Source organism: Saimiri boliviensis, chromosome 1, assembly GCF_048565385.1.
Source record: "Saimiri boliviensis isolate mSaiBol1 chromosome 1, mSaiBol1.pri, whole genome shotgun sequence".
Classification (NCBI taxonomy): Eukaryota; Metazoa; Chordata; class Mammalia; order Primates; family Cebidae; genus Saimiri; species Saimiri boliviensis.
In genome coordinates, this window is record NC_133449.1 from 236,264,401 (window position 1) to 236,408,579 (window position 144,179).

Consider the following 144,179-nt stretch of genomic DNA (forward strand, 5'->3'; position numbering starts at 1 on the left):
TATGATTCCATTTGTATGACATTGAAAAGACAAAACTATAGAGATGGAAAATAGATCAGTGCTTGCCAAGGACTGGGAGAAGGGTGAGTCGTTGACTACAAAGGGCCTGTATGAAGACGGAGTTTAGGGTGATGGAACTATTTTGTGTAGTTCTAGGGCAGTGAAGACATGTCTTGCTACATTTATTAAAATACAAGTTTTACTGCAAACAGATTTAAAAAATAAATCAGGAAATCGGGGGAAGTGGGAATCCAAGTACGAAATGCAGATTGAGACAAGTGAATTTAATTTTGTCATGACCTCACTGAAAGGAGAGATGAAAAAAGGAGCTGCCCTAAATAACTTTGGAAAATGGTGTAATTCGAAAATTTGGAAAGTGGTGTAATTCTGAAACTACATGTTTACTAGACTTGGACAAATTTGTAAACACACCAAAGATAACTGGAGCTAAGTTTACTGCTTTCAGAAAAATAAATTATAAATAAGTAAAAGGGTGGGAAGAAAGAAACTAGAATGGATTGTAGTTGAAGATATATGAAGTTATGTTTATTTTCCTATAGTAATAGAGAAATGTGGTATACATGGGTTTGCATATAAACATTTGTTTCCTTGCCCTGCTCACTGAGAGGACTAGAACAGTGGCAGGAGCGGTTAACTCACACAATGGCCGGATCTTGGTTTCTAAATGCCACTCTCCAATAAAAAGAACCAGGACTTCTTAGGGAAAATGCCAATTCTAGGGCAGGGGCAGGAAACATTCAAGATGAGCCTGGAGCATCACATAGTGCCAGAAAGAAGCACCGCAAAATAAAAAAGGATGGGAGTATGTCAAAAGTATACTGCTAGGTGCAATGGTACGTGCCTGCAATCCTAGCTATTTGGGAGGCTGAGGCAAGAGAATCACTTGAGCCCAGTTTGAGCCCAATCTGGGCAGCATAGCAAGATCCTGTTTCTAAAACAAGCAAAACACACACACACACACACACACACACACACACACACACACACACGAATCAATCTGAATGTTTTCCCAAAAGTCTAAGCCAGAACAAGTTGGGCCATGAAATGATGAGATTATAATCCAAAGAATACCACAAATATTCACGAATCCACACTAATATAAGTTATTAGATAAACAGATATGGGAGAAGGAACAGTCTTCTTTAGAGAGGAATTCCAAATAGGGTATGTAGATGCTCCCCCTTCCAGGAGGTGAGGTTTAATTCTTGTCCTCCAGAGTGTGGGCTGAACTTGATTCAGTTCAGACCTTAAGGTTCTCCTCATTCTCTGAAGAAGGAATGGAGAAATCACGTGGTAGGGGGAGGGGTAAGGGAACAGGAAGGGAGGGAGAGAACGAGGAGAGAGGTAGAGGAAGTGTATTTCCCCAAAGAGGAAGAGAAGACAGGGAGAAGGAAACTGAGCTGAGAGATACAGAAAAGGGCCAGATGGCAGACACTTGTGAAAATTTGATAGGCCCAAAAGAACGGTAAGAAACAATCTTAGTATGTCAAGTATTTCTGCAAAATATTGGGAACAGAGGTTGGAGAACATATGTTTAAGGGACCTTGGGATTAATGGAAATAAAGACATCTAAAAGGTAGGAGAAGTTCTTATTCAAATTTGAATTTACATATACAGGTTATCTTTTATGTTTCCGAAGAAGAAGATATAAGCTTTCTGAGATATCCATGGATCTTCCTAAACTATTCAATAAAAATGTTTTTATTGGGTCCGGGTGTGGCAGCTCATACCTGTAATCCCAGCACTTTGGGAGGCCGAGGTGAGTGTATCACTTGAGGTCTGGAGTTTCAGACCTGCCTGACTAACATGGTGAAACCCACGCCTACTAAAAATACAAAAATTAGCAGGGGATAGTGGCATGCACCTGTAGTCCCAGCTACTCGGGAGGCTGAGCCAGGAGAATTGCTTGAACCTGGGAGGTGGGGGTTGCAGTGAGCTGGGATTGCGCCACTGTACTCTAGCCTGAGTGATAGAGTGAGACTCCATCTTAAAAAAAATTTTTTTTAAGTGGGACATTATTCAATATTAAATACAAAGCTACAGTAATTTAACTTCCAACCACAAAACAGATATGCTGTAGATAGAAAATGGATTAATTTAACAGTAAATGTATTTATTAATACCACGCACCTCACCATTTATGTACAAAACTCTGATAGATAGAAAAATTAGAAATAGCTATCTATTTTTTGCCAGGTTTGCAAGTAAGATCAAACTGGTGGCTTTGGAAGATTAGAAAAAGTAACAATGCCAAAAAAAAACTTTCTTCTGACAATATGATGATATAACTGGAATGGCAATTCCTATCAGAAAGCCCCAGAAGATAGTTTAGTACTGATCTCTGGTGAAGCAAAAAGCCTGATAGATACATATTAAATAACTCCATTTGGCTGGTTGCCAACAAACACTTGGGGAGCTCCTGTCTTTATCAATCATCTTTTTTTTTTTTTTTTTGAGACGGAGTCTTGCTCTGTTGCCAGCCTGGAGTGCAGTGGCATGATCTTGGCTCACTGCAACCTCTGCCTCCTGCGTTGAAGCAATTCCCTGCCTCAGCCTCCCGAGTAGCTGGGATTACAGGCACCCACCACCACACCTGGCTAAGTTTTGCATTTTTAGTAGAGATGGGGTTTCACCATTTTGGTCAGGCTGGTATTGAACTCCTGATCTCGTGATCCACCCACCTCAGCCTCCCAAAATGTTGGGATTACAAGCATGAGGCACTGAGCCTGGCCTCTCAATATCTTTAATTTGGGATTATGACAACTCATTCCTTTGGCTGATGAAACGGTAGGACTTAACCAAATTAGATGATGGGGTAAGGACTAGTGGGCACCTTGTTCCTTCATTAACCCTGAGTGAGTCTTTTTTTTTTTTTTTTTTTTTTTTTTTGAGATGGAGTTTCGCTCTTGTTACCCAAGCTGGAGTGCAATGGCACGATCTCGGCTCACCACAACCTCCGCCTCCTGGGCTCAGGCAATTCTCCTGCCTCAGCCTCCTGAGTAGCTGAGATTACAGGCACGTGCCACCATGCCCAGCTAATTTTTTGTATTTTTAATAGAGACGGGGTTTCACCATGTTGACCAGGATGGTCTCGATCTCTTGACCTCGTGATCCACCCGCCTCGGCCTCCCAAAGTGCTGGATTACAGGCTTGAGCCACTGTGCCCGGCCGAGTGAGTCTTAACTCAATGTTTCTCGTTTCTTTCCCACACTCAATATGTGAGCCAAGTCAGAGTGGGGAAATGTTCTCCACACTGACAGTGTGCAATCTTGACTACCAGCATCAGGACTCTATGTTGTGGCATGGCAAACCTCACAATCAGACAGGAACAAGCAACCATAAACTGATATATCAGGCCTTTGGACAATAATCACCTATATCAGTCTGTTAATTGAGCTCTGTGTTGGTAACAACTTTACCTAAAAACGGGTGGCAGTGGCAGTAGAGTATTTTTGTTAAAGCATGGGCTCTTGAGCCACACTGACCAATTTTTGGGGTTCAAATCCTGGTTTCATTACATATGACTTATTTGCTTCTCTGTAAACCAGGAATAATAGAACTTACCTGAGAGGCTGTCAAGATTAAAGGAGTTAACATACATAAAGCACTTAGACATGTCCTCATTCATTCAACACATATTTACTGAGCACTTACTTTGTTTCAGGAATTGTTCAGGGCACTGGAGATACTTGAGCAAACAAAATGCACAAAGCCTCCGATGTCTTGTGAAGCATACATGCTATTTTGTTATTGCTAATAAAAGGGAACTTCAATTTCCCAAGAACTCTCTGGGTCCTTGCTAACTCAAAGTGAGTGAGGTCCATAAACAAGCCATAAGGCATTACCTGGGAGCCTGTGAGGAATGCACAATCTCAGGACGGATCCAGACTTAATGAATCAAGAGATGTATTTTAACAAGATTCTCAGGAGACACACATGTACATTAATGTTTGAAATGTCCTGTCTAGATCATAAATCCTGTACTTGGACTTAAGGAAATAGCTGGAAGGTTTCCTGCATTCCAAGGTGAGAATGGCATTGAAATTTTAAAACTGCTCTAAAAAAATGTTCTCAAGATTATTTTCATGTCAAAATGCATGTTGAAGTAGGTGACCTTAAGGGGTGGAAATATGCTTATTATATATGTCTATGCCTTGCATTCCTACAAAATATTATTAGGATACTAACATTCCAGGGTTAATCTAGGTAAATGGCTCCCTCTAATGGAAACATTTTGATTTATACATCACTGGGTATTAAGCTTAGAGTCCTAAGAGAATCTCAAGAAAAATAAAACTCATTTTAAGAATCTTAAGGAAGGCCGGGCGCGGTGGCTCAAGCCTGTAATCCCAGCACTTTGGGAGGCCGAGGCGGGTGGATCACGAGGTCAAGAGATCGAGACCATCCCGGTCAACATGGTGAAACCCCGTCTCTACTAAAAATACAAAAAATTAGCTGGGCATGGTGGCACGTGCCTGTAATCCCAGCTACTCGGGAGGCTGAGGCAGGAGAATTGCCTGAACCCAGAAGGTGGAGGTTGCAGTGAGCCGAGACTGCGCCATTGCACTCCAGCCTGGGTTAAAAAAAAAAAAAAAAAGAATCTTAAGGAAAATGTGCATGCCTATAAGGGACAAATAAAGGATGAAGTTTAACGAAAACAGAAATGCTTGTAAAATCCTAGTATACATGGAGTAAGACTCAGTAACGTTTAATTCCTTTCTTTTCACATATAATAAAGAGTGGGTCTCTGAACAAATTTTAACTTTTAAACTGTAATGAAGTGTTACAAAGACAGCATCTCAGATATACTTTTCTATTTGGGGAATATGTGCCTTCAAAGTGAAAAAGTAAAAGTACTTAAGGAATATTTGACAGTAAAGATGACAAAATTTCAATGGTAAAAACCTCAATTACCTTTGCACCAACTAAATATATTATCTGTCCTTGTAGAAAATATTGAATAGTTAACAACAAAAGCTCTTATGCTCTCTAGTTCCCAAGAATACTGGATTGAAATGATCTTAACACACCATATAACATGTTAAGTGTTGTTACAAATTTGCCTTTTTAGGACAGGCATAGTGCCTCATACCTGTAGTTCCAGCACTTTGGGAGGCTGAGGCAGGTGAAATCACCTGAGGTCAGGAGTTCAGACAAGCCTGGCCAACATAGTAAAACCCTGTCTCTACTAAAAAAAAAAAAAATTGTTTTAAATACAAAAAATCAGCTAGTCATGGTGGCAGGCACCTGTAATTACAGCTATTTAGCAGGCTGAGGCAGGAGAATTGCCTCAACTGGGGAGGTGGAGGTTGCGGTGAGCCAAGATAGTGCCACTGCACTCCAGCCAGGGTAACAAGAATCAAACTCCATCTCAAAAAAAAAAAAAAAAAAAAAAAAAAAAAATCGCCTTTTTCCCCCAGTCCTGCTTTTATTATAAAAGATGAATTTGCACAAATAGGTCTTATCTGGTGCAATGAAGTTATGTGTGAAACATGAGTATTTATGTACCATTTAAATTAGAACATCCATGTACTCGCCACCCAGCTACAAAGATGTTCATGACTGGCCGGGCGCGGTGGCTCACGCCTGTAATCCCAGCACTTTGGGAGGCCGAGGCGGGTGGATCACGAGGTCAAGAGATCGAGACCATCCTGGTCAACATGGTGAAACCCCGTCTCTACTAGAAATACAAAAAATTAGCTGGGCATCGTGGTGCGTGCCTGTAATCCCAGTTACTCAGGAGGCTGAGGCAGGAGAATTGCCTGAACCCAGGAGGCGGACGTTGCGGTAAGCCGAGATAGCGCCGTTGCACTCCAGCCTGGGTAACAAGAGCGAAACTCCGTCTCAAAAAAAAAAAAAAAAAAAAAAAAAAAAAAATTCATCCATTCTTTGGGAGCATTTGGGTTATTCCTTTGTTGTTGTTGTTATTGTAATGCTGATATACATTCTTGTTTCATGGCACATGTCAAGTTATTCTAAGGTATATATACACTGTACATATACCTTGGGGGTAGAATATAGGTCTAGAGGTAGGCATAGGTTTTAGCTTACACAAGTGTTAAACTTTACTGGGTAACAGCAAATTGGTTTCCAAAGTAGATGGACTAAATCATCACTCTAAGTTCTTATTCCTCCATCATCCATCCTAACAATTGATAGTGACTTAATTTCCAATTAGTCAATGTAAAGACATTTAGCACTTTTCCATTTGTTTATGGGATATCATGCAGGTAACTTAGGGGATGATTTATAGGTCAAACTACACACACACACACAGACACACACACACACACAAAATTAGTAATTTCTAAATTCCTTTCATGTTGTACTGATGTACTCCCACTACCGATGTATGAATGTCTGTTTCCGTATTCCCTAGATAAAAGTATGTCCTCAAGTTTCTTTCACCTTTGTCAATGTGTATGTGACCTATTAAATGAATTTCAGTTGACTGGGTTGACCATCTTTAAAACTTAAATTCAAACTTGTGAACTATAAATATCCTTGCCTACTTTTCTACTGGGCCATCCTGACTTGTGTGCTTTAAAACTTAAGAAATTAACCGTTTTCTGTGGAAGAAGCCTGCCAAATTCTCCCCAAGCTTTTTTTTTTTTTTTTTTGAGACAGGGTGTCACTCTGCTGCCCAGTCTGGAGTGCAGTGGTATGATCATAGCTCAGTGCAATCTTGAACTCCTAGGCTCAAGTGATCCTCTCAAGCCAGCCTCCCAAAAGTAGCTAGGACCACAGGTGTGTGACACTATGCTCGGCTAATTTTATTTTTTGTAAAGCCTGGCATCTCCATAAGTTGCATAGGCTGGTCTTGAACTGCTGGGCTTAAGCAATCCTCCCCACTTGACCACCCAAAGTGCCACAACACCCAGGTAATTTTTGTAATTTTTTTGTAGTGATGGGGTTTCACCATGTCGCCCACGCTAGTTTTGAACTCCTGAGCTCAAGGGAGCCACCTGCCTTGGCCTCCCAAGGTGCTGAGATTATAGGCATGAGCCAGCCCACCTGGCCTTTTAAAAATTATAATAAAGTGCCATAAAATCATTTCCAAATATATTAGTGTTATTTAGATGTTTCTAAACTTAGTTCTTTTAAGCTGCCTATTCATGCACCATAGTTTTAATTCCTGAAGCTATAAAAGAACATCAAACTGGCATTGCTGCACACTCATTATTACTGTTTTTAACAATTTTTCTGCCTTACCTTACTTTTTCATATGAACTCTAAAATCATCTAATTACAAACAAAAACTTATTGCTGGTCTTTTTTGAGATGATGTTTTATTTTGAATGTAGACACTACAAGCTGGTAATATTCAAGGTAGGAACTTGGCTGCTTTGGCTTGTTCACGTTTCATAAACTTCCAAATTTTTTGTGAACAATTCAGTTTTAAAGAAACAAAGCTACTGAACTTGGCTCTGAGGAAAACAGAAGTCCAAGTTTTGTAGAAACCCTAGAAGACAGGCAGGAGATGACTCTCATTGTGCTTCTCCCATAGCTATACAAAAATCTGCCAAAATCATGACCTTCATTCTGTAATTCTCATTCCAGAGAATATACATCAGAATACCATGTTTTTTTTTTTTTTTTTTTTACCCAGCTCTCAGACTTTAATGTTGAGTGCTACAGGGTAAGCCCCTACCATCTTTAATTGTTCCAGTCCTCAGATGATGTCTTGTTCAACGGCTTGAAACAGCATTTATACACCAACTTCCAGCTTTCCAACTTCAGCCAGGTTATCTCCCTGAACTCCAAATGCCTACTCTACTTCTCATGGATGTCGCAAACCAAATGCCAGAACTTTCCTACTCTGGTTAAGGTAAATTCCACCTTTCCAGCTGCTGAAGTCAGGCCAAAAGTCTTAAGAGCCATCTGTGATTCTTCTCTCCACAATCAAATCCAGGATATTGGCAAATGTTGATTGCTCTTTGAAACATATCCAGATATCCAGCCACTTTTCACCCTCCCAACTACCACCAATTCAAGCCATTGATAACTGTTCCCTGTTCATAATAGCATCCCCTAAACGGTCTACTTGGTTTGACCCTTGTGCTATTCTCAATGACATCACTTTTCTAACCCAAAACCCTACAATGGCTCTTAACTTCCTTCAGGTGTAATCCCAATACCTCCTGGCCTTCCAATTACCTCTTAGATCTCATCTATTCTCCCTTACTCTGGGTGCTCAAGTTATAACCCTCTCATTTGCTTCACACAAATGCATTACGTTCTTGGGACATCTGTCCTTATTGTTCCCTTTACCTGAAATACTCTTCCTCAGACATCCATCATTCCTTTAGGTTTTTGCTCGCCCTCTCAGACCTACCTCCTTATTCCATTCAAAAAAGCAAGCCTTCCCCACTATCACCTTCCGTCTCCTTTCCTTATGGTCTCTTGCCACCATTAACACACTACTTACCTGTCTCCCTAAAAGAGAATGTTAAGCTCCATGGGATAGGGAACAGTGCCTGCAATAAAAGACTCAAGTTAACTGTTAAATATGTAATATAAAAACCTAGATTTTGTATATAAAACTTCCTAGTTAGAAAATCATGCTATTAATTCGCAACTTACAGCACATGTGACAGAATCAATTGAAGTTGGTGCTAGATATGAAAATGAGTACCACTTAACTGAAAGATGACTAGACCAATTCTCTCTGACTTGCTAGTTCCACTAAGAAATCACTGCATAGGTTTGCAAACATTTAAGCATTGGGACACTCACTACAACTTTATTTCTAAGAGTGAAAAATTAGAAATAACATCTGAATGTCCAACAATAAGAAAGCTGCATATATTGCTTAGAGAGAATATGTAGGTATGTCAACGTATACCTACAAATCTGGATATAACTAAAAAACAATCATATATTTATATTTATATATGTGTGCAGGAATATTAACAACAGTTATCACTAGGTAGTTGTTTTACAATTCATTTACCTGTTTGTCTTTCTTAAAATTGTTTAATCAAGTTCTTCAAGAAGCAACATAAAGCTTGAAAAAAATACTTAAGATTTAAATCCTAAGAGTGAGACTGCCATAACATGCATAGAAATGAATTGACTGGCACAAAAACCTAAAGGTTCTCAGTATAACAATTATACTTGCCAATGGTTTAGAAATTGCATTGAATTTATAAATTGTGGCCAGGTGCGGTGGCTCACACCTGTGATCCCAGCACTTTAGGAGGCCAAGGTGAGCCTATCACTTGAGGTCAGGAGTTTGAGACCAGCCTGGCCAACATGGTGAAACTCTCTACTTAAAAAAAAAAAAAAAGTAGCCTGGCATGGTTGCATGCACCTGTAATCCCAGCTACTTGGGAGGCTGAGGTGGAAGTTGCAGGGAGCTGGATACAGCACCACTGCACAGACTGGGCGACAGAGCAAGACTCCATCTCAAAAAACAAAAACAAAAACAAAAAACACACAACCCACCCCCCCAACAAATTGTGATGTGTAAATTATTTTTGTCTATCTGAATACTGGAGACGTTTCGGGAGATTCTTCAACTTCTATATCAAATCAACAAAAGACTCAGAAATTAAGGATTAAAAAAATGACAGAGCTTCGGCAATTCCGTATTCTACTGTACAGTACACAAAGGAAATTCAAAGTCAGAGCTATGGAGTTCCTACTGCTTTTCCAATTATTCTTAAAAGAATAATTGGAAATACACATGAACTGTGGAGTCTATGACTATGAACTCATTTCAAGAATGCGTGCCAGTCCAAAAACTGTTAAGCCAAACTTACTTGTCATTAAGATGGCTTAATCACCTGAACTGAGAAGAAAAAGATCATTTACATAAAATGGATAGGGCTTTAGTGTTACTAAAATATTGAAGATTTGTAAAAGACTTTTGATTTCTAATCTTGAACAATAATTAGGCTGACTTTAATATTCTTTCCCCCACAACCGAAGTCCTGAAATTCTGGAATCTTAAACTCTTGAAGATGTTTTAGAACATGATATCCAAGTTCCAATTTTCTTAACAAAGTATCTCAAATATTTTCATCGTCAGGTAACAAAGAAACCCAAGTCTCACTTCCAAGATTTGTGTTGTATCGACCTAATCTTAGGCGCTTTCCTGTTTTAAATATCAAAAGACTATATGACAAGGTCAGGCACGGTGGCTCACACCTGTAATCCCAGCACTTTGAGAGGCTGAGGCAAGTTGATCACCTGAGGTCAGGAGCTCGAGACCAGCCTGGCCACCACGGTGAAACCCCATCTCTAATAAAAATACAAAAATTAGCCGGGCATGATGGCACACGCCTGTAATCCCAGCTACTCAGGAAGCTGAGGCAGGAGAATCATTGGAACCTGGGAGGCAGAGGTTGCAGTGAGACAAGATCACATCACTGCACTCCAGTCTGGGCATTAAAGAAAAAAAAAAAAAAAAAAAAAAAGGACAATATATGACAGTTATGCACGCATACTCCCTGAAATGTGTTAATACATTAGTAACATGCAACCATATTAATGGATTATAACCTGAAGAGAAAATTACTACTTTTACAAATGTTAATTCCCAAAATCACAAATCTCAGTTTTTGGAAGGATAAACAGAAAGCCTTAATAAGACATACATTTATACACAATCACACAATCTATTCTTACATCAACGTTTTATATTCACAATTTCACCTTTAATTCCCTTTTTATAGATAGTATCTCCCCCATTCCTCAAACTGCTGAACGTAGAATCAACTGCTTAAAACGTATCAAAGACTTAAATTAAAATGTGGGAAAATAGGTTTTTACTATACCATACAAATAAAACATTTATTTTAAAAAAGTGTTCAACAACAAAAGTATACTAATGTGTAAGCTAAGGAAAAAACAAAACAAAAACCCTCAAACCAAAAACAAGGAAAATCCCCCCAAAACACAAGGCTTATTGAGACCCAAAATGGGGTAAGAGGGAAAAAGAAAACTCATTTCCTTTCATTAAAAATCAGAGTGCAACATCTATAGTTAAACAACTTTATTAACATAGTCAAGCAGTGATTAACATTCACATCTATTATGTCACATCATACAAATGTAAATACAAAATTACTACAGTACAATATATATTCTCTGCATGATCCAAAATATTTGGTGGCCCCAAAAAACTCTCTTTAAAATTCAGCAGCTTATCAAAAATTAAAACCGTATTCTATTTAAAATGGAGATCTGTTAGCACAGAGTTAGACTTCAAGAAATATCAATTTAGTACAGTTTGAGAAGTTGCAGGAGGATATGTTTGAAGGACACATTCTAACATAGTGTGGCAGGTACAGGAAACGTCAGATTTAAAGCTTTTAAGCATAACTCATACAACCTAAGTTGTCAGCAGAAAGATCCAGTTATTTATAACTAAAGCTAATGCTACTAAATTATTGCACCCAATGTTAACACATTAAGTGTAAAACTGTTTTGTAATATGAAGTCATTTACCACATTTAAACATTTCTTCTCACAAGATGATAATCTAAAGTAAAATTAATTATACAGTATTGTCTAATTATTGTCTCCATAAAAATCACCCAAGCTCAATTTGCTTATATATTCACAAAGGAAAACAACAACAAAGTAATATGCGGAAAGTATAGTGGAACCCCTTTAGGAGGCCGATATTAGAAGGGGACCAACACTGCCTTATAGGCTAACCATGTTATAGTAGGCTTTTAGGAAGATGTAAGACCTGTGAAATAGCTAATCTTGTATAATACCAAGCCACAGTGTAAGGAGATTCTATGGTAGATAAACAGAAACTGTAATAAAAGGAAAACTACTGATTTTCTAATTAGCGATACACTGCTTGGCAAATAGATTTGGCTTGGTTTTAAAATGTACAAGAGGTGAAAAAAAAAAAACCACTTTAACTACTTTCAAAATCATGCATACATTCAGCTACTATGCATCTTTTAAAAAACACAATACATTCTGGGATACAAACCACAATCAACAATTGTGTAATTTAAATGTATACCTTAAAAATTAATATGTGTAACAATTAGGCATAAAGAATTATCTATATAAGTAATGTTAATGGGGGAAAGATCTATTAAGATCGAAAAAAATTAGTCACAAGTCATCTGGAAACCCTAAAGGTGAATAAAACTAACTTTTATGTAAAATTTAATTTTAGAGAGGCATTAGAAGTATCTCCATATTTAATACAGTATAAAATGCACTAAGTTGGTATACAATGTTATATTGCATGGTTATTATTACTAGATAATATTGTTAACAACACAGCTCATTATTGATCTGACTTGTCACTTAGATTATCCCAGGCCCTTAACTATCTGAAGACCACAGTTTTCTTAAAGGTTCCAAGGCCTACACTTCATTAACAGCTCGAGTAGCAACAGTTAATTTCCCCACCTTGTATTATTTGCAAAAATAATTCAGTAAGCAAAGCTGTGTGTGTTTTAAAGTACTATCAAAGGAAGGACTTAAACTGCAGTAATGCATGATACACTCTTCCCCTGGGAAGAATGCTTTTGCACCATTATCTGTTAATACATTCAATATGAATAATATAGATTAACTATATGAAGCAAACACCCATTTTTTCTCATGGCAAAGGACTTAAATTTAGACTACGAGTTTAAGATATAATAACTTTATTTCTGGAATTTCTGCTAGGCAGAATAATTTCATATAGGGGAGAAAAATTTCCACTTTCCTATTCTCAGAGTTTGAAGAAAATGAGGACCAATTGTAGCTCATTTTCAGGTAAACCTGCACGCAAAAGGCTTGTCAGGAAGGCTTATACCATCCCAGCCTGCTAAAATATTAGGAAGAAAATCAGACTAAATGGAAAGATTCTCAATGAAATACACTAAAAAACAAAGAATGTAAGTAGGAGGACCCTTTACAAGCATATGTCACCAAAGCAAAAACAATACAAGAATATTCACCTGAGATAAAACTTGTATCTGAATATTTTATAACTGAGTAGACAAAGCATTTCAAGAGGAAAGTCCACTGAAATTAGTTTAAAATATACATCTGATCCTATTTTATAATATATGCAATTTAAGCAATTCAGATGAAAAAGTCTTAACCAAAAAAATCACAGTGTTTATCAATATGTTAATTACAAAATGTATGCTACTTGTTTTGTTTTTAAGATGTAATGGCTTGGTTAAGTGTTTTAAAATCTATTCTGAAATCTAACTTGCGTAACAAAATCAAGTAGCAATAATGTAAAGCATCAGAACTGGCTCTGAAAAGATTATTTACATGTTGATTATTTGGGAAATAACCAACCAAAAAATATAAAAAAGTGATTTTTTTTACACAGTATGAAGTCATTGAAGAGATTAGACAATACAAAAAGCAAAATTCTTTCCTGAATAAATGAATACCTGTGGCACTAAGTTCACTTGCTAATGGACTGTAACATGGAACTGCCAAACATGCATTTAAGTTATATTAAATACACTTTCTGTTTCCAACTTAGGTTGATCAGCAGCTTTGTTCTGTTAGAATCCTTCAAAGAGAGAAGCTCAAACAGGAAAAAGAAGGCATATATAAAACAGTAAACACTGACCTCCTGAGGTTCCTACAACATAAAAATATTCAAGTAGAAAAATCTACATCACTTAGCAGCGGCTATTTCTGTAGTTGAGCACACTAACAGCATTTTAGTGTGTAAGGAGCAGATGAAGTAAGCCGTGCTTTAAGCATGCCAAGAGGCAGAAACACTGGAATGTAACAAAGACAAACTCACAATTTCATAGACATTCAGTCAACATTCAAAACTATTAAGACTATACCACAAGAAATAAAGTTGCTTTATATATATCCCATGATGTATTAGGTTTTATCGGAAATGCTATATCAGAGCTTACCTCAAAAGATAACTTAAATGGCTTCTGCAAATTCCTGTTCTACACTATGTATCTGAAATATCAATTAGGAAGAAAGAATAACCTCAAGGGGAAAAATAAACAACAAATTCCAACTCAATTTCAGGTTGCCAGTCATACTTACTTAATTTTATTTTCTATTTTAAAATTAAAATTTGATTTAAATTAAAAAATTTAAAGTGACTACAAAACTGGGTACCTTTTTAATAGTGTTATACATCTGCCTAATTGGAAACTAATTTTTAACCAGACAATATTGCTTTTAGTCAATACAGAATTGTCAACCACGGGCTCAAATAACTTTACTGAAGATTGCTTTTATGTATTTCCTTGAAACTGAATTTGGTCATTTCAATTTAAAATATTCCAGAATATTAAAATATCTGTCATATTATTCTAAGTATTTGAAGCACTACAGAATATCACTATCATCTAAGAATAAAACAGCTACTCTACTCAGTTATTAAAGACTAACAGGGAGGCAAATTTTGAGCTCCCAGTGAAGCAATGGTACGAGAAAGCAAAATGCCATATACCCTTTGAATCCAACTTACAATTTAAAAAATATTAGGCATTATAAAATAATTTAATTTCAGGCTCTACAGACTGAAATTTGCAAAGCCAAAGTAGAGGAAGGGTGAAAGGACATGTTAAAAAAACAAAAACAAAAACAAAAACGCGCGCACGCGCGCGCACATACACACACACACACACACATATAACAAAAACCTTTCTGCATGCTACCATGCATTTGAAATTTTTGAAACAGTATAAATTCACACGCACACAGCTCAAACTTCAGTGCAATGGCTGTATCATTCAACACTTTTAGAGAATAGAACCATGCAAAGAGGAGCAACTGCTTATAAAAATGGTTATTCAGTATTTATTCTGCAATGCAAAGGTGACAAACTAAAATATAAAAAGGCTGTTATGGCTTAACGTTTTTGTTGCAGATTAAATATGCAGCATTGAAAAATGGAAAGGCGTGGCTTCATCTCTGACCAGCAGAGTTAAAAAGAAAAATCTCTCCATTTTCCTTCATCATCATGGGATACACTGTTCAGGCAATCCAAATTAATAAAGACTTGCACTTTCATATGGACACAAGATCAAGTGTACCAGTTAGGTTTTCACATTCACAGTATATAAGAAAATACACATGGAAGGAAAAGTAAAGGGTTAACTTAAGGATTTATTCACAGGAATACATGTAAGTAGAGAAAAATAACAGAAAAGCTAAACAAATGAAATGAAGAGGATCCAAACCAACTTTCACTCTGTAGCTTTTAACTTGCACCTCGTGTGCATTTATCTAGGGCACAGAGGGCCACCAACATGCGCCAAAATACAGTGTAGGAACCCTGCATTACATCCATTAACTTAAACATATCTTTAAGATCATGCTTTGAACAAAAAAAAGGAAGCTTAGAAGGCAGTATGTTGAGTGGGAATAAACATTGAAATATAGCAATCATTTTTCAACTTCTACAATTGTCTTTATGTGCCAACTAACATTTATGCAGCCTTTTACAGATCTTTTACCATGTAATTTAAATTTTAGAAGTTTTGATAAATCACTAGTAGTATATAACCATGCAGAAAGCACATCACACTGACAGCACAGAGGCAAAGATTTTGCACAGGTATATCAGCTTTCCACATTGTGCAGGTTACACACAATACAATATCAATCTTATTCCTAACAGATCCTAAAAAAGATATTTCAAGGCCTAGCTGTAAACTACAGTACTTTATGTATCTATATTCTTAATAAAAATAAAAACCACAAATCTTAAAAAGGAACTTTAAATGCAGGGCTATATTGAATTGGTAAACTGCAACACAAACTGGCGCAACATAGGTAAATGAATACCAATCTCACTCTATGTGATGCAAGCATGCTACTTTCCCACTAATTTAAATTACTTTCAACCACTATGAGCCAGAATGCATGCCTGAACCTTAAACTGCACTTTAAAAAATAACATCTTGGCCTAGAAATTAAATCTAATGAAGTACAACCATCAAATTATATCCGCTACATTAATGTTCAATGCAAAATTAAGATGTCATCTTTAGTTTGATATGCCCAACCCCATTTATTCCTCCCTCCCTGCCCACCCCAAAAAAGGTAAAAGGAGTGACTCATTTGGCATTTCACAGGGTGCTTCATTGTTTATGTCTGTTTTGTTTTATTTCAAACTTTTTTGGGGTACCTTAAATTGTAACTTCCAAGAACCTGCTTCAACTATGGGAAGGCAAGCTGATTTTAACTATATTAGCTTTGTTTGTGTAGTTCTTCATCAACATGCAAAACAAGGCCCCACCACGTGGGAAAACTTATATAAAAAAACTTTAAATTAAAAAAAAGTTTCTTTACTATTTTTAACTCCCGTTCTTAGGTTTCCTTTATTGTGCGCTATAGAATTGTTCCTCTTTCTTGTCCCTATGCATCATTTATATGGTTCTTGTTTTGGTACAATTCCCCATAATATTCCACAATGTACTGTTTTGTGAGTAGACTGAATAGTTTTTTTTGCTTCTTCACATCCAGTGCAGAGTTGTAATTGGAGACATATTTCCACCCACAAAGGCTCCAGATGTTAAAACGTTTCCCAACATCGACTTAATACAGTGACGGCAACACCTCCCTCCCGCCCCTCCCAGTAGGGTTGGGATTGTACTGTATTCCCTACTGGTTTACCCTTCCCCCCTGTAAAGGGTAACATTTTCCCTGGGTGCAGAGGCTCCCTCATAGTCTCCAAGACTGAAGGACCTATAAGAAAAAGAACAAAAACAATTTGTATTTTTAACTATCGTTTGTCTTTCAACGCCAGTGGAACACAAAATTAATCAAATAAGAATGCTACCTTTACCTACAAAGCAAATGAGAAATTTGGACAAACTGCTTAAGATCATGTTAGTCACTTATGACCATGCTACTTCCCTCTCCTATGGCGCTGAATTGTTTGCTGCATCAGGTATGAAAAGTGAGGCCAAGCTGGGAGAAGAGGTGTATAGAAAGGTGTACAACACTTTGTATAGAAGAAATGTGCCTTGTATAATGCTATCAGTCTAATTCTTCATGGCTTTTGCAAAATGGGACCCAATGGGAACTGGTTATTTCTTATATAACAAGTGGCCTTACTTTCTTCAAACTTAAATAGCACTTTCTTTAGGACACTCCTTAGAATGAAAACATCATCTTATTTTCCCAGTCTTCCTAATATTAAGCAAACAAAATCCAATCTATCAAAAAAAAAAAAAAAAAGAGCATTTGTTTTTTGGGGGTGTCTGACATTTTAGCCTATAAGGCACTAGGAAGTGTTCATTATCACAGTAAGGTCACTTATTCAGTAAATATCAAAAAACAAATTCTAAATAGAAAAAGAAAGAGAGAAAAAGAACAAATTTAACATTTATTTATCTATCATAGAGATAGCACCTTGCTCTGTTGCCTAGGCTTGGAGTGCAGAAGTGTGAATATGGCTCACTGCAGCCCCAACTTCCTGGGCTCAAGCAATCCTTCTGCTTCTGCCTCCTGAGTATCTGGGACCATAGGTGCATACCACTATGCCCAGCTAATTTTTAACAAATTTTTTTTTCACAGAGATGGAGGTCTTATCATGTTGCCCAGGCAGGTCTCAAACTCCTGGGCTCGAGCTATCATCCCACCTCAGCTTCCCAAAATGCTGTGATTATGGGTGTGGGCCCTTGAGTCCCACCTACACTTCCCTTCTTAATGTTCCTAATTAGTCATCATTCTGATCCTATTTCACTTGGTCATTTCCATTATCTTCCAGTCACTTGGTTTTCCTGGTAAGAACATTTCTCTATGCTAACCAGTTTTAATGATAAAAAAGATATTAAAAAATAAGGTGAAATTACTAGGAGATTTAAATTGTTATCTAATAGTGTCCTTTACAAACAGAACTCTACTATGCACACATGCTAAATTTTGGACATTTATGAATGTTCATGTGAATTCGCAGAGGGTGGTTAATCTATCTGTGTATAAATACACGCAATCCCCCTTTTCCTCCTGCCTCTGAAGGGGAGTGCAAAAAGGCAAGAATAAAAGATACTGATCTACTTTTATTTCTAAGTAGAACACCAAAAACTATTTCATACCTTGTCTCACAACAGTTATTTCATAACTGGTGATGAGACCATGGAGGTTATACATCTCAAAGTGCTCAAGACTTACAGCTTCTTGTTGAACCTTTGAAGTTGCAAGTCATTCTCATCTTTTGCATTCTCATAATTTAACATAAAGTAAATCCAGTACTTTTCCAAAATGCCAAAACCACTTTGGAAAATAGCTCTGAAGACTCAAGACTAAAGTGGCATAACACATATTAAGGGCTCTGACACATTCCAGAGGCTTCAAGTCCATTTCTACTACTTCCTGGGTTAGACAACTTGGATGGTAAAATCTTTCCAGATTTAAATTTTAGCTTGGAGTAAACAAGCAAGCAAGCCAAAAAAAAGCCCCCTTCGATTCAGTCTAAGGTGCAATTCTATTTGGTGTATATCTTCTGTATGTGCTCATTCAGCACATCTTCTGGCTTCCAGTCAAATATGTCTTAAGTCATGCTGAACATATAAAGATGAATGTCAAAACCCTGTTTACTGTATTGGCCCACGTTCCTAACCTTCACTGAGTGAACTTAGTGTGCCAGGCAACATACTAAATTCTGGCATCACATACAGTATAGTATTTAATCCTCTACATAACTCAATGACAAAACCAAAGCTCAGAGATGAGAATTGCTAGTCCCATTTGAGTACAGAAAAGATCAAGGAGCAAGAGTTCAAATGGACATAGTACTCCAACATCCCAAATTAAAACAGAATCTTTCATTACCTATTTTAAAATATAGTGCTGGGTACATGGTAGGTACTTGATGAAACATACAGTGAAAAACACTGGGCCAAAACCCAGTTTCAATTCTACTTGGGTTTTCCTTCAAAGCACATAAAATGGGAAGTCGTTGTTATATCAGAGACTTTAAATTCATGCTCCAAAATGAAATCAATTTTACCCTACCACTATGAATGCTGATATCTTCTTGAAGAAAAAAGAAAAAAGAAAAAGGAATAGTTAAATCAATGTCAAGAAATCCAACCACTGTACCAACATGGATTTCTTCATTCCTATGATTCAAACTGGAGCTATTAATTTTTTTTGGCTTGTTGGTTCCATTAAAAAAAAAAATTCTTTGGCCTCCACTTAAGTAATTTTATTTTCTATTTATTTGAGACAGAGTCTTGTTCAGTTGCCCAGGCTGGAGTGCAGTGGCACGATCTTGGCTCACTGCAACCTCCATCTCTCAGGTTCAAACAATATTCCCACCACAGCTTCCCAAGTAGCAGGGACTACAAGTGTCCACCACCACACCTGGCTCATCTTTGTATTTTTAGTAGAGATGGGTTTTCACCATGTTGGCCAGGTTGGTCTCAAACTCCTGACCTCAAGTGACCTGCCCACCTCAGCCTCCCAAAATGCTGAGATTATAGGCATGAGCCACCACACCTGGCCTACTTAAGTAATTTTAAATTTAAAACCCAAGATAGCATGATATCAGGCTATGTTTTATTCAACCTCTATAGAAAACAAATAGCTTTTTATTCTATTTAGTAGTCTGAAATGATGGCTCTAACAAAATTTTCATCCTGAAAATTTCCAAACTTCTTACAACTTACCCCTAATTTTGGGACTGCAGCTTGAGTGTATCAGATTAAACACCATAAAAAGCTGCAAGACGCTCTTTTAAGGGAAGAGGAAACTGGTCAGAGAAACGCCTCCAATTTTCATCACCAACTTGATTTTTAAATCCATGAAGGATCTGTAAGAGTGAAAAACCATTAATTTATCAATAACAAAAGAGAAAAACTCAGATCTGCATAGCTTCTGAAATCTAACACAACTGATTTTATTATTTATAAATTTTACCCATTTTAAAGTAGCAATTTTCAAACTTTTAGGATTCCATATCATTCCCTGCTGATTTGTTTTGGCTCTGTGCCGCCACCCAAATCTCATCTTGAATTGTACTCCCATAATTCCTGAGTGTTGTGGGAGGGACCCGGTGGGAGGTAATTGAATCATGGGGGCTGTTTCTCCCATACTGTTCTGTGTGGTAGTGAATAAGTCTCATGAGATCTGATGGTTTGTTAAGGGGAAACCTGTTTCACTTGACTCTCATTCTCTTTCTTGCCTGCTGCAATGTAAGACGTGCCTTTCACCTTCCACCATGATTGGTAAGGCCTCCCCAGCCACAGGGAACTGAGTTGAATTAAACCTCTTTCTTTTGAAAATAACCCAGTCTCAGGCATATCTCCGCACCCTCCCCCCACCCCACCCCCGCCGCCCCTGCCACGATGAAGTTTCACTCTTGTTGTCTAAGCCAGAGTGCAATGGTGTGATCTCGGCTCACTGCAACCTCCGCGTCCTGGGTTCAAGCAATTCTCCTGCCTCAGCCTCCAAAGAAGCTGGGATTATAAGCGTCCACCAGTACGTCCAGCTAATTTTTTCTATTTTTTATTTTGTACTTTGAGATGGGGTTTCACCATGTTGGCCAGGCTGGTCTTGAACTCCTGACTTCAGGTGATCCACCCACCTTGGTCTCCCCAAGTGCTGGGATTACAGGCATGAGCCACTGCACCCTATCCTCAGGCATATCAGCAGCATGAATACGGACTAATACACCTGCCTTGCCTAAAAGTACCTCATAGCATTGCTTAAACTCCTGCTTTGAGAAGTTTAGAATTTGGCCAAGAGTTCTAGTAACAGATATAGTCTAAGCAACCTCTGATACCATACTAATGAAAAAACAAAGAAGTACAGAAGTCATCCAAGGAATATAATTTTTATGTCATTTTTTTTTAAAACTGGGAACATAAAAGCTTTGAATTCACAATAAACTATAATTCACTAACTTTAACCTTGGGTGATTCAAATATGTAACTGCATTTTATTTTTTACTGTGGTTGAGTACTAAGGAGTTAATCAAAAGGGGGATTAACAAAGCAAATAATGACACAGGGCTACCCCTGTGGAGGCCATTTAGATTTACTCTATTTCAGATTATACTCCAAATCTCCATCTCCGTTCTTGAAAAACATATGCTATTTTCTTTAAATGGAATAATGGGACCACATAAACTAGTGGTAGGCTTGGGAAAATATTTTAAAAGTGCACGCGCTCTGCAGACAGAGTCACTGCTGTATTTTAAGAAAAGACCAAGCCAACTTTGTTACCAAGAACAAAGGTTATAATCTCTCAATACTGACTTGAAGAGCTGAAGTTTCACAAAAAATGTAAACATAATTTTAAGTTGTCCATTAGGACATTAACAGTTTCAAGATGATGCATTATAAAGACTTATTAGTTACCTTACAGAACATGTCTCTGAGATCATCTTTTGGGTTAATCCATGATGCAACAGCATCACAAAAAAATATAAAATCCTGAAACAAGCAAGAAATACATCTTAGATTGATACAAGGTCAAACTCAGCAAAAGATACATGCAAACCTCAGAGTTTATATCATAATAGAATCCTAGCTTAAAAAAGGAAACATTTAAAAATTAACTATGATCATAAGGAATTAGAAGAAATTACCTTAATGGGCTGTCCCTATTAGCCCACAGTCAAGGAACCTCAACTCATTCAGTTTATACTGGCATTTAATGTCCTGCATCATACAACAAAATAACCCCCCTGTGCAGTAAATGTTCAGCATCAGAAATGAACTGAAAGCACCAAATAAACACCCATAAAAATACCTCTTCATTTACTGGATTAACGAAAAACAAAATCAATGATCTTATATAGTTCTGAGTGGCCTAGAAATAACTTAAAGCTAGCTAAATATCTATTAAATGATCTTGATTTGAAATATAGAAATTAATAATTTCAAGATCCATTTTTAGATACAACTTAAACAAACAACCAAAAGTTAGAAGAAAAACTATGCAATTATAAATACCCAATTTAAACAAGAACAAAAAACCCAACTTTTGGACAGTTACTTAAAAAGATAATCAGGCTATTCTGACTGCAAGAACAAGATGATGATATACTTTAAGCATTTCATTAACATATTCTCTCAATCTTGCCTATCATATCGAAACATTAACAGTTCAACAAACAATATTCAACATATTGCTGAAGTTTTGACATGTGAACCATAAATTTTACCATTAAATTAAAAAAACTTCACTAATTTAAAAAAATTTGGTAATAAATACTACAGTATCTGTATAAAATGTTTAAGCAAACAAAACGTCATTTGCTTAACACAATTTATTCAAATTATGTCTTCCAAATACAAATCTGATGTTAAAAATTTAAATGTAAACAAGCATAAGACATTTTATTTTAATCACAGCCAAATAAGGTATGTGAATAAAAGTTAAAAAATGGAAATTTCTACCAACTCCTAAGTTGGTAGCAATTTTATGATCACACATGTATCACCTTACAACATTAATTCAAAGAGAAAGACAATAAAATCCTAGTTGGAAGCTGGTTTTTCAAAATGTGGTACATGTCATATCAGATACCTCTAACACACATTTGAGGTCACACAAAATTCTTAAGTACTAAAAAAAAAAAAAAAACAAAACCCCAGAGAATGCCAAAAGCTGATTTGTAACTAGAAACCTCTCAAGATAACACTGGCTTGTTCTAACAGTAAGTTATAAATATTTTATGAATGTGAAATCAGCCAGAAGTTATTTTCTAATTCTAACTTGTAGGTTTTCAATGTCTACCACCTACATCAATTTAATGTTATAAAACTGAGAGTTAATATTTCTAAACCCAAGTTAACAAAAACCACAATATAAGCTAGGAAACATCAAAAAGTCACAATTTAAAAATGTTCAAAACACCCCTCTTGGAAGAGGAAAGTTTCAATTTTTATTTTATTTTATTTATTTATTTATTTATTTATTTATTTTTTTAAGATGGGGTTTCACCATGTTGGTCAGGCTGGTCTTGAACTCACAACCTCAGGTGATCTGCCCACCTTGGCCTCCAAAGTGCTTGGATTACAGGCATGAGCCACCACACCCAGCTCAATTTTCTTGAAAATTAAGAAATGTGAGAGAGTTACTGCTATAAAAGCATTTTTCTGGGGCAGTTTTGTAACTCTTGTGTGTATTCCTGGACACCAAAATTTATTTCTTCGCTTCCCTCCCTCAACTATATTTTTAAATTGCTTTGATGTATCTTGGGTCTCTTGTACAAGTCTACAGGTTTCCTTCCATGCTTTCTTTTCCTTAACATGTCTACTAAAGTATCCAAGTATTAACCTAGAGTCCCACACTTAGCATTTGTTCACTGAATATATCTAGTGTAATTCAGTATGTTTTTGCTTTGTGTGTCTAGAAAATTGGCAGTTGGATCCAGATCCTTAACTGGACTCATGTTCAATACCACTGCCAAATAATTAAAGTGTCTACATATAACTTGAACTTAGAAAACAAAGGATGAATAAATCATAAGCTCTCAAAATTAAAGCAATTTCAATGGCTGATGTGTATTTTATTTTATTCATTATTTCTAAGTCTGATTCAAAGTATTTTATTTAGAGCAGAAAGATAGTATTCCCACTATTTGGTCACTCTCTTAAGTGTAGATATCCTCAAATTCAGCAAAGTGATATCCAAGGATGGGAGGCAGGGACAAAGTAAATAAATAAGGTCTTAAATTTGGATGAAAGAAGCCATGGCCTGATTCAAGACAAGAATATAACCTCGTTGTCCCAATCTGCTGTTACTATCTTATTTCATGACAAAAAAAAGATTAGGGGGAAAAAAAAGGCATTACAATTTCAAGATAGGTTTAATTGTATTTCAGTATCTTTCAAAATAGTTAACTTTTTATAATTAGAGTATTAAAATATTCTTCCTTTAAAACTGTATTAACCAGAAATTAAAAACAAATCTTTGTGAACATCTTACTTGGATTACGCCACTGGGATTCACACTGATCATGGTACAAATTCCACGGAATGCTGAATCCTTTTCCTCATTGTCTCTTATGTTTCTCAGAGAGGTGCACCTATTGAATTACAGAATTGAGTTTAGCATTTAAGTAACAAGCAGATTCAATTACAATACTAATGGACAGTATTTAATGGAATAAGCACCACAGTATAGATAATGGTTATATTAAAAGAGTTTTCAGAAAGCTTAAGTTTTGTTTACTCATACTTCCTGTATGTTGGGCCCATATCTCAATACAGTAGAAACAGTGAAATCTACATTTTCTTAACAAATTGCTTCTATAAAGTAGATAACTAATTTGAATATCCCATTTAAACTATTAATGAGTCCGAGCCAAGAGCAAATTACCAAATTAACTTTTAAAACTGTACTCATGACTTGTATTCCATTAAACACTACTAAAAATGATTTGAATTGAAAGATTTATCAATTGAAAGAAGCAGAACATAGGATATAGTGCCACAATATAAACTATTATTATATAGCTTATGGTGTAGATGTTTAACTTCTACGTTAACAAGCAAATAAGACTTTTATACATAACAAATTTAAACATGTATTTCTTAATGCAATCCAAGTTTCCAAATTAATTCTAAAAAAGAAACATAATGCAAAAACCTAAATTTATAGAATTTGCATGCATCTTTATTTTTCTGGTGGATATTTAAATGCTTTTTCTGTATAATCAAGCTTTTTAACACAGCAAGCATGTGACAATCTTATCCCATGCATCAATTAGTCGTTAGCCACAACATAAAATAACTATACATGACGATGCTATTGAAAAACCTCACAAACCTGATAGGACAAGATTAGTCACATGGTTGGCAATGATAAAGGATTGTGATTTTTGTAACCAACTGAAAATATATCTAAAAGTGAGATAGAGAAAGAAAGAGTGAAGAAAAATGAATTAAAAAAAAAGATTGAATAATACACACCAGGGTCTTATAAACTGCTGTAGCATGGGGGCCACCTCTTGAGGACAAACGTAACCAAGACGACCAATTGTTATTGCTAAGGTAACGCAATCACGGTTATACACCACCAAACGCCAACCAAGACATGAGCAAATGAGGGGGAAGGAGAAAAAATAAAGAAAAAACAACAAATAACTCAGAAACAGAAACCAACAGAATTTGTGTATGATAATAAACATAAGATTTCACCAGTGCTGTTTATTACCACCCCCTAAAATAAGGGGCAGCAACATATATGGCATACTCTTGGAAAAAGAAAAACAAAAGGAAGTAAAAAAATCTAAAGATTGAGAGAACACCAAAAACCATGATAAATTGCTTTCTCGCTCAATCAAGTGTCAAGGTATCATTCTGTTAATAAGATGAGCAGTTAAATGGGCAAATCATCATTCAAAAGTCAGCCAAAATTTCAGAATTTAGTAATAAAATCTATGGTTCTTTTTCTAAAGAAATATCAGTAAAAGTGATTATATCTCTCAGTGATCTCAAACTAATACAAGTGAAAGTGATTTCCACTCTTTGGAAATTATCTAGGGAATTTAAATCAAATTTTTGGTAATTAAAATTTTTTTTCTTTGATTAACATTTGCCAAACCAACCAGTGGAAATTCGTTACATCAAAATCAACTGTCAGATTTTAAGTCTCATGATACTCACTAAATGAATGGATTCAAATATTGCTATGCTACAATGTCAAATCTCATTTTGACAAACCTCTTTGATAACTCAGGTAACAGTTAACTAACTTTAAGCCATATTTGAAATCAAATTCTAATAAAAGAAATTTACAGTCCACTGCAATGACATCTGATACGTGGACTACAGGAAAAAATAAATATTCTGTTTTTTGCTATTAAAGGCATAGCACAAAATAGATGATAATACATTATACAACTAATTATATACTATTATTTTATTTTTTACAATTTTAAAGTGGGCAAACATATATTCACCATAAAAATTCAGGAAGTCTTTAAACTTACAAAGAGCTAAAACAAGTACAACTCAGAACTGCATTTTGCAATTCAAAGGTACGTACATATAAATACATTCATACACAACGGGAAAATATACAAACAGAAAACAAACCATGAAGTGCTTTAATGGTGTTCTCTCAAAAATTTACAGGTTAACCTTTCATAAAAAAAGGGTGGGGATAAAGAAAAATGTTTAGGATTACTTGAAGCAAACTACACAGATAATACTAAAATCCAGCAGATTCATATGAAGCAAGAGAAAGAAAACCTATGTTCAAAAGACACAAACTATGCAACATTCTCATTAAACAGGCAAGTATGAACAATCCAATGAAACATGCGATAAAGCAGATGATGGTCCATTGAAAAAGTTCAGTGTAGGATATACTAATCGGAAAAAAGCAAATTTAACAGCATACTAAGGAATTGGCTTTATAAAATACTGAGATAGTGGCAATTAAAAGCTGCTAAAATCTAGATTTTAGACATTAATCATGATTTTAATAATTTAAAAAACCCACTTTTATGGGTAAGAAAGAAAACAATACTTAATGCAGCCACTTGTGATAAGAGGTAATCTAATGAATCCCAAATGTGTTTCTCAATATCAATTCAATCCATCAACCTTAGGGTATTGCCAACTATGTTCTTTATTTAGGATACAATTATACTTAAAATATAATCTTACACATAAAGCCAATTTGTTAAATGAACTATGTAACAAATTCACCAGCTGATATCCCACAAGAAACTTTCATATACATTACACTCAACATTTATTTGCAGTTAAGCATTCACATTTAAAAATAAATAGAAGTTTCTCTAGGTTCAACAATAATTTTATACTGGCAAGTATTTCAAATCTGAATGTCATGTATAGGTACTGTATTCTGAAAAGATAAAATCCTAACAAGATTTCTTATCCATCCTATACACAGATTTTTGTACTTTACAGCAAGAAAATCTAATTCACTTTGTGAAATACAGTACCCATACAGCCAAACAGCCAGATAACTGCTTCATAATTAAAAGATTTCCTTCCATACCAATAAACATTATCAATTTAAACAGCATTAGAATAAAACACACTTTCTATAATCTAAAAATACCAAATAAAAATGCCTTTGAAAAGCAACTTATTTGGAAAACCCTATTTTAACCTTTGTCTAGTATTTTGGAAGAACACTCATGAATTATAAATAAATTATGGGAATTATCTTGGTATGTAAACAAAGGAATGTGCCTGAATGAAAACGAAATTTCTGTCTTTCTGCATTGTTAGCAGCAATGAGGGAGGGTAGAAAGGAAAAGATCCAATCCACCCACAAATGTGTTCTATAGTATGGAAGGTACTCTTTAATATAAACATGCTCTCTATAAATGCAAAAGAGAAACAAGCTTCCTAATAAAAAAAAATAAATCCCATACTACCTAAATTCCCAATTCAAAGAAAATTGTATGATGACATACAAACTACATATGTCATTGTTAACCAATTTGCCACTCAATCTTTTTGACCACACTTGGACCGATTTAAAAAAAATATATTACTTCCCAGCTCCCAGTTACTCTCTGAATTTAATTTAAAAGCAAAATTCAGATGGTTCAATAGTTATCTTAGCTGGGATCCATTTTAGGAAGTATTAAACCACTGGAATGGGGGAGAAAGGTGTTTTCTGGTTATGCTACTGAATATATAACCACTGAAAACTGGTTATAGAATGTAGCTAAAACAGTACATTTTATTACTGAGAATATAGCAATTAAATACAAAATAAGCTTGATTTTCAAAGCTAGCTTTGCTTTGGTTTCTCTACGCATATTTTAAAAGGCAACAAATGTTCTCTTCACTGAAACAGTTCAGTCATATGGTACCTGTATTCTCTAACAATGTCTTTGGTGTGTTGGGTCTGTTAATGATTTCTACAAGCTGGTGCAACACCATAGGAATATAAGGCTTCATCTCTATACCTAGAGATCATCCCAAAAAGAAAAAAACAAAAAAGAAAAAAATTAAATGTTAAAAACATCAATGTGAAATACTTTGCTTCCCTTATTAACTCTGACATGTCATATAAACACAGAAATACAAATAATTAAAGCAATTACAAAAATATCAAGGCACCTAAAAATTTATACTTTATTTATTTATTTACTTTGAGACAAAGTTTCGCTCTGTCGCCCAGGCTTGAGTGCAGTGGCACAATCTCAGCTCACTACAACCTCCCGAATAGTTGAGATTACAGGCACCCACTACCACACCAGCTAATTTTTGTATTTTTTTTCTTTTTTGAGATGGAGTCTCGCTCTGTCGCCAGGCTAGAGTGCAATGGCGTGATCTTGGCTCACTGCAACCTCCACCTCTCGGGTTCAAGCAATTCTCCTTGCCTCAGCCTCCCAAGCAGCTGGGACTACAAGTGTGTACCACCATGCCCAGCTAATTTTTTTATTTGTAATAGAGACAGGGTTTCACCATGTTGGCCAGGATGGTCTCGATCCCTTGACCTTGTGATCCGCCCACCTCCCTAAGTGCTGGGACTACAGGGATGAGCCACCATGCCCCACCTAATTTTTGTATTTTAGTAGAGATGGAGTTTCACCATGTCAGTCAGGCTGGCCTCAAACTGCTGACCTCTGGTGATCTGCCCACCTCAGCCTCCTAAAGTGCTGGAATTAGAGGTATGAACCACTGTGCCAGGCCTTATGCTTTTAAATAGGGAAAAAAATCTTACCCATTTGTATGGAGATTTCTCCAATTGCCCAAGTGGCATTGTTGCAGACTGAAATGAATTCTGGATTTAGGTTGGTTCCCAATATTGGCATGAAATCAGCTAGAAAAAAAATTTAAACTATGTAACAGACTGTTCAATAGCAGTATAATTGTACTTTAAAGGAAATCTAGGTGGAAAGAAGAAATACAAGCAAGAAATAAGTTTCACCAAAACAAACAAACAAACAAACAAACAACAACAAAATCCCTATTGCAACATCAATTTAAAAACTAGTGGAAAAACCTAGGCAATTGTATTTAAATATATTTTTTAAAAGGGTTAGTAATATTTATCTTAAGAAACTGAAGAAAGCAGTATCTAGTCAATGAACTTTCATATGAAGTAGAAGAGGAAATACAAGTTCGGTTGTATTTTCCATACCACTAAAGAGAGTTGGTTAGAGTAATCTCTTATCATCAGACTAAGAAAATTCAAATTGTAAGAAGAGAAAACATAAAAGAATGGAATTTTCTTCAAAGTTAGTATTTCATACACAAATTTTTTAAAAAATCAATGATTTGGGCTTTTAAAGCAATTTTCACTCTTGTGCTCTAACTGTGGTCTCTGAATATCATTTTCCACTAAAAAAAGAGGACCCCCACACTACAGGCAAAGGCAGAAAACAAAGTAAGTGGACTATCTTGTCATAATGAAAGGACCCAGGAGCCAACTTAAGTTCTCACTGCAAGTAGTACAATAGCTTGAACATCATGAAGTCATATTGGCACTAAAAAAAACAAATGAAAACTAAACTCTGAAACATAAAAGATACCTTTGGAGGATGCTAGGAATCAATTCATTATTTTGAAAATGGGTAAATAAAAAAAAAAGAATCAAGTATTTATCCTGCCTCTGCTGTATGATTTTACCTCAGGGTAGTTATTTATTAATATAGGAAATGCCTTTCTATATAGGTATTCTCATTATTAAGTCTCACTCTGTTACCCAGGCTGGAGTGCAGCAGTGCGATCTTGGCTCACTGCAACCTTCGCCTCCCAGTTCAAGCAATTCTCTACCTCAGCCTCCCGAGTAGCTGGGATTACAGGTGTGTGTCACCATGCCTGGCTAATTTTTGCATTTTTTAGTCGAGATGGGGTTTCACCATATTGGCCAGGCTGGTCTTGAACTCCTGATCTCGTGATCCACCATGCCCGGCTAGAATATCATAATTTTTTAACTCCTAATCAATCAGGAGAAGTAAGCCAGGGTTTCTTCATCTCAGCAATACTGACAGTTTGGGCCAGATCATTTTTTGCTGGTGGAAAGGGAGGCTGTCTCCTGTACTATGTTTAGCAACATTCTTTGCCTCTACCCACTAGACATCAATGGCACCTCTCCAGTGTTAAACAAAATGTCTCCAGACATTGGCAAATGTTCCCTGAATGGCAAAACTGCCCCAGTTGAGAATCACTAATCTAGACAATTATCATGATTGATACCATTTAAAAAAAAAAACGGAGGGACAACTAGACACTATGTACTCCTTAAGAAAGTACACAATACCATCGATGAAGTCTTAAAAACAAAACGTACATCTCATTAAAACTCAGTCTCTGTATCAAAACAATTTACAGTAAATACAAAGGACAGAGGAACATGTTAGACATCAGAAAGATGCAATCAGTAAAATTCACAGTATAGGAAATTCTTTAGAATAAAAAACACGATTTAACAAAAAACAACTATAAGAAGAGATAGTATGTACTGAAATATTAAGATTTCTAATGCTATGTTTGAGATTTGCTCCAAAATATCTGAGATCTGTGTCTGACCCATGACTGGACAGTTGAAACTTGATGATAGGAGGCTTGTTACATTTTTTCTACTTTTCTATGTCTTAAAAATTTTATAATAGAAAAATTCAATCCTTTCATGTAAGTATCAATTAAAAAACTAAATTAGATGGTAAATATGAGAATGATAAGCCTCCCAAAAGAATTCATTATACTGTTAGGCTTAAACTTGATTTTTTTTTTTTTTAAAGACTCAGTCTCACTCTTGGCCGCCAGGCTGCAATGACGCGATCTCGGCTCACTGCAACCTCTGCCTCCTGAGTTCAAGCGATTCTCCTGCCTTAGCCCCACAAGTAGCTGGGATTAAAGGTGCCTGCCCCCATGCCTGGCTAATTTTTGTATTTTTAGTAGAGACAGGGTTTCACCATGTTGGCCAGGCTGGTCTCGCACTCCTGACCTCAGGTGATCCGTCCACCTTGGCTTCCCAAAGTGCTGGGATTACAGGTGTGAGCCACCATACCTGGCCAATTTGATGGTTGTTAATATATCATAATTAATGTTACTATTCAAAGTTAAGAAATGGTTATCCAAAAGAATGATTACATCAGATGATAAAACATTCAATTAATATTTTAAATTAAGGTTTAAATCAAGTGTTAAAATAATTGTTACCCAACATGCTGATAAAGAAAAGGGGAAAAAAATCCCGTAACTCATTTATAACCCATGAGTTTGAGAACAATTCAGGGTACAATACTCAAGAAATTCCTTATCATTGTCACAATAGGCCAAGACAAATGTTATCCTATTAAAACAGAAACAACTCATTATTTACTTTTTTTATTCTTGAGATGGAGTCTGACTCTGTTGCCCAGGCTGGACTGCAGTGGTGAGAGATAAGCCCACTGCAACCTCCACCTCCTGTGTTCAAGCAATTCTCTTGCCTTAGCCTCCTACTGAGTGAATGGGACTATAGGAGCCCACCACCATGCCCAGCTAATTTTTGTATTTTTAGTAGAAATGGGGTTTTGCCATGCTGGCTAGGCTTGGCTAGTCTCGAACCTCAAAATCCTGATCTCAAGTGATCTGCCTGCCTTGGCCTCCCAAAGTGCTGGGATTATAGGTGTGAGCAACCATGCCTGGCCTCATTATTTAAAGTGACATTTGTTAGAAGTTTTCTGCAATATCTGAAAAAGCATGCTAGTTTATTTTATTTATTTTTTAGATGAAGTTTTGCTCTTGTTGCCCAGACTAGAAGTGCAATGCCATGATCTCGGCTCACTGCAACCTCTGTCTCCCGGGTTCAAATGATTTTCCTGCCTCAGCCTCCTAAGTAGCTGGGATTCCAGGCATGTGCCACCATGCCCAGCTAACTTTGTATTTTTCATAGAGATGGGGTTTCTTCATGCTGGTCAGGCTGGTCTTGAACTCCTGACCTCAGGTGATCTGCCTGCCTCAGCCTCCCAAGTGCTGAAATTACTGGTGTGAGCCACTGTGCCTAGCTATGCTGGTTTATTATAGAAGAAAACCTGATTATTACTATTTCTGTGTACCTCTACCAAAAAGGAGGCTACTCAAAAAAGGATATATGAACTAGCCTACGGTACCAATGCTTCCCTGATGATGGCCATGTCCTTTACTCTAAAGCATTATTACTAAGCTTTCCTCTAGTCACAGAAGTGCCTAAAAAGCTAAATGATGGCAAGCTCCAGGATATATCAGGGGTTCCCTCCACCTTGTCTGTTTCAATCAGAACAGCTTTACTTTAACCAATAAAGTGTACATTTGTAACTGTTGGGATTTCATGCAATTTCAGTTAAATAATAAAAAACAAAGCTGATGTAAAAATAACTTCAAAAAAATCACATTCATAGCAGTAGAAAATATTCATACCTATACAAGGCTTAACATGCGGAAAGCAAGCTTTTGTGAGGTCACCTAACAGGGCAAAAGAACTCTGTCGAACTTCTGGCATTTTATCCTACAAGAAATAAGAAGAAATTAACCCCAATGTGACACAGAGAAACAGGTTTCAATTCATTTTCATCTTCCAAGCCTCACCTGCATGCACTGATACATTAGTGTTAGGATGTTACTTCGGGCTACCAGCTGTTCAATGTTGCCTCCAAGTCCCTCAGCCAGGCCACTCAGTAAATCAAGAGCCACTATCATAAAATCTTTATCTGGAGCTTCATATTGATCTGGGTGAGCATTGTTTAGCTGAAATTAGATACAATATTTTTTGAAAGTTTGTTTTTAATTAACTACTGAAAAAGTATGTACACATTATGCCTATCTTAAGAAAAACATCCACAATGTCAAGAAGGGAAAGACATTGTTAAAAAATTACCATGGCTTGTGCAAGAGTCTTCTGTACTAGGTTTACACAACGCTGATACACAGGTTCACAGTATGGAAGGAAGCCAGACTGCAGTGCTGTGGCAACTGAAGATAGGCACTAGAAAGAACAAAGTACACATGCTAAATTTTCTAGGTATACTGAAGATTATGATGAATGCTTGAAACTGTGCTTAACAGGATCCTGGTCATTTAGGAGCCAACTCTACTACTTTCTACAGTAGCATCTTTTTTTCTTTCCAAACCTCTTTTTAGAAGTCATTCATTGTTGTTAGTTTGCCAGCCAATCAGGTCAGGTTTACTCAGAAGAAAAGTTTTTACAAGAAACGTTATCCTTCAAGGACAGATTGATTATTATGTGTTCATATATTTTCCTCAAATTTAAGAGGCTCATTTCATGCTCCCATCATGGTCAATGCTGTGGATGGACTTTACTGGGCATATTCTGAGACCCTGCTGAAAAGCAATATATATACAGTTGGCTCTCTGTATCTATGGATTCAACCAATCCTCAATCAAAAGTATTTAGAATTAAAAAATGATTTATTGGGAGGCCGAGGCGGGTGGATCACGAGGTCGAGAGATCGAGACCATCCTGGTCAACATGGTGAAACCCCGTCTCTACTAAAAGTGCAAAAAATTAGCTGGGCATGGTGGCACGTGCCTGTAATCCCAGCTACTCAGGAGGCTGAGGCAGGAGAATTGCCTGAGCCCAGGAGGCGGAGGTTGCGGTGAGCCGAGATCGCGCCATTGCACTCCAGCCTGGGTAACAAGGGCGAAACTCCGTCTCAAAAAAAAAAAAAAAAAAAAAAAAAAAAAAAAAAAAATGATTTAAAGTATACTGGGAGGAGATGCATAGGTCATATGCAAATACTACACCATTTTACATAAGGAACTTCAGCATCGCTGCATTTTGGTTTTCACAGGGAGTCCTGAAAACAGTCCCCTGCAAATACTAAGGGACAACTGTATACAAAAAATGAACCACGATTCTTCTTATTTTGTTGGGCCCAGAAATAGTTGTTGCTCATGGTCACAGAATTTAACTTCTCTGGCTAAGGACAATCCATGGCAGAAGTTGGTGACTCTTGAAATAATGAGGAACAAGAATGAAAAAGACTGAATTGGCTCTATTAATGTCAATTCAACTAAGTTTATGTGAGAACATTTCACAGTATGTTCAGTTACTACAACACCATATAAAATTTTGCAATGGGAGAGGTGTTAAAGAAATGTTAAGTATACATGGAATCATTTTCAAATTGGAAAATTATAAATAAAGTACCTCCTTAATGGCACCAAATCCCAATACTACCTTCTCATATACCCTAGTGTATATGTCTCCTGGTATAGAGAGTAGATAACATAAGAGAATTTAAAACTATTAATTTATTATCAATTAAGTAGAACAGGTTAGAGAATAACATGTATAATTTCCTTCATCTACTTTAGAATATAAATTTATCAACACTTTTCTTATCACACATACCCATTCTGGATTTGAACATGTGTTTTGGTAACAGATTAAATATTACTAGTCCTGCATACCTCGAGTAAAGGGAAGAGATCTTTATCTTCATCCTTTAACATGTTCCATTTCTGGATCAGTGGAGGCATTAGCATCTGAATGTATTCCTATTTACAATGATGAAAAACATATAAAGTTCTACTATCATATGTAAACAAGACCATTTTGAGTCTTTGAAAATTAAAATCCATTTTGAGCAACTGTGTAAAATCATTACAAAAGGCATTTTAAGAGTTATTCTTCACTCTACACAGTCCCTTTTAAAATGTTCCTTTCTTTTGCCTACCTTTGTATTTACACGACCATGTTCTAGTTTTAGATCTACTAGTGATCTAGTGATCTTTCAGCCTTTTTGAAAGAAAATGTCTATCAATAAATACACAGCTAATCAAAATGTATTACTTCTGAAATCACAATCAATGAAGATATAAGCTTTTCTCTTTAGTTACAGAGTATTTTTAGTTCTGGGGCTGGACATGATGGCTCACACCTGTAATTCTAGCACTTTGGGAGGCTGAGGCAGGCCGATCACTTGAACCCAAGAGTTTGGGGCCAGCTTGGGCAACATGGCAAAACCCTATCTCTACAAAAAAACTAGCCAGGAATGGTGGTAGATTGAGCCCAGGAGGTGGAGGCTGCAATGAGCTGTGATCATGCCACTGCACTCTAGCCTAGGTGACAGAGTGAGACTTTGTCTCAAAAAAATAAAATAAAATAATTCTTTTTAGTCATGGAGCTTTAACAAGTAATATGGCTATTACTATACAGTACATTTTAAAATCAACAGGTAAACTTATATAGATGCATTTGTAGGAAAACAGACTTAGAATCATTTAAGCGTCAAACTAAAGAATGATCCATAAAATGAAGTAAATAAACATCATGTAAACAGGGGCACAGATTCTAAAGACATTCAGAAAACAAGCCCCCACAAAACCAAACCAAACAACCAACAGCAAAGCAAACCTACAAACTGTCCCATACCAAATTTTAAGTGTAACTTAAAACAGTTTCTTAAGACTTCTGACATAGTCATCATATAGAATAAGTCTTATTCAGCAGGGTATGTGGAGCCATATTAAAATTCTAATACCACTTAAATCCTTAGACAAATCCATCCTCCTCTTAACACTACTGGAAACAAGGCACTTTTGCACTATTATTTAGCATTTTAAAACCTATTACCCCAATTTCTAATTGTTTTATACAGTGTACTCCCCATATCTGCTGAGAAAACAAAGGTGTCTAGATATGGTGGATACAAAAACACTAGGAATTAAGTCGAAGTAGACATCCAGATTATAAAATCTTTTTAACCCTTTGCTTTAGTCATTCTAAAAAGTATCAGAGCATTCATGTGAAATGCTGCTGTAGTTTCCACACCAAGTATATACTTAAAAGAATACCATTTGAAAGGGGATATATTTGCTGCCTTTGTAAGATCTATACCCTTAAAGTAGCAGAGACTATTCACACCTTCTAAAACATTTTAATTTCCAAATACATGCTAACCTATTGATTGTTAACTATGCTACATATTATTTTCCAAAATAGTTCTTAACAGATACTTACCGGTTTGTTTAAATGATGTCCTACTGAATCTGCTAATGTTCCTATGGCATCATAAAGAATGAGTAGGTTCTTATGCTGGTATTTACTAAATGCAAAGACCAGGGTATCAAGTATATAAGCAAGGTAAGGAACAAGTTCTGTACAAGCCTCCTCTTCTAGAGTAGCAAAGGCACTGTTAATAAAAGAAAAAAATACTTATTGACTGTAAGAGAGATCTCTTTAATTTCTAAAATGTTGATGTTCTATTTTGCCCAATCAGAAATTTCCTAAAATGGTCTAAGCCATCTGTTAATGAAAGTCCTGGTAATCAGCACTCTGAATTATTTACCCTTTTCTTCTGTAGCACTTACCATAAATGATAATTACGTAGTTGTTCTGTATTTACTACTAGCCTGTAAGTCTCAAGATGGCAGGGACTGTAAACTCAGCATTTAGTATATGCTTAACAATTAGTATCTTAAAAAAAACTGGTACTGAATGAATAAACTATAGGATCCCAAACATAATCTATATCCTCCCTCTCCTAGAAATATTTAGTGTTGTATTAATCACCATAGCCCCCCTGTTCAACTTTGTCTCATTTTACTAAGAATATTTTCCAAATATGACTGCTTCAGATGGATCAAGGTCAAACCCAAATTTACTTTCTCTGCTGGGCATGGTGGCTCATGCCTGTAATCTCAGCACTTTGGGAGGCCGAGGTGGGTGTATCACTTAAGGTCAGGAGTTCGAGACCAGCCTGGCCAACATGGCGAAACCTCATCTCTACTAAAAATACAAAAATTTGCTGGGCACGATGATGCACACGTCTGTAGTCCCAGCTACTCAGGAGGTAGAGGCAGGAGAATCACTTGAACCCGGGAGGTGGAAGCTGCAGTAAGCCAAGACTATACCACTGCACTCCAGCGTGGACGACAGTGAGACTCCATTTGAAAAAAATAAAATTTTACTTTCCTTTGTTCAACAGTTATTTCTTCCTGCTACCCAAGGTCAATGGTAAAAGCAAATCTACTCAAAAAAGTAGAGCTATAAACATAAGCAGAAGGCATTTTTTAAAAAACATAAAGGTTTGCTCCAGGAAACTGGAATATTTATAATAATAAAAGCAACTGTTGCTTTGATCTAAAGAGACAGGCTCCAAACCAGCCAACAGAATGGCTTCTGGAGCAGAACTACTAAGCACTCAAGAGCTGTAACTGGTAAGTGACTGACCGCAGGTCCATTTGGTACTTTCTGTGGAGTTAGGGTGCTTGACCTGTAGTCTAAGGATGTCAATCTGCTCAAACTTAAATTATTCCTTCAAGATAGGAGCCCTGTCATCACTACTTCAGATGTCTGAGGAAATTAGGGTGTAAAATAATTCTGTTATAATTAACAGAAAGAAAAATGAGCCAAGGAATAAACAGCAAAGTTTGATGTATAGTGTCACATTTAGATCTATAAAATCATCAGGTAAAAGCCACATATGACAAAATTATTCTGGCCAAACAAAATGTATAAAATATGCTAATATGCAAACCTAAAAGCTACAGATCCTGCAAAAAACTCCAAGAAGAAGAAAACTAAGCTTTCTGATATAACTGGAAAATTTTCAATTATGAAACACTTCATTAAAGGTTTAACACCAACACTATCACAACGTTGAAAACTAGTTTTTAACTTTCACGAAGAACACTGTGTTATGAATCTGTCCCACCTGCAGGCAGCTTCTTGTACTCTCTTGTTGCTATCCAGGATGCGCTTTAGCAATTCTGTCATTAATGGCTTCAGATATGTGTCTGGTGGCTGGCTCACTACCCAGTGTGCATAGCGGCTAAGAGTCCAGCATGTTATGGAACGCACAAGAGCCTTTTTATCAGAGAGGCACTGAATGAGGTGAGGAATAAGCTCAGGCAAGTATGGAATCATGCCCTGCATGCAACCTAGAAATAAAAAAAAAAATCTTTCAAAATGCTAAATTTTGGTTAACATTATTTTGATTATGAAAATAAAACACGCATCTATGAAAAAATTCAGAATATTTCCACTGCTATAAACATAATGTAATAAGCCTCTTACAGTAGGGTTAGGATCTCATTTTACCTCTGCTATACAAATTATGGCTTTCAGAAATGCCTATGAAGTGTTTCAATTTATTTTAATAGATGTTTACTGCCAGGACAGAATCAGTAACAACCCTTTATAGAGAATGATGACAGTCTTGCCTTATGGTGTTTCCTATAACTTCCTAAGAAATCAAGATATTTTTTTTTTTTTTTTTTAAAGCAATGGGGATGCTTCATACATCAGACCCTTCCGTTCTGTTCCCTTTAAAAAAAATTTTTTTTATTGAGACGGAGTCTTGCTCTGTCACCCAGGCTGGATTGCAATGGTGTGATCCAGCTCACTGCAACCTCTGCTACCTGGGTTCAATTGATTCTCTTGCCTCAGCCTCCTGAGTAGCTGGGATTACAGGCGTGCGCTACTATGCCCAGCTAATTTTTGTATTTTTAGTAAAGCTGTGGTTTCGCCACGTTGGTCAGGCTGGTCTTGAACTCCTGACCTCAGGTGATCCATTCACCTTGGCCTCCCAAAGTGCTGGGATTACAGGCGTGAGCCACCATGCCCGGCCTCTGTTCCCTTTACTGTATGTCCTCTTTTCCCTTTATTATAACAAAAACATTTTGCAAAATATCTGGCTGGGGTTAGAAGCCAACCCATGGCTGTTTAATACTAGTTAACTGGTTCAAAATAGAAATTCTTTAAAGTAGCCTAGCCTTATTAGTACCTAACAGTAGTAAGAAGCCAACTTATATAATTCAAACTGGACTTAAGCTCACCTTCAGCAATTGCTCCTAAAACCAAGATGCCTGATTCTTTAACAACCCATTCATGATGAAAAAGTAATTCTTTCAAAAGGGGCAAAATATGTGGCAGCAGTTCATCACGATATACATTGGCAAGAACATCTAGGGCAGCAGCAGAACATTTTCCTAAGGAAATATTTAATTCAAAAACATTACATTAACTTCTTATTCAATTAAATAGGAGGTAGTCTGTCACAGTAAAACATTTTCTATTAAGATGAATACTTTTTATGACAAGAACTTATTTGGCAAATTAATTGTGAAGACATTGTATTCTGTACATGACTGTCATACTAGAATTCTGTCTACACAGAAAAACTAAAATACTGTTCCACTCAATTCAATGCTTCTAATATGATGCCCACTCAGTATGATACAATCATGTTACAATCATGCAGCAAAACAAACATTATTAATTCTACTTAACATTTACAGCAATAGATCATCAAATGTACAATTACTTAGCTGGAATTTAGACACAAAAATTGCAACAAAAGTCACCAGCACATCAAGAGTAACAAATGCTAAAAAGATTAACTATGGAACTATAAATCAACTCAGATTTTATTAACATAATAATTCAGACAAGAACAGCAAAAATGAAAAGAACAACAAAATATCATTTCTGTTATGGGTAGGAACATGTTCCTGGAAGTTCATGTACTGGAAACCTAATACCCAAAGCAAGAAACATGGGAGGTGGGGCCTTGTAAGAGGTGATTAGGTCTTAAGAGTTCTGCCCTCATAAATAGGTTAATATCATTATTGCAGGAGTGGGTTAATTATCAAAAGAACTGGCTTATTACAAGCATGAATTGAGCTCTCTTTCAGGTGTGTCCTTCTGTCATCAGATGATGCTGCAAGAAGGTCCTCACCAGATGCAGCTCCTCCATTCTAAACTTCAGGTATCCTGTTATACCAGCACAAAGTGGACTAAGAAAATACCAAAATTTTCTGACGTGACTAGGCATAGCAAATAGTTAATCGCAAATTACTAGACAATAATAAAATCCTTAAAAAAAAATCATTACACTGGCCAGAAATTAACACCTACCCATCAATAAGGATCTTAGTTATACCACATGGTAGAACCACACAACTAAATAGTACACTGACATGGAACAGAAGAAAATCTAAATCTGTATGTACAGATGAAGAATGAGGCATACGACACACAGAAAGAAAGCAGAAGAGTACATATAATCTGATTTCACTTTTAGAAATTGGCTTCTCCTCTAAAAAAGATCTATGTATGTTTATCCAACCATGCACAGAAAAGCTTTCGGAAGGATATAAAGAATGGGATGTGAAGACGAAGTGTTCACACATCCACGTATATTACTTTTGCAGAGTTATCTGTGTAATGATCTTAAGCCATCCTGCTTCCCCAATCTGAAAGTAGGGATACACTGGGAGGTAATTTGTAATAGTAGTGAACACTATGGGTTGTCTTAATGAGTGAGACTTGAGTTCCAATACTAAATGTGCTGTCAGTACTAGCTATGCCAACCGTGGATAAATTTCTCTTTCTGCAGTTTTCTTGCTTACTGAAGGTTGTTGGAAATCTTAAATATAAATACGACTTTATTCTTACCTTTGATTAAATAAGACTTTGATATGCATGCAAAGTCCTTGGCCTAGTGCCTGGCACATGAGGCACTCTAAAACAGAATGTTAGTTATAGGAAACTGAAGAGGCAACAGAGGAACTATATTATATAACCAAATGAATGACACAGCCCAGACTGGTAATGTCTGTCCTTAATAGCTTTAATCCGTTATTAAAAACACTTTGAACTAGAGTAGTGGCTCTAAAGGGGTGATTTTGTTCCCCCAGGGAACATCTAGCAATGCCTGAAAGCATCGCTGGTTGTCCCAATTGTGTTTTGTGCTGCTGGCATCTTTGGGCAGAGGTCAGGGATGCTGCTCAACATCCTACATGTGCAGGACAGCCCCCACAACAAAGAATTATGTGCATGTCGTGGCATTCGTATGTAGAAAAAAAAATGGATTATGTGGCCCCAAATGCCAATAGTCTCAAGGTTGAGACACCCTGAACTAGAGCAGTAGAGATTTAAAATCAGCAAGCAAGCAAAATCAGAACACAGGTGTTTAGGTTCATCACCAATTAGGAAGTGTGGGCCGGAATGCTAGCTCCACAGGTGATGTGATCTGCAGCTTAACGTATTTTAAAAAGCATATTTCATGTTTTGAATATAATAAAGCAACTTATATTATTTTAGAATTACCTATGATAGCCAATCCTCATGCAAATTACCACACAAAAAATACTCATGTTAGAAAAACCAAAAAAGCTTATGGCAATGTTCTTACAATATTAAAACATCAACAACCTTTTGAGAAATGATAGTTTACGAATGTAATGATGGTAAAATAAGAGCAGGCCCACCAGGAAAATGCAAACCAAAACCTCAAAATATCATTTCACATCCACTAGAATGACTATAGTAATCAAGAGATATAAGGCAAGTGCACATGTGAAGAAACTGGAACCCTTCAGATAATGCTACTAGGAAAGCAGAATGGTGCAGCCACTTTGGAAAACATCCTGGTAATTTCTCAAAAGGTTAAACATACAGTATGACCCCAGCAATCCTTCTCCTCAATGTTTACCCAAGAGAATTGGAAACATGTTGGGCCAGACATGGTGGCTCATGCTTATAATCCTAGCATGGCTGAGGTGGGTGGATCGCTTGAGCCCAACGGTTCAAGACCAGCCTGGGCAACATGGCGAAACTGTCCCTACAAAAAAATAAAATAAATAGAAAACAAAACATCAGCCAGGTGTACTGGTGCACACCTGTAGTCCCAGCTACTTGGGAGACTATGGTGAGAGGATCACCAAAGCCTGGGGAAATCAAGGCTGAGGTGGGTCATGACTGTGCCACTGCACAATTGTGCTAGCCTGGGTGACAGAGACCTGTCTCCAAAAAAAAAAAAAAAAAAAAAGAAAAGAAAAGAAAAGAAAAAAGAAAACGTACACCTACACTCAAAATTGTACATGAGTATTTATAACATCACTACTCAACAGCTACAAAAAGAGAAACACAAATGTCCACCAACTAATGAATGTATAAATGTATTACTACAATGAAATATTATTTCACAATACAAGTGAATGAAGTATTAATACGTGCTACAATATGAACCATGAAAACTTTATGCTAAGTCAAAGAAGATGGTCACAAAGGACAATGCATTGTATGACTCCATTTATATGAAATAGGCAAACCCAGAGACAGAAAATAGACTAGCAGTTGCCCAGAGCTAGTAAACAATGGGGAGTGACTGCTAATAGGTATAGGTGATGAAAATATATTCTACAACTGATTGTGGTAATGATTAAACAACTCTCTGAATATACTAAAAACCAATGAATTGTAAACTTTAATGGGTAAATTGTAAAGCAGATGAATTACATCCCAATAAAACAGTTACCAAAGTAGGCAACTGTGCTTTTCCCTTTCTGACTTACTTAGATTCCAGTCAGAAATTGTGTCATCATCATCAATTTCATCATCATCATCATCTTCCTCTTCAATTCCATCTTCATCATGCTGCTGAGCCACTGTCCTTGATCGGTGAAAACGTGGCCGTATATCCTGTTCACTATCAGGAATCGTTTCATCTTCTTCAACATCACCCTGTTTTTTTTTTTTTTAAAAAAAGGAAAATTTTGGTGGCTTTCGTTAGATGTTAATAATATATACATGAGTAAGAGAAACAGAGTATCGAGAGATGTGGTCATGCACAGGATTTTTAAGTATACTTCCAGAGTGATTAAGAACCACTCCCATGTACAGAACATATTACTTACAGAGGGGTGAATATACTGGCATAACACATCTGTTAGGTTATATGGCCCTTTCAGCCAACTAGATGGCCTCATTGGCTGATATAATCTAAGTATACCTGAATCAAATTCAGAGGAGCATATATAAGAAAATTTTAGAATTAACTCCAAGTAATTAAGTGGGAATTAATGATAACCCTACCAATGTCACCATCTAGTACCAAATTTGCTTCTATCTTTATACTTCTGTAGCCTATTATGGGTAATAGGAAGTCTATTTACAGGAGATCTATTCTCACTGAATGTTTTATTGGCCAAATTCAAAGATGTACTAAGTCAATATAAAAATCATGTTTGCTATTCATCAAAAAAAGCTTCCTTACCTTAAGTAGGATAATATCTATATCTGAGTATTTCATGCCATTCACTAACACAGGAATCAACCTATAAAGAAAGAAATTAATGAAACAAAGACCTAAAGATCTCAACAGAATAATTTGTAAGATTTAACCTTATGTGTACTAATAAAACCAGTGAGATAATCACTCGTAATATTGTCTTTGAACCTATTCAGTGATATATGTCTGCTCATTAACTGAAGAAATGTTGAGAAAAGGAAGCAGTGAAATATAAAATCCCCTGGATAGGTTTAAGAAATGTTGGCCAGCCAAACTTTCATGCTCAAAGTCCTTCTAAATTCTAAAACAGAAAGATTAGTAGTAATTAAACATTATAGCTAGCGTAATTCACTAGGTACGACTTACATAGAACTCTAATTTGAAAGCTACAGGCATTCTGCAGGAGAACCAGGTGTATCTGGATCACTAAGAGTTAATCACTTTGATGATCTTTGTCAACAATTTCAGGGAAATGGTGAGAACAGATATCAGACTATAATATAATGAAGAGTTAATAAGATGTGGGTTACAGAAGTAAAGACAGTAAGTCCCACTTGTTTTAGTTTTTTTGAATACAGAAAAAACTGCAGCATGTTTAAAAGTTACGGGAAATAAAGCAACAGAGAGAATTTAAGAGTGAATATTTATGTGGTACGGTGAGGTCTCTGGGGATAAAAAAAAAAAATTATACTCTACAGACCTTAAATAGAAAATTGGTTAGGAGAGGACAACTCATATGAAAATATTATCTGTGGGCCAGGCGCAGTGGCTCATGCCTATAATCCTAGCACTTTGGGAGGCAGAGGTGGGCGGATCACGAGGTCAAGAGATGGATACCGTCCTGGCCAACATGGTGAAACCCCATCTCTACTAAAAACACAAAATTTAGCTGGGCATGGTGGTGCCTGCCTACAGTTCCAGCTAATTCAGGAGAATCCCTTGAATCCAGGAGGTGGAGGGTGCAGTAAGCCGAGATTGCACCGCTGCATTCCAGCCTGGCGACAGAGTGAGAATTCAGTCTCTCAAAAACAGAGAAAGAAAAGAAAAGAAAAGAAAAGATTATCTGTAAGTTTTGGGGCAAGATAAAGGGTCACCTGCTTTCTTTATAACTGCTCAAAGTGAATTAAGAGAACATCAAACGAGTGATAAAGGTTTGAAACAGCTGCTCCTGGTGAATAAAAGATAAAAGCTGATCTGGAATGTGAATTAGCAGATCATGAAGGGTCCACTTGCAGTTGAAGACCACAGATTTCCATAGCCAACATTCCCCCAGGAAAGTGTAACCTTCCCCAAAGGAAAATTTTTGGTGCCTTGGTTAAAGAAGAGTTCAGAGTTCAATTAGTCTACAGCAGCACAGATAGATGTTTTGGGTTAGTATAGTTTATTTGTGGCTCTGATGTTTGTCAGATAAAGAGAGAAAAAGAATCAGATTAGGCCCAGTGCCTAATCACGAGGTCAGGAGTTCAAGACCAGCTTGGCCAACATAGTGAAACCCCGTCTCTACTAAAAACAAAAATTAGCTGGGCATAGTGGCATACGCCTGCAGTCCCAGCTACTCGGGAGGCTGAGGCAGGAGAATCGCTTGAACCCAGAAGGCAGAGACTGTGGTCAGCTGAGATCTCACCACTGCATTCCCTGGGTAACAGAGCAGACTCCATCTCAAAAGAAAAGAATCACTTTAAACACAAAGAGGTCAAGGGCTTTGGCATGGGGTGGCAGAGGGGCCTAGTAAGGTTTGCAGGAAATAAAGGACTGGCTAGTAAAGCTGGGCAAATAAGAAAAAATGAAGTCAGTAAGATAGGGAAATTAACTGTGACCATGTGGCAATCTGGCATGTACCTGACGAAGTCTAATCATGTTAGACATATTATTATTTTTGAACAGGTCTTACTGTGAAAATTTCTCCTGAAGCCCCTATGTAGCCATTAAAGACAAGAGTTTTGTTTTGTTTTGTTTTTCTTTTCTTTTGGAGACAGAGTCTTGCTCTGTCACCCAGGCTGGACTGCAGTGGCGAAATCTTGGCTCACCACAATCTCTGCCATCCGGGTTCAAATGATTCTCCTGTCTCAGCCTCCCGAGTAGCTGGGACTACAGGCATGTGCCACCATGCCCAGCTAATGTTTTGTATTTTTAGTAGAGATGGGGTTTCACTATGTTGGCCTGGCTAATCTTCAACTCCCGACCTCAGGTGATCCATCCACCTCAGCCTCCCAAAGTGCTGGGATTACAGGTGTGAGCCACTGTGCCTAACCAAAAATGAGTTTTTTAATGCAACATCACATAAAGTTAATAATACAGACAATAAACATTTACTGAAGACTTAAATATGGGCTGGGCATTGGGTTGTTTTACATGAATAATCCACACAACAGCCTTATCAGACATTAATATACAAGAATAAAGTTGGGGAAAAAGCCAAAACATTTTTGTAAAAACAAGAGAAATCAAGAGCTACTATACCAGATCACAAAATACATTAATGTTCAATAATAAAAACAGCACTAGTTAAAAAAAATGGTTAAATTGGTGCATTTTTTTTTTTTTTCCCCTGAGACAGGGTCTCACTCTGCAGCAGCCTCCACCTCCCAGGTTCAAGCCACTCTCCTACCTCAGCCACCCAAGTAGCTGGGATTATAGGCATGTGCCACCATGCCCAGCTAATTTTTATATATTTAGTAGAGATGGGTTTCACATGTTGCCCAGGCTGGTCTTGAACTCCTGAGCTCAGGCAATCTGCCTGCCTTGGACTCCTAAAGTCCTGGGGTTACAGGTACGAGTCACTGTGCCCAGCCCACAATGTTGTTTTCTAAATGAGTGTGTGTTTATGAGCGCTCTTGTAACACATACAATTTTAATTCCTATGGAAGCACTTTTTGCTCACATTATACTAAGCAAGTCTGGTTAACAAGTAGGAAAAACAAGTTATTTTGTTGTCCTTTTTAATCTTGGCATCAGATTGATGTTGATATTCTGCTATCCTGTCAACACACTATCTAAAAAAATAAAAACGGCTGTGTTTTATAGATAAAAATGGCTCCCATTGGGTGCAGTGGCTCATGCCTATAATCTCGATGCTTTGAAAGCCAAGCAGTGAGAACTGCTTGAGGCCAGAGGATCAAGACCAGCCTGGGCAATACAGTGAAGCCTCGTCTAACAGTAGTAGGGAAGACATAAGTCAAGCTCAGTCATGACTGGCTTGAGTTGTTTAATGATGGCACTAATTAGCACAGCAAAATGGGTGGTGCTAATCTTTTAATTTCCTGCTTATTTTAGGAATACTTGAATTATATTAGTGCAGTGATGGAGTTAAGAGTACCCAGGTATAATTCTGTATTTTCAGCATTATCTCTAATGTTATACCATAGGTGTTCATTAATAAAATCTCTAAAATGAAGCCCCTGCTGCTCAAATCTGGGGGCAAACAGCTGGAGCCTGCTGGGAATAGGACTTCTAAAAGGAAGTATGTCTGGAACGCTGTGGTCCAAGGCCATTTTTGCTGGCTAAAAGCAGGGTCTCCAAAACCAAAGGAAGCACGTAGCTCTTCTTAAAATTGAAGATGTTTATGCATGAGATGAAACAGAATTCTCTGTGGGAAAGAGATGTGCTTATGTATATAAAACAAAGCACAATACAGAGACTCCTGGAGGCAAACCAAACAAAACCCGAGTAATGTGGGCCCATGGAAACAGTGGCATGGTTTGTGCCAAATTTCAAAGTAATCTTCCTGCTGAGGCCACTGGACACAAAGTCGAAATGATTGTGTACCCCTAAGATTTAAACTAATAAAAAAATCAATAAATAAAAGTGGATTTGTGCTCTTGAAAAAAAAAAAAATCTCTCCAGTTTTTACAAAAATTAGTATCTATGACTTTTAGAATTATATGACCCCACAGAAACCCAAATGTATCATTTAAGTGGTATTACAAAGTAAAGAGAAAAGAAAGAATAACCAATAGATTTCCTAAAGAGAAAAAAATCTGGTCAGTGTATTTGCAGGGTAAGGTTAAGCAAGATATGACAAATGTTGCCCAAAATTTAATTTAATTAAAATTAAATTTTCCCTTAAAATAAACTGACTGGAATTGTTGCTTTCTTGATGGGGGAAAAAAACAAACAAAAAACTCAGTTGACTATATGAAAATATGAACATTCAAGTACCATAAACATCTGAAAAAAAAAAAAAAACCCTTTAATATTAGGAGATACTAAAATATTTTTTTCCTCTTATCCGGATGGCTAAGATTTGAGATATTAAAATTCATGGCTGGCAAAGCTGTAATAGAATAGACACAGTGGGATATAAAGTCCTACAAATTTCCTAGAGAACTATTTGGAGTATTATGAAGAACCATTAAAATCCTCATATTCTTTGACTCTGGGGGAAAAAAAAATCACTCCTAGGAATTTGAACAAAAAGAAATAACCTTTTATTGAAAAAGAAAGATGTTCACTCCAGGATTATTTATAAAGAAAAATAAAAGCCAAAACAACCTAAATATTCAATGGCAGAGAACAGTCTCTCCCTCTCTCTATAGTGTACACATATATAATTGTCGTAAATATGGTTATGTATTCCCTGATGGAACAGCACACCTCCACTGAAGTTTTTTTTACTGCATTTTAGGTTTTGGGGTACATGTGAAGAACATGCAAGATTGTTGCATAGGTACACACATGGCAGTGTGGTTTGCTGCCTTCCTTCCCCTCACCTGTATCTGTCATTTCTCCCCATGCCATCTCTTCCCACCTCTCCACCCACCCCGTCCCTCCCCCATTTCCCTCCAACGGACCCCAGTGACCTCCACTGAAGTTTTAAAGACTAATGACGTGGAGGAAAGCACACAGTATACAATAACTGAAAATAACAAACCATTAAATAGTATATTTAAAATTTCAAGCACTAACTATAGGCAAGATGTCATGTTAATGTATTATGTATTATTAAATCAAATTTTTTCTCAAATATCCTGAATACATGCTATTCAGTATATGGTACTTTCACAGAAAAAAACATTAAAAGATGACATCAAAAATACTAACAGTGATGACTCAGGGTGGTGAAAACACAGAAAATATAAAATTCTCTGCAATTTAGTTTTCTCCCATGAGCTTTTATTACTTTACTTTAGAAACATGGGCTTAACATTAAGTCAACTAAATTTTGTTGCATGACTACTAGTGGGAAATTCTTTTCTCGAAGAAAAAAAAAAAAACACCACCTCACAATAGATCCTGTGGTTAAATACCAAGGATTGTTAAAAAACAAAAACAAAAACAAAACCCACAAAATACTGTGCCACAAATTATTCAAAATCAATTATAATTTAGAACAAACCGTCCTTATATAATTTTTTAAAATTAAAATAGGCAATTGCTTTTTGAAAAAATCTCTCTACCCACAATAAAATGAAGTCTGGCTTCTTTAGAATCTCACTCCCAGATGGCAACAATGAATTTTATAAGAATACAAAAATGAAGGATCACTTAAGAAATTAAAGAACAAGGCAGCAGTTTTAAGAGGGAACACTTACTTAGGAAGATGCCTTACGAGTACATCTTTGCATATTGGCTGTTCAGCTAAAGTTAGCCAAAATTCACAGGCTTCTAAAGCCACATTTTCATCTTGATCTTGAGTCCTCTGCAGCATGTACTAGAAACACAGGATCCTTAATATTAGTCAGTTTAAATCACACAATATCAACTCGGTCCTATTATCAAGCAAGTTTCTGACCTTGTGGTTTTCAACCTAGGCTTTTGAATTTTTAAAAAGTTTTCTAAGATACAGTTAAATTTAAAATGTTACTCAATGAAAAGTGTTCAGTGAATATATCATCTGTTTCTGTGTAGTTTTTTTAATGATACCACTGAGATTTTTGAAATGTGAATTTTAATCAAATATTAAACCTTTTTAGAAACATAAAAATGACAATTAAGAACTCCATTATATTATTTCTTAAAATGAAGACTATAACTACTCAAGCTGTCTCTTGTAAATTACATGAATTTTCACGTTTAAAGTGATATACATGCTGAAATTATAAAAATCATTTTTAATTTGGGAAATAGTAGTGACATCTCCTAATGTGAATACAATTTTTAATTCTCAACAAAATAGATTCCTCATGTCCTCTGAACACACCAAGCCAAATTCACTCACGTGATTTCACAATGTACCTGAGACTGGAACCACCAATTAATAGATTGTACACATCCTTTTCCAGACTGAAACATGTCACCTAACAAAATGTGGCCACAGAACAGTATCACAGGCCAACCCGTATTACATGCTACGTCATGTCCTACTCCTTTGCTACTGAATACTGTGGAAGAAAGAACTGTAACATTACAAATTAGGCTCCCCAGTGTGGCCAAGCAACTGATAAAATTTCTTCACTTCAGTTAACACTAAACTTTCAACCAGTCTGGCCTGATGTTTCAAAGAGAAAACAGGCCTATCTTATGTACTCGCATGTTTCCTAAAATTTTTAGCAGGAGTTGCGGCATACCATGAATGCTAGGCTTTTAATAGATCTTAGACTGCAACCTTTAAAAAAGATCCTCCCTTCTCTCTACTGCATGGAACTTTGGAAGTGAAAAGGAGGTTCTAGATAACATGCCACTTAAAATATTTCCAAAGCTATACACAGTATGTATAATTATACCCAGAAACATGAAAATCTCCATAAAGATAATTCATAATTTTAAGACAATCGTAATTATTTTATAGTCCCCTCCCCATCCAGTATGTTGTATTTGTATCTAGTATTTCTTTTACGGGAAAGATGAGGAAAGAGCCTTTAAATTGCCGGTGTTACCTCAACTATATTATGCATGTGAGGGAGTAGGCGATCCATTCGAACTTCGAGCAACATCACAAGTGCTCGGCACACATTTTTCCGTACCTCTGGTTCTTCATCACCAGCCAATGCAAAGAGATTCTGTTGCATAAGAAATAATTTTTTTCTAGTTTTAGAAAGGTTTATACACAATAATAAGTAATCTGCAAGTTGTTAACATTTAAATTAACCCTATGAAGATAAGGTACCAAAAACTGACCTGTACTGGCCTACAATATTAGATTATAAGAATTAAATGTGGAATGATAATTAAGATTATGATTTTGATAAAAGATGAAAAGCTATTCTTTTCTGTGAGAGTACAATCAGTTGTGTTTTGAGGAAATTTTTGGTTTTTAAGAAACCATGTCATTAGGACACAGCAGCATTTGTTAGCTCACCCAGATGCAGAGACAAAAGACTATTCCCTAATAAGCCTGATTTTTAAGGTGAGAGGTGGTAATAGATTCAAGTTCTATAAAAAGGTGATATAGGCTCAGTAACTGACAAATATTAATATATACTGATATTCCAACTTAACCCCAAACTGATGTTGGTCAATAAAGTTAGTAATAAGTATTATGCTGTTCCCTACAAGTACGTCTGCAAGGCGAAAACAATGTCTGAATGGACAATAGACTATTTTGTTTAATCTTCAAAACTCTAAGATGTTATTCAATTTTACAAATAAGAAAACAAATTAATAGAAGTTAAGTAACTTGCTAACCACCAGAAAGAAAGAGAAATCCAATGATCAAATGGGACACTGTGTGAAATATTAATGCAGCATTTAAAATGTTCATTTCTCCAGTTTTTGCTTCTACATTTGACACTCTCAAAACTATGTAGTTCCTGTTTTAATCACGCATTTTAGTGAAGAGCACTGTTTTCCCAGCAGGTATTGCCATTAACGGTGCATCCTCCATTAAATTTTATTTCAAAATTTCACGAATTTACTCTAGAGAACAGCAATTGGGTTGGGAGTAGGGATATCCAATGTCATCACCTTGCATTTGTCACTTTTATTCTACTGTCAATGAATATCCAGCTTTGCCAAGGTTACACGTCATAGCCATGTACTGGTAACCATAAACTTTTCATCAATATTTAGACTTAGCAGGCATGATACCATGAAAACACTGGCAAGTGAATAAAACTAGTTTACCTATTCAGTTGGCAAATTACTACTGAGGGCCTACTATATGTTAGAGGCACTTCCTCCAGAGGTTTACTGTTTTTGTAGGGTGAAGAACTGGCTAAATCCTGTAGCACTATTAAGTAATAAAGTAATATTAACATATTAATAGTAAAGCAAAACATTTTTAAAATGTTGGAAAATGCTTCTGCTTCACTTGCAGAGTATAGTCCTATGAAATTTTTATTTTCAGAGAGAACTCAATTTCATTTATTTTAAATTATATTCCCTTATAAGATGCTGGTATGTCTATCACTATCCCCTTTATTAAGCTGTGGAAGAAAAATACTAAAAGGAAACACCAGGATAATTATAACAGAAATAGTACTATTAATACTTTTAATAGCTAACATGAAGTGCTTTCTTTCTGTGGCAGGCATTGTTCCAATTCACTTTTATCAACTAGGTTTATAACAATCCAACAAGGTAGGTCAATCGTTGGCTCATTTGACAGATGATATAAAGATAACATCAGTTAAATAAAGCATCCAAGGTTACAAAGCTACTAAACTGAGAAGCTGGGATTTGAACACCAATAGTCTACTCCAGACCTCTAATATTATCCACTACATTATACCACCTCTAGACTAGACAAGGCTAGACTGAAAGAAAACACCTTGCAGGCATAAAATTTAGGTATCCCTAGTATCAAGTACAGTGTCTGTTTCATAGTAGGTAGTAGTCAGTAAAACCATTTAAGAAACATTTTGGTTTTAACTTGTAATTGGCTAAAAAATCTTTATGGCTACTACTCTTAGTCTATTGGTAATAGATGCTCAGAAAGAAGCTGATCAATTTAAGTGACGAGAAAAAAAGTAATGTGCCCCCCTCCACACTCTTCCTTATAATTTCCCAATAGTAATATCAGCAGTCTGACCTCTAAAGGACTTTTAAAATTCCATTTGATGAAAATAAAAATGAAGGTGCTTAAGGAACTTTAACAATCCTTTTAATTGTTATCAAGCAGCAGAGATTTTGAAAAGAAACTGGTTGTGCTTATGGTTCCTGGCCAGAAAATTATGCTCTTTTCTCTCTGCTTTTATCAGAAAGTTCAAAATGCCTTTAAAGTCAATTTTTCCCGATGCCTCTAATTTTACAATGGAAAATACTGTCCTTATAGTCGGTGCCTTCAGTTTCTACCAAATCAACTTAATCTAATCTCACCAAGTTTTCACATTTCAAAAAAACTGCATTAGCTGAGGGATTTGGTTTCCATATGCAATATGAACAGTATATTGAAGGACAAATTTTTAAAGTAGTCAAGACACTAAACACCCCCCCACCACCATAATCAGTGTTTGTATAATGATACAAGTAGAAAAATTAGTAAAAGAAAAGCACTTCTATCTCTATCCAATTTTAATACTATCAGAAATCATTTAATTAAATGTTGAATTTACAATTATAAATGATTATTGTTTTAAAGCAAAACTGCAGGCAGTCGGCATCACCTTCTCAAAAAAAAGTTGGGGCAGGGGACAAGGACAAGTCTTACCTCAATAAAGGAATCAATGTGCAACATCAGAGCTTGAGTCCTACTGATGATAAACTGATTAACACATGCAACAGCATGAGACCTAGAAACAAAGTTTAAAATTTAACATATGCTCATTGTAACTTTTTTCTATCTATAGAAAACTAGCAAAATCATTTCTCCATAAAATTATGGTGTATGTTTATTAATATGCCCACTAAAAAAAATGAGTCAAACTTCTGTATCAACAAAGAAAGAATCTAAATGATATATTAAGGCAAAATGCAAGTTGCGGAGCATGATGTGTTTCTAAGTCACGGAAAAATGTTGGAAAAGACGTGCAAATTTTTAATAGTGCATACCCTAAGAATGGGAGGTTGGGCAAGGGGCATAAATTTTTTTTTAAAGATACCTACAGACTTAAAAATAATGGGTAACCATTCCTTTTGAAACTAAAAATGGAGAATAGTCCATGTGTTCTGGCATATGCAATTCAATTGTTAAGCAGTTCTTGTTGGCACCACCTTTAAAAATTTACTCTTTAATCCAGTCATTTCTCACTGCCTCACTTCTCTCATTCAAGACATGATCTCTCATCTCTTACCAGGGTTACTGAAATAGGGTGTAATTGGTTTCCTGACTTCCACTGTGCCAAAAGCCACTACAACCTGTTTGACACACACAGACCACACTACCCCCTCGTTCAGATTGCTACAATAAAACAAAAGGCCAACAGTAAATATTTTAGGCTTCACGGGCCACATTAAGACCTTGTTGTCATTTTTTTTCCCCTCTTAATTACAACCACTTAAATTTAAAAATCATCCTTACCTTGCAGGTCATGGGTGGGCTAAATTTGGCTCTCTGGGTCATAGTTTGCTGACCATTTGACTAGATATTCCTTTATACTATGGCTCCTCCCTTACCCCCTAACTTCAATTCCTATTATGCTACTACAGCCCAGTTTCTTTCTTCTGTCACTCTAAAAGACTGATTCCTAATTCCAAAGCCTTCTCACTTGCTGTTCTCTGGTCTTAAACATTCTTAACCATCTTTTATAGACTCACTTCCTTATTTTGTTCACAGTTTGCACAAATGTTTCCTTTAAAGAGAACCATTTATATAAAATATCTCCAAATCAGTCTATCCCTGATCTCATTATTTTTCCATTGTGCTTATCACTGAATGAAATTATATTACTTATTCACTGTCTGTCCTGTCTCCTCTTCTGAAATATAACCCCATGAGAACCTTTCTTTGTCTTAACCACTGTGCCAAAGACACAGTTGGTTTTTGGTTCTGCAGTTATAGCAAAGCACATAAACATTTACTAACATAACATTAAGTGAAAAAAGCATACCATGGGGAGCTCAACCACTTAAATGTGCAGCACAGGATAAGCTGCCTATCCTTTAAAGTCTGTTTTTCTCATTCTATAAAAATACTACTGGCTGGGAGCTGTGGCTCAAGCCTGTAATCCTAGCACTTTGGGAGGCTGAGGCAGGCAGATCACCTGAAGTCTGGAGTTTAAGACCAGCCTGGCCAACATGGTGAAACCCTGCCTCTAGAAATTTTCCTGTCACCAATCTCCAGAGGCACCTACTATTAGCGTTCCCCAAATAATTTTTAGAAACTTAGCAACACTTAGGAATTATTTACGTTTTAATTAAAAGAAACTGTTTGACATGCTTTCTTTAGAAGTTTGTTTAATATAGCTTCTATACATCAGGAATGAAGATAAAATCTACAAAATGTAACTTAAATGCTACCATTTATAATAGTATCAGAAGACCAAGTGCCTGGGAATACATTTAATATAATGTGTTCAAGATCTCTAAAAAGAAAAGTATAAAACTTTATTAAGAACTGTAATCCCAGCACCCTGGGAGGCTGAGGTAGGCAGATCAGCTGAGATCAGGAGTTCAAGACCAGGCTGGCCAACATGGCAAAACCCCATCTTTACTAAAAAATACAAAAAAATTAGCTGGGCGTGATGGCATGCGCCTGTAATTCTAGCTACCTGAGAGGTGGAGGTTGCAGTGAGCTGAGATAGTGCCACTGCACTCCAGCCTGGGCAACAGAGAGAGAATGCCTCAAAAACAAAACAAAACAAAACAAAAAACAAGCAAGTAGGCCAGGCATGGTAGCTCATGACTGTTAATCCCAGTACTTTGGGAGGCCAAGGTGGGCAGATCACTTGAGGTCAGGAGTTTGAGACCAGCCTGACCAACATGGTGAGACTCCATCTCTATTAAAGACACAAAAATTAGCTGGGCGTGGTGGCATGCACCTGTAATTCCAGCAACTTGGGAGGCTGAGGCAGGAGAATCGCTTAAACCTGGGAGACAAAGGTTGCAGTGAACTGAGATTGTGCCACTGCATTCCCCAGCCTGGGTGACAGAGAAAGACTCCATCTCAAAATAAATAAATACAAACAATCAGCTGGGCGTGGTGGCTCATGCCTGTAATCCTAGCACTTTGAGAGGCCAAGGTGGACAGATCATCTGAGGTCAGGAGTTCAAAACCAGCCTGGCCAACATGGTGAAACCCCATCTCTACTAAAAATAAAAAAATTAGCTGGGCATGGTGGTGGGTGCCTGTAATCTCAGCTACCTGGGAGGCTGAGGCAGGAGAATCACTTGAAACCGGGAGGCAGTGGTTGCAGTTAGCAGGGATCATGCCATTGCACTCCAGCCTGGGAGACAAGAGTGAAATTCGGTCTCAAAAATAAATAAATAAATAAATAAACAAATAAATAAAAGCAATTAGTATTGTGAAAATGACCTATTTCTCCCAAATTGATCTATAGATTTAATGTTATTCCAATGTAAATTCCAACAAGGTTTTTCATAAACCTTGACAATTTTAGAATTTATAAAGAAAAGGCATTCCTACTGTAAGCTCTAAGTATCATTTCCCAATAAAAGGAATCAGATCTAGGCTAGAAACCTAGATGATAAACTTGGAATGCTGTGGATATCTCTGTATATAAAAATAAAACTTCCTTGTATTGATTTCTGGTGATCAAAGGCCGTAACAAAGGCAGGATAATTACTTGTGTCACATTTTCATAATCAGTATCAATTTCTTAATTAGATATGTCTGATACCATATAAATTGCATTTGTTTCTAAAAAATGATTTTTTTTTTCCAATATGATGTCTTCCTCATAGATTATAAGAAAATATTCCCCCTAGGAACATCTGAGGTTATTTGGTAAGCCCAGGGTCATTCTGCTAAGTGAGGTATATTTTCAATTCTAATTTCTCATCCTGGAAGTCTGCATATTTCAGGTCAAATTCTGATTTTTAGCCTTTCTTTAACACATATTTTTATAAGGTAAAACTCTTTAAAGAAGATATATTTATTTATCTGAGATGGTGTCTCACTCTGTCACCCAGGCTAGAGTGCAGTGGTGTGATCTCGGCTCAATGCAACCTCCGCCTCCCGGGTTCAAGTGATTCTCCTGCCTCAGCCTCCTGAGTAGTTGTGATTATAGGCACATGCTACCATGCCCAGCTAATGTTTGTATTTTTAGTAGAGACAGGGTTTGCCATGTTGTCCAGCTGGTCTCAAACTCCTGACCTCAGGTGATCCACTAGCCTCAGCCTCCTAAAGTGCAGGGATTACAGGTGTGAGCCACTGTGACCTGCCATTTATGATTATTTTAAAAGTTCTGTCAATTTTATACGTTGTAAAACTGTAAGCCTTATTTTCATTCCATTCTGGGACAGAATACAAATTTACCTTTATAAATAAGAGCAGCATTATCCAAAATTTTAAAGTTGAAATATCCCAGAACACAATTAAAAATACAGAAAAATTCATAGAGTTTGAACTGTTTGTACAACCCTTTCCTTGCTGTGTAGAAATTCGTTGCAGTATGTTACAAACTTTAAGTCACTGCAATTTGTTTAAAAAAACAGCCTCAAACTCTCCAAGTATTGCTCTGAGACATATCAGAATTCAATTTGAAGTTTTACTCATAAAACAGCAATGGAATAAAATAAAGGACCCAATAATAGACCTATGCACATACATAACGATGCATATAACAGAGGTGGCATTTTAAATGCATGGGGAAAAGGAAGGAACTATAAAATAAATGTGACAACAAGAAAAAGTTACCTAAATGGAAAAGACAGAATGTTTCCCTATCTCGTAGCACACACCCACAGATGCCAGATATATTAAGCTCTTAAATGTCAAAAAGCCCTTAACATTTTAAACTCTTAGTAAAGACAAAAAGGGGGAAGATATTATCTACACACATATCTGATAAAGAATGAGAATTCCTGTAAATCAATGGAGTACAAATAACCTAGTGGAAAAAAGCACAGAAGACAAGAACAAGATATAGGCAATAAACATACAAGACGCTCAACATCATTAATGATAGCAAAGAGTATTATCAAAACCATAATGAAACATCAAATATATATTTGATTGGCAACACTTAAAATGTATAAATGGTGCAACTTCTTAGAAAAACAGTTTGATATTACTTCCTTGAGGAGCTGCCCTGCCTGTGTCCCAGAAATTTCTTTCCTAGATTTTATAACTCTATTTAAGAGAACTCTTACGGGATGGACAGAGGAGACAAGTATACAAGTGTTTTCAGCAGCACTACTGAAAACCTAGAGGCCACCCACAGGCCTTGGGGAAAAGTACATAAATAAGCCATCTAATCTTCATGCAATTGAATATTATACAGGAGTCAAAATGAGCTATAGTGATTCAGTACAGATGAATCTTAACAACATTAAAGTTGCCCACAACTACATTCGGTACTGTGCAGTTCTTACAATGCTAAAAACAGAGGTACTGCATACCCTTTGCAGATGCGTGTAATAAAATTATCTAACAAGAAATGCAAGGGAAGTATGAAGTTGGGATTTAGATGTAGACTGTCGTCAAGGTCTTCATTTTGTTTCAAGTGGTGGATCTGAGTGCTTATGTTATTAGATCTGAGTGCTTATGTAATTAAAAATAACTAATATATAACTAAAGGCTAAATATAAGGACATGATGAGAATGTCATCAACTAAGAATGATCATTCAATTCTGTGTGCCTCAAGTCTGATAAAATGGTTCTTATTTTTAAATTGTTTAGTCACTGCCTATAGAACTAGGCAATAGAGTATAGTTTCCTATATCTTAATTCTATATTCTTCAAGTCCAACGGTTATGTTGAGAGGGAAGAACACTTAAGAGTACATAGTAAATTCCAGTTAAACTACATTAATAAGGTATTAAATAATAATGTAGAATAAAGTAACATAAAGATGGATGATATGTTTAGTATATATTTATAATAGATATTTACCCAAATATACATTAAAAAGAAAAATGCTAAGAGTATGTACAACAGACTCTCAGGTGGGTATTAATCTGCATTCACTGAATGGAATTTTTTTTTTTTTTTTGCAGACAGGGTCTTATTCCATCACTCAGGCTAGAGCACAGTGGCTCACTGCAGCCTTGAATTCCTGGGTTCAAGTGATTCTCCCATTTGAGCTTTTCAGTCCTAGCTTGAGCTAGGACTACAGGCACACACATCACTACTCTCGGTTAATTTTTTAACTTATTTTTTGTAGAGACAGGGTCTTGCTACGTTGCCCAGGCTGGTTTCTAACTCCTGGTCTCAAGCAAACCTCCTGCCTTAGCATCCCAAAGGGCTGTGATTTTAGGCGAAATACTTCTGAACCACTCAATCTTACCTAATGTTTTAATCAAATTACCATCTACAAAATAAAAATCGTGAAAAAATATTTATTAATATTTAATTACCAGCAATTGGTAATTCTGTATCAATTACCAGAAATAGGGTTTTTGGATTTTTTTTTTTTTTTTTGAGACAAGGTCTTGCTGTCATCCAGGCTAGAGTGCAGTGGCACCATCTTGGCTGCAACCTTCTCCTCTCAGGCTTAAGCAATCTCCCCACCGCAGCCCTCCAAGTAGCTAGGACCACAGGTTTGTTCTACCATGTCCAGCTAATTTTTATATTTTTTTTGTACAGATGGAGTTTCACCATGTTGCCTAGGCTGAGATCAAGCAATCCGCCCACCTGGGCCTCCTAAAGTGTTGAGTTTACAGGCATGAGCCACCAGACCCAGCTGTTTTTTCAGCTATTGAGAATCGGTCACAAAAAGTGAAGTATGTATATTACCACATTTTCATTATCTTAAGTTAAAATGTTAAAAAGGGAGACTTCCTGGAAACATGAACTCCTATCTAGTTAACTATGCCAGGAATAACATTATTTTAACGTTATAATAATGGAAAACCAAATACCTGCATGTTCTCACTTATAAGTGGGAGCTAAACATTGGGTACACAATGATGTAAAGAAGGTAACAATAGACACTGGGAATACAAGAAGAGACAGGGAGAGGGCCAAAGTACCTAAAAGGCACTATGCTTACCACCTCGGTGATGGATTCATTTGTTCTCTAAACCTCAAGCATCACACAATACCCCTTTGTAACAAACCTGCGCATGTATACTGATTCTAAAATCAAAGCTGAAAAAAAAAATCACAACTAATCCCGGCCTTAAATAAAAGAAGTTAGAAGATGCCTGTTAACTATCATGAATATAATTAACCACTCTAAAAGGCAGAAAACTTTTATCATGTTTAACAAAAATTTCCTCATCAAGAGTCAACATTTCACAGGTTTTGTTATTAGTCAATTTCAATTACATAAGTTCACCTCTGTGAACATCCAGTATCTTTTGCTAATCTCAAAAATATCAGGTAATGAAAAATAAGGTAATGGTCACGTTTATATCAGAGTTAATGAATTAATACTGGCAATATAAGTACCTTATTTTTGGACTACTGTGCTTGAAGAACTGTAAAAATTTGGGAATCATGATGTTGAGAGGACGATCTAAAACATCACTATCTAAAATCTCAGCTGAATCTTCACAAATCTTCTGAAGAGCACCAAATGCTCCCTGTAACAAACACATTTAAATTATTAGAATTTGTTAAAAATGAAGCCATTTAAAAAGAAACTGAAGAATGCTGACTAATTTGTATGGATTAATGTTCTCAGCCCACATAAGATTCTTTCTAAAATCCATAAATTTAATCATTCAAATTTTTTGTGTGGAAGACGGAGTCTTGCTCTGTCACCCAGGGTGGAGAGCAGTGGTGCAATCTCAGGTCACTGCAACCTTGGCCTCCTGGGTTCAAGTGATTCTCCTGGGATTACAGGTGTGTGCCACTGTGCTCAGCTAGTTTTTGTATTTTTAGTAGAGATGGGGTTTTACCATGTCTGCCAGGCTGGTCTCAAACTCCAGACCTCAGTTGATCGGCCTGCCTCGGCCTCCCAACATGCTGGGATTACAGGTGTGAGCCACCATGCCCACCCTGACATTCAGTTTTAAAACAAATTATTATACCACCAGGTATGTAAAATCTCAGTTAAAATACAAGGGTACATTTTAGTTTTAGCATTAAATGACTTAGAAGTGAAGAATATTTTGGTTGGCAGGGATTAAATACCAGTTTGTTGAAATTAAATATAAAACTCTACACAGAAGAGTATTTAAACACTGTAATACTTTTCTTTTTGAAGAACAGAGAGGTCATTAATACCATTAAAAAAGTTACTTAGGCTGGGCATGGTGGCTCAAGCCTATAATTCCAGCACTTTGGGAAGCTGAGGTGGGTAGACCACCAGAGGTCGAGAGTTAGAGACCAGCCAGGCCAACACAGTGAGATGGCTGTTTGAAAACACAAAAATTAGCTGGGCACGGTGGCACATGCCTGTAATCCCAGCTATTCCAGAGGCTGAGGCATGAGAATCTCTTGAACCCAGGAGGCAGAGATTGCAGTGAGCCGAGATGGGGCCACTGCACTCCAGCCTGGGTAACAGAGCTAAACTCTGTCTCAAAAAAAAAAAAAAAAAAAAAAAAAAAGTTATTCATCGGGTAACTGGTGACAAAATCTGTTGCAAGGGCAGGCAACACAAATTGACAACCATTTCCCATAACCATTTTAATACTAAAGGAAATAATCCAGAGCCTTTGTACATAACATGTAACCTACTAGTTACCTCAAACACCTACTTTACTGTTTATATTATATAATTCCATCAGCAGCAATTTGGTGCTTATTCTCCATAGCAGTTTTAAAGCATTCAACAGAAGGTAAAATCCTTTAAGGAAATTACCCAACATCCTTTTAGACTTTATAATGTCTTAAAAATATTAAATCTGAAAATACTTTTAAGTCTAAAATTTAATCAATATATTAAATTTCAGTCTTCGATTTAATATGCATTAAATATCAGGAACTTTGTCATGCGAAACTAGTCATATTTAAGTTTTTTTTGAAAAAAGAAAAAAAAAGCTTTACTTCTGAAAGCCTATTACATCAAATTAAATGTAAGCTTGTTACCCATGTGGCAACTAAAAATTTCAAGTAAGAACAAACATTTAGCAATCACTCCATACAAACATCTGGAAAACCACTATCTTTAGTTCAGATGGATGGGGGCACTGTTTATTTACAGTATGAATTCTATGTAGTATACAGTAGCTCAACAATTTCACAATTACTGCAGCTTAAATTTTTCATTCTTGGAAAGTGCTTAAAATTTTGATCTTCTTTTATGTTATTACCATCATATCAAAGCACTATTTAAATGCAATCAACTGTCCCATGAGGACTTATTATTTAGCTTTTCTATACTCTTACTAGTGTATATCCAAAGCATTTTCTTTTTTTTTTTTTTTGAGATGGATTCTTGCTCTGTCGCCCAGGCTGGGATGCAGTGGCCCAATCTTGGCCAAATGCAACCTCTGCCTCCTGGGTTAAAGTGATTCTCCCGCCTCAGCCTCCCGAGTAGCTGAGATTATACGCACATGACACCACACCTAGCGAATTTTTAGATTTCAGTAGGGATGAGGATTCACCATGTTGGTCAGGTTTGTCTCAAACTCCTGGCCTCAAATGATCTGCCCGCCCCAACCTCCCAAAGTGCTGGGATTAGAGGTGTGAGTCACCATACCTGGCCCCAAAGCATTTTTATGTATATAAGAACTAGGTATTTTTCTTTTCCTTTTAGGGAGGGAGAAAAGTGGCTTTAAGCACTATTTAGGTAACTCTCCCTCTCCCTATTTCCCTTTTTCCAACATAGGTCAGGCAACAAACTGCTATGTCCTAATACCACCTTATGAGTGGCTAGTTATGTTTTTTTTCTGGAGTTGGGTCTTGCTCTGATGCCCAGGCTGGAGCGCAATGGTACAATCTTGCCTCACTGCAGCCTCTACCTCCCAGGTTCATGCCATTCTCCCACCTCAGCCTCCCGAGTAGTTGGAACCACAGGCACATACCACCATACCTGGCTAATTTTTTGTAACAGTGTTTCATCATGTTGCCCAGGCTGGTCTTGAACTCATGCAATCCATCCACGTAGACCTCAGGATTACAGGTGTGAGCCACCATGCCCAGTTGGTTTTTTTTTCTCTTTTAGGTTAGATTATTCCAGTGGTTCGTTGTTGTTGTTAATAGGCTATTCCTGTGCCTGCCCTGCCTTTAACCTCTGCTCTTTGAGAGGTAGAGGAGTCACTCCTTTATGGAGTCAAAACACCAAATATGATTTCCACATAAAATAGATTTCTACTCAAACTGGAAGGCTGCTACCACAAGAGATACTTACAGTATCCATTAACCATGAGAAATCATTCTCTTTCTCCAAATGAAAAGAACTGGTGATCTAACAAGTGGCAAAACCCCCTCACAAGTCAGAGTTAACGTATGATTAAGACAACGGCCCAGTGCAGTGGCTCACATCTGTAATCCTAACACTTTGGGAGGCTGAGGCAGGTGGATCATTTGAGGCCAGAGGTTCGAGACCAGCCTGGCCAATACGGCAAAACCCTGTCTCTACTAAAAATACAAAAAAATTAGCCAGGCACGGTAGCTCAGCTACTCGGGAGGCTGAGGTGGGAGAATTGCTTGATTCCAGGAGGCAGAGGTTGCAGTGAGCCGAGACTGCACCACTGCACTCCAGCCTGGGCAACAGAGGGAGACCTGGTTACAAACAAAAAACGAAGACAAATTTAGTGAAGTGCAGTGGCTCATGCCTGTAATCGCAGCACTTTGGGAGCTGAGGCTGGAGGACTGCTTGAGCTCAGGAGTTCGAGGTCAGCCTGAACAGTGAGACCCCACCTCTACCAAATAAAAAAAGAAAAAATTAGTCTGGCATGGTAGCACCTGCCTGTAGTCCCTGCTACTTGGGAGGCTGATGTAGGAGGACCTCTTGAGCCCAGGAGGTTGAGGCTACAGTAAGCCATGATGGTGCCATTGCACTCCAGCCTGGGTGACAAGAGTGAGACTCTGTCTCAAAAAACAGAACAACAAAAGTTCAGCATCCCTTAGATACCTCACATACTGAGGCATAAAAACAATTTAGAACAGCTAAAAGAATACTCATGGTCCAGGAATCTGGTAAAGTTCAGTCTGTCTTTAACTGATTAAGCATGACAAAAACTGTTTACTACATACATATACATCTAAGAATAATTTTAGTACAGAAAAATAAGATACCTCCTTGTGTGAAATATGATAAAGAGGTTTATAATCTAACAGTTTTTATAGAAAAATAAATGATTTACAAATGTAAAATAACACAAAAGCAACTCTAAGTTTTTGAGAAGCTGTATGTTCCAGAGGTATTATTTTTCCCAAAAGCTGCTAATATACAACATGACAAGAAAAATAGAAAAACACTCAATCACATATGAAGCAAATATCCTTACCTCACAGGTGTTGTAATCTTCAGAATCCAGCAGGCTACAGAGTTTTGGTAAGAGGTCAGGCCAATTCTGCAATTCTCCCTTGGAGGCTATAGTTGTGATCAAAATACCTTGAACAAAAACACACTTCTTTAGGAAATCCCATAGCATTGCTAGGTATTGCCATGTGAGCAACTGTGTACACACACATTTTTTAATGTCTCAAGCCTAAAGTTTCCAAACTATGCAAATAATAATATTTGGCTAGGCGTGGTAGCTCACACCTGTAATCCCAGCATTCTGGGAGGCCAAGATGGGCAGATCTCTTGAGCCCACGAATTCCAGACCAGCCTGGGCAACATGGTGAAACCCTGTCTGTACTAAAAATACAAGAAAATCAGCTAGGTGTGATGGTGTGTGTGTGTGATTCCAGCTATTCAGGAGGCTGAGGTGAGAGGATCACTTGAGCCAAGGAGGTCGAGCTACAGTGAGCCATGATTGTAAAAATGCACTACAGCCAGGGCAGAGTGAGACCCTGTCTCAAATACAACACTCACCAACACCACCCATATCACCTTTGCATATCTTGTGTGTGTGGGGGGGAACACACATAAACCAGATCTGTTTCTAACACTGTTTTTCAACATATCACCCTCTAAGGTTTTTTATTTTGAGTTAAATTTACCAAGACTGCAAAGTCCTTTTTTGCCATAGTATCAAGAATAGCTCCACCAATTAAAATTAATTCTAATTGATCCATACAAAAGAGCAGAAAGAAAATATGCCAAAATGTTAGCAGCACTTAAACACTGTGTGATGAACTTATGAGTCTGTTAGGTTCAAACACAAGATACATTAAGAAGCCCAAAATAGCTCCGACTTAATCTGGAATCAGAGCCAAGGATCATGGTAGGAAAAACTAAAGTAGATGAGCATCATTTGAGAATAATCCTACATGTTTCACTATTTACAATACTCTTCCTCATGTAAGCAGGCTACACATTCCTACAACAGTTCCCACTTAATCAAGAATGAATTGCCAGAAAGGTGATCTTAGAGGCTGGGTGGCCCATGCTTACTGATCATGTTGTGACTGAACAGATCATCTCAACTGTGTTGTGCAGCTGAGATGTGATAGTCAATGGATTATGCAAATACACAAAAATATAAGAAAAGTTTTGTGTTAACTTTTTTTGTCTTAGTAAATATATTAGTGATATAAAATGCTTAGTGATTAGGGATCTTTTAGTGCCAGAAGAGAATAAACTCTGACAATAGGCAAATTATATGCACTCTAAGCTGTAAATATGAGCATGCAAAAATGAAAGAAGAAAACTCTTCATAGGGTTATTTTGAAAATTCAAAATGCCTGGCATCTAGTAAACACTCAATGACTATTACTGAACAGTAAATATCACTGTGTGTATAAATTTTCTACCTTTAGAGAAGGTTGTTCCCAATGATAAATAACTTTTAAAAAAATCTAGAAAGTAAAGCTCCTGGCAAATTTATTCCCCACACACATGAATTAATGTACTGACAGCATTTTCAAGACATAGCCCTTACAATAAAATAGCCTTCCAGTAAGATCCAAAAGCAGCAAGATCTGATCCTTCCTGCAAATTAGCCTTTCCTAAAGTTACAAGAACTAAGGGAATGAGAAAGCTCTGGATCTGCCTAAAAGAAACCAAGCGTTAACTTAAGAAGAGACTGTGAACAGCAATAAATAACAAAAATTAAACCCAATCTACAAACTTGGTACTAACAAACTGCTGACATTCATTACTTCTGCTAGCAGAACACTACAGAGTGTTGATAGAATAACAAACTTATCTGAACCCATAATCTCATCCATATATAAGAAGCATCTAATACCTAGCATAGCTGCAAAAAGTGAGAAGGGACATATATTTCTCAGTATTTAAACAATATGGAAATGAAATCAGTATGCTTGACAACACCTCGTAAAATCTTAAACGTTTAAACACACTTTGACCCAATAATGCCACTTACACAAATTAACTCCATAGAAATTTTCCCTCAGGTGTACAAACATACACAAGAAGATATTCCTTGAAATAATAAAATTACAAACTGCATACTCTCCAGGAACATCTTTACCTTCATCTAATGAATTACCACACAGTCATTAAGATGTGGTCCCTTCAAAATAGACTTCCTTAATAAGATTCCCAATATGCATTGTTAAGGCTAATAAAATTTTTAAAAGCCAAAGCTGCAAGTCTATTTTTATAATCAGTAATCTTTAAATTAAAATATTTAAGTACTGTAAATATTAATAGGTGCTAAGAAATATAAAAATACCACATGGTCCGTGCCCTTAAGGAGCTCAGTCAGGCCCTCCTTGACCCCAACATGTGGCATGGTCTGGAGACATTTTTGGTCGTTACAACAGGTATGTGGCTGCTACTGATATCCAGTAGGTAGAGATCAGGGGTGCTGAGATTAATATCCTACAGTGCACAGACAAAATAGCCCAACAAAGGATTATCCAGTCCAAAATGTCAAGTGCTGAGGTTGGAAAACTCTGGTCTAGAGGAACAGAGTCCTATATCCAACTGATAACGTTGAGTCAGGGTACTTGTACTGCTGTACCTGTATCAGTAATTTTCTGTGAAGGTTAATAAGTGATGAAGAGTCTGTTGCCAATTCCTAGAGAGTTCAGAAATCCACAAAAATTATTTCACTCACAAAATATTTTCCTAGAAGTGTTTTAAGTATTTTTCTCATGTAAACTAAGACTAAGAAATTTAGGTGATTAAAAAACAAAACAAAACAAAAAAAACTTCCCAGTTTTGCTGGAAAACACCAATGTGTTTAAATAAGCTCATCAATTTTCCTGAAGCAAAACAAAATTGTAAAATTAGAACTTTAGAGTCTTAATGCTGGTACCCCCAAAATAATTTCATTCATCTTTGGGAAGAATCTGCCAATCATACCTTTCACTACCTTCGCTAATATATATCAAAAAGCAGGGGAGGAGGGGGGTGTCAAAGGAGAAGGGACAAAAATGAACTCTCATTTTTAACTAACTTATTTCAAGCTGAGAGCTGTTTTATCTAGTTAATATTACAGACTTTTTAAAACAAAACTTCACATATATATAAAAATAGGGAAGTATAATGAACTAAATGTATCCATTAACTACCTTCAACAATCATTAGTACATGGTCAACTTTGTTTCATCCACAATTCTACCCACAACCACCTTCACATTCCTAATTGCTTTAGCATATCTCAGACATCACGTTATTTCAAAATATACTGCAGCTATGTTTGAAGCACCTTTATTTGTAGTAAAGCAGAGTAAAGCAACTAAAAAAAAGCTGTTTCTATATTGAAAACTTCAGTGATCCCTCACGATTAGAATGCTTAAATATCTACTCAACATAAACAAACTAAAAAGACCTTTTGTATTCTAATACACAACAATAAATTAAAATTATGCCCACATAAGTCAACTTTATCAATCTCTGTTTTAAAATATGTCAGAAGATACCTTACTGCTTTAATAATTCCCAAGATAAAGTCAGCTCCTAAACATGTTCAAAAACCTTATGGAAGGTGAAAGTACTCATTGGGAGATAAAACCAATTATTCTCTCCCCAATACTATTATATTACTTCTAATCTTTCTGATTTAAAGACACAAAGTATTATAGTTTGGACCAATGGCACTTAAAAATAGGTTTATAATGAAATATAGTTTAGGAAGAAACAATCTCATATCTAGTTTCTACATCCTCTGCTTTCCTTTCAACTGAGTTGCCAATTCTCAGAGGGAACCCACCTTTCTTCCAAATCCCATTCCACTTATGTATGGGGATTTCTCTCCTGAATCTGAAATGGAAAAGGCTGGTACACACCCACCATTCTTATTACCAGTGCCAAGAGTGGTAAAAACTTAAGGTACAAGGGCACATCAGAGTAATCTAGGGAGTCCCTTTTCTCAAACTAGAAATGTCCTCTACCCATTACATTTAAAATCGGTATCAATGATGGTACTGTTTAATGCAAGAATGTCTGAGAGAAATCATACAGCCAATGCTTTATTAAGTAAGAGATGAATATTTTACAAACTGACAAGACAAAATAGGAAATTTTTTTTTTTTTTTTTTTGAGATGGATTTTTGCTTGTTGCCCAGGCTGGAGTATAATGACGCAATCTTGGCTCACTGCAACCTCTACCTCTCAGGTTCACGTGATTCTCCTCCCTCAGTCTCCCAAGCAGCTGGGATTACACTTGTGAGCCACCATGCCCAGCTAATTTTTTTGGATTTTTAGTAGAAACAGGGTTGCACCACATCAGTCAGGCTGGTCTAGAATTCCTGACCTCAGGTGATCCATCTGCCTCTGCCTCCTGAAGTGCTGGCACTACAAGCATGAGCCACCAGACCCAGCTAGGAACTCTTAACGAAAGCATTCGACTTTTTTAACTGACTTTCATTTAACCAACCTGGGTAATTAACAGGCGCTTTCCAGGTCCTTGTAAAATTTAGCTGCTTAAGCCCATGGTATGCTAAAGGATGCCCATTAGTAGGCTAGTCTGGAGTATGGTTATTACTGCTTCCATTGGTTGGTCAATGTGTTAACCAACAGCCAGTTGTGTGTGTTTCCAAATAGATTTATACATTACTATAATTGAGCATGTTAATTCAGAATTACATAAACTAAGAGAAAGTTGTATTGCTCCTGAAAATAAGCTGAACACTCTGAAAAGACTAAAAAGTTGCCGCTGTATTACTACGGCAACTATTTAAAAACAAAGGAGAAAATAGTAAAATCTAGACTCCTATACACTTAGGTTTTTCATAAACAATCAAAAAGTATTTCTTTACATGTGAATGTGAAACAAGAAATTACATCCCATGTGTTACACTAGGCAGAAAATAAGAACTCCAGGCTGGGGTGCCATGACTCAGGCCTGTAATCTCAGCACTTTGGGAGGCTGAGGTGGATGGATCACCTAAGGTCAGAAGTTTGAGACCAGCCTGGTCAACGTGGTGAAACCCCATCTCTACTAAAAAACGCAAAAATTAGCTGGTTATGGTGGTAGGCGCCTGTAATCCCAGCTACTCAGAAGGCTAAGGCAGGAGAATTGCTTTAACCTGGGAGGTGGAGGTTGCAGTGAGTCGAGAATGTACTCCAGCCTGGGCAACAGAGTCTGTCTCAAAAAACAAAACAAAAAAAAGAAAAAGAAACAAAAAAACCACCTCTCATCTGCATGCTCAGGAAAAAGTAGTGTCTGCAAATTAACATCACTTATTGATGCCCCATTTTAACCAACTCTGATTTGCATAAGTTTGATTAGGCTCTCCTTTTATCCAGGGGTCACCAGTTTTACTGGATGAGAGCTTTAACCATGATCACAACATTTAAAGCATTTAAAGGCAATGAAAGGATTCCCTCATCACAATTTAACATGAAACAGATAAAAATTCCTAACAAAATAATCTGTCATCTCTAAAAATGACCCAGTTACAAAGTAAGCAAAACTGTTGTAATGTAACTTACCAACAGTGGCTCTAATCAAAGGAGAGGAGTCACCAATATTATTTAAACATTCACTTTTAATAAAGTCTGTTACACCATTTGGGAAGTTCTGAAAGTGTGCTTTCACATTATTCTTCAAGATGAGACCACTCAATGACCTTGTGGGTTCATCTGTAATAAAATAATAATAGTACTGAGTTTTAAAGTAGTTTTCATTTGTCAAAACGTGCCAGTAACAATAATTTAAAAAAACTTATATTCAAAAGTTGATTGACATTCAAACTTGCTCTAACCAGGTAAAATAATTATAACTGATTAACAAAAGATTAGCTCTACGATTTATAGTTGATGGTTTTTCAACCTTGGCACTACTGACATTGTGACAACAGTTTGACATACTGACAATTCTTTGTTGCAGGGTGCTAACCTGTACATTTTAAGATGTTAAGTAGCATCATTGGGCCATAGATGCCAGCAGCATCCATTCAAGTTGTAGCAACCAAAAATGTTTCCAAATAATGTCAAATGTCTTGCGGGGGGGTGGGGAGGGGGGTTGGGGGTGGTGGGGTGGGGGTGGTGGAGGTGGTAAAACTGCCTTTGGTTGAGAACCACTGATTTAGTTTGAGTTAATTTAGTTTATACGTATGACTGCTATGCTCAAGCTTTATTGTTACCTGATATAAACATCATTATAGGGCTGGAAGTATTAGTCACTAAAAATATCCTATTTTTGAGGCCGGGCGCAGTGGCTCACACCTGTAATCCAAGCACTTTGGAGGCCAAGGTGGGCAGATCACCTGAAGTCGGGAGTTCAAGACCAGCCTGACCGACATGGTGAAACCCAGTCTTAAAAAAAAAAAAATTTGGCCGGGCGCGGTGGCTCAAGCCCATAATCCCAGCACTTTGGGAGGCCGAGGCGGGTGGATCACGAGGTCAAGAGATCGAGACCATCCTGGCCAACATTGTGAAACCCCGTGTCTACTAAAAACACAAAAAAGTAGCTGGGCATGGTGGCGCGTGCCTGTAATCCCAGCTACTCAGGAGGCTGAGGCAGGAGAATTGCCTGAACCCAGGAGGCGGAGGTTGCGGTGAGCAGAGATAGCGCCATGGCACTCCAGCCTGGGTAACAAGAGCAAAACTCCATCTTAAAAAAAAAAAAAAAAAATTTTTTTTAAAGGGCTGGGCATGGTGGCTCATGCCTGTAATCCCAGCACTTTGGGAGGCCAGGAATTGGAGACCAGACTGGCCAACATGGCAAAACCCCATCTCTACTAAAAAGCCCCAAATTAGTGAGGCATGGTGGTATGTGCCTGTAATCCCAGCTACTTGGGAGGCGGAGGCAGAACTGACTGAACCCAGAAGGCAGAGGCTGCAAAGTGGAGAAGCCAAGATTATGCCACTGCACTCTAGCCTAGGCAACAGATTGAGACTGTGTATCAAAAACAAAAAAATGAAGAAAAAAAAAATCATTTTCTTCCTCCAGTGTCAAAAAAGCATCCTACTGAAAAATTAAGTGGACAAAGAATATATTAGATCATCTTCACCTAACAAATATAATTAGTTAATTTATATCATGTTTTTCATTTGCCCCCTCAACTTAAAAGCAAAAACAAATACCTCCAAAAACATTTAAAAAGAGTTTACTTAAAATAAGTTTAATCTATAGATAATATTTACAAATTTTCAAAAAGCAACTTAATACTAGTAGAGCATAACTGATGGGTTTACCAATTTGCATCAACACCAACAATATTAGCAATAGTTAACATCTTAAAAATGCTTATGATGTATTACACACTGCTAAGTGTTTTCCAAGTGGTACTGCATTTAATCCTTTCAACTTCATGAGGCAAGGATCATTCACCCCATTGCACAAGTGAAGAAACTAAGGACTTTGATTCATTCTTCGGTATTTTCCACCTCTCAAAGGGCTACAAGATGAAGAGCTGATGTGTTAAACAGAATATGCTATTGAAACACCATTGTTTTACCTGTCTTATTAAAAAATAATATACCCCAAGTTTGTTTTAGTTCCTATGATATTCCCAAACTCTGGCACTGAAATCCTCAAGACTGAAACACATGTAGAGGGAAAAAGAGCAGTTTCTCTGCACACAAACTCCATTCAGGTCATCACACTTAAAACTTCTTTCCATTTTCAATTACAACCCATTCCAATGAGTAATTTAAAACAAAACATACTTTTAAATTCTCTTAAAAGTTAAAAACAGCCATGAAATAAATGAAGTCAGATACTTCTTCAAGCAATAAACTTGTCTTAAATTATGTTAATAATTCAGCCACATAATTATTTCATATGGCGTGACTTTGTTTATAAGAAATACAGTACAGTTTTTACCATAAAGGTTACAAGATTAAGAGTTTTAATAAACCACAACATGAGGTGAAACAATTCAAAATTAAAAGTATATACTTTCTTAAAGTCCATTTTAAAAATTCAACAACTAATCATTTCCTTTTTTAAAAACTTAAGACTACTTCAGTAGAACATCTTTTGTAAAGTGAATTAGACCAGCTGATCTGAGGTCTCTTACAAATCCAAAGTTTTACTCAGTGAAGATTATCAAATAAGCATTTTCATTTAAGATGTTACTTGTATTGCTGCTTTAATATGAAAGGCCATGATATAAATTTTTTTTTTTTAATGGAAAACTACATGCAGCAAATCTGTGTCCCAATCTTCCCAAGGAAAAAAAATAAAATGCATAAACACAAGAATATCCAGCGTTATACCAATGTAAAACTACTGCATCCTCGGAGAAACTGCGTAATGAACAGAAAAAATACATTTTAGGGTCAAGATAATCTGAATAAAATCCTTTCCAACATTTTATGGTTTTGTAATTAATGTCTTTGTGGAAGCAATGGCTTCCAAACTCTCTTGCCATTACTGAACAAATTGTGTGTTTGTGTGTGTGTGTTTTTTTAAAGTACTTCTGAAGTATCCTTTTTTTTTGGAGACAGAGCCACCCAGGATGGAGTTGCTGTGGCATGATCACAGCTCACCGCAGCTCTGACCTCCTGGGCTCAGGTGATCCTCCCACCTCAGCCTCCTGAGTAGCAGGGACCGCAGGTGTGTGCCACGATGCCAACTACTTTTTTTTCAGTTTCACCATTCACTATGTTGCTGATCTTGAACTTCTTGCCTGAAGCAATCTTCCTGCCTCGGCTTCTCGAGGGGCTGGAATTACAGGCGTGAGCCACCTTGCCTGGCCTGAAGTATCCTTACATCCCAAGAAAGCTTTACTCAAGAGTTTAATATTGTAACAATCTTAATAATTGAAATGTAGGATGAGAACACAAAAGTGGACAGCTTAGTGAAAATAAATTTAAAAATTTCAAAAAAAAATTACAGATTAGAAAAATCCATTTATAAATACCTTAGTTCTTTAAAAGAAACAGATTAATCACAAACTGTGTCAGAAAAATTTCTATATTAAAAAGTAATGTATCACAAATATATTTGTCAAACTAGAAATATTAATCGCTGAAGAATTCCTAGTTTCTTAAAATCTAGAGTCCTAAATTTTCTATTATGACCTTCATTCACAAATTAAAACCCACAAAATTAACTACAAAATAAACTGAAAATAATTCAAAAGAAATCACTCTGTGTATGAATTATAAAAATCTGAATACAAAATCAGTGAGATTTTACTATACATTAACACCATTAACCTGTCAGAATTTAGAGCTGAAACTTTACAGATGGTCTTTTTGTCTAAAACTTGTTATTCCCCAATTCCAAGTGCAGTGATTTTATTAACTGCACCATGGCTTCTAAAACACTAATTATTATCAGTTGCTCAATAAATATTTAATTGACTTCTATGTGTCTACAATCTTTCAGGACGAGAATACTCAAATAAGGCTATGAAAAACACCTCTCGCTACAACATAAACTCCTTGAGGGCAGTCTGTTTTGTTCACTTTTCTCTCCTGAGCCTGCAGATTGCATGGCAAAGAGATGGTATTCCATAAATATTTATGAAAGAATGTCTAGTGGGATACACAACATACTATTAGAAATAATCAAATACCATGTCATTTAAAAATCAGACTATTCAGGCTTTAAACTATTATATAAATCATTTAAATTTAAAATTAAAAGTCATGAAAAGTTTCATGTATACTGTTAGAATTTTTAAAAGTTACAAAAGTCTACTTTTGAATAAAATGATCCCACTTTTTGATAAATAATTTAAAAACATTATGTGACCATATAAGAGCACAGAAGGATATATAATTCAAGAGATCAACAATAATTATCTCCGGAAGATGGGATAAGTAATTTTTCACTTTGATTAGATGACCTTTCAATTTTTTCTACAATAAACATACATATATTCAGTTATTAAATCTAACATTCAATCTTTGTATTACCACCTTTGTTATATCCATCTGTAAGCATGGAAGCAAAACATTAAACCTTGCAACAAGTTTTTCTTTTGCAAAGAATTAAGTACCTTATTATACAAACACCCCATTAAAAATGAATGCTGGCTGGGCACAGTGGCTCATGCCTGTAATCGCAGCACTTTGGGAGGCTGAGGCAGGCGAATGACCTAAGGCCAGGAGTTCGAGACTAGCCTGGCCAACAAGGAGAAACCCTGCCTTTACTTAAAAAAAAAAAAAAATTAACTGGACATGGTGCACGCCTGTAATCCCAGCTACTTGGTAGGCTCACACATGAGAATCACTTGAAACCAGGAGGCAGATGTGGTAAGCCAAGATTGAACCACTGCACTCCAGCCTGGGTGACAGAATGATACTGTCTGTATATACATAAAAAAAGGAATGCTTACTATGCATGTATATATTGAGTAGTAGTAACTAAGACTGTTCATCCCACATCTATAAAGCACATGGTTACGACAAAATGAAATCCTTTGAAATAAATAATTCTCAGTACATTTAAACAGGTCTTAAACTTTTGAATAGTTATCAATACAAATCCTACTTACCTTCAGATTTTAATTTTGTAAGAACAAAAATCAAGTAGTTGTTAAAGTCTGGATATTGATTTAGTTGTTCCAGTTTCTAGAACAAACAGTAGTTAAGGAAACTTCTCTGTGTAATCTCAAGAAGAATTAAGCATTCTTAGTCTAAAAATTAAGAGTCTCTGGTGATATTTTCAGTCCTGCCTTTTTTTTTTTTTTAAACTAAGAATAAAGATATCTTAGTAAATCTATCAACATGCTATTTCAAAAACACACTAGTTCTTGCTAAACCTCTTAGTTGCTTTACGGCTGATATGTATCAATTACGTGCAATACAACATAAAGTTCCAGCTTCAGCGTGCTCAATATAGCAAAAAATATTCAAAAAAATTCCTAGATTTCAACTTTAAACCGCTCTAAACAGAAAGGTATTTAGGCATAAAACGACAAAAATAAAGGCATTCCAAATGGAAACAAGTCTCTCAGAGTTAAAGATCATTTAGAGAAATTAACTTTATAGAATGAGTTAACTTAAAAGAAACAAAAAGATACTTTTATCAGACTCATTTGTTCTTTGGTATCCAAAAAGATACAGTGCCATTTATGCACAAGGCTATATATCTTATTATAAAGTCAGCATTATGAAATTATTGCACTACAGTTATAGAATTGTTTTCCCCCACCCTAAATTTAACATTTCCAGTGACACCAATTTGCAGGTATTTCATTGCTGCTGGGAGGCAGATGTGACAAAATGCTCTATTACACCTTTCTTCAAGACCTGACTCCCAACCCCTAATAAGCTTCTCAATTGTGTTTTACTACACATAAAGATTAAAATGGTTTTCACCCAACAAACCTAAATTTCTGATTAAATCCATGAATCAAACTGTAGGAACACTTTATTACCTATTTATTACACACTTGAAAACCCTCAATGTTTAGGGTCAGAATGTAAACGAACCAGCAAAATATTCTCTAGTAAAATTTCAAGGTCTAACTACTTTCTCCAACCAAGACAGTAATTCTTGTTTTAGTGAATGGCCAAGATTAACAGCATGCTGATATGCCAATAAATTTTTCAAAACTATTTCCTGATAAGGTTTACCTTCTTAAAACCTGAGCTACATCTCATTGTGTTCATATAGTGGTCTTTCAAAAAGTACTTAAAAGCCTGTACAAAACAATAATTCAATATATTCTCTTCTTAGGAAAGACAAAAGAATAAGGCACTCTGAAAACAGCAGTGCATATTTTTAGCTAAAGTAGTTTTTCTCTCACAGTAATAGAAATTTGTTCTTACTCAGAGGACATACTAAGTTCCATGCACACAGAATAAACTGTAAATTAACTACTGGCCCAAGCACAGTACTCAGCATTTATAAGGTGCCTAATAAATACAGACAAAAACAAGAAATTATGAGTTATGTTGCCACAGAATAACTACAATGCGGGATTGGGCTTAGCTAATTTAAAAAACTAGTAATTTTATGAAATAATGCCCGCAACCAATCAAATATCAATTTCTATCATCCCTAGAACTATGACAACACAAATTAAGACTGAGCCATAGCAGGGTTTACAAGATATAAACTGCAATACACTCCAAAACTGTTCTTTCCTTAGGACTAGAAGTATCCAAACAAAACGGCTTTAAAAAGTCCAAGCAGATATAAATCATTATCCCTTCCACTAAGTATTATATTAACCAAGAAAATAAGTACTCATTTTGTCATCTACTGAAGGTTTTAACTTACAGCAATGCAGTACTTCTTCGAATCCCTCGGGATAAGTAACTTCATCTTTACAGATACATAGATGTTCTGAATTTAAATAAACTTAAACACGAAGAGCTTACCGAACTCCATATTAAGTAATTTTGCTGCTTATTGACAATAGAAATCAAGAGGCTCTTCTGCAAAAAATAGTAGACTTAACTTTTTTAGGCTAAAAGATCGGGGGTTAAAAGGTTAGTCATGATATGAGTGAATGCTTCCTTTACTGGATCCGATAAGAGCTCTCCATTTGAGCACGGTTTAGGGCACAACAGTAAGCATACATAGTAGAGTTTTGCTTCTCTTCACCTTTTCGGTCTCTAAAACCCCAGCAACAGGATTACTGTATCAGCACACTCGGTAAAGACCTAGATAGCTGTGCAGTCAGCCTTGAGCCAAAGCTTTAAAAAGAAAATCCAACTTGGGTGCCAGGGAGTTCGCAACAGGTGTTAACACCAGTAACCCCAGGGTGAGGCACGGAGACCCCATTCCCCGATCTGTAGGTGCCCAGCCCTTTCAGGGCAAGGACCTGGAAAAACAGCCAGGACCCACACAGCCGCAGTTCAAACCCCGCGCCAGCTCCACCCATTTCTGGCCAGTCAGGCGGCGAGCTCCGCCGCGCACAGAGCGCCCTCCGCCCGGCCTCCTGCTCGGCTCGCCGCCCCCACCCGCGGGGCGCATTGTGTGTGCCCGGGCCCGCTCCCGCCCGCCTGCCCGCTCTCTACCCCCGCGGCAGGTCAGCGGCGGGCGGGGACGTGGCGGCCCGGCCCGGCCCGGCCCGCGCACATGTCGTGCGATCCCAGGCGGCGGCCGGGGGCCTCCGCCTCCCGCGGGCCGGAAGCCGGTGGCCTCGGCGGCGTGAGCCCCACGCGGCGGCGCCCCCGGCCCAGGCATCAGGGCCGCGTTCACCCGTCGCCCGGCAGGGGTAGCGGCGGCTTGCCCAGCGCGCAGACCCAGGGAGGAGGCCCGGCTCGGAGTGCGGGGGAGGGGCAGAGGCGGGGGCGACGGGAGCCCCCGGCCACCGGGAGCTGGGCCGCGGCGCGAGGCGAGCTGCGCTGGTGGCGGCCAGGCCTCGGAAAGGATACTTGTTGCACGGTTCTCTGGATGGTGGTGTCTGGGGACTGGGACTCCTTCAACAGCTGCAGGATTTGCTGAAGTCCTTGCTCGTCAGGTTTCCACTCATACTCCATCTTGGTTTGCTGCAAATAAAGCCAGACACAGGAAGAGACGGAGCAAATGTTACTCCCGGTGCACAGGCCCGGAGGCTTCCCGCGCGCAGCGAACCTGTTCTCCCCCCCACCACAACCCCAGCGATCCCCAGACGCCTCCGACCTGCCTGGGGTGCCCCGAGGGAAGTCTCAGACGGTGAAACCCGGTGGAACTGCTCTTGGCAGCCCGGCCGCCAACGTCTGCCGCTGTTGCTGCTGCCGCCGCGGCCGCTGAGCGCAAGGAGCCGACCAGACTGAGTCACCGCGAATTTGCAATCTGGCCCCAAGATCCGCTCACGGGAGCCCCCTGGGTCCTAGTGCCACGCAGTTTTCTCCAACCGAACCCATCTCTAATTCCGTCCGGAAGATTACTACTGACTTACGGGCTAATAAAAAGTCAAGCCCTTATCAAAACACCCGAGGAACACCTGGAGAGATCTGTTTTGGGTATATTATTTTACAGAATATGGTGAATTAACGCAAAATGACTGAAATAGGTTACAAAAAGTTATTTTCCCTGACAGTTCACTAATAATTAGTGAGAAGCAATCAAAATGTATACATTTCAATTTGATATATAAAGCACTAAAAATATTTAGTCTAAAATATTGATGCAGTCAAAACCCACACCTCGAAAACCATTAAATGCAAGATTTGCAGAACTTGACTTAAAAAATTGCATTCCTGCATAAACTTCAATTTTTTAACTCCTATTAAATGAAATAAATTTCATCATGAAGTAACTACATTCCACAAGTAAGGACTTTGGGTCGAAGGAAATACAAGAAAAATACTGTAATTTTACAATTGCATAGGGTTTAATTCCATTAGAGTATTTTCACATACTACATTTTCTCATTTGATTCTCATTACAACCTAGTGAGGTATTATTTGCCTCCATGTGGCAACTAAGGTGAAAAAAGATCTGAGCAATCTACCACACTTAATCGGTGAAGACTGAGACAAGAATATAGGTTTTTAAAGCTACTATGAGTTGCATCTGCTACAGTCAACTGAAGCTATCATATCACTGAAATTTTCGTTAAAACTGAATGCTTAAACAAAAACAACAAAATGTAAGTGCCAAGCATGAGTTATTCATAAGAACCAAACAGTTTGATAGAGGAGAGGAATTTTAACATGAAAAGTCCCTTACTAGCAGGGGTTTAAGAAAACAACTACCTTTTCCCCTAATTAGTTGTTTCTTTCTTTTTTAAAATGTCTTTTCCTCTCTCCTTCACTCTTATTTTTCTGCTTAATATCCTGTAATCTGACTTTGCTCACGAAGTTCTGATGACTTCATAAATGACCCAATCTAATAAACTGTTCTTAAACAAAAAACCCCAAAACAAAAACCATCACCATCTGGACATAAAATATATTAATACTGTAGTGTTTTTATTCTAGTCTTCATTCTATGTGTTTTTATGCACATATTTTATAATAGGATTGTCCTTTTTCTTGCCTTCATGTATCATTAAATATTTATTGAAAATACTTCAATAAAATGTTAATAGTATTCCATTGCACCACTATGCCATCATTTATTTTTAAACACTTTTGATACACTATAGACATAAAATTGTACAAATGATAAGCATATAATCCATAGATGGATTTTTACAAAGTGAACCCATCTGTGTAACCAATACCCACTCAAGATAGAATCATTGAGTATGAAGAGGTTTCTTTTGTGTCCAATCCCAGCCATCAACCCTTCCCAAAGTAATCCCTAATATAATTTCTATCACTATAGATTTCTCCCCTTCCCTCTCTTAATTTCAGAAACTTTAAAAAAACTACAAATATTATAATAAATAAAACAACATGGTTGTGAAAGACAAGTTAATTCGATCCTATCTCCAGGCTCCCGAGAGGATCTGTTTGATGTGAATCTTTCTACATTCTAATCTCATATATATGTTTTCCTCTTATTTTAGATCATCCTCCATACTACACTAATATTAACTCTACAACTTTTTTTTTTTTTTTTTTTTTACACATAGTAAGACATGGCCTTAATTCCAGGCCAATACATGCAAATTTAACTCATCTTTAAATAGATGCACATTGGTCTTGAGAATGGATAGAGCATAATTTTTTCCAACGATCTCCTGATTGGCTTCCAGATTGCTTCTACTTTTTTGCTGCTACCAACAATCCAGTAAAAAAATTCTTGTACCAATGTCCCTACATAATAGTGGCAACCTGGTGTGGTTATTAGGCCAAAAAGTATGTGAATTTAAAAATTTTAAACAGTTATTACCAGATTATGTTCCAAAAAGTTATGCAATTCACACATGCCAACAATATGAATGTTTCCTGTATCTCCACCAGCACATTCTTTAAATTTTTATGACGCTAACCAATGACAATTTAATTTCCCCTGATACTAGTGGGGGTGGGGAACCTAAAAATCTGAGCCTTAGTAATATTAGAGTTGGAACTGCTACAGGCATACCCTACCTGCTGAGGTGACATTCAGATAGCCCACTTAACCCCTTATCTGCCCTTTTAAACAAGAAACTAAAGCAAGGAACTAACAGCAGTCAAGTCTGAAAGGCATCTTCATTATCACATCGGTCCTCAGGATGGCTGCACCGTAATATCGGGCCAATAGCATGCTTCCTTCTTTATTTCTGTTGTCAAATAAATAGGGTTCTTTTTCTTTTCAAACAGCTTAGTATTAAGAACATTTAATCTGATCAGCCTATGATGACCGAATAGGTGTTTCCCCACACCTTACTCAAATTATCTGCAACAAGAGGCTCTCAAGAATATTTGATTCAGGTCGGGGGTCTCCATGGCTCACGCCTGTAATCCCAGCACTTTGGGAGATCGAGGTGGGTGGATCATGAGGTCAGGACATGGAGCCCATCTTGGACAACATGGTGAAAACCTGTCTCTACTAAAAATACAAAAATTAGCCTGGTGTGGTGGCAGGCGTCTGTAGTCCTAGCTACTCAGTGGGTAGAGGCAGGAAAATTGCTTGAACCCAAGAAACGGAGGTTGCAGTGAGCTAAGATCGCACCACTGCACTCCAACCTGGGTGAAAGAGCGGGACTCCGTCTCAAAAAAAAAAAAATATATATATATATATATTTGATTCAGATAACTGCTTGATCTTAGGCCACTTTGAACTTTTCTGTCACATCTTTTTTAAAATTGTGATAAAATATACACACATAACATTTACCATTTTAAGTATACAGTTCAGTGGCATCCATCTCCAAAACTTACCATATTTTAAAAGCCATTAAAATAAAAAAAAAAAAAAGTCTTATACTCCTGGGTAGCCAGACATTGCAAGGTTAATTAGATAACTCTGAAGTACTTCAAGTGAACCAGGCACATCAGGATTATTATATGAGGTAGAAAGAATTTATTTAAATAGTAAACTACATTTATATTAGTTAAATAGAATATCAATATTGGATTTTCTTATAAAATTTAAATATTACTTGGAGTATACTTTTTACATGTTGAAGGCTCAGCTCTAAATGTCTCAAAAAAAGGAAGTAGTACTTCAAATATTGTTCCCTTAGATCATACTCTATTAATATTAACTTCATAACTCATGCCTGATTGGTCCATGACATTCAATGGTGACCAAAAAAAAAAAAAAAAAAAAAAAAAAGGCATTTCAACAACCCAAAAGACAGTTATTTGAAAAACAAGGTAGAAGATAGCGCGAGAAAAAAAATTGCCTGCAAGTGGTGAGTTACTGATACCATTGTGGAATTTCAGAAGACTAAAGCTTACTCATGAGCAAGTTTTTAACTTAAATTTACAATAAAATTTTGAATTTGCTACAGTTGAGAATCATGTGAGGTAAAGAAGCCAGACTGGCTGAAAAAAGTAAAAATATATAGCTTCTTCCTTGCTGGATAGTCTGTAAAGTATAGTTTAAAAAGCAGACTGGAGATGTGGATTCAAGTGACCTACATTTGAATTCTAGTTTTTCCACTTGGTAGCACGAAAAACTGGAAAAGTTAATTAATCTGAGTCTTAGTTTCCCAATCGTAAAATGGGAATATACTAACTCTGTATGTGGATCATAGGTACCTGGCACATAATATGTATAATTTGAAAAATAGGGCTTTCTAGCATCTGCAAGATAAAATCTAACTTCTTTTCATTGAAGAAATTTCTTCATGATCTGGTTCATCATCCTCAGGGACACTTTTATCTATGACTCTACCTCCAACTTTATGCTCCATCAAGTCTTTCTGCACCTCTCCTACTTTGGAAACCTTTGCATAGGAATATCCTGCTGGGAATGCCCTCTTTAAACCTGACCAACTGGCAAACTCCTTCTCACTCTTTAGACCTACCCTCATTCACTGATTTTCCAAATATTTATTGAGAGTCTTTCTTGGCACTATGATTGATACTGGATACTATTTCTCTTCTGTGTCATTATTCCAAGATCTCCCCACAAGACTTAAGTGTACTTTTTATTACAGATCTATGGTTTATAGCTATCTCCATTTTAGAAACTGTCATATTGTATTATAATTATTTTTTCTAGGTCAGTCCTGGCAACAGATCACATGTTCCTTGAGAGTAGGGACAGTGTCTTTTCACTCTCTTTGCTTAACAGAGTCTGATTCAATAAATACTTGTTGAATAAACACTATTGTTGCTATTAATTCAACTGAGTAAATATTAAGTTGAACAGCTACCATGTGCTCAATGAATTTTGGAGATTCAAAGATAAGTAAAATACAGTTTTTATCCCAAGTTCTCATTTGGAGAGAGAGGAAGATGAGCTGTCAATGAATGAAGTATATGATAAAGTACAATAGGAAAAGAAAGAAAAGCAAATCCATCACCAGGAGAGAGAGATGCATTCCCCCACCCACATCATCTAGTTCAATCAAAATTTTTTCCTTCTAATTTCAACTAAATTCAGTTAGATGTTTCTGTCTATATGTTGAATCACTATGATTGTGAGAAATGTTGCTATCAGTGACATCATTTCCCCAACTGGTGAACAACTCTTGGTAGAGATCCAAACAAACAAGGTACAATTGTCCTTCAACACTTCAATAACATAGTAGTTTTTTTTTTTTTTTTTGGAGACAGAGTCTAGCTCCGTCACCCAGGCTGGAGTACACTGGTGTGATCTTGGTTCACTGCAACCTCCGCCTTCTGGGTTTAAGCAATTATCCTGCCTGAGTCTCTGGAGTAGCTGGGATTATAGGTATGCGCCACCATGCTCGGTTAATTTTTGTATTTTTAGTAGAGACAGGGTTTTACCATGTTGTCCAGGCTGGTCTGGAACTCCTGACCTCAAGTGACCCACCCACCTCAGCCTCCCAAAGTGCTGGGATTACACGCGTGAACTACCGTGCCCAGTCACAGTTTTTATTCCTAGAAAATTCAACATATATTAAAACTCTGCAAAAAGTTCCATATGTATATGTAAAATTCAGTTAGGCTCTTGGCTCTGGTATCTATAAACAGATTTTTTACAGCTTTGTGAACTATCTAATGAGACATTTACAAGTCATACAAAACTAGGACAATTCTTCATGGTAAACATCTAGCAACCCTCAGCACTACCCAGTAAATGACAAGAGTACTTTCCAGTCACTAGGATACCTCCAGAGAGTAGCACTGCCTCCGTGGAGAACAACTATGGTAGGGAAAGTACAAAGGGCTGTGAAGACATTATGTTAATCTAGTTAGGAGGTCAGGAAAGGACTTCCTCGAGAAAGTGACTTTTTATCAGAGATCTAACAGGAATTACCAAAAAGCAAAGGTGAGGATGGGAGGACCTCATAGACTATGTTAGGAAGCTTGGACTATCTTAAGGATAATACAAAGCTTGTGAAAGGGGTTTTAAATTGATAAAAGACATGATCAAACAAAAGTCTGGAGAAGGATTAATCCTCTTAGAAAACAGAAATGGGGAAGGTGAGGCTCATCTTTTGCCCTATAACTTCAAAATTATGTCAATTTTTAGAATGTGTAATATTTTAATAATAAAGATAATTTTAAAAACCCATCAGTTTGCAATGAGGGCAGGAGGAGCCACAGGAAGACCTGACTGTCCAATCAGCATATAAAATGGAATTCCAGTTTGTTCGGGGAAGGGCAGTCATGTTTCATAGAAAGCCAAGATGTACCAATAACTCTGGTACTTAAGTATTGAAGACAAACACATGCAATATTTTGTTAGTAATAGTGAGAGCTAATATTTTTTGAGTACCAAGCAATGTTCTAAGCACTTACATATGCTAATTAATTTAATCTTCACAACTCCATGGTGGTACTCTATCAATTACATTTTACAAATATGTACATTAAGGCACAGAGAAGTTACTTGCCTTAGGTTGCTCAGCTAGTAAATGGCAAACCCAACTAATCTGGCTACAATGTCCAGTCTGGAAGCCCTTGATATACTGCCTTTCCAAAAGAAACATCAATCTCTATAAATTGGGAAACTACTCATAAATACAACCATTTGCATACTAAAGAACATATATTTTGATACCTTTGTGGTGAGGTAAAAGAGAAAAGTAAAATCATACTTCACCATCATAAAAGCTATAATAGATCTAAAAAAGCAGTAGCATGTATATAATATGACAATATAATAAAAGTGAGATATTTCCATAGCATTGAGTAAGTGAATTAAAAACATTCTAAATATAATCTTCAAAACACCTCTCTGCTGTAAGTAGGTAGCAAGTATTATTTTTATTTGACAAGCAGATAAATCAAAACAGCTTAAGAAATTTGCTGAATCATTTGCTGATTGTGAATCAGCTATGTAGACTTCCACAGAAAATGTCTCTTATACTGGTTTTTTGCAGAAAAATGCTATTATGAGCAAGGACAAAAAAAATCAGATATCCAATGATCTAAAAAGAGCATGCAATTTAAAGAATATAATTATTTAGTAAAACTTTTATGAGAAATGGAAACAAAGTTCAGGTATGAATGAAAGGAAGGAAAAGTTTACAGGCAGTTGATGAATAGTTTTAAAAAATGAGATTTAAAAAAAAATGTCAAACAATCAAAATGTTGACAAACTTGTTAAATTGTAGCTATCAGTGGCACTAGAAAGCCCTTTAAGAGAGTCTATAATCAGAGGTTATGGTTCAAGAAAGAAGGAAATGCAAAACTAACTGTTGAGCTTGTATTAATTGTGGAAATGAGCTCAACCAGATTAAAAGGGCAGGGACCATAATTCATGTTACACAGTGCCAGGCACATGGGTTTTAATCATCTTTGATTGACTGATGGGTAAATCATCTAGTTCACCACTTGAAAAAATTAGGCTAAGAAGTTAAAATTTTAACTTTCTGGCATTACAAAGTTATTGTCATCTAAGAGCTGAGAGATTAACAGAACACAGAAAATGGAAAATAGGTACTAAGGAAAGTTTGAATAAATGTGTTCTTAAGTTGCATTTTCTGGAAGAACTTTAAAGATGACTAGATATGCCTATCAAATGCTAATTAAAGTTTACAAACAAACATTAAAAAAAAGTGTGGTATCAAAGTGAGTGATAGGAAAGAAAGCTTGATCTCAAAATTCAACCCGGTCTATAACTAGACGCTTCCTATACTTTAGCCAATTTAATATTTACAACAACACTATGAGGTAGATGTTAACTCCATTTTATATTAACCAAGATTCAGAGAGGTTAAGTAGCTTGCTTAGCTAGTATGTGGCAGAGTAGGCATTCAAAACCAAACCTGTGTGATTCCAAAGTCTGAACTGTGCCTACTCATAACAACACTGTTATCATTGATGGGTTCTTCCATGTGCCAGTTATTATGTTAAATTCTTTCAATACATGATCTCATTTAATTCCATGAATATGTACTATGATTATCTCCATTTTACAGAAGAGGAACAGGCTTAAGAGAACTTAAGCAATGTGCTGAAGGTCATACAGACGGTAATGAACAAAGCCAGAACTCAACACCTGATGCACCCAACTCCAGAGCCCATGCACTGAACTACTCTGCCATATTACTCTTGTTCTGCCACCCCACAAACATGTGACTAGCCCTTAGAGAACTTAACAGCAAGCAGACTATAATGGTCTGCATTATACTTCTCTTTCCCTTTCTATTCCATGCAACACCAATAATTCAACAGTTCTCTTGATGAATGTCTATTTCAGGTCAATCACTTCCAATATGGTAACTGCACCTTGCTTTTCAGAGAACAAGCTTTTCATTTTTAATGAAAACAAAAAGCTGACAGGAGTGATGCCTCCCATATATTTAACTTTTGGTTATCTCATTGTCACCCTCAAAACACCAACTCCCTGTTGAGTTCTAAAATAGATTTAACCTTCATGGTTGGTCTCACTCTCCATATAAGTTTAAGCAACTTAAATCATGGTTCTCAACCCTGACTGCACATTATAATTACTGGGAACTTATAGCCAGTTGAGAACCATTATATTAAATCAATATATCTGCTCCTGGCAACTTCCATTATTTCTTATTCTAATGAGCAGTGTAGTTCTAGTTGTACCAGAAATGACAGAAAACAGAAAAAGAGGAACAGAATGCAGACTGCACCAATTAATTTAGGAAACATTACTAATCACTAAAAAAGTCTTTAATGAAAACCAAAACATAAGAACATATTGTTTAAAGTTACATAATAATTTGTACTTCATAGTAAGGACTATTAAGTACAATGTTTATTTGCTCTGTAAATTAACAGTGACAGAGAAGGGGAAGAAGTCCCACTTAAGTTATATACTTTTTAGACGGAGTCTCCATTGTTGCCAGGCAGAAAGGCAGTGGTGCAATCTCAGCTCACTGCAACCTATGCCTCCGGGATTCAAGCGATTCTCCTACTTTAGCCTCCTGAGTAGCTGGGACTACAGGCATGCACCACCACTCCCGGGTAATTTTTGTATATTTTTTAGTAGACATGGGGCTTCACCATGTTGGTAAGGATGGTCTGGATCTCTTGACCTTGTGATCTACCCACCTCAGCCTCCCACAGCGCTGGGATAACAGGGGTGAACCACTGCAACTGGCCAGAAGTTCCACTTAAGTTCTAAGACAGAAACGGGAACTTGGGAAAAGTAAGTTTTGGGGAAAGTAAGTTTATCTCCAGTAAATAATAATAACACACACTAGAAAATTATGATCCTTAACTGGCAAAATATGATATAAATTTGTATATCAAATCAACTCATCTTGCGAATGATAACTACATCTTTCTTCAAATGGCAATATTGTCATTCAGAAAAATAAACTCTTCTAAATAAGCCCACACATTAAAAACCAATTAATCAAAATAATTAGGTCCCTGATTCTTTTAGTATTAAAGAATTCATTAATGTGCTTTACTAGGGATTGTCCCACTGCTACATTCAACTGGAGAGTTAGTTTTTAAGTAGCTCAATGGACTACTACTGTCACTGTCTACTGTTAACCCTACTCCAATAGCTTTCATTTCTGTGACACAGATTTAACAACAACAACAAAAAAACTTTTTAAAAGTCTTCTTTAAGTATTATAACATGATTGTAAATTTCCTTTCAGAACATTGGCTTATCATTGCCAAGTGGTTTTAAGTAAACACAGTGCTTAATAAGTTTCAAAGTACTTTCATATTTTACCTCATTTGATTTTAAAAACTACCCTGTGTTGAGGAAACCATCTGAGTGATATTAAGTCACTTGCCAAAAATCACCCAACTAGTAATTCTTAAGAATTGGGCTGGAATGAATGCCTATTTCTGGGCCAATGTTTCTACAATTCCAAACTATTCCTTTAATTCATAGTTCATTAAATAGGTAAGTATAATCAATTAAAAGAATAGCTTGTCTTAAAGTAACACTGCTCCACACTGATTATACATCTGCTGATTTATATGATGATATGCATAAAAGATAGAGACAAGCTGTAGTACTCTAGCAAGTGCTCTTGGTAAAATAATGGTATTGAATGACAAAATATGAGCACCAGGCAAGTTACTAATTATAGCTATATTAACTGAATTTAAGGAGCTTGTAAAAAACGGTATGATGCAAATAGCTAAATATTTTCCTGTGAAACACATCTGAAATTATAAGTCAATAAAAGGTATGATTAAATACTTTAGAATTCACTTCACATATTAGTAAAGTGAGACATACCTATACAGTTGATAGGGAGCTGAGCTGATAGTTAAAAAAGAATTAGCACACTGGGATAACCATTATAGGTCATTTTGATAACTACAAGTATATTGTTTTATTGGTATTAGAATGCTCCTGAAGTTCTGAAGGGAGAGGGCTCCAGAAATGTCTTATTCATGTCCAAAACTATCCTTAAGTATAGTGTTTCATATTTTCAAGCGTATGCAGAAAAAGGAACATAGCACTGTGTTTATTGATAAGGGCTGAATGAGAGAAGGATCAGAGCAGTTCAGACAGCAAAATAAAAAGGTTAAAAAAAAGTTAAGTGGTTAGTAGGCTGATTAACATTAGCTTTTACCTAACTTCATTTCTTCACAGAAATCTCACACACAATGGGGGCATATATTAGTCATATTTCAGTTATGAAAAGCTAGATATAGCAGAAAAAACTTTCAAAAGGGAATAGATTTTTACAAGTTTAGTTCCCGAAATGAATCTTGTTCCACATTACTTGTTGCTGATAAGCAACAAGATGGAGTAGAGGAAGCATGAGTTCTGGAGACATACACTCATTGGCTCAAATCCCAGTTCTGTTAATTATTGATGTTGTCTTTTTTAGGAAAATTGCCCAATCTTTTGAGCCACAGTTTAGTCATCTGTGAAATGTGGTTGATGAGAAGATTAAATGAGAATGTAAAGTGCCACAACAGTCAGTACTTAATGTTTGTTCCCTGCACACTACAATCACAACTAAAATTGTCATTAAGACCCAGGTTTACTGATGGCAGTTTGTACCATTAGATAACAATAAGATGAAGATTTCTTAAATGATTTTTATACGATCAAAGAATATGCATCAAAGTGGGCTGTTTAACTTGTCATTAAATGAAGTGATGCTATGGTTTGAATGTTTGTATCCCTCCAAAATTCATATTGAAACTTAATCCCAAATTTGATAGTATTAAGAGGCGGGGACTTTGGGAGGTGATGTCATTGTCATGAGGGCTTTGTCCTCATGAATGGAATTAATGCTCTTATAAAAGGGCTTGAGGGACTCTATCTGGCCCTACTGCTCCCCTTCAACCATGTGAGAAAATAGTGTTTTTCCCTTCTTCCATGTGAGGATGCTGCAAGGTGTCACTTAGGAAGCAGAAAGCGAAACTTCATGAGACACCTGATTCACTGGTGCCTTAAACTTGAATGTCCCAGCCTCCATAAGTATGAGAAATATATTTATATTACTTATAAATTACCCAATCTAAAATATTTTGCTATAGCATAGGAATGGACTAAGACAGAAATGGGCACTAAGAAGTGGGGTGCTACTATAAGAAATATCTAAAAATGCAGAAGTGGCTTTGCAATTTGGTAATGGGTAGAGGCTGGATGGTAAAGGACTATTCTAGTAAGGGCTTAGAAGAGGAGAGCTGCATAACATGCCTCTATCCTCTTAGAGATTTCTTAAGTGGTCCTGTCTGTATTGGTAGAAATACAGAGAGTAAAGGTGATTCTGATGAGGTCTCTTAAACAGATATGAGGAATATGTTACTAGAAACTGGAAGAAAGGCCATTCTTGTTGCAAAGGGGCAAAGAACTTTGCTGAATTGTGTTCATGTCCTAGTGTTTCGTGGAAGACAGAATGTAAGAGTGATGAAATAGGATATTTGGCAAAGTGTTCAAGGTGTGGCATGGCTTCTTTTTAGTGCTTATAATAAGATGCAGGAAGAGAGAAACAAATTAAAGATGGAATTTAAAAGGAAAGCAGAACTTAACGATTGGAAAAATTCTCAACCTGTTTGATAAGGAGATTAGCATGGAAAGAAAAAAGCTAGGTGCTATTCATCAAGACAGTGGATGAATGATCCAAAAGGCATTTCAGAGATGGCTGTGACTAACTTGCCTATTATAAACCCAGAATGCCAGTGCCTTTGGAACAGAATGATTTCAAGGCTCTGTTACACACATTATAGTGCAGCACTCTGGGTACCTTAGCTGTGGCTCAACCAAATCCAGGTGCAGCTCAGACCACCCCTCCAGAGGGTATAGGCGGTAAACCTTGATAGTGTCTACATGGTGCTAACACTGCAGGTGCACAGAATACACAAGCTGTGGATGCACTGTTACCTCACCTAGATTTCAAAGAATACCCTGAAAAACACTGGGGCTCAGGCAGAGCACCACCACAGAATGGGGCCACTGCAGATAGTCCCCCACTAGGGCACTGCCTAGTGGGAGTGGGGATACATCAGAGAGCCTACACAAGGGCAATACCTAATGGAGCTTAGACTGAAAGAACCACTGGCATACAATTCCAGCTTGGGAGAATCACAGGCAGTGGACTCTAACTCATGAAAGCTGTAGCATAGGCTGTGCCCAGTAAAGCCATGGAGTCAGGATGACCTGGAGCCTTGGGAGCCCAGTTCCTACCCAACTGTATCTGGAAGGCAACACATAAAAGTCAAAGATTATTCTGGAGCCTTAAGATTTAACCTTGTTTGCTTTGTTGGGTCTTGGACTTACTTGGTTTTGTAGGTTCACAGCTGGATAGCAATTTGCCTCAAGATGAATCATACTTTGAGCCTCATCCATATCTGATTTAGATGAGATTCTGGACTTTACACTTTTGAATTAATGCTAGAATGAGTTAAGACTTCTGGGGCTATTGGGATAAAATAAATGTATTGGGAATCAATGAATGTATTTTGAAAGAAGCACATGAATTTTGGGGGGCTAGGGGCAGAATGCTATGGTTTGAATGTCTATGTCCTTCCAAAATTCATTTTGAAACTTAATCCTCAATGCAACAGTATTAACAGGTGGGGCTACAGGAAGTGATTAGGTCATGAGAGTTATGTCCTCATGAATGGGATTAATACCCTTACCCTTATCAAATGGCTTAAGGGAGTCAGTTTGGCCTTTCTGCTCCCCTTCCACCATGTGAGGGCACAGTGTTCATCCCTTCATCGATGTGCAGATGCAGCAAGAACATGCCATTTATGAAGCAGAGAGCAAGTCTTCACTAGGCATCAAATGAGCTGGACTTCCCAGCCTATGTAGTACCATGAGAAATACATTTTTATTATTTTATAAATTACCCAGTATAAGGCATTTTACAACAGGAACAGACTAAGGCAGGTAATAACAGAAATACTGGAAGAATAAGAATAAATTAAAAAATGGAAATCAAGTAGTAGACATGAAAGCAGATATGAATTTAATCAGTACAAAAACCAAGAATAGTCACATGTCAGTTAAGGACAGGTATACGGTCTGAGAAATGCATTGTTAGGCAATTTCCTTGTTGTAGAAACATCATAGAGTACACTTACACAAACCTAGATGGTCTAGCCTATATACACCTAAGCTATATGGTATAGCCTATGGCTCCTAGGCTACAAACCTATATAGCACGTTGCTGTACTGAATACTGCAGGCAGTGGTAACGCAATGGTATTTGTGTATGTACACATATGTAAATATATAAAAGGTGGAGTAAAAAGAGTATAAAAAGATAAAAAGCATAAAAATAAAAACTAAAGCATAAAAAGCATAAAAGACAAAAAAAAATGGTTTACCAGTATAGTGCACTTATAGGACCAAAAGTTGCTCTGCGTGAGTTGGAGAGTGAGTGGTGAGTGAAGGCCAACACCTAGGACAATACTGTATACTACTGTAATTAAACAACATTTTCATTCCTCAATAATGAATTAACCTTAGTTGTTTAGCTGTTACTGTAACTTTTTACTTTATGAACTTTAGATTTTTTAAAAATTTTGGCTGGGCGTGATGGATCACGCCTGTAATCCCAGGACTTTGAGAGGCCCAGGTGGGCGGATCACAAGGTCAGAATCTGAGACCAGGTTGGCCAATATGGTGAAACCCCGTCTCTACTGATAACACAAAAATTAGCTGGACGTGGTGGCACGCACCTGTAGTCCCAGCTACTTGGGAGGCTGAGGCAGAAGAACTGCTTGAACCTGGGAGCAGAAGTTGCAGTGAGTCAAGACCACGCCACTTTACTCCAGCCTGGGTGACAGATCAAGATTCCATCTCAAAAAAAATTTTTTTTTACTCTTTTAATACTCAGCTCATAACACAAATGCATTGTACAGCTATACAAAAATATCTTCTCTTTATATCCTTATTCTATAAGCTTTTTATATTAATTTTTATTTTACTTTTTAAACTTTTTTGTTAAAAATGAAGACACGAATACACACATTGGCCTAGGCCTGCACGCGGTCAGTGTCATCAATGTCACTGTCTTCCATCTCTATATCCTGTCCCACTGGAAGGTCTTCAGGGGCAATAACAAGCATGGAGCTGTCATCTCCATGATAACAATGCCTTCTTCTGGAATACCTCCTGAAGGACCTGGCTGATACGGTTTTACAACTGACTTTTTAAAAGATAGTAGAAGTACACTCTAAAATAACAATAACAAACGTAGTAAATACATGAGCCAATAACAGTTATTTACTATCATTATCAAGTATTATGTATTGTGCATAATGATATGTGCTATATTTTGATATAACTGGCAGTGCAGTAGTATGCAGCAGTTATGTACACTAGTACCACCACAGACATATGAGTAATGCATTGCACTATGACATCATTAGGCAATAGAAGGTTTTCAGCCCTATTATAATCTTATGCGAGCACCATTGTATATGTAGTCCATCATTCACTGAAATGCATGAGTGTAGTTGATGAAGGGTGAACCTCATATGCAAAGAGATAAGACAAGAAAATTCTATAGAGACGGTTCAAAAATGGGAAAAAATCAGTAGGAAATAATGTCATATGATAGACTACCATACAACTAAAAGTTTAGTACAAAAAGCAACAGCATATATTCTATAAGTGTTTGAGTGTATTTTTCTGTTACTATGATAAAGAAACATTGAGACTCAACCAAAATTAATGGGATGTACACAAATTGGTAAGTATAAAAAATAGAATGAAATGTGAGATGGGAAGGAAATCTGAAATTACACTGAACACAGAATATAATGTTAATCTACTGTACATATTAAGAAAGTATTTGGTTTATAAGCATAGACCCTTAAAACTGAATCTTAGATTAAAAAGCTTATTTTAGTCTTATGAATAGATATTAAGTTATTGGCCAATTGAATACCATGTCTTTATCACCATCCATTCCCCTCAACCCACAAAATAAAAATTAATCAACTTAAACTGTAATTAGAAAATGGCAATCATAGCATCTAATCTTCAGAATGAAATGAGTATTAGACAACATCTATCCAATCCTCTTATTTTTAAAATAGGGAAATCAAGACCAGAAATCAATATTACAAATTAAGAGGGGCTGTGTGTAATCCCAGCACTTAGGGAGGCAGAGGTAGAAGAACTTCCTAAAATGTTCAACTTCTTCCACTTAAAGCAAAAACATCTTGAGGCTAGTTTGTCACAACATATAATATTATATAATTATGCAATATATATAATCATGTGGTATGTATTTGAATTTTTATCTAATACTGCTATCCTAATTAAGTTCTTCTCTTTTTTTTTGAGACGACGTCTTGCTCTGTCGCCCAGGCTAGAGTGCAATGGTGCGATCTCTGCTCACTGGAAGCTCCACCTCCCAGGTTCAGGTAATTCTCCTGCCTTAGCCTCCCAAATAGCTGGGATTATAGGCATGCACCAGGATGCCCAGCTAATTTTGTATTTTTAGTAGACACGGGGTTTCTCTATGTTGGTGAAGCTGGTCTTGACTTCAGATGATCTACCTGCCTTGGCCTCCCAAAGTGCTAGGATTACAGGCATGAGCCACCGCACCCGGTCTAAGTTCTCTTATTTTCAAGAGGGAAATAACTCATTTGGCTTTCCTAGGAGAGAAGAGTAGGTTTATTTTAAGTCATTCATGGATTAGAAATATAAGGTCAGGACGTGCAGGGTGGCTCACTCCTGTAATCCCAGCACTTTGGGAGGCCAAGGTGGGTGGATCACCTGAGGTCAGGAGTTCAACACCAATCTGGCCAACATGGTGAAACACCATCTTTACCAAAAAAAAAAAAAAAAAAAAAAAAACACCAAAAAAAAAAAAATTAGCTGGCTTTGGTGGTGGGTGCTTGCAATCCCAGCTAGCTGGGGCAGGAGAATCGCTTAAACCTGGGAAATGGAGGTTGCAGTGAGCCGAGATCTCGCTATTGCACTCCAGTCTGGGCTACAAGAGCAAAACTCCATTGAGAGAAAGAGAGAGAGAGAGAGAGAGAGAGAGAGAGAGAGAGAGAGAGAGAGAGAGAAGCTATCAGGAAGCAAGACAGTTTTTAGTAGCAGGGAGTTCTCTAGGAACTGCAGGGTTGGTACAGTGAAGGCTGATGACTGCCATGGGAATTAATTTCCTTAGGTTTGAACACCACTATATATCTGAGAGCTGACATGCAGTTTCTGAAAGGTATGGAGTCTAATGAATATACCCAGATGGGTGGAGAGTAAACTCAGTGGGAAGAGTAGAGAAAACCCAGAATAAAGTCATCTGCCAGTTCAGGTGTACATCTCTTTATGTACAACAGAATTCTTTCCCCATCTACTTCTATCCATCTCCTCTCCTCTCTATCCCTATCTTTTCCAAATTACACTATTTTGTTTCTGAGCACTGACAATCACTGTCACTGATGCCATCAAGGGAAAAAAACACCTCACAATATTCATTTTACTAACACTTTACACCAGGAGAGATGTAGGGACAGTGGCAATTTACTCTCCCTATGATGCTAGCTTTCTGGTAGTACCTGATTCTCCAGACTCATATACTCCATATCTCAAAGGAGCTACAACATCTCTTAGGCATTTCTAGGAGGTACCACTGTTTACAAATGGTAGATAAACAAATTTTTTATTTGAACAAGTACAGAAGGGAGCTCCTAAAATATTCCAACAAGAAAGCAATATATTAGTAACTTTTCTGGGAAGTTAATTTAGAACCAATAGTCGCGCATTAAAGAAAATTCACAGGAGGAAATACAACACTAAACAAACATGAGAAAATGCTGAACCTCACTAGTAATCAAATAAATGTAATAATGAGGGCATGGTTTTAGTCCAATTAGCAAAGATAATTTTAGAATGATAATATCTTATGCTGATGAGGATATGATGAATCAACTTTAACAAATTACTGATGGTAGTGTAAAACTAATATGACCTATAAGAAACAACTCAACAATCTGTATCAAGCCATATACATTTTTATATACTTTGTCCTCATGATTACACTTCTGAGCCTGTATCCTAAGAATCCTAAATACACAAAACAGAGTATTTTCTCAAAGATTTATCTCAGGGTTATTTCTAATATCAACAATAAATACATGGCAAATAATATGACATTCAACCGATGGGGGTATTAGTAACCATCAAAAAAAGAAGGTTAATTTCTGTAATGACATGAAAAGTATTCATGCTTAAAAAGTGAGGAAAAAAAAGATAAAATGCTTAAGTTATGGTACTTAAAGGGTTAAGTTTTAGTAACCTAGAAAATTAATGCACTTAGAGTAACTTTTTCCTAGATTAAGCCATTAAAACAAGTAGACATACTATGAAGATAATATTGTAAACAAAAGCATCTTCATAGTAACAAAAAAAATGGACTCAACTTCTGCAAAGCTCAAGCATTATACCAGAAAAGTTGTTTTATAATCCAAGAGACCTAGTCTCAGCGAAAGGCTTCCCTGAATATTAGAGAGTAGAAGTTTTATTTAAATAACAGGAGTTATTATAAATTATACACTTGTGATTACTGTTCTAATACCTTATGTATACAAAATATTTTTTAATGTTAATAAGAAATTAATATTGACATTTAAATGCTATAAAATATTAAGTAAAAAATACAGAAACAGTAATAGTATAAAATTTAAAAGAATAAATCCAAAATTTTATTTTATATCAAAATAAATAATGCAAGCATCTTTCATCAATTTCCTAATTTTTCAAATGCCGATATAAAATTCTAGAAATGTAAGAAAAAAACAATAAATAGCTGAAACAATATGTTGAAGTAGAAGAATTAAGGAAAAAACCCTACTAAATATGTAAAAGCCAAAAGCAAATGAAAATGAATTTTGGGCCGGGCGTGGTGGCTCAAGCCTGTGGTCCCAGCACTTTGGGAGGCCGAGGCGGGTGGATCATGAGGTCAAGAGATCAAGACCATCCTGGTCAACATGGTGAAACCCCGTCTCTACTAAAAAATACAAAAAATTAGCTGGGCATGGCGGCACGTGCCTGTAATCCCAGCTACTCAGGAGGCTGAGGCAGGAGAATTGCCTGAACCCAGGAGGCGGAGGTTGTGGTCAGCCGAGATCGTGCCATTGCACTCCAGCCTGGGTAACAAGAGCGAAACTCCGTCACAAAAAAAAAAAAAAAAAAAAAAAAAAAGAAAGAAAATGAATTATAACTTAGAAAAGAGGGCCTATATTCTTCTACAATGGTTGAGACTTCTGTAGAAATAAGTTCTACAGACTTTCTCAATAATCTCAACTAAAATATGTTAAGTAAAAAACTAATTCATAAGAAAATCTCTACTGCAAAAATTAATAAATCTAAGGTACTCATGTTAGAAATATCAATAGATTCTTCTTAATACATTTTTCTGCCTAAGAAAGCTAATTTAGTAAGTAAGAAGGGATGTAAAGAACCTGAATGGTTGCAAATATCTTGACTAATAAGGCAATGGGATAATTCTGTATGCCTGTTTGGTCTTTGAGGTAGATACCATTCATGACTATACACTTACAACTGGTAGACCTAAGAGTATAATTAAACCGATTCTTAGAAAAGAACATAAATTCATTTATTATAAACTCCCACATCCTGGAGTAGGGTTCAGAGACACAAAAAGAAAATCTGTCTTGAGTCACATGAAATAATACCTCAATTAAAAAAATAATTTCATGTAGGAACTGATTTATATTATTTACAGCTAATAAAAATACATAATCTTCAGTTAACTCTTGGTCATACATTCTTAGAAGCATACTGTGCATCTTCTAGAAGGAAGGAACTCCAGCTATTAAATCAAAAGCAAATATTTCTTACGTGCTTGTATGTGCAGGATATCACAGCTGGAAATTACCAATATGATAATAGAAAATCTGAAATGAGTGGATGAACTCAGAAATTCCTAAGATTTCTTAACTTATTAAATTGTTTATTAAATTCAATAATTCAGTATGTGGGTAGGCATTTGATGAACTTGCTCAAAAACATTCAAGATGTTCAGGAGTTTGTATTTCCCAGAATCAGAATACAACAATTTTATCTAAAATTACAATTTTGCCCTAGCTGCTGAGCAATTTAAACTCCACGGGAATCACACTCCAGTGAGAGTATGTGTTTTCTGCTTTACAAATAAAAATTGCCTGCCATGTATCTAACAAAAGTCTCTAACCCAGTAGGATGTAAAGTTAAAACAAAGCTAGAATTTTTATTAGCGGCTTATCCTTTTAATGTCTTATCCTTTTATTTCTCTACTGACTCTTGAGCTTTGCCATCAAATTCCTACATTAAATATTAAACTACCATCCACTCTCTTGATTCAGAGCTATTATCTGTGCTAAAGCCAGACTCCAGAAAAATCTCCTACCTTTATAATCCCTTTATGGTTTCATTGTTTCCTATTTGGGCAGGGGTATCAGGCCAAGGGAAGGATGATGCAGAGATTTAAACTCACAGCCACAACCTGTCTAGAGCTGACAGCCCAGGATAACTGCATGGGGACTTAGGACCAACTGCCTTCCTCCCAGGCTCTTTAAGTCTTCAGTGCCAAGAAGAGCCGAAATAACATCAGAAAAAAAGAAGGGGCATCAGGAATCTGGGGCTCTAGTCTCAATTCTCTGCATTAAGAACAGCGAGCTGGGCAATCCTACACCAATCACATACTCTCATTTGGTTTATTTCCTCACCTATAAAGCAACTAAAGACCATGTTCCCTTCAGTTTCTAGAAGTAAAACATTTAGATGACTATAAATAATAAATCTAGTCATAATTCACATGCAAAAGCTGGCATTACTTCTTATACTTGCTACTGAAATTCGCCAAGCCACTCCTGTCCTTAAGGGAAACTTGTATTCAACTCAATTGTTCAAGAGTTCTGGGTCTGTTACCTAAGTGAAAGCTACATGTCACTTGATTCTTTCAGCAAATACTTGGGCTCCTGTGAAAGAGCACAGTACTGTGGTAGCCTTAGATGACTTCTTGCAGAAGTCATATTCAATAGCAGGAAAAATCTTTGGTTGAAAATGTCAGAGACAAATTTTCATCATAACGTGTGCTTCTATCCAACAGAAGTCTTTACTCGTTACCCCTCAAAACCGTGTAACAGAAAACTGTGTTCATCACTGAACCAAAAACCCAATGGAGCATTCTAATGCCTATTCTGAAGCACTGTGTTTCCAATGTTTCACTCTTTAATGTTCTTTAACTAAATTAAGTCTCACAATATTTTCGAATAAAGGTTTGACATGCAGCATTTTAAGAGCTGAAAAAAACTCTCTGAAAAACTCTTAAACCATGCCCATATACTACTACCAACTCAACCCTATCACAAAAGAATCCAAGTTGTTTTACCTTTCTAAACAATCTACCAATAACCCTGAAAACACATCATGTATGCCTAAGTCTGATAAATTTACATATAAAGTTTAAGAATCTTCACTTTTCTTGCTCTTCCTTCTGTTCTAATGTTTATCAGGATGAGGTACTAAACTGATCTACCATTATGAAGAGTTATAATACACATCAATAAAATTTTAAATTATCCTTTTGAAATAATGATCATTGCAAATACCTCTCTGTCTAAAAAGACATGACAACAAATATAACATAAAACCCTAGACCAGATCAGGTACTGGTAGAAAAAAAAAATGCTACAAAAGATGTTGCTGGGACAACTGGCAAAACTGTACTGTGGGCTATAAAAAGTAAAATTTCCTGAATCTGCTCATTGTATGCAGTTTCATAAGAGAATATCCTGGCTCTCAGGGTATGCACATTAAAGCATTAATAGCTAAAGAGGCACAGATGTATGCAGGCTACTCTAAAATGTTCAAAAAAACGTGTGTGTGTGTGGAGAGAGAGAGAGAGAGAGAGAGAGAGAGAGAGAGAGAGAGAAGCTAACAAATGTAGCAAAATGTTAAAAATTGGTGAATCCAGGTAAAGTAAATATGGGAGTTTTCTGAATTATTTGTACTACTTTTCTGTAAGTTCAAAATTAATTTAAAATAATATCTTTAAAAACCAGCTTAGACTCTGTTCATCCCCCACAGCTAAATTTCTCCACTCCCCTCTGTTCACAAAAACATCTCGAAAGTTCTAAATAGTCACTGTCTCCCGTTGTACTCCACTCCACTGAGAGATTTCCACGGTGCCAAACACAGCAATTACTTCTTGGCCTCATCTTAATTTCTTCACAGCGCTGAATGCAGGTTACCACTCTTTTACCTCTTATGGCCCCATATCTCACTGGTTTTCCTCATATCCCACTGGCTACTTTGTCTCCTTTGTTGGTTCCTCTCAATATCCTAGATCCTCTTCTATTCTCTATCTATATAATCTCATCAGTCTGCAACATTAAAAGCACCCTGAATTCCAGACTCAAGTATCCAAAATCTGACAAGACGTATCTACTTGATTGTCAAATGGGCATCTCAAACTGCTGGTTGAAACAAAACTCTTTATTTTATTTTTTAAGGCAGGGTCTCCCTCTGTTGCCCAGCTGGAGTACAGTGGCATGACCACAGATCACTGCAACCTTGACCTCCCAGGCTCAAGTAATCCTCTCTCCTCAGCATCCTGAGTAGCTAGAACTACCGGTACACATCAGCATGCCCAGCTAATTTTTTAAATTTTTTGTGGAGACAGGGTCTCCTTATGTTGCCTAGGCTTGAAAAAAAACCTTTTGATTCTCTTCTCCATCCCATTCCAATCTGCTCCTCTTCCAGTTGCCTAATATCACTAAATACCAGTAGTTTTCACCCAGTTGTTCAGGCCAATTATGTAGATCAGAAGCAATGATTCTTATTTCCCTTGATTTCCTTCATATCTCAAGGCTCTTAAAATACATAATCAAAATATAGTCTGAACTGACCACTTCTCACCCTCTTTGCCGTCCACCCTAGTCCATGGTCTAGGCAGATCTGCTCGCCTCTTCTTTTGCTCCCTCATAACCCATTCTCTGAGACAAAGCAGCAAAAATTATCTTATTAAATCTGTAATTAAATCATGTCTTCCCCTACTCAAAATCTTCCAATGGTTTCCTATCACACAGAAAACCTTTTATCGTCATCACAGCCTTCAAAGCTGTATCTAACTTGGGTGCCTGCCCATCTCTGAACTTATCTCCTAACAGTCTCTGTCCCCTTTTTCACGATGTTCATCACATTGGTTATTTTACAGTCCCCAGATCACACGAAGCTTGTTCCTACCTAAGAGGCTTTACTTTTGCATGCTCTTTCCCCCATATTCACATTGCTCGCTCCTTCCCCTCTTTCAGGTTGACTGCTGGCCAAATAACACATAGAAGAAAGGTGATGTCCTCTTCCTTTCCTCTTTCTCCTTTTCTTTCCATTTTCTCTCATTACTTTACTTTCTTATTATATATTTGTTTTTTCTTGTTGCTTCGTTAAAAAAATCTTAAAGTGAAACACTGACGTGTGACTGTTTCTCATTGCTAAACAAAAGAAAAGCAAATAATATATATGAAATTCAAGCTCCCTTCAACTATTGCCCTTAATCTCGGTCCCTTCTCCAGAAGTACTTTAGTATTCATTTGGTTACACATACTTGTAGAGCTCTTCTCTATGCAATTAAATATACAGATACTGTAGAAACAAAAATTAAACCTGTTCTATAACAAACTTCAAAATACACCTTACCTTTCCTAGTCATTACATATAGATTTTGTTACTTATTGCAATGTATAGATCTATTGGTGAACACTTAACATAATTACCATTTAGGCTCTGTATCTGTATCTTGCTGCAGATACAACAAAAAATAAAACAAAGACCTTCGCCTCTTAGAGCTTGTATTCTTGCAGGAGGAGGAGGAGGACAATAAACAGAATAAAATATCTAGTGTAAACTTATTTTGAAAAGGCCCAGAGAGTAAATATTTTTGGCTTTGCAGGTCACATATATGTGTCATGTATTTTTTTGCTTTGTTTTACGGCCCTTTAAAAATGTAAAAACCATTCTTAGCTAATAGGATGTACAAAAACAGGCCTGAAGCTCTTGGAGCTGAGGCTTGCTGACCCCTGATATAGTTTGTTAGAAGGTGGTATGTTCTATGTAAAAAATAAAATAAAATAATCCAGGATAAGAAGGGGTGGGGGAAGGGCAGGATAGAAGATAGTATTAAATAGGGTGTTCATAGAAGGTAAGATCTGAGCAAAGACTTGGCGGTAAGGCCCTTGAGCCAAGCAGACATGTGAAGAAGCACATTTCAGAGACTGGAGCCAGGTAAAGCAAGGTTCCTAAAGTAGGAACAGGACAGATACAGCAAGAAAGCCAGTGAGCAAGGGGAGGACAATGATAATAGTAAATGAGGTCAGGAAGGTAAGGAGAAAGTGGAGTGGATTGGGCATATTATGTAGAGCCTCACAGGCCATGGTAAGGATCAGCTTTTCTCTGAGTGAATGAAAGGGAATGTCTTCGTGCATTCGGACTGCTATAACAAAATACCATAAACGAGATAGCTTATAAACAACAGAAATTGATTTTTTACCATTCTGTAGAATGGGAAGCCAAGATCAAGGCATATTCTGTATCTGCTGAGGGCTGCTTTCTAGCTCACAGACTTCTTGCTATGTCCTCAAGAGACAAAGGGCAAGGGATATCTCTAGGGCTTTTTAATTTTTTTTTGAGATGGAGTCTTGCCCAGGCTGTAGTGCAATGGCGTGATCCTGCCTCATTGCAACCTCTACCTCCCAGGTTCAAGCAATTCTCCTGCTTCAGCCTCCCGAGTAGCTGGAACTACAGGTGCATGCCACCACGCCTGGCTAATTTTTTGTATTTTTAATAGAGACAGGGTTTCACCATGTTAGCCAGGATGGTCTCCTGATCTGCCTGCCTCAGCCTCCTGAACTGCTGGGATTACAGGTATGAGCCACTGCGCCTGGCCTCTAGAGCTTTTTAAAGGCACCAAACCTATTCATGAGGACTCCACTCCCATGACCTAGTGGCCCCCTAAAGGCCCCATTTTTCTAATACTATTACCTTGGGAGTTAGGATTTCAACATATAAAGTTTGGGAGGACACATACATTCACACTATAACAGGAGCCATTGCAGGGGAAGTGACAGGTACTGTCTTAATTTGCTAATGGTTTATTCTGGCTACTGTATTGAGAAAATACTGTTGGGAGAGGCTAGGGCAGAAGCGGCAGACCAGGTAGTAACCTATTTCAGTAATCCAACAAGATATGATAGTAGTGGCTTGGACAAGGGTGGTGGCAGTGGGGGAGGTGGTGAGGCATAGTAGGATTTTGAATGTATTTTGATGACATAGGAAACAGATTGTCCTGAAAGAACAGATCTGAAGAGTAAAAGAAAGAGTGAAGTAAAAAAAATAAGGCCAAGATTTTGGTCTGAGCTACAGGAGGATGAAGTTGCCATTGACAGAAATGGAGCAGTCTGTGGGTAAAGCAGGCATTGTGGAGGAAGTTTAGGAGTTTAGTTTTGGATATGCTGAGTTTGATATCTACTATTAAACATTTAGGAGAGATGTTGAATAGGTAGTTGCACATATAAATCTGGAATTGGGGAGAGGGGCTAAATATCCAAATTTGGGTATTGTTGATATTTACATGGTTAAAGCCATGAGACTAAATGAGATTACCAATAAAGTGAGCATAGATAGAAACAAACAAACAAAAAGGATTACAACTTGGGGCTCTCCAATAGTAAGAGGTCAGTGAAAATAAAGGAAAAAGAGAATACAAGGACCAGCACTGAGGCAGCAGATAACCAGGAATGTGTGATGTCCTGGAAGGCAAAGAAGAAATGGTTTCAACGCTAAGGGAAGCAAACAGCTGTGTCAAATGCTGCTGACAGGTCAAATATGATGAGAATCAGTAACAGAGCATTTACCAATTTGGAGGCTACTGAAGAACCAGAGGAGCTATTTCTGTGAGAGTGGATCTCACAGTGCTACAGACAAAGGCCTGACTAGAGTGGGTTTAACAGAGTACTAGAGGAGAGAACTTCGCAATAGCAAGTACAGACAACTATTTTGAGAAATACTACTTCCAGAGGAAACAAAAAATTGGGGTAATGTGGTGAAGTGGGACAAGTTTTTCTTTTTTCTAAGAGGGGAGAAATAATAGCCTATCTGTTTGCTGACAGAAATGATAACAGTAAAGAGAACAAAATTGATGATGTAGAAGAAGGGAACCTAAAGCAGAGTCCTTGAGCAGATGAGAGAGAATGGGGTCTAGTCCAAAGGCAGACAAGAACATGAACAGTTAAACCAATGGGCAGGAAGACAGCTATGTACTGAGCAGATGCTGTGTAGACCCTTTTATGAATAGAGTACCAGAGGTACATGGCGTGGTGGGAGTCTATGGAAGTTCTCTTTTGATTACTTCGATTTTCTTAGCAAAGCGGGAAACAAGGTCATGAGCTAAAGGTGAGGATAGGAAAAGAGATATAGAAGGTTTGGGGAAAATAAGATATGAAATAGTCATTTAGAAGAGTGGGAGAGGAAGCAGACTAGGAAAATATAGAACAACCATAGGGCAGCATTAAGGACCCACTTGAGGTTTGTGGTCATGTGTGGTTTTTTTCTGGCCATGCTCAGTTACATAGGGGCAAGTGCAAGAAAACCCCAGAGAGTTATAACTAAGGCTCTGATTTTGCCAAACAAGCAAAGAGCAAGGAAGGGGATCCAAAGAAGTGACTAAACTGATTAACCATAAAATTCAGATGAGTAAATTCCATGTAAAAGGAAGTGAAAATATCAAGAGGGTAAGGGGCAGGGGAACAGTAATAGGATCAATGGGTTGGAGATTCCACTGGGGTCAGAAGATGGTTGGGGCTGAGGCACTAGAAGTGAACTGCAAAAATAGGAAGAGGGGTAACAGAGCAGAATACATGAAATGGCAACTGTGGTATGGAGTGACTGCAGTTATTGACAATGCACGAGAGTATCACTGTGGAATGAGTGGCTGACATAGCGTAGACGGGAAGAGCACTGGAAGTGTGGTCTAGGAAATGAGAGGCCAGGGTATTGGGTAGATCGGTTATGTATATTCTTATCAATTTCAATATAAAGACTAGAGAGAGGGACAGTGAGCCTTTATGACATCATTCAAAACTGAACATTATAGGGAGAAAGGAGGAAGCACAGTCTGAAAGAAGTAAGGAGATTAGTGGCAGGTATCTTTCCCACCTCTAGAAACAGTAAGGAAAGTTATGGAGCAAACAAACAAAAACAGCCACAACTGCACAGTGGAAGAGAAGTTTCCATTAGAGCAATAAAGTGAAAACAACATCTAAGAATAGGTTGAGACTGGATTTTTGCAATGACGGACAGTTAATTTCACAAGGCACAGTAGAAGGGTATGAAGAGTTGAAAAGGGGTTTTAAAAAAAGTGTAGACCCCAATCCAGCCTGGGCAAGAAAGCCAGACTCCTCTTAAAAAAAAAAAAAAAAAAAAAAAAAGGTAGATCCAGGCTGGGTGTAATGACTCACACCTGTAATCCCAGCACTTTGGGAGGCTGAGGTAGGTGGATTGTCTGAGCTCAGGAGCTCAAGACCAGCCAGGGCAACACAGTGAAATATCACTTTTACTAAAATACAAAAAATTAGCTGGGCATGGCAGCGTAGGCTTGTAGTCTCAGCTACTTGGGAGGCTGAGGCAGGAGAATTGCTTGAACATGGGACGCAGAGGCTGCAGTGAGCCGAGATCATGTCACTGGACTGCAGCCTGGGTGACTGGAAGTCTGGAGGGTCTGTGGTTACTGACAAAGACCAATCCTAGCACATGTGACTCCTGATATTTTCATGTGTTTCTCTAAGAAATAAAAACCACTGGGTCAAAGATGTTTTTACTTTAAAATAGCTGTATGGAGATATTCAATGTTATCCCGACAGCCTTGTCAATACATACTAACAAAACTTTTTCCACTTCTGCCAGTATAATGAGAAAAAAAAAAAATCACTTTACTTGGCATTTTTCTACTGGTGAGGGAAATCATTCTATGTTTACCTGCTAGTGGTTATTTCCTCTTCTGTGGAATTTGCTCACTTAAAAAACTGAGTTGTTTTCCCTTTTAAATTGATGTATAGTTTTTCAAAAATCTATTTTATTCTGCTCTTAATGATTCATACAAATCTATCTTCTAGATTTATTTCATCTCTTTCAATGGCACATGCTAGGGTGACATAAGGCTCAGTAGGTTCTCTCTTCCCCAACTCCCTCTGTACTATATATTAGAGTTTGTCTAATTAAGGCCCACTAGTCAAATCTGGGCATACCATTGGTTTCATAATTGTTTTTGCATTCCAGTGTCGGAGTTGGTACGGGCCACAAAGCAGAAAACATTTGCTATCAGGCCCTTTACAGAAAGTTTGTGGACCCCTGCTCTATACTTTCCAGGGTCCCTAAACTGCTTAGAGTTCCAAGAACACAGCAGATCCTTATGTTTACTGACATTCTCCCTGAAATGTTGTTCCTATTCCCAAAATGCCCCAGACATTCCCCCTAATCTATTCAAGGAAATCTATTACTGGCCTTTCTTGGTGTCTTTACAGATTTACATCATAAAGCTGTAAATACATTTATTGAACTTGTTTATTTACATACCTCTTTCTCCACTAGTATGTAAATCTCTTGACAAGAGATAATCCCAGCACTAATAAATGGGATACAAAGTTCTTCATGGTTTGCTATCTCTTTAATCATTTCCTAGTTCTGCTATGCTCCAGCTAAAATACATATTTCATTTCATTAAATATTTTTCAAAAACATCATTTCTAATGGTAGCATAATAATCAATAGTTCTGTACTTTTATATTCATTTCTTTTAAAATGTCGGTGTATACCACCTAAGTCTAATAATTTATTTCATTTATTTAGTATATTTATGATTTGCTGAAATACTTCTCTTCCTTAATTCCTTTCTTAGTAAAAACAAAAGTAGTGGAATCTTATCCTTTCTAGGATTAACTTTTTCATTTGTGGTAGAAACATAGGCATCTAAGATAAAGGAGCTCTACTGATAAATTATTTTACTAATGGCTTCAGAGTCATCTATAAAATGCAATTCAAATGTGTGGATTTTTTTTCCTCTAATTTTCAGTGTAAATTTAACTTCCTACACCTGCAGGCAGTTCTATTCTCCTTATGGGAAACACATATTATTTTTTGGCTTATTTCCCCAGTGAAAGCTTCATTTACTTTATCAGGAGTTTTACTAAATATATATTTCAATTTAAGCACTTATGGGCCTTTTTATTTCTCTTACTCCCCAAATTTAATCAAATTTGAGATTTCTTTGGTTTTCTCTCACCTATTTGTGTTGAGATCATTAAGAGTTGCACCCACAGATATTTGGTGCATTCACTTTAGAACCCAGTTTTGCATATTCATTACTAATTATATCTCATCCAGGTAAAATTTTTCTTTTTCTTTTTCTAAAATGTATGTGGAAAGTTAAGCCCTGTCTTGTTTAACTTTGCAATTTTCCCATTATTCCCAGCTCAGTTTAACTATCTTAAAAATGTAGTCTGTGATCTGAAGTTAGTTACAGTATAAAATTCTGAATATGTATATGATATAAAAGTATACAAATAAAAGCATGATGAGCTTTGCAGTCAAGCAGATTTAGATTCAGATTCAGACTTGAACGCTCCGAGCTCTTAAACAAAGTATTTACCTATCTATGCTTTGTTCTCTCGTCACTAAAACGGAAGTAACTCCCATGTATAACACAGAGCCAAGATGAGAATAATGTACATGAAAGTGACCATATAGGTTAAACGCCTAAAAATGATGTCTAGTACATTATAAGGAAAATGTTAACCCACTCTCTATTCCTCCAATCCCAAGCAACAGGAACAATAAACACTGTGTAGTCTTGATTTATTATATTAATAAGTTAATTACTAAATGCCATTAAGTAAAAGTAATTTGGCAGTATGGACCATGAGCTTCGGATGTTTACCTTGACTCATTATTTTTGCTTTGGGGATTCTATCTTAATAATCTAAAATGCAGAAATTGATTTCTGTATGAGGATGTTCATTACAGTGTTTCTTATAACTTCAAAAAATTTAGAAACTGTTTAATAATGAGAAATTCACACAAACATGCAATCATTCAATATGCTGACAAAATAACTCAGTAGCATAAGAAAATGCTTATGGTGCTAGATGAAAAAAGAAGAATACAAAATTATTCACATAGAAAAGTCTCAACTGTGAAAAAAAATCCAATAAACTCAGAAAAAACATTGGAAGGAAGGAAATGCACCAAAGGGCTTACAGTAGTTACCACGTAGTACTGATATCTGTAATTTTTATTTGATGGGTTTCTATAGTTTTCTGAAATGATTAACAATGATAATGACATTGATGATAACAGCAGTTATTATTTATAGAACACTTAATACATGACAGCCTCAGTTTTAAGAGCTTATTCTATTAACTCATTTAATCCTCATAACATTATAAGATGAAAAAGTGAGATTAAATAACTTACCCAAGGTCACAGAGAAGGTGCCAAAATTTGAATACCAATAGTGTGGCTAAAGCGCCTGTTTTCTACACTACACTGAAAAGTTTTGTTTTGTTTTTAAAAATTAACATTAAAATAATGTTAAAAAGGCATATATCAGTCCCAAATTTATGGTCTCACAGTTATCAGCTTTTTTTCAGAACTGAGTTGTAATATTTGCTCTGGCATGGAGTGCCTTTTTGGATTAAGATGTAGCCACCATTCCTATATATTCTATTGACCCCAGAAAATTCCAAGACAACTTTGCCTCCCCATTTCCCATTTCAATATCTCATTTAAGCATTGAGACTCTAGAACTCTAACATTCTTACTTACTACAGCACCTGACAGTAGTACTTCAAAGGACCCTTCAAAACAACCCATTCAAACTTGCTTTTGAAAACTTCTCCTAACAGCTACACATGAAACTACAAATCAGTTACCACTTGCTGTGGTTTGAATATGGTGTGTCTGTCCCTATCAAAATTCATGTTGAAATCGTATCATGATCTCATGGACATGAATTAGTTCCTGAGGGTGGATTGTTAGAAAGCCAGTCTCTCCCCTCAGATTCCCCTCAACCTTTGCCTAGGGGCTTCGCCTTTGACCTTCTCTAGCATTTTATGATGCAGCACCACAAGCTGACCAGATGGCGGCGCCATGCTTCTTGTACTTCCCATTCTGCAGAACCGTGAGCTAAATAATAAACCTCTTCTCTTTATAAATGACCCAGTCTCAGGTATTCTTTTACAGCAACACAATACGGATTAAGGTACCACTCTTGCAAACATCTGTCTTCCATCGTGAAGTTTATCCCTTGTACAGCCCAGAAGACTCCTTCACCTGCCAACACTCAACACATCTACCATGGCAATCCAGCCAACTAAGAAATATCCTCAACCTTCAGGGGAATTTCAGTGTTTCTGATCCTTCCTCTTTGAGGATGGCATTGTTCTCCATTGTTTTTGAAAACCTCATTAGTTTCTTTGATTCTCTCAGCTTTCTCACCCTTTTGCTGGTAAACCAAACTGTTTTGAGTGGGGAAGAGATCTTTTTGATACCAATATGTATTCAAATATCAATCTCAGGAAAAAATATCACAATTTATACCCCGGGCAACAAAAATAACTCCCTCACTTACTGCTGTGCTCCTCTCTGCAGTTTATATTTGATAAATTTATTTCATCACATCTGTCACTTGGTTTGACTTCCTTTATAAACAGGTTTCTTTTCTTAAAAAAATGTTTGCAGAATCCAACATGGTTAAAATTCAAGAAATTCTTCTAAATATAGGATGTTTACATTTAATCTAGTAGTTCATTTACAACATTTAGAGTTCATGGAATGGCTTTAAAATTATAAGAAAAACTACAGTCGTAAAAACAATGAATACAATAACGAGTGTTGATACTGGAAAAGCTTACAACTAGAATCATATATTTTTACAAAAATCTTATTCTGCTCACATTACATAATAGTAATAAAGCCATTGAGGATTGAGGTAGAAGTGCAAAAAAGATTTTTATAGATATTTCAGTGGGAGGAATTTAATAATTCCTGACTAGGACAAAGATGCAATCACATCAAGGCTAATCCAGGGTGGAGACCCCTTTCAGGAAAAAGAGAACACTAGTACTTCATTAGGCTTACATTAAATTGCATGAAGTAAAAATCGTACTGCCAAACTAGTACACATTTATGCGTTGCATAGCTAGATACTAAAAAAGAAATCCGCATCCTCAAACTATTATTTCCCGTTTGCAGTTGCTAGTTTTCAATCTGGTACAGCCTTCTCTCTGAACGACTAGGGTGCCAGGTAAGGTAAAAGTGGAAAACAGATCCTTTCCCAAAAAATGGAACTTGCCCCTTTTCCACTCAATATAGCTTCTTCGCCTCTCTCATATGAAAGCTTTGATGTAACAGGGAAACTTAAAATCCTGCAGGAACTTTTGTCATTCTAAAAGTGAGTACGTCAGGACAGCCATTTTACAACCTTCATTTCCAAACACCCATTACGCCATACAACTTGCAATTTTAAAAGTATATTTTCTTTAGGGTAAAAAAAAAAAAATACCACTTACGCATTCATCATTTAAGTCATTACTGTTTCAGAGGACAGTTACTAAGCTTCTTAATACAGCTGTCAAAATCCATTTGTAGATAGCCTCCAATTTCAAATTTTTACATTTATCTCTACTGATAGACCAACCTAATTAGCAATTAAGATAACAGACCTAAACCGTAAGCAATCCTTGCAAAATCCAGTTGATTTTTAAAATCAGTAAGCAACACGCGATCGTTTTTAGAGAAAGTTATTCTGAAAAGAGCTTGATGGTGGTGCCGTGCTGCTCCCCAGCAGTTGCTCCCTGTCGCTGGTACGCATGGGAGTGGAGGTAGAAGCGAAAAACCCACAAGCCCACGCCAAACCCGTACGGTCACAACGATTCTGTAAACACGTCGTGAGGCCAAGAGGCCCCGAGGAGAAGGAACCGCCGGGAGAGAGGCTGGCAGGCTGCATGTGAGGACGCCGGGCTCTATGAACGCAGCCGGCAGATCAGGGCAGAGGGGCCCGGAGCGGGACAAAGACCGGCCCGTCTCGGGCAGCGCCCGCCAGCGCCCAGAGCCAGCGAGAGGCAGCCGTCCCGCGGCAGCTGACGGACGCACTCCAGGGCCCTCAGACGCCACAGCCTAACAGGCGAGGCAGACGCTCCCCGAGCATCACATCCTTCCCCTTCCGCCCCCTGTAACGGGCTCCCGCCGTCCCTAACGGGCTCCTCTGACACTTGAGGAGCCGCCATGGCCTGCCTCCTACCCGGGTCTCGCAGGGCGCCTGGGCCGGCAGCTGTTAGGGTTAGAACCGCGCCGCCGCTGCCTCCCTGCGTCAAACGGCCGGGCGGGCACCGAGACAGCCGGCGAGCCCGGCGTCTCTCCCACAGACGCGCCAGGCAGCTTCGAAGCTCCCAGCCTCCGCCCCCGCCCCTCCAGTCCGGGGCCGCGCTCCCTCACGCCACCTACCCGGTCCCACACCATCCCAGAGGCCTCGGGCGCTCGGGCCTTCGGCCGAAGCGGCGCTGCCTCCAGTCTGGGGCCTGAAATGGCTGCGGAACAAAGAGAATCTGGTCTCCACCGAGCGCCGGTCCGATTGGCCGGGGGGCGGAGTCCGTCGCGGGAACGTTCGGCGGCGGTCGCCTTGGCAACGGCGGCGGGGCTGGGAAAACTGGGGCCCGGGTCGGCCGGCGGGGCTTGCCGGCTGGCGTCCGGCAGCGGGCGGCCGTGCTTTCTCAGCCGGCTCGGTAGCTTCAGGCTTCGCCGACCTGGCGCGGGGCTCTCGAGTGCTCGCACCCCCTGCGGCCGGCGAGCTGACCGTAGCCTCCGGGCCTCGCACGAGGCAGCCGCTGACGCTGCCCGGCGCTGCGAGCAAAACGGCCCGCCGGTGTGGTTGCCCAGCCCAACTTCTGTGCCCCAGCGTGACCCCCAGAGTGACAGCCGCGCCCTGGGAGCCTGTTCAGCACCGAACGTGTCCCTCCATAACACAGTTCCAGCGTCGCTGGTAAAAAGCAGAAATGGCTTCGATAGGTAGATGCGGATAGATGGCTGCCTGCTTAGCACGAGATAGCCTTTTGAGGTATGTTGTTTCTGGCATATAAACCACTATGTAATTAAAATTCAGTGATTTATAAAATTTTTACGTCTCCAGGCATGCAATACTATAAAGCTGTAGTTTCTTGCTCTTCGAAGTAACAAGCCCTTCTCTCCCTAACCTGCCATCATGAGAAATTAATATGTCCTCTATTTTCGGTACAGCAAATGATTCCAAATGGGAATGGTGGACGTTTTTATACCCAATTGCAACAACGGTAATGAGATAAATATCAGTTCCCTTCCCCCAGATTATTCATATATATATAATTTACTGTATATAAATACTTAAAATTTGCATAATTAGCTGGTTTTTATTTTCTAAGGTGATGATGCCGGTGATAATATTCCTCATATGATCAATGTGAGTAGAAATACCAGCATTTCCGACTATCTTACTGGAAGTGCTGTATGTGTTTTGAAAATGTGTTAACAGTTGTTGCCTTCCCCTCTTAGTTTAGGTAAAATCACAGTACAAAATACTAGAAAAGTCTGTAAATTTTTACTAAGATAATTCATTTGTTCATCTAAACATGTTAACAATTTTCATTTGAACTATAGTCATTTTGCAGGAACAACTAGTTTATATAACTTAAAATTTGAGACTAAAAGTACCATTTTGTTATTATTGGGAAATTGAACTTAGCAAGGGAAAATATTTTAAATAACTAAAATACTCATGATTTCAACGTGTTCTAACGTTAATTTGATAGTATTTGAGTAAACAACCCCACCCCAAATAGGAGTGGATTACTAAGAAAAAAATGTAATATAGACTTTCCTAAATGGTAGTTTATTGGCAGGAAAATATATCCAGAAAAAGTACATTTATCCAAATAACAAATGGCTTATTTCTGCATTTGGAAAGTTGCATCATGGACTAGGATCTGTACAAATCAGAGGATGTGTAGTATTTGCATTCTACTTTGCTAAAGGAAAAAACACAAATATTTCTAAAATCTAAAGGATTAGCAAATAATGACAGATATAAATACTACTGATTAAGCAATTAGTAGGAGTTCACCTGATTAATAGTTTGGAAATAATTGAAATGAAGAAAGAGTAACATATTATTTAGCATAAGGGGATTTACTGGCCAAAATATTTTGAAAGGAAAAAAATGTTGATTATCAGATGTTGTAAAATTGAAATTAAGCAAATTAAATCTATTCTTTCATAAAAATTAAAGTGAATGAAAATGTTAATATAAAATAGTTCTGTGTTGAATAGAGATTCTTATACATGTGGCCTTTTTGTCTCTTCTAGGTCAAATTAAAAATACCTGTTTTAAATAGTAAATCTTCTTATAATTAACAAGAAATTATTAACATGGCTTATTTTATTTTTCTTTGCACAGTTTGCACATATAATAGCAGCTATCCAGGAGTATTTTCTCTTTACATCTAAATATGCTCATGTGGTAAAACGCTGAAGAATTATTGATAAGTTTTAAATGAAGTTAAAACTTATAAACTTTGTTTTTACCTTTAAAATATATTATAGATACCTTATATTTTAAATTTCTGTATTAGTTTTGTTGTTTTAATTTATTTTTAAATAAAATTTTATTTTTTAAAATAAAATTAATACAGAATATTATTTTTCACCTAAAAAGGTGAAAAATTTACCAAGATAAAAATAAAATGTTAGCAGTTACAAAATAGCATTTGAGGGAGAAAACATACCTATGAGGTATGAGGGAGAAAACTTTCACCTAGGAAGGATAAGATGCTTATTTTGTCAGGTATCAAAATAAGTGTGAAGCTTGCAGGCAGAGGAACTATATGCAGATACTGGCTTTACCACTTATGAACGCTTTTGGTTCAGTCTTTCTGAGCTTCGCTTACTTTTGTCTGAAACAAGATTAAATAAGTTATATAAAGAACTCATTAGCAGAGTATTGAGCAGTTTGTTAGAGGGCAATGAATGAAAATATTACTAAATAAATCAAAGATGTTTGAGAAGGAGGAATGGTTATTGAAAAAGCCATTGAACAAGATGAATGGTTATTGAAAAAAATAGGCCTGGAAGTTCAAAAATTGTTAAATAAATATCTTTAATAGGAAATTATTGCTGAGTATATAGAAACCTAATAAGATAAGTAATATTTTAAATACAGACACACTCAGAACAGAACAAGGCCAGGCACAGTGGCTCATGCCTGTAATTTCAGCACTTTGGGAGGCTGAGGTGGGCAGATCACCTGAGGTCAGGAGTTGAGATCAGCCTGGCCAACATATGAAACCTCATCTCTACTAAAAATACAAAAATTAGCTGGGCATGGTGGCAGGTGCCTGTAATCCCAGCTACTCAGGAGGCTAAGACAGGAGAATCACTTGAACCCAGGAGGCAGAGGTCGCACTGAGCCAAGATCGCACCATTCATTTGCACTCCAGCCTGGATGACAGAGAAAGACTTCATCTCAAAAATAAATGAGTAAATAATGTAAAAATAAATAAATAAGTAAAATAGAATAGAATCTTCTAAAAATATTGTTTCCATTTATACTTCGGGAAAGACAATTATTTAATATTAGGTAGTTTAAAGAATTGCCTTACACTGAAACATCTTTAGGTTGGCATTGTGAAAAATATATTTCAGTAATTATTTAGAAGAATTATTTCAAATATTGAAGAGGACAATTGTAGTAAATATTCAGAAATAGGCATTTCTCATTTAAAGTAAGCCCAATATATAAAGTTTGAATTCTTAAAAATGATAAATTAGGAAGTTAGTAACCGGGAAAAATTAACTTCAAAATTCCTTTAAATATTAATATGTCCTAGTGATTATAATAAGATTCTACTTATAAAAAGATCTACTTAGAATTCCACTTTTGGGAAGATGGAGTAGATATACGTGTCCCTATTTCTGCCACTAATTGTAATTAAAAATTCTGAACATTACATATAAAACAAACATAAAAGTCTCCAAATGGTAGAAAGAAGACAGACCAACTAGAGACCTTGGGACCTAAGGAACAACATGATGGTTAATTCCCTGTGTTTTGTTTTTGCCTTAGATACACCAGAGTTGAAATTTTAGACATCAACAACCTGGAAACACCAATGGCACAGACAAAACAAGCCCCATCAAAACACTGCTCTCTCCAGCTGAAGAACCAGAAAAGGAGTATAGCAGACAGAAAACTTTTTGACAATAAATGCATATTCTAGCCAAAACTATAGACAGAATTGTGACCCCATCCTACTCATGTGAGCAAAGTCCTAATGGAGAACCTAGACTCCCACCCTCATCAGACTATTAGGTAGTTAAAAGAATTGCCTTACCCTGAAACATCTTCAGGTTGGCATTATGGAAAAATATTTAAGTAACTATGTAGAGGTACCCCAACCCCTCTCTCCCAGGGTGGTTTCAGAGAAGGTCAAGTAAAGAGCCGGTACTTTAATCATCACAAATCAGTAACAAGGAGTCTCCCATCTTGGGTGTTGGTGGAGGCCAAATGAGGAACTTGGATATCTCCTCTAACTTGGCAATAATGAGGTGGTGCCTGCTTCCCATATCCACTTCCCCTGCTGGTACCATGTTAGAAAAAGCCAGCTAAAAGAAATTTTACTAAGATTCAAAACCTCGTAATATCCCATATGTCCAGATTTTACTAAAATCACTCATATCTAGAACTGGGAAGATCCCAACGTGTATGAAAAAAGACCATTAATACATGACAAAACCAAGAAGACGAAAATGTTAGAATTATCTGACAAAGATGTTAAAGCAGATATCATAAAAATGCTTCAGTGAGCAACTACAAAAACACTTGAAACAAATGAAAAAAATAGAAAGTCTCATTAGATAAGTAGAAGATATAAAGATAAACCAAATGGAAATTTTAGAACTGAAAAATACAACAATGAAAATTAAAAAATGAGTTGAATAACAGAACAAAGGAGACAAAGGAATGAATCAAGGAATGAAGATAGAACAATAGGAATTATCCACTCTAACAAAAGAGAGAAAATAGACTAAAAAGAACAGAGTCTCATGGAACTGATTACGTATAACAAAAGATATAACATTCATGAAATCAGAATCCTAGAGGGAGAAAGAGGGTAAGGCTAAAAATACTCAAATAAATAATATCTGAAAACTTCTGAAATTTGGTGGAAGACATAAACCTACAGATTCAAGAAGCTGCATGAATTTTCAACAAAGGAGACAAAACAGTTAAATGGGAAAAAGGTAGGGTTTGTTTGTTTTTTAACAAATAATGCTGAAACAACAGGGAATCCACATGCAAAAGAATAAAGCTGGACATCTGCTTCATACTATATACAAAAATTAACTCAAAGTGGATCATAGAACAAAATATAAGAGCATAAAACTATAAAATTCTCAGAAGTAAACATGGAAATAAATTTTTGTGACCTGGGGTTAGCAAAAGACTTCTTACATATGACACAAAAAACACAAGCAGCAAAAGAAAAAGTAAACAAGTTGGATTTCATAAAAATTTGAAACTTTCATACTTCAAATGGTACCACCAAGCTAGAAAATGAAAAGACAGCACACAGAGTGGGAGAAAAGATTTGCAAATCACATATCCAATAAGAGATTTATATCTACTATAGATAAAAACTCTTATACCTCAATAATGAAAACAACCTAATTAAAAATGGAGAAAGGATTGGTATAGACATTTCTTCAAATAAGATACACAAATGACTAATACACACATGAAAAGAAGCTCAACATCATTAGCTGTTAGAGAAATGCAAATCAAAACAAGGAGATACCACTTCACACTCATTAGAATATCTTCAATAAGCAATACAAATAACAAGTATTGGGAAGAACATGGAGAAACTGGGACTCCCATGCATTTTTGGTGGGAGTGTAAAATGCTATAGTTGCTCTGGAAAACAGTGTGGCAGTTCCTCAAACAATTAAATATAGAGTTACCATATGACCCAGGAATTCTACTCCAAATGGAAATGAAAACATTTGTCTGCACAAAAAGTGGTGCTAAGTAGCAGGACTATTTGTAATTATTTGTAATGCCCAAAAAGTGCAACAACTCAAATATCTATCAATTGATTAATGAATAAACAAAATATAGTATAGATATGTAATGGAATATTAATTGGTACTAAAAAGGAATAAAGTGCTAATACATCCTACAACATGAATCAACCTTGAAAGCATTATGCTTTCTTTAAGTAAAAGAAACCAGTTACAAAAGCCACATTACATGATTACGTGAAAGTCTAAAATAAGCAAATATATAGAGACAAAGTAAATCAGTGGTTTCCAAGGGTCAGGAGAGGGAAAATAGTGATGACTAATAGGTATAGGGCTTATTTTCTAGGTAATTAAAGTGTTCTAAAATTAGATAGTGGAGGTTACACAATGTTGTTTATCTATTAAAAATTACTGAATTATAAACTTTAAAAGGATGAATATTTTTGGCGAGGCATGGTGGCTCATGCCTGTAATCCCAGTACTTCGAGAGGCCAAGGTGGACAGATCACCTGAGGTTGAGAGTTTGTGACCAGCCTGACCAACGCAGAGAAACCCTATCTCTACTAAAAGTACAAAAAGTTAGCTAGCTATGATGATTACATGCCTGTAATTCCAGTTACTCAGGAGGCTGAGGTAGGAGAATCATTTGAACCTGGGAGGAGGAGGTTGCAGTGAGCCAAGATCACGCCATTGTACTCCAGCCTGGGCAATAGGAACAAAACTCCGTCCCCCCGAAAAAAAGTGAATTTTATGGTTAAAAATTATATCAATATAAAGCTGTTACTTAAAAAAAAGACAAGTGAAACCTCATAGGACAAATGCAAAGATTCATGCCAAGATATATCATTCAAATTTTGAAAACTAAACAGAAAAAATTGTTAGAAGCAGAGAGCAAGAAATGTCACTTTGCTTATAAGGGAAAAGCAATCTGAATGACAGTGGATCTCACATCAGAAACCATGGATACCGTAAGAAAGTAACACAACATCTTTCAAGTGCTGAGAGGAAAAAATTGTCAACCCAAATCCAGTATCCAGCAAAAATATCTTTTAGGAATAGAGGGGAAATAATAACATTCTCAGATGAAGGGAAACAAAGAGATTTTGTCAGTAGCAGGTTTTTTCTAAAAACATGGCTACAGAAAGTTCTTTAAACGGAAAGGAAATTATCAAAGAAAGAATATTGGAACATTAAGAACCAAGAAAAACACACTAAGTAAAAATGTGAGTAAATACAATAGGCTTCCTGTCTCCTCTTGAGTTTTCTTTCTTTCTTTCTTTCTTTCTCTCTTAAGATGGAGTTTCACTCTTGTTAAGATGGAGTTTCACTCCAGACTGGAGTGCAATGACGAAATCTTGGCTCACTGCAACCTCCACCTCCCAGTTCAAGTGATTTTCCTGCCTCAACCATCTGAGTAGCTGGGATTACAGGCACCTGCTACCACCTGGCTAATTTTTGTATTTTTAATAGAGACGGTTTCATTATGTTGGCCAGGCTACTCTTGAACTCCCGACCTCAGGTGATCTGCTCACCTCAGCCTCCCAAAGTGCTGGGATTACAGACATGAACCACTATGCCCGGCCCCTCTTGAGTTTTCTAAATTATATTTAAAGGTCAAAGCAGAAATTGTAACATCTGATTTGGTAGATGAGATACTTAAGATAATCACATTATAAAAGGGAAAAGGTAAGGAACTATAAAGGGAAATAGGTTTTCTACATTTCACTTGAACTGGCAAAATTACACCACAAGTACACTAGGATAGTTTTGATATCGATATTATCTAAGTTCACTTATGCTGCTATGTCAGAATACCTGAGACTGAGTAATTTAGAATAAACTGAAATTTATTTTCTCACAGGTCTGGAAGTCCTAGATGAAGTCATCAGCATCTGGTGTCTGCTAAGGGCCATCTTGTTGCATGAAGCCTCTTTTATAAGGGTCTTAATAACATTAAGTAGGAAGAACTTTAAGGACCTAGTTACCTCTTAAAGACTTTACTACCTAATACCATCACATTGGCAATGCCTGAATTTTGGAGGGGATACATTTAAACCATAGCAAACATAAAAAATTTAAGTTATAAAGTTATAAAAATATGTACAAATTTGATAACTGAAGGAACTAGTGAAAAAGAAATAGATACACTCAAAAATAAAAATTAACATGGAATCATAAAAAATAACTCACAGGAAGTAGCCCACAAGAAGATAAGGAAAAGAAAACAGAGAAATGAAATACGAATAATAGACAGAAAACAAAATATAAAATGACTGACTTAAGCTCTAACATATCTGTAATTACATTAAACATAAATGGAAAAAAGAATTGTTGGAGGTGGCTGGCAAGATGGCTGAATAGAAAGAGCTCTAGTCTGCAGCTCCCAGCAAGATAAATGCAGAAGGTGGATAATTTCTGCATTTCCAACTGAGGTACCTGGCTCATCTCACTGGGACTAGTTAGATAGTGAATGCAACCCACAGAGGGGGCTGAAGCAAGGTAGGATGTCACCTCACCTGGGAAGCACAAGTAGTTGGGAAGCTCCCTCCCCTAGCCAAAGGAAGCTGTGAGGGACTGTGCCATGAGGAATGGTGCATTCTGGGCCACATACTAAACTTTTCCAACAGTTTTCACAACCCACAGACCAGGAGATTCCCTCGGGTGCCTATATCACCAAGGCCCTGGGTTTTATGCACAAAACCGTGTGGCTGTTCAGGTAGACAATGAGCTAGCTGCAGGAATTTTTTTTTTCATATGCCAGTAGCACGTGGAATGCCAGTGAGACAGAACTGTTCACTCCCCTGGAAAGGGAGTTGAAGCCAGGGAGCCAAGTGGTCTAGCTCAGTGGATCTCACCCTCACGGAATCCAGCAAGCTAAGATCCACTGGCTTGAAATTCTCACTGCCAGCACAGCTGTCCAAAGTTGACCTGGGACACTCAAGTTTGGTGGGGGGGAGGGCGGGGCATCTGCCATTACTGAGGCTTGAGTAGGCAGTTTTCCCCTCACAGTGTAAACAAAGCCCCCAGGAAGTTCGAATTGGTTGGAGCCTACTGCAGATCAGGAAAGCCACTGGGTAGCCAGACTTCCTCTCTAGGTTCCTCCTTTCTGGGCAGAGCATCTCTGAAAGAAAGGCAGCAGCCCTAGTCAGGTGCTTATAGATAAAACGCCCATCTCCCTGGGACAGAGCACCTGGGGGAAGAGGTGGCTGTGGTTGCAGCTTCAGCAGACTTAAATATTCCTGCCTGCCAGCTCTGAAGAGAGCAGCAGAACTCCCAGCACAACATTTGAGCTCTGTGAAGGGACAGACTGCCTTCTCAAGTGGGTCCCTGACCCCTGTGCCTTCTGACTGGGAGACACCTCCCAGCAGGGGTCAATAGACACCTCATATAGGAGAGCTCCAGCTGGCATTTGGCAGGTGCCCCTCTGGGACAAAGCTTCCAGAGGAAGGAACAGGCAGCAATCTGCTGTTCTGCAGCCTCTGCTGGTGATACCTAGGCAAACAGGATCTGGAGTGGACTTCCAGCAAACTCCAGTAGACCTGTAGCAGAGGGGCCTGACTGTTAGGAAAACTAACAACCAGAAAGGAATAGCATCAACATCAACAAAAAGGATGTCAACACAAAAACCCCATCCGAAGGTCACCAACATCAAAGAACGAAGGTAGATAAATCCATGAAGATGAGGAAAAACCAGTGCAAAAGGCTGAAAATTCCAAAAAAGAATACCTCTTCTCTTTCAAAAGATCACAACTCCTCACCAGCAAGGGAACAAAACTGGACAGAGAATGAGTTTGACGAATTGACAGAAATAGGCTTCAGAAGGTGGGTAATAACAAACTACTTTGCGCTAAAGGAGCATGTTCTAACCCAATGCAAAGAAGCTAAGAACATTGAAAAAAGGTTAAACAAATTGCTAACTAGAATAACCAGTTTAGAGACGAACACAAATCACATGACAGAGCTGAAAAATACAGCATGAGAACTTCATGAAGCATACACAAGTATCAATAGCCAAATCATTCAAGCAGAATAAAGGATATTAGTGATTGAAGATCAACTTAATGAAATAAAGCATGAAGGCAAGATTAGAGAAAAAAAGAACAGAAAAGAATGAAGAAAGCCTCCAAGAAATATGGGACTGTGTGAAAAGACTAAACCTACATTTGCTTGGTATACCTGAAAGTGATGGGGAGAATGGAACCAAGTTCAAAAACACTCTGCAGGATATTTTCCAGAACTTCCCCAATCTAGCAAGACAGGCCAATTCTCTGTATTTCAAATTCAGGAAATACAGAGAATACCACAAAAATACTCCTTGAGAAGAGCAACCCCAAGACACATAATCATCAGATTCACCAAGGTTGAAATGAAGGAAACAATGTTAAGGGCAACCAGAGAGAAAGGTCGGGTTACCTACAAAGGAAAGCCCACCAGACTATCAGTGGATCTCTCTGCAGAAACCCTGCAAGCCAGAAGGGAGTGGAGGCCAATATTCAACATTCTTAAAGACAAGAATTTTCAACCCAGAATATCATATCCAGACAAACTAAGCTTCATAAGTGAAGGAGATATAAATATTTTTTTACAAGCAAGTAAATGCTGAGAGATTTTTCTAACCACCAGGCCTGCCTTACAAGAGCTCCTGAAGAAAGCAGTAAACATAGAAAGGAAAAACTGGTATAAGGCACAGCAAATTGTAAAGACCGTTGTCACTATGAAGAAACTGCATCAACTCACGGGCAAAATAACCAGATAGCATCATAATGACAGGATCAAACTCACAAATAACAATATTAACCTTAAATGTAAATGGGCTGAATGCCCCAGTTAAAAGACACAGACTGGCAAATTAGATGAAGAGTCAAGGCCCATCTGTGTGCTGTATTCAGGAGACCCATCTCACATGCAAAGACACACATAGGCTCAAAATAAAGGGATGGAGGTATATTTACCAAGCAAATGGAAAGCAAAAACAAAGCAAGGGTTGCAATCCTCAGCTCTGATAAAACAGATTTTAAACCAACAAAGATCAAAAAAGACAAAAAAAGGCATTACATAATGGTAAAGGGATCAATGCAACAAGAGCTAACTAACAAGAGCCAGGCATGGTGGCTCATGCCTGTAATCCCAGCACTTTGGGATGCCAAGTTAGGTGGATCATATGAAGTCAGGCATTCAAGACCAGCCTGGGCAACATGGTGAAACCCCGTCTCTACTAAAAATACAAAAAACATTAGCCAGGCATGGTGGCATACATCTGTAATCCCAGCTACTCGTGAGGCTAAGGCAGGAGAATTGCTTGAACCTCGGAGGTGGAGGTTGCAGTGAGCCAAGATTGTGCCACTGTACTCCAGCCTGGGTGACAGAGTGAGATGCTGTCTTAAAAAACTGGTTGATAGGCCGGGTGTGGTGGCTCAAGCCTGTAATCCCAGCACTTTGGGAGGCCAAGGCGGGTGGATCACGAGGTCAAGCGATTGAGACATCCTGGTCAACATGGTGAAACCCTGTCTTTACTAAAAATACAAAAAAAAATTAGCTGGGCATGGTGGCGCGTGCCTGTAATCCCAGCTACTCAGGAGGCTGAGGCAGGAGAATTGCTTGAACCCAGGAGGCGGAGGTTGTGGTGAGCCGAGATCGCGCCATTGCACTCCAGCCTGGGTAACAAGAGTGAAACTCCATCTCAAAAAAAAAAAAAAAAAAAATGGTTGATAGAGTGATACTCAGTCTCATGGATAGGAAGAATCAATATCACAGAAGTGGCCATACTGCCTAAAGTAATTTATAGATTCAATGTTATCCCAATTAAACTACCATCGACTTTCTTCACATAATTAGAAAAAAATACTTTAAATTTCACATGAAGCCAGAAAGGATCCCATACAGCCAAGACAATCCTAAGTAAAAAGAGCAAAGCTGGAGGCATCACACTACCTGACTTCAAACTATACTATAAGGCTACTGTAAACAAAACAGCATGGTACTGGTACCAAATCAGACATATAGACCAATGGAATGGAGCAGAGGCCTCAGAAATGATGCCACACATCTACAACCATCTGATCTTTTGACAAACCTGGCAAAAAAAAAAGCAATGGGGAAAGGATTCCCTATTTAAAAATGGTGTTGGCAAAACTGGCTAGCCATATGCAGAAAACTAAAACTGAAACCTTTCCTTACACCTTATACAAACATTAACTCAAGATAGATTAAAGACTTTAAACATAAGATCTAAAACCATAAAAACCCTAGAAGAAAACCTAGGTAATATCATTCAGGACACAGGCATGGGCAAAGACTTCATGACTGAAACACCAAAAGCAATGGCAACAAAAGCCAAAATTGACAAATGGGATCTAATTAAACTCAAGAGCTTCTACACAGAAAAAGAAACTATCAACAAATGAACAGGCAACCTACAGAATGGGAGAAAGTTTCTGACAAAGGGCTAATATCCAGAATCTACAAGGAACTTAAACAAATTTATAAGAAAAAAAACAACCCCATCAAAAAGTGGGCAAAGCATATGAACAGACAGTTCTCAAAAGAAGACATTTATGTGGCCAACAAACATATGATAAAAAAAGCTCATCATCCTCATCATCACTGGTCGTTAGAGAAATGCAGATCAAAACCACAATGAGATATCATCTCATACCAGTTAGAATGGCAATTGTTAAAAAGTCAGGAAATAACGTATGCTGGAGAGGATGTGGAGAAATAGGAATGCTTTTACACTGTTGGTGGAAGGGTAAATTAGTTCAACCATTGTGGAAAACAGTGTGGTGATTCCTCAAGGATCTAGAACCAGAAATACCATTTGACCCAGCAATCCCATTAACTGCCTAAATACCCAAAGTATTATAAATCATTCTACTATAAAGACACATGCATACATATGTTTACTGCAGCACTATTCACAGTAGCAAAGACTTGGATCCAACCCCAATGCCCATCAATGATAGACTGAATAAAGAAAATGTGGCACATACACACCATGGAATACTATGCAGCCATAAAAAGGATGAGTTCATGTCCTTTGTAGGGACATGGATGAAGCTAGAAACCGTCATTCTCAGCAAACTAACACAGTAACAGAGAACCAAACACTGCATGTTCTCACTCATAAATGGGAGTTGAACAATGAAACACATGGACACAGGGAGGGGAACATCACACACTGGGGCCTGTCAGAGCATGTGGGACTAAGGGAGGGATAGCGTTAGGAGAAATACCTAATGTAGATGATGGGTTGATGGATGTAGCAAACCACCATGGCACACGTATGCCTGTGTACAAACCTGCATGTTCTGCACATGTATCCCAGAACTTAAAGTATAATAATAAAACAAAAACAAATAAAAAATAAATAAATGGTCTACAACATTGTAGTTTGACAGGTAGAATGGATTAGTAAATCTGAATCAAGTATATGCTTTCTACAAGAAACTCACTTTAAGTATAATGATATAGGCAAGTTGAAAGTGAAAGAATGAAAAAAAGATATATGATGTAATAATTAACCCAAAGAAAGTAGGAGTGGCTGTATTGATATCACATAAAGTATGCTTCAGAGCAAAGAAAAGTATCAGAGTCAAGTAAAGATATTATATAATAATATAGGGTCAATTCACCAAAAAGACACAGTAATTATAAATGTGTCTACACCAAATAACACAGCTGCAAAGTAGTGAACAGCACGAGTTCCCTTGTCCCTCTGTCAGGGCTTGCGATGGGGGTGTGGCTCGCTTCTTCAGTTCCCCACTGCTCAGACCTCTAGGAGAGCATACAGATGAGCATGCTGTGGGTCTCTGACCCCTTGGCAGTGTCTAGGGGTGAATGTTTACAGCTGAACCCCCAGTGGGCATGTGTTACAGGGTGCTCTTTTAGTTTAGCCATCCATAGGCAGCTTGTGTTAGTCAGCTGAATTAGGCCCCTGCCTTATGGCAAGGATAGAGGGCTTTCTGTAACCCAGGGTTCTTGCCTTTGTGTACTGGAAGAATCAGATCACACATGGGCTTGGAGAATGTGTGCAAGGTTTTGTTGAGTGGAAGTAGCTTTCAGCAGATGGGGGAACCAGAAGGGAGATAGTTTTTCCCAGAGTTGGGAGTAGCCGGGCTCTCCACCAACTGCCATGGCCAAACTCTGCCTCATTCTCCCAGTGGATGGCGCGCTGACGCCTGTCATGTGCTCTTCTGCCTGCGTGCTCCTCTCGCCATCCTCTTGCTATCCAGCTGCTTGTGTGCCTGACTGTTAGAGTCTCAAGGGTTTTTATAGGCACAAGATGGGGACATGGTGGGTCAGGGTGTTTTTGGGGAGTGCAATATTTGGGTACCAAGGCAGGAGTGCCTGTCCTCACCTAGGTCCATTGGCACAGAGCCAGGGGTGGAGCCCTCACCAGGGACCCACCCTTTCCTTCCTAGCATTTCCTTGCCCCCCTTCTGTATTACTAGGTGAACTGATAGTACTAATAGGAGAAATATACAAATCCACAATTATAGTTAGAGACTTGAACATCTCTGTCTTAATAGTTTATAGAACAACTAGACAGAAAATCAGCAAGAATACAGAAGAACTCAACAAATCAACATTTATAAAATGCCCAACAACAGCAGACTTAACATTCTTTTCAAGTGTTTATGGAACAAATGTCAAGATAGACCATATCCTTGTTATAAAGCAAAGCTCAATAAATTTCAAAGAAATAAAATAATATTGTGTGTGTTCTTTTACCATAACAAAGTCAAACTGGAAATCAATAACAGCAAAATGTTCTCCAAACATTTGTAAACTAAATAACACACTTCTAAATAATCTATGGGCCAAATAAGTCTGAAGGGAAACTTAACAATATATTGAACTGAATCAAAATGAAGATACAACATATAAAATTTTATGACACAGCTAAAGCAGGGCTATAAGGAAAATTTATAGCATATGTTAGGTTAAATGTAAGTGCATTCATTAGAAATGATGAAAAGCCTTAAATCAATAATCTAAGACCATATATGTAACTTACCTTTGTATCTCTTTACTGTCTCCTTTTTATAATCGTCTTAAATACTTCCTCTAAATACATTTAGAATCACTTTAGATAATGTAATTTTTCAATCATCAAAAGTAATTTAGAAAACTCAAGAGAAGGGAAACCTATTGTATTTAACCATATTTTTGAGTAAAATATTTTTTTAGTTATCAATGTTCCTAAATCCCTTCTTTTATAATGTACTTTCTGTTTAGATAATCTTTAGGCCATGTAATTGATCCATATAATCTCCCATATCATTTTTCATGTTTTGTATGTCATGAAAATTCTGCACAAAATTAATTTATACATGAATTCACAGCTTTCATAAAAAGAGACATTCTATCCAGAAAAGTTTATATCTTTAAACATAGATTGTTATAGCAAAATTTATAGATTAAAAAGTTAATATTCCTGTATACATATCTCTTAAAGTAAATTATCCGTGGAGTTAGAAACCAATTAAGGGCAATAGTAAAGTCTGTTTATAATTTTTAATTTCTGTGCCAGAAATTCTGGACTCATAATATCCAAGCAGCAGTGCATCCCACCAAACCATGGATCCTTTCTATTAGGAAGATGTCTTCCAAACTTTTAAAGTAATGAAAGATTTCCTTATGAAGTTTTCCCTTGGGTCTCTGAAGTCATACCTATGCTGGAGTGGCTTCTTTTTTAATTTCCTCTGCATTTTTAGATCAATTTCCACTGCACTTCTCAGCTATTACTTCTGTTTTATCCTTAGCATTCACTGTTGTTCTTCCTTTAAGAGTCAATAGATTGGCAGTTTGTCAAAAAAGCAATTTGTGATTCTGTATGTTATGCTTTTTCTAGCACTCCTGTCAGGGAAGATTTGAAGATTTCCAAAATGAGAACTGTCTCTTTTCTAGTCGGCCTGAAGTGTAAGTGGTAATTTGGATTTGCTTTGCCCATACTGGTAATAACTGTACAGTTAGAGAAACGAATTTTAAAGCATGAATGTTCTGCCTCCGTTTCACGAGGCTTGTGTTGCCTATGGGGGAAAACATATCCCACAGTTCCTTAGGACTAAAGAGAAGGAAAGCTTTCTAATCTTGGAAATGGATTTTTTCTGAGGGCATATGTATTTGCATAAATTACAAAGAAAAATCATTAGGGATTTTATTATGAAGAACATATAAGCTGATAAGACATCTACAAACTCAAAAAAAGGGAAATTTCAACAATAGTTGTGGATAACCTATTAATCGCTGTCCCTTAACACCTTTCCCACTTCCTCATTAACCCTCTTCTCTATACTGGTTGGTCATATTTATGCTCATTTTTGTTCAGTTTGTATTATTTCCTCAGAAGTATGTTTTCACATATGGAATGCATTGTTACTTTGTAATTCATGTGAATATAACACTGGAATTTGACTGGTGAGGAAGCAGGAGGCCATCACATTGCTATGTTGAGGATTTACCATGATTCTAGTAAATCTTAAGTTGTTTTGGTCCAAAAGATTATTTCTTAGAAATTATCACACATCTTTTATTTTTTCTCTTACTTCAAGATCTGAGAAGCTGAAATTAAAGCCCATCTTACAGGTGCAAGAGAAATCTGTACATAGTTTACTGTGTCTAAGATCCTGTAAATTCTTTAATGGACAACTGTATTATTTTGTGCAACAGATCTGAAGGAGAAGGGCTTAGAAGTGACAGATTCAAGGTGAAAATATCTCTAAGCCACACAGGTCAATTTTTGTTGGAGAGAGTACATCTTATACTAGTTAAGCTAACGGAAAAATTGCAACTTAAAAGGAAAGTGTAATGTGAGCAGATAACTCAAGGGACTCTCATAGATGTCACAGAGACAAACAGGGCTATGGGAGAAGTAATCATACCTTCCAGGGAGATTATCTGAAGATGAGAGATTTCATCTCATTAGAATTCGTGTTACTTTAGATTTTTTTTTTTTTTTTTTTTTGCAGGGGAGAAGGCAACAAAGCAAGGCTCTGACCAGCTTAGGCAAAAGAAGGAACTTACTGAAAGTATACTGGGACAAGTTGAACAACCTACTTTATAAATAAGGATCCAGCTAGCCTAGGGACCAGCAATATTAGATCCTCTGCTTGCTTCTTTTTTTTTTTTTTTTTTTTTTCCATGGGAACATAGCTGCCTAGTACACCCAAGGTTATCATTTTATGGCTTCAAGAATGAGAGATCAGCTTGCTTTCCATATTATTTCTTATCCAAAACCCAAATTCCTGGGGATGAGACTCACTGGCTCCGATTAGGTGAGGTACCCACACCTGGATCACAGATGATTAGCTGTGGCCAGGAGGAAGGGTCACATTACAGCTGCACTATGATGGGAGGATGAAAAAGAGAGGGAGAAGCAGTTCCTAGAATAAGTAGAGAAGCTAGAGAGATTACCCCAGAGTTTTCCATTGCAGAAGTACTACTCCAAATCATATGATTCATGAGATTTACTTGGAAGAGACTATTTGATGTTTGGGTACAAAAATTTTACTATCCCATCATCATATTTTGATAAGATAGTAGTAACTAAAGGTTTACCAAGGTTTAGTTTAACAAATTAGATATGAGAAGTTTATTAATATTAATTTTAAACATTTCTCTAATAGGTTATTCATTTTAAATTGCAACTGGAAAGCACTGATAAATCTAATGCAGTTACCTCATCTTACAGAAGTGAACTCTTAAGAGGATAAATAACTTGGCCAAAATCATATGGTAAATAGTGAAAACATCTGGGCTGGATTCCAAGTGTTATTTTTCATCTAGTGCTGCTATCTTGATCTCATTATTTGTTTAGAAACACTTTATCTTTTGCCAAAAATATTTAACAATTATGGGTTCTTGTTTGTACAATCTTTGAATCAAAGTATACATAAATCCCAGGTCTCCCAGTGTCCAGTAGCAGCAAGACTTAGAAGAGGTCAGAACATTAGCTCAGAAATTGAGGAACATGAATTCTACGTAGTACTCTGTGCTGAGAGAAAGGCCACTTCTGCACGGAGATAACTTGCAAAGTAATCTGCAGGAAAAGCCAGAATTTAGGAAGCAGCTTTGGATTCTATTAGCTCCAGGATATACTGTAATGCTAGATCAGGGTAATCACAATTTAACATCGCAATGATGATCTGACCAATGAAGATTTCAAAGCAAGCAATACCAATAAGGGTGCCATGCATAGCAGACAGACTATAACATGTAAACCAGTAGCCCACAATCGATTTTTGGTACCAGGGATCGATTTTGTGGAGGACAATTTTTCTAGGGACTGGGGTGGGGACTGTGTAGGGGATATGGAGGTATTGGGGGTGTGGGAATGTATGGGGGAGGTGGGTAGGAGGGTTTTCGGATGAAACTGTTCCACCTCAGGTCATCGGGCATTAGATTCTTACAAAGGGTGTGCAACCTAGATCCAATACATGTACAGTTCACAATAGGGTTCGCGCTTCTACAGGAATCTAACGCCACTGCTGATCTGACAGGAGCAGAGCTCAGGCAGTCATACTTGCTTGCCTCCTGCTGTGCAGCCCAGTTCCTAACAGGCCACGAACCAGTACCAGTCTTCGGTCAGGGGGTGGGGGACCCCTGAGGTAAACAAACAAACCAATTCAAAATAGCAATAATAACTGCCATGAAGAGAGCAAAATGAAGGATGTGATAAAGAGTGAGGGGAGGCTACTCAAGACTGAGGAATCAGGGAAATTTTCTCTCTAAATCAGTGAATGATTCAGTGAAAAGAAAACTGACAAAAATCACAGATCAGTAACTTCAATAATAAAACCATAAGTCATTAAAAGCCCAAAATGACATTTGATAAAATTCAAAATCCAGTTTTAAAATATCTTAAGTTAGAACATAGTTTTGCTATTTTGTGACATCAAAAAAGAAAAAACTAAGAATTTAAAGTTTTATAAAGGGTAGAGCAAATATAGAAACATTTTCCTTTAAAAAATGAACAAAGTAGCTGGGCACAGTGGCTCATGCCTGTAATCCCAGCACTTTGGGAGGCAAAGGCGGGAGGACCACTTGAGGCCAGGAGTTTGAGACCAGCCAAGGCAACACAGTGAGACCCCTGTGTCTGCAAAAAATTAAAAAATTAGCTGGGTGTGGTGATGCATACCTGTAGTCCCACCTACTTGGGAGGCTGATGTGGGAGGATCACTTGAGCCCAGGAGGTCAAGGCTGCAGTGAGCTGTGATTGTGCCTCTGCACTCCAGCTTGGGCAGTAGAGCGAGACCCTGCCTCAAAAAAGGAAAAAAAAAAAGTATACAAAGCAAAAGTGTATTTTGTTACCATTATTTTCCAATTTAATGCTGAAAATTATTTTAATCACAGTAGCTCCTCCAAAAGAAATGAGAATTAAATATTGAGAAAAGAGCAAACAAGTTGTTGTCTGAAGAAATAGAAGACCCAAATCAAACCATCCCCACCTGCAACAAAACTATTAGTGATATTAAAAACATTCAGTGATACGGGCAAATACAAGATAAGTCTGCGAACACCTATATCTTCCCTAAATATCAGGAATAGCCAACTAGAAAAGTTAATTGAAAGGAGATTTTATGCACAATGTCAGCAAATGATAAAATACATGGAAATTAATGTGTAATGTCAAAAGCATATAAATTGTGAAAGGAAAATAAATCTTGGGGCCCCCATATCACCAAGCTAAAAGGAAAAGCCAAGCTTAAAGCTGCTTAGGGCAAACCTGCCTCCCATTTTATTCAAAGTCACCCCTCTGCTCACTGAGGTAAATGCATATTTCATTGCCTCCTTTGGAAAGACTAATCAGAATCTCAGAAGAATGCAACCATTTGTCTGTCTCTTATCTATCTATGACCTGGAAGCTTCCTCCCTGCTTCAAGTTGTCCTGCCTTATCTGGATGGAACCAACGTTAATCTTACCTGTGTTGATTGATGTCTCATGTCTCCCTGAAATGTATAAAACCAAACTGTACTCTGACCATCTTGGGCACATGTCGTCAGGACCTTCTGAGGCTGTGTCATGGGCATGCATCCTCAACCTTGGAAAAAAAAATTTTCTAAGTTAACCGAGACCTGTCTCAGATTTTTGGGGTCCACAAAAGTATAAAAAATTTAATGAAATAATTTTTAAAACTAAGTGAAAGTGAAGACATAGTATGATTATGAATAGTAAAGAAAATATTTCTCAAATTAATTTATAGATTTACCATATTCCTATTTAAAAAAAAATAAAGAAAACTTTATAGAACTCAATAAAATGATTCCAAAATTGTTTTCCAAAATAAACAGACATATTTTCTTTCTTTTTTTTTTATTGCATTTTAGGTTTTGGGGTACATGTGATGAACATGCAAGATTGTTGCATAGGTACACACATGGCAGTGTGCTTTGCTGCCTTCCGTCCCCTCACCTGTATCTGTCATTTCTCCCCATGCTATCTCTTCCCACCTCCCCACCCCCGCCCCTCCCCCATTTCCCCCCAACGGACCCCAGTGTGTAGTGCTCCCCTCCCTGTGTCCATGTGTTCTCATTGTTCAACACCCGCCTATGAGCGAGAATATACGGTGTTTGATTTTCTGCTCTTGTGTCAGTTTGCTGAGAATGATGGTTTCCAGGTTCATCCATGTCCCTACAAAGGACGTGAACTCATCGTTTTTGATGGCTGCGTAATATTCCATGGTGCATATGTACCACATTTTCCCTATCCAGTCTATCATCGTTGGGCATTTGAGTTGGTTCCAGGTCTTTGCTATTGTAAAAAGTGCTGCAATGAACATTCGTGTGCACGTGTCCTTGTAGTAGAATGATTTATAATCCTTTGGATATATACCCAGTAATGGGATTGCTGGGTCAAATGGGATTTCCATTTTTAGGTCCTTGAGGAATCGCCACACTGTCTTCCACAATGGTTGAATTAATTTACATTCCCACCAACAGTGTAAAAGTGTTCCTATTTCTCCACATCCTCTCCAGCATCTGTTGTTTCCCGATTTTTTAATGATCGCCATTCTAACTGGTGTGAGATGGTATCTCAATGTGGTTTTGATTTGCATTTCTCTGATGACCAGTGATGATGAGCATTTTTTCAGATGTTTGTTGGCCTCCTGTATGTCTTCTTTTGTAAAGTATCTGTTCATATCCTTCGCCCATTTTTGAATGGGCTTGTTTGTTTTCTTCTTGTAGATCTGTTTTAGTTCTTTGTAAATTCTGGATATCAGCCCCTTGTCAGATGGGTAGACTGCAAAAATTTTTTCCCATTCTGTTGGTTGCTGATTCACTCTACTGACTGTTTCTTTTGCCGTGCAGAAGCTGTGTAGTTTGATTAGGTCCCATTTGTCTATTTTGGCTTTTGTTGCCCTTGCTTTTGGCGTTTTGGTCATGAAGTCCTTGCCTACACCTATGTCCTGAATGGTTTTGCCTAGATTTTCTTCTAAGGTTTTTATGGTATTAGGTCTGATGTTTAAGTCTTTAATCCATCTGGAGTTAATTTTGGTGTAAGGTGTCAGGAAGGGGTCCTGTTTCTGCTTTCTGCACATGGCTAGCCAGTTTTCCCAACACCATTTATTAAACAGGGAGTCCTTTCCCCATTGCTTGTTTTTGTCAGGTTTATCGAAGATCAGATGGTTGTGGGTATGTTGTATTTCCTCTGAGGCCTCTGTTCTGTTCCATTGGTTTATATCTCTGTTTTGGTACCAGTACCATGCTGTTTTGATTACTGTAGCCTTGTAGTATAGTTTGAAGTCCGGTAGTGTGATGCCTCCTGCTTTGTTCTTTTTGCTTAGAATTGACTTGGCTATGCGGGCTCTCTTTTGGTTCCATATGAAGTTTAAGGTGTTTTTTTCCAGTTCTGTGAAGAAGGTCATTGGTAGCTTGATGGGAATAGCGTTGAATCTGTAAATTACTTTGGGCAGTATGGCCATTTTCACGATGTTGATTCTTCCTAACCATGAACATGGAATGTTTCTCCATCTGTTTGTATCCTCTCTTATTTCGTTGAGCAATGGCTTGTAGTTCTCCTTGAAGAGGTCCTTTACGTTCCTTGTTAGTTGTATTCCTAGGTACTTTATTCTCTTTGTAGCAATTGTGAATGGCAGTTCGTTCTTGATTTGGCTCTCTTGAAGTCTATTACTGGTGTATAGGAATGCTTGTGATTTTTGCACGTTGATTTTGTATCCTGAGACTTTGCTGAAGTTGTTTATCAGTTTCAGGAGATTTTGGGCTGAGATGATGGGGTCTTCCAGATATACAATCATGAAACGGACATATTTTCATACGGTACTCTAATAGGAAAAAATTATAAGGAAGAATTATTCTTGTTGGATGCTAGGATTTTAAAAGAAATGAGTGGAAATGATATGGAATGAGTTTAAAAAATGAAGAAAGAGGTAATTAAACAGATAGATAGCCTAGTTTACATAGATGTTAAAGATATGATGAACTTAGCTTACTCAAGTAGTAAAGTAATGAAGAAAAGAATTATGATTTAAGAACTAGTAAGAAAACCAACAGGGCATGGTACCTCAAACCTGTCATCCCAGCTGTTTGGGAGGCTGAGGCAGGAGGATTGCTTGAGCCAGGAGCTTAAGGGTTCAGTGAGTCACTGCACTCCAGCTGGAGTGACAGAGCAAGACTCTGACTAAAAAAAAAAAAAAAAAAAAAAATCATGGGTTAGAAAATTAATCCCCAATGCAGCAATGTTGGGAGATGAGATGTAATGGGAGATGTTTATTTTCCACCCTCATGAATGGATTATTGCTGAATAAAAAGGAGTTGAGGATGCAAGTTTGATCTCTCCCTTGCTCACATGCTCTTTTATCCTTCTGCCCTCTACTGTAGGATAACACAGCAAGAAGGCCCTTGACAGATGCTGACCCCTCAGCCTTAGACTTCATATCCTCCAGAAAGTTAAGAAACAAATTTATGTATTTATTTATTTATTTGCAGACAGGGTCACTCTGTCATCCAGGCTGGAATACAGTGGCATGATCATGGCTCACTGCAGCCTTGACCTCCTGGGCTCAAATGATCCTCCCACCTCAGCCTCCAAGTAGGTGGGACTACAGGCATGTGCCACCAAACCTATTTTTGGTTTTTTCTTTTTTTTTTTTTGGTAGAGGTGGGGTCTTGCTATGTTGCCCATCTAGTCTCAAACTCCTGGGCTCAAGTGATCCTCCTGCCTTGGCTTCCCAAAGTGCTGGGATTATAGCATGAGCCACTGTGCCCAGCCAAATTTCTTTTCTTTATAAATTGCCCAGTTTGTGATATTTTCCTACAGCAACAGAAAATGGACTACGACAACCAGATATTAATATGGAAATACTTTAACTTGGACCTTCACCTCACACTACTTTATTCATTCTACAAGAAGCTGCACATCAAGATTTTACTCTTTTTGAAATCTCTCATTAAATCATTTAAAAGTCGCCAAATGTTTTCTTTTTATAAAGTTGGAGTCACTGATTCATCTTTGGAGCAGACTTTCTTTGTTTTGGGAAAATTACCAAAATGGGCCTTTTGAATTACACACATCTAGAGCAAGTACTCACTTGTTGCTTTTTGAGGAAATTGAAGTTTCTAGTAAGCTGACAAGTTTAGTTTAGACGTGTAAGTTGAGTTTAGTGGTTTGTGTATGTCCTTTTAAAATCAGAGCGGGAAAATATGTAGCCCTAGAATACGGATTTAGGCTGAACTGTCCTTGCAAAGTACTGTTTGTTTATTAATTTTGGAAGAGAGAGACAGAGAGAGAGTGAGTTTTGTCTAAGTAATTGGTAATAGGAGACTGTCTCACTGGACCATGCCAAGAGGGTTGTATAGATGAGCTCTTTATTATGGAGACACAAATTGTGAAAGGGAATAAGGGGACTAGGATTAGTATAATACCACCTGGATTTGGAGCATTGGTGCTTTTCACATAGTGTTATTTAAGACAGAATAACTCAGACTTGTAAAACGCATGCTGACCTTTATCATTGCCCATCTGGCTATATGAGCCAGACTGGACTCTGCATTAATGGGTGCTCCCACTGTGAATTATTTAATTTAACTCATTTAATCTTTGCAACAGCCAAAAGAAGCAGGACATGGATTTGAAGAGGAAAGATTTCTCTATGAATCTCTTCATCTGTCTCTATATCTCTTTCTCCTCTCTGTGCACATACGTACTCCCACCACAGTGGTTCTTAGGACCAGTGTTCCGGAGTGTGGAGATGCCTGGTGATTTTCTGTTGGTGGGGTGAGCTAGCCATTGCCACATTGTATTCCCAAAATAACTCCTTCCAGTAGTTGTTGGAATCTACACTGCACTGAGAGTCTTGCTCTGTCACCCGGGCTGCCATGCAGTGTGGTATGATCTTGACTCACTGCAATCTCCACCTCCTGGGTTCAAGCGATTCTTGTGCCTCAGTTTTCCTAATAGCTAGGACTACAGATGTCCACCACCATGCCCAGCTGTTTTTTGTATTTTTAATAGAGACAGGGTTTTGCCACGTTGCCCAGGCTGGTCTTGAACTACTGGCCTCATGTGGTCCACCTGCCTTGGCCTCCTAAAATGTCGGGATTATAGGCATAAACCACTGTGCCCAGCCTGCACTGTACTTCTTTCATACCCAAGTTTGCAGTACATTTTTGTTAATTGTTTTATTAGTGTGTTACCTGTGCTTTAGATAATTAAGGGAGGGACCAGAGTCTGTGCTTGGAGAGTAACTGATAGGGTAGAGTAGTATTCTAGAGAAGCTGGTTATCTGATGGCAGAAGTGACTTGCTGGACTCTAACAGTGGTGACAAATGATTGTAGTACTGATTTAATGAAACATTTAACAGATCCGTGGAAAGGAAATCCTGTAGAAGAATAGTTTTTTTTTGTAGCCTATAGGATGAAAGTTCATAGTTTTTTTAAATTGGCTATTAAAAAAAAAGGTGACCTTATTATGTAATCTCAAGTGGGTGTGGTCTGTGGACTACTGGGGCCAATTCATTTGTTCCTTCACTTACAGCTTCATCCCACAAACATATTGATAGTTTATTACATGCTGGGACTGGGCTAGGCATATAGATACAAAGATGACTAACAGAGTCTCTGCCCTTTAGGAGAAAACTACAGGAAGTTAAAATTTTAAGAAAATCAGAAGAAAATAGAACAATCAGAAATGAAAAAATAGAAGAGAGACACACATAACTATACAAATATTTAAAATGCCTGTAATGTGAAAAACAATAAAAGGAGCTTAAAAAGAAAACGAGAGACTGAGAGAATTAATTGTACTAAATATGAAAGATGAAGTAATAAAATTTTGAATATGACAGTCTTTAGTCAAAACTAAAGCCTAGTCAGCCACTGTTACTTATGCCTGTAATCCCAGCACTTTGGGAGGCTAAGCCAGGAGGATCACTTGAGGCCAGGAGTTCGAGACCAGCCTGGCCAACATGGCAAAACCCTGTATTTACTAAAAATACAAAAAAAATTAGCTGGGTGTGATAGTGAGTGCCTGTAGTCCCAGCTACTTGGGAGGCCAAGGCAGAGATCGCTTGAACCCAGGAGGTGGAGGTTGCAGTGAGCTGAGATTGCACCACTGCACTCCAGCCCGGGCAACAGTGTGAGATTCTGTCTTGAAACAAAGAAACAAAAAACACAACAAAAAAGAAAATAAAACAAAAAAACTAAAGCCTAACACTGAACCTCTAAAAACAAAAGAACACTAACTGCATTCAAATAGGAGGAAACAGTCATTTAACTTACAAAAACACCTTCAGTAGCAATGAAATAAATTCACATTAAAACTATCAGGTAATATCTCACACTTAATAAATTTAAAGGTGTAAGAAAATCCATAAATTTATAATGTCTCACACTTAACAAATTTAACAGTATAAGAAGATTCATAAAGTATAAAAATAAAAATTCATTCTGGCAACAGAAGCAAATGTAAACTCTCAGTCAGCCACACACTTTTAAACACTGAGATTTCCAATTTATGATGGATTATTTTATTTTATTTTTTAATTATACTTTAAGTTCTGGGGTACATGTGCAGATCATTCAGGATTGTTACCTAGGTATGCACATGCCATGGTGGCTTGCTGCATCCATCCCCCGATCATCTAAATTAGGCATTGGGTTTATCAGGATGTAACCCCATGGTAAGTGTCAAGGAGCATCTCTGGGTACCACCTAGATGCTGAATCATAGATGCTGAATTAATGCCAGGCACTTTTCTAAGTGCTTTTCATATGTTAACTGATTTAATCTTCATAGCAGCCATATAAACTAGGAATTTTATTATCTCCATTTTACACATGATGAAACTGAGAGAAATAAAGATTAAACAGATTGACATAGTTGGTCAGCAGAAGAGCTGGGATTTAAGGGTAGAGAGTATGGCTCCAGGGTGTGGCCTCATTATTATTGCACCATACTGCTTCAGTGGAAGAAAAGAGCTCTAGATACAAAGATGATGCTTGTGGCACCATTATTTATAAGGTAAAAGGAAAAAATATGGGGGAAAACTATATGTTCCACAGTAGGAGAATGGTTAAATATATTATGGCATTGCTCAACAGAATTGTTCAGAACTTTTCTTTTATTTACCCAGGGTGCAATGGTATGGGCCACAGACTTCACAAAGGTATTATTTCCCCTTTGGCAATCCTATGCCCCCACGTATTTGAGCAATTTATGAGGATAAAGAGGCCCTGTTCCAAATGGACACCTCATCATTTTCTCCTGCGGTGGTCTGTGGTTCCATATATTATGTCATTAGATGTTGCTGGAGTGTGAATTCTTTAGGAGTATAAATAGCCACCTTCCCTGGATACTTAAGCCACACTTAACTCATACATTTCTTTGACCTCACAAGTCCATCTTTGTTACCTTATCCAAGTAAAACTATGTTTTCTCATAAACATATTAACACAATTATCAAATTTTTTATTATAAAGGGCTGTGAAGTGCCAAGATTTATGTGTTGTAAATGTTTTCAAAATATTAAACAAGTAATTTTTATTTATGCAAAACAAATTGAAACAAGGAAAGAAAAGCACATTAATTACGTATTTTAGCATAAAGTTTCTTCAAACTTTAAAGAAATTAGCCACAAAAATGATACATCACATTTATTAGCTGTATACTATGTGCCAGGAACTATGGTAAGCTCTTTACATAATTTATTGCTTTTAATCCTCTCAATGGCCATATAAAGTAGATATTATTTATTATCATCATTTTACAGATGAGAACACAGAAGCCTAGAGAAGTTTAGTCACTTGCCCTAGGTCACACACAGTCCATAAGTGGAGGAGCCAGGAACTGTCTGAATCCAGAGATCAAGCTGTTAATCATACTGACACTATCTTTTTCTTCCTCTTCCTTTCCAAAAGTAAATTTGGAGTTACTGTCTCTAATGCTTAGTTTTATGATGAAGTTCTAAGTCTATGGTCACAAATAACATTTTAACCAGTTGCCTTGGAAATGAAAAGGATATCATAAATCACAACTAGAAGTGTCTTACCATAATGAACATGAAGTTCTTTGAGGACAACCCTGCCATAATGATCAAATGAAGAAGCAAAACAAGTAAGGGAACTAAAAAGCAGAATACAGAATACTCTCTCAACAAATTTACATATATGGTTTACAAATATATTTTCTAAAAAGGAATATTGTATACAATAAGTGATAATCCCAATGGGGAATGATGTTTTGAAATTTCCTAAATACATATTGATTTCAACTGTAACTCTTTCAGAAGAACCTTTTCCTTCTTCTACTGTCTCAACCATACAAACTACAACCTACCTACAGGAATCTCCATCATACCAAAGATTTTCCATCTAACTCAAAGGCTGACCCTGTTCTAGAGTGGTAAGTCGTACCATTTTTTGACAGATCTCCACCATGCTGAGCCATGAATAGCCTCCAATATTTCTATGACTTTTTCTTTCTCCCTTTATTATACTGTTGAACTTGAGAATAAAAAATGTTCTTACAAACATAGGAAAATAATGATCATTCTGAAGCCACTATAACTTGTTTTAAATCTATTGTATCAAACAACTCACCTCAGTAAACACAATTATACAATCCAACTACTCTGTCAATCTCACCTCTGAAGGTCAGCCAATCAGGGACAAACTCACTCAAATAAGCATGTCTTTGAGTGATACCCAATCAACAACAGTCTCACCTGAGTAATCACACTTCTACAGACAATGTGAACCTACTTATATTTCTGAGACTCAACCAATTCCTGAATGCTATGCTTTCTTGAAACACTATATAAGATCAGCCATTTGTTCTGTCAGAAAAGGCTGTGCCTGACCCACATCTCTTACTGTTACAAGCAATAAGTTAACTTTGTCTTTTTATGTTAGATAGTGAGTGGTGGTCTTTAGATAATCATGAAGGTTCTACCAAGATTGCTTTAAAGCCCCTCATTTGGAAGCCTTCCAGAGGACTATTAGGCCAACAGATGCACTCACTGGGCACCTTGTACCAAAATTCTATTTACCCTTCAGATATGTTGCCAAGTGAGTTAATCTCAACAGTAATCTGATCTCTGCCTTAGTTTCATTGAGTTCTTAGTGCTGAATTTGTTCTGTTATTCTAGAATTTGCAGCTAAATAGGTCTTTGTTTAGGCCTAGGTCATTGCAAAAGCAATTAGACCTTCTGGTTTTAAATATAAACACAACATACCAGAATCTCTGGGACACATTTAAAGTAGTCTCTAGAGGAAAATATACAGCAATAAATGTCCACATGAGAAGCAAGGAGAGATCTCAAATAGACACCCTATCATCAAAATTGAAAGAGCTAGAGGAGCAAGATTAAAAAACCCTCAAAACCTAGCAGAAGACAAGAAATAACTAAGATAAGAGCAGAACTGAAGGAGATAGAGACACAAAAAACCCTTCAAAAAATCAATAAATCCAGTAGCTAGTTTTTCAAAAAGATCAACAAAATAGACAGACCACTAGCCAGATTAATAAAAAAGAAAAGAGGCCGGGCACAGTGGCTCATGCCTATAATCCCAGCACTTTGGGAGGCCGAGATGGGTGGATCACGAGGTTAAGAGATCGAGACCATCCTGGTCAACATGGTGAAACCCCATCTCTACTAAAAATACAAAAATTAGCTGGGCATGGTGGCTCATGCCTGTAGTCCAGCTACTCGGGAGGCTGAGGCAGGAGAATTGCTTGAACCAGGAGTTGGAGGTTGCGGTGAGCCAAGATTGCGCAATTGCACTCCAGCCTGGGTACCAAGAGTGAAACTCCTTTTCAAAAAAAAAAAAAAAAAAAAAAGAATAATCAAATAGATGCAATAAAAAAACAATAAAGGGGATATCACCAGAGATTCCACAGAAATCCAAACCATCATCAGAGATTATTACAAACAACTCTATGCACATAAACTAGTAAACCTGGAAGAAGTGGATAAATTCCTGGACACTTGCATCTTCCCAAGCCTAAACCAGGAAGTAGTCGAAATCCTTAATAGACCAATAACGAGGTCTGAAGTTGAGGCAGCAATTAAGAGCCTACCACCAAAAAAAAAGCCCAGGTCCAGATGGGCTTTCGTGTCCTTTGTAGGGACATGGATGAACCTGGAAACCATTATTCTCAGCAAACTGATACAAGAACAGAAAGTAAAACATCACATGTTCTCACTCATAGGCGGGCGTTGAACAATGAGAACACATGGGCACAGGGAGGGGAGCATCACACACTGGGGTCTGTCGGGGGGAAATAGGGGAGGGACAGTGGAGGGTGGGGAGTTGGGGAGAGAGACATGGGGAGAAATGCCAGATATAGGTGAAGGGGAGGAAGGCAGCAAATCACACTGCCATGTGCATACCTATGCAACAATCTTGCATGTTCTTCACATGTACTCCAATACCTAAAATGCAATAAAATAAATAAATAAATATAAACCATATAATAAACAACACGACCAAGGACTTTTTATAAGACAACAACTAGATCTTTTGTTTTCGAGGTATGCCATTTGATATATACATGTATTCACCTTATTCTTATAAGATATATGTATGTATTTACCTTATTTTTATAAGCTTATTCTTCTGCTGCTTGCCTTACTTTGGTCCTGTTTGTCTGTATATACAAAGTCTTGTTTCATGGGTTTTATTTTATCCTGGATTGTATGTTTTTATTGAGTATATAAGGGAGTGTTTTATAGAGAACATATGGGAGCATAGGCCAGATACGTTCCAAAACAATGAAGGTGGCCTTGAGAACTAATGGCTGGAGTTCCATTAGACCAGCAATCACTTGGTGAAGAAAGGGTTTGTCAAACATTGTCTTGGGACTCTATAAATCCTTCATGAGGATACCCTTTTTCTTATTAATTTGAAAAAGAGCTTACTTTGTTTTGTCCGTTCTAAGGAGTCAAGAATTGTCAGGTTGTTGACAGTTTCTTCTTGGCTGGGGAAACCAAACATCCTTTGAAACCTCACACTGTAGGCTGTCTATAGTGGCTTCTTTCTCTTGTGTGCTATGGGTTTGTCCATGAGAATGCCTCATCCTCCTCCTGAAAGAAATTCTTTTTTTTTTTTTTTTAAGAAGCACCATAATTTTATTTTGATGATATCTTTTTTTTTTTTTTATTGTACTTTAGGTTCTGGGGTACATGTGCAGATCATGCAGGATTGTTGCATAGGTACATACGTTGCAAGGTGGTTTGCTGCCTCCATCCCCCTGTCATCTATATCTGGTCTTTCTCCCCATGTTATCTCTCCCCAACCTCCCTGCCCCACCCACTGTCCCTCTCTTTGTGCTCCCAACAGACCACAGTGTGTGACGCTCCCCTCCCTGTGTCCATGTGTTCTCATTGTTCAACACCCACCTATGAGTGAGAACATGTGGTGTTTGATTTTCTGTTCTTGTGTCAGTTTACTGAGAATGATGGTTTCCAGGTTCATCCATGACCCTAAAAAGGACATGAACTCATCGTATTTTATGGCTGCATAATATTCCATGGTGTATCTGTACCACATTTTCCCTGTCCAGTCTATCACCAATGGGCATTTAGGCTGGTTCCAGGTCTTTGCTATTTGAAACAGTGCCACAATGAACATACTTGAAGAAGCACCATAATTTTAACTTTTGCATTTTTTCTCGAAAAATGGCAAAAAAAAAATTGTCTTGGATTAACAATGTCGTGTTTTGACACGTCCAAATCTTTAATGTATTTAAGAGAAACTCTAAAAAAGTTAGGAGACGAAATACTAAAAGTCATAGTCTTCTCTAATTGATATGCTTAGGCCTTGAAAAATAATTCTAACTCCACAAGAGTCTCTCTCAGAGACACTGTAAGTTTTTGAGACCTATCCTCTTTGCATTTTTCTATTTTTCTACTCATCTTTACCTGATCTTCTAAATGAGCTACTCTTTTGTCAGGGCAAGAATAATTATGTCATAAAACTTCTAGACCATAAGGACAAATTAAAAATTCTGGTCTACAGCCAAATTGAGGGACATAATAAAGGATTTTGCTAAATTTTCAGAATATAGGCAGAACATTGTTATAGAAGTTAAAATTTTATTGCATATTTGATTTCTTCTATTACAGATTTGTACCAACTAGTTCAGCTAAGTGTTAGCCTCTTAGCTACAGAAAATGCTTAGTAAGCAGAAAGACAGGAGAAAAAAATTGTCAACCAATTATATAAGATTTTTAAACATTGTCTTAAAACATCAATAAAAATTTAAAAATTAATTACAATAAGAAAACTTAAGAAGACATTTTGCTAGAAAAACTATTAAGGTTCAAATTATAAACAAAACAAAGATGAAAAATAGACTTCAGGAAATATTCAAGAAGCTACCATAAAACCATAGCTATACACAGCTAACTACAATCACCATGTCAAGAAAAAAAAGAAAAAAAAAGCCATAGCTAAAGTAGAGAATTGTATCTTCTCTTATTGTAAATGGGATCCATCCTGAAATAGAGAATTTAATAATGAAAATTAAATTTAAATGTAAAATTGCCAATTTAGAAAGCATTCAATATGTGTCAGACATTTCTAGAGCCTTAGAAAGTAAATAAACTAAAACTCAATATAGTGTTATGCTCTTCAGTTAAAAAACAACCAAAAAACCTCTATTCTCTAAAAATTGGAAGCCTATGGATAAGGATACCTGTAGATGTTGCAAGTACAATAGTAATAGAAAGATTCAATGTTCCATACTGGCTAAGAAATAGAAGGACAATTATCCAAAGTCTGTCCATTGATCATGCTCCAAGGAAGATATGAGCCCCTAATACTTCCCTTCTCTTCCTCTAAACTGTGAAAGGGAGCAATACAGCTTTCTTGTTGCTATATATCTACTATTAATCTTTTTACTGTAGAACATCAGATTCTACAGAGTAAAATTTTAAAGTTATTTGAAAAACAACAAAGACTTTCAATAAGAAAAAAACATTTTATCTTGAAGTAAAAATGACTGGCCGTGCCAGATGGCAAAAGAACATAATAAAAGACAAGTTTAAAGATGTATAGCAAATTGCAGAAGACTTGAGGAAAATAAGCTTTATTTGCTTTTGTTTACTAGAAGCACTCAAATAATCAGTGTTTCTAAAAAGCCTAATTCCTAAACCCTAACTGTTAAAAACTCAAGACCTAAACTGCAATTCATATTTTGTAATTATTATCAGAAAGATTTTTTTTTGAATAATAAGATGATTTATTTGCATTTGTAAATGTTGAGAAGTGCATAAACCATGAGTGAAGACAAAGCTGAAGTTGCTAAGAAACTGACGTGACAAAAATTTAAATACAAGAGCGAAACTCCCTCTCAAAAAAAAAAAATTGTAAACTACACTATTTAAATCTAAAAGGTTACAATAATAAAGCATGACAAAATTTACTAGCCAGACAAACTGCTATAAAAGGCACATCACATTGTTCTGTGTTAATTACAGGTCTGTGGTGAAAAAGTCACATGTTAACTTAGTTCAAGGCCCTTTCTACTTGAGTTAATACACTTAATAAAGGTCACACTGAGGAAGAAGAGTCAACAAATTAAAGAGTAATGACCTATATGCACTCCTAATGTGCAAAGTTTGTACTTGTTTTTTAAATATAAGTTATTTAATTGTAATACCATTAACATTACCATTATTATTTCAGATAGAAATATCTTAGGGCTAAATAGGCAGAAGGGCTTTAAAAAAAACCAACTTTATTTTTTCATTTATTATTTTTTGAGAATGGATCTCCTTATGTTGCCCAGGCTGGTCTGGAACTCCTGGCCTCAAGCAATTCTCCTGCCTCAGCCTCCCAGAGTGATGGGGTTACCATTAACTATTTAATTCATTGACCAATTTATCCATTAATGAGGGCAGAGCCCTCATGATCCCATCACTTCTTAAAGGGTGGGGATTAAGTTTAAACATAAGTTTTGGAGGGGGCATTCAAATAAAAGCATTCTATCTCTTGCTCCCCAAAACTCACATACAAATACATTTATTATATCCTTATAACCCCAAAGTCTTTACTCATTCCAGCACTAACTCAAAAATTCAAAGTACAAAGTCTCATCTGTGAGCCTGTGAAATAAAAATTTTATTTTTTTATTTTAAAATATAATGGCGGGATGGCGAGGTCCCATCTGCTTTTAAAATACAATGGTAGGATGGTGAGATCCAATATGGCCAAATAGGAACAGCTCTGGAGTGCAGTTCCCAGTGAGAAATGAGGTACCAGGTGCATCTCAATGGAACTGTTTGCACGTGGGTGTAGCCCAAGAAGGGCAAGCCAGGGCAGGGTAGGGTGCTGCTTCACCCAGGAATTACAATCCCCGGAGGACCCCCTCCCTACCCAACTGAGGTCACTGGGGGCTTTTGCATCTACTCCAGCACAATGGTTCAGATACTGTCGCTTCACCTGCAGTTTTTACTGCCCACAGACTGGGAGATTCTCTGGGCTGAAAAGCACCATGAGTTTCCAGCACGGCTCTTTCAGCTCACACCATGGGTTTCAGCACAAAAACTCACACAAATCTGGGTGGCAATTTCAACTGGTTCCTGGAATGCCTGGGAGACAGAGTTGCACATTCAACTGAAAAAGAGGGGTCAGAAACAGGGAGCCAGGTGATCTGGCTCAGCGGGTCCCACCTCCACAAAGACTAGCAATCTGAAATGCTCTGTATTCAGTTTCACAGCAAGCACAGCCAGACCTGGGATGATCCAGCTCTGTGGGAGGAAGGGTGTCTGCCATTACTGAGACAGTCCACCACTACCAAGGCAGTTGGCCATTACCAAAGCAGTCTGCCATTATTGAGGCACTCCACTATTACTGAGGCAGACTGCCATTACTGAGGTTGTACCTGTGTAAACAAAACCTCAAGGAAGTTTACACAGCAGCTGGGCAGAGGCTGCGGCAGCTCAGCAACGCATCTGCTGGCAGATGCTTTACTAGGCTACCTCCTTACTGGGAAGGGCATCTCTGAAAAAAGGCAGCAGCATGTCAGGAACTTATAAATAAAGCCCCACCTTCTCAGGACAGAGCACCTGGGAAAAGAGGTGGTTATGAGTTCTGCTGCAGCACACTTGAACATACCTGTCCAGCAGCTCTGAATGGAAAAATGGACGTCCCAGCACAGCACTTGAGCTCTGATGAGGGACAGACTCTCCTCAAGGGGCTTCATGACTCCCATAGGTCCAAAGAGGGACCTCATAAAGGAGAGCTGTAGCTGACATCTGGTGGGTACCCTTCTGGGACAAAGATAACAGAAGAAGAAACTGGCAACAACCATTACTGTACTGCAGCCCCCACGGGTGATTCCCAGGCAAGCAGGGTCTGGAGTGGCCCTCCAGCAGTTCTGCAGCAGAGGGTCCTATTAGAAGAAAAATGAAAAAACAGAAAGAAATAGCTTCACCATCAACAAAAAGGACGTCCACTCAGAGACCCCATCTGAAAGTCACCAACTACAAAGACCACAGGTAGATAAATCCATAAAGATGGGAAGAAAGCAGCGCAAAAAGGATGAAAACACCAAAAATCAGAATACCTTTCCTCCTCCAAGGGATCACAACTCCTCACCAGCAGGCTAACAAAGCTGGATGGAGA

General features: G+C 37.3%; 1 protein-coding gene and 1 pseudogene across 3 annotated transcripts; one reads left to right on the plus strand and one right to left on the minus strand.

Annotated features, from left to right (window-relative positions):
* Positions 1-11,005: 11,005 nt before the first annotated feature.
* TNPO1 (transportin 1) lies at positions 11,006-109,596 on the minus strand. 3 transcript variants are annotated; one of them, XM_003925760.4, is made up of 25 exons: positions 109,488-109,596; positions 76,493-76,606; positions 73,657-73,732; positions 68,693-68,842; positions 63,183-63,289; positions 59,233-59,366; positions 52,428-52,509; positions 49,717-49,839; positions 48,433-48,551; positions 42,887-42,947; positions 42,186-42,354; positions 38,664-38,816; positions 37,541-37,766; positions 35,845-36,016; positions 34,293-34,379; positions 32,737-32,844; positions 32,448-32,606; positions 32,280-32,367; positions 28,615-28,713; positions 27,758-27,853; positions 24,867-24,942; positions 23,881-23,980; positions 21,303-21,377; positions 19,611-19,753; positions 11,006-16,680 (listed from the first exon to the last, which is right to left on the minus strand). In XM_003925760.4, exons 1-24 carry the CDS (start codon positions 109,500-109,502, stop codon positions 19,646-19,648), a joined length of 2,697 nt encoding a protein of 898 aa, XP_003925809.1. In that variant the 5' UTR covers positions 109,503-109,596; the 3' UTR covers positions 11,006-16,680; positions 19,611-19,645. The 3 variants fall into 3 exon arrangements, with proteins under 3 accessions (XP_003925809.1, XP_074240966.1, XP_010334831.1); XM_074384865.1 differs by lacking the exon at positions 109,488-109,596 and adding an exon at positions 76,744-76,870; XM_010336529.3 differs by lacking the exon at positions 109,488-109,596 and adding an exon at positions 76,740-76,867.
* LOC120367400 (large ribosomal subunit protein eL33 pseudogene) lies at positions 46,364-46,672 on the plus strand (annotated as a pseudogene).
* Positions 109,597-144,179: the final 34,583 nt, after the last annotated feature.

Excerpts from the sequence above, each read along its gene's own strand:
- TNPO1 (XM_003925760.4), bottom strand. Across the intron at positions 42,948-48,432 it reads CTCGTAAGGCATCTTCCTAA|GTTGATTCCTGTGTTAGTGA; the intron begins GTAAGTGTTCCC and ends CTTTCTTTATAG. Across the intron at positions 42,355-42,886 it reads TAGATATTATCCTACTTAAG|GGTGATGTTGAAGAAGATGA; the intron begins GTAAGGAAGCTT and ends AAAAAAAAACAG.